Source organism: Lygodium microphyllum, chromosome 28 (assembly GCF_053477565.2).
Source record: "Lygodium microphyllum isolate KBCC chromosome 28, Lygodium_microphyllum_v1.1.10, whole genome shotgun sequence".
NCBI classification, from domain to species: domain Eukaryota; kingdom Viridiplantae; phylum Streptophyta; class Polypodiopsida; order Schizaeales; family Lygodiaceae; genus Lygodium; species Lygodium microphyllum.
The window spans coordinates 48,143,735-48,287,913 of NC_141162.1; the positions used below are offsets into that span (position 1 = coordinate 48,143,735).

The 144,179-nt window shown below is 41.9% G+C and overlaps 1 pseudogene; it reads right to left on the bottom strand.

The window, feature by feature from the left end:
- Window positions 1–36,754: 36,754 nt before the first annotated feature.
- LOC148011426 (uncharacterized) lies at window positions 36,755–90,957 on the bottom strand (annotated as a pseudogene).
- Between the last annotated feature and the right edge of the window lie 53,222 nt (window positions 90,958–144,179).

Genomic DNA, 144,179 nt, shown 5'->3' on the forward strand with positions numbered 1-144,179 from the left:
AAAAGTGTGATGTGACGAGAGAGTCATGATCACTAATGATTCTTCTGGGTAACCCATGCAGTTTGAATATCTGCTTGATAAATAACCTTGCGATGTCTGAGGCTTTATAGTTTATCTTAACAAGGATAAGTTGTGCAACCTTGGTGAGCATATCCACCACGACCATAATGGAGTTGTATCCTCCCTGAACTTGGGGCAGGCCACAACAAAATCCATACTAATGAATTTCCATTTCATTTGGGGAATGTCAAGTGGTTGCAATTTCCCTGGAATTTTGACATGTTCGGCCTTAATGCATTGACAAGACAAACATTCCATGATATATTTGAGAACGTCACCTTTGAGCCTCTCCCAATAATAGCTCTTTCTGACTGCATTGAGGGTCTTGGCATAGCCAGGATGTCCTGAGAAAGGGGAGTCATGAGCTTCCCAAAGTATCTTCTGCTTGAGTGATTGGCTTGCCGGTATACATAATCTCGTTCTATAGTAGACAAGTCCATTATTGATAGAGAGTTCTTGATACTTTGTTTGTAGCTTCGGGTCTTGATCTTTGATGGGGATCTCCCTTAGCAATTTCTGATAGATTGGGTCATGACATTCCTCTTCTTTAGCTAGCTAAAGAATTGGGTTGTTTGGCATGGATACCTTTGTGGCTAGAGATCTGCCTGTTGATGGATCTTGCAAGATCAGAGAATTCAAAAACACCTTGCGACTGAGTGCATCGACAACTACATTCTCCTTTCTAGGCCAGTGTTTGATTTCAAAATCATATTCCTCCAACACTTCAATCCATCAACGTTGCCTCATGTTGAGCTCATTCTGGGTAAATTTCCATTTAAGACTTTTATGATCCTTCACTAGGATAAACTTGTTACCCAGCAAGTAGTGTCTCCAAATCTTGAGATCATGGATGATAGCCAATAGCTCCAGATCGTGGGTAGCATAATTCCTTTCATGGCTCTTCAGTTTCCTTGAAGGGTATGCTACAGGATGACCTTCTTGTATAAGCACACATCCTAAGGCAAGTGTACTAGCATCAGTTATCACTTCAAACTCCTTACTAAGGTCCAGAAGTTTCAGGATGGGTACTGATACGAAGCTTTGTTTTAGTTTGTCAAAGCTGGATTGTCCAGTAGGTGACCATACAATTGCTTGGTCAGAGGAGCTGCAATCAAGGCATAGTTTTTTATAAAGACCCTGTGCCATCCTATCAATCTAAGAAAACTACGTATCACCATGGAAGCTGACTTTGAGAGGGAAAAAATTCATGTCCCTCTTCACAAAAAAGGCCCGAATCGCCAGTTCTCGGTGATTCAAACTCCATCATATTATCAAGGTAAAAGTTTCAAAACCTTGATTGATTGTGGCAGTACACATTCCTTCATTTCACCAGTCTGTGCAAATGATTAGGAATAGCCACAATGGATGCACCTACCTTACTTGTGGATTTAGCAAATGGTCGTGAGGTCACTTGTACCATGCAAATTGCTAAGGTGAAATTCCTACTGGGTGGAAAGTCAGATTCAAGGTAATGAGCCTAGGAGTCCACGAGTGTTTGCTCAGTATGGATTGGTTGATACACAATGATGCCCACATTCACTATGGAAAGGGCCAAGTTTCGTTTCGAAATTCTGAAGGGGAGCTAGTTACAACTCAAGGAGAGGCTGGTATGCCAAAAATTCAACTGGCCGAAGCATCTCGGATAATAAAAGTAGTCTAAAAGGGGCTACTTGTCTATTTGAACAAACTAAATAAGCTAGATCAGAATCAGGAATCTAGGAAAGAACCTTCATAGTTAAAGGAATACGCAGATGTATTTCTTGAAGAACTGACAGAACTTTCTCCTCAAAGGAAAGTAGATCACGACATCACGCTAGCGCCAGGAGCTACACCAATTGCAAAGAGACCATATAGGATGTCCATCCCGGAAGCAATTGAGCTAAAGGAGCAACTCAAGCAATTGTTAGACCAAGGCCACATCTGTCCTAGCAGTTCACTATGGGGAGCTCCAGTGTTATTCCAGAAGAAGAAATATGGGACACTTCGGCTATGCATTGACTATCGAGGGTTGAATCAATCTACCATTAAGAACAAATACCCCATTCCAAGAATAGATGAACTTCTTGACCGTCTTCAAGGTGCGAAGATCTTCTCTAAGATTGATCTCAGGTCTAGATATTATCAGATAAGGATCAAAGAAGAAGATATCCCAAAGACGGCATTCAGTACAAGGTATGGGCACTTTGAATTCCTAGTCATGTCATGGGCTGACAAATGCTCCTGCTACCTTCAACAGGCTAATGCATGATATCTTTAGGCCCTGTCTTGATGACTTTGTACTCGTCTTCTTTGACGATACCCTAGTCTACTCCAAACAGGAAGAATATCATGAACCTCAGCTTCTCATTGTTCTCGAAACAATGAGGGCACACAAGCTTTATGCCAAGAAGAAGAAGTGTGCATTTTTCAAGCAACAGATTGAATATCTGGGATTCATTGTATCTGTGGAAGGACCTCGGATTATTGACGGAGGCTAGATATGATGAATATCCTAGACCGCATCTACAATGCTTCATGCCTGTATGTGGAATGGAGATGGATGGGTGATTCAGGAATTTACTACATAGCGACCCACTGACTTGCGTACCTTCAAACCAACTTGAAGAGAATCAAGTGGATGGAGGACTTAAAGATCGTGAAGCTGTTCATCTTTGTCGAGACTCACGCAAACGCAACCCTACATGTCGGCAAAAAAAAGGTCAAGCAGAACAAGTATGTGTACTAGGAAGTGACTCGAATAATCCCTGCCAATAGAATCAAGGTGTTGGGATGTTATGAGGAGAATGGGTATCAAAGGAAAGGATACCCTAAGCTTCCTATGACCTATCAATTCTTGAAAATCCATGACCCCAATCCATATTATTACCTAGTTCCCATAGGTGAATGTAACACAATCTTATTCTCCCTAAGTTGATATATTAGCTTGTTCTACCTTTCCAAAAATAATTGTACTCGAAAGGGCTATGTCCATATGAATGAAATAGACATTTTTTTCAATGACTATCTTGGATGTAAGTGTTGGTAACGGAGTTAAGTGATTAGGTCACTTGGCTAAAAGATGAACTGGGTATGCTAATGTAATATGAGAAACACTTAGCAAGTTTTTAACGTAAAGAATCTTATTGCCCAGGCACAACCTCAAGTGCAGATTCCTAGTCTGACCCCTACACCAAGTACGAGAAGAAGTTTCTTCTCAAGCAAATCAAGCCACGAGAATTCGATGGTAAGGAAAGGACCGTCCAAACCGATATCGACATCTGGATTGAATCCATGAAGGATTATTTCAAAGCAGCAGGTACTGCACTCGCCAACCAAGCCATGCTCGCGAAGCTGAAGCTTACCGGCGAAGCAAGACTTTGGTGGAAGCAATGGTGTAGAGACCAAGGAATCTCGAAAGCGTCGGTTACTTACGAGAAGCTTAAAAGAGCTGTGCGAGGGAGATACCTACCACCTGCCTACTGCACGCAAAAGATGAACGAATTCGACGAACTGAAGAAGCTTGGTCTATCCCTTGATGCTTACTATTCAAAGTTCGTCTCTCTCTTAAAGTACGTGCCACAAATGGATATGACATAACAGGTGTCAAAGTTTTGTGCTGGATTAAATCTGCCTATAAATACCCGCCTCAAATCAATGCACCCAATAGACCTACAGGATGCGTTCATTTGAGCTGCACTGATAATACAGGAGATGCAATCCAAGCCAAGAAATAATAGGACTTGGTCTTACACGGATCAGAACAAGGGAATGTTTAGGTCTCAGATTAAGAGAGTGCAAGGCCAAAACTAGGAACAAAGAAAGAAAATTAGGGCGAATGCTGTTAATAACTCCGTTCCTGCACAAGGTAATGGCCGTAATCTCCATTGCTTCCATTACAATGAGCCTGGTCACTTTAAAAGGCAGTGTCCCAAGCTTAGTAGAGGAAAACGTCAAGGGCCATTCCAAACAGCCACCCATGGACAAGGAGCCACCGCCACGGCCAGAGGGAGAACTTCCAGTGTTGCCAACAGGGAGCTCTGCGATGAAGAATCACAGTCATAAACATAACCTGGAACACAAAGAATTTGTTCCATGCTTCGCGACTCTGCAGGCCACCATCGATAGGTAAGTAAGGAAATATTCTTAAGAGCAACATTTGCTCTACTTCTCCTCATTAAGTTTCCTTGTAAATATTAAGTCTCCTTGGTTTGCTCTGATACCAACTGTAACATCTACAACTGTTCCACTTGTAGGACACGTCTCAGTAGCCCATCGGGAAGAGAGTCTAGAAAGCACCGCCCGACACTCCCACAGAATGTCATAGGGTTTGCAAACTAGGTCTTCCCGAGTCTACCATGAAGCAGAAGCATTCCGGCCATTCCCACTTAGGATTGACCTGAATCATGGTTTCCCTAATGGTCAAGTTTCTTGGAGGTAACTAGCGTCAAGCCCTGGACGAACTACTTTATGCAGAAACATCAGGGTTGAAGCAGATTTATACTGCACTTGGTTCAAGGAGAATGGGAAACGAGAGGGATGTGAAGCTCGACCTCTTTGCTTGTAAGGCATAAACGCATTCCGTTCCCCTAAAACAGCATAAATCGGGACTCTAGCTTCCTAGAATCTAGGTCATCGTACCTTCCTGTCAATTCCATTGAGAAAAGTCGCGTGTACTCCTCTTGCCTTTAGCTTCGGAACCATTGACACAGTAGCGTTTTGGCTTAGCAAACTTCCCCCTGGCTTTGTACGCATTCCGAAGTCTCTTTTTGCTTGGCGTTCTCTTCTTCTACGCAGGAATAGGCCTTATAGTCGCGGTTTTTGGAAAACCCGAGAGGTGTGGATGAATAAGGCTTATGGAAGCCTTGTTTAGAAGCTTCTAATCTTCTCTCCAGGACAAAATGACGTGGGGGGGGAAGAATGATTGGAGAGGAGGAGGATGACGATGAAGGAGATGAAGAGGATGATGATTATGATGATGATGGCGATGGAGAGGCCGATGGCGATAGTAGTGTGGCGTCAGCACGGTGGCTCTTGGTGGTGTGGCAGCATGGCGGACGGACAGGGAAGCAGTTCCACGATCTCCTCCCCCCCCCCACCTCAAGCTTGGGGAGGGGTGTTCTTATAGTGTGGAAGAGGGGGGGAGATAGCCATACACATGGCTGGTTGCATGCTTCCTCCTCCCCCCATGCTCTCCTACTCCACTTTCACTCCTCTCACACTCCCTCTCCTCCGCCATGCGACGGCTAAAGGGGGGAGGGTTAATAATAAAAGAATTTGCCACAATTTTAACCATTATCCCCTTTTCTTTCCCGTGAAGGGTGTTCCCACGTGGGCTTGCGGTCTTTAGCCACGGTCTTCCATACACGACATGGACTGGTATTTTTTGAAGCACATGGGGTAAGCACTTAGCCAAGGGTCTTTTGTTGCGAGGAGATTATTTTAACTGCTTTTTGCATGGGGTGTGCAGGGTCTAGGGCCGATTAATATTTGATTGTGGAAATATTACACAAAGCGAGGAGTAGCACCTGTATCCCAACCCGACCATGGGTTCACTACATTCACGTCTTCGTAGCATCCCCCACAAAGACTCCCTTCGTCCGGTTTAAGTCTAGAGTATCGACCTTGTCTACTGAAAACTGAAGCATCAGAGCGTACCGAAGTAGATCTAGTAGAAGGGCTTGATGGTGTCCAAGATAGCTCCTAGTCTACTATATCTCTAAATCCAGCCATCTGATCTAGAGACATACTTGTGAGGATCTTTTGTAGCTCCTCGTCACTCATCCCTCGACTCATCGTGCAGATCCAAATATCCATAAATGTCATCTACATATACAAAAATTGATGTTAGAATAATCAATTAAATCAAGAAAAGCACGGTAATATAAATTTTTAAAAAATTATCTTACTTAAAACACATATTTTATGTACCCTTATAAATAATTCGTCAATGAATTGAGTATGACGTACCCTATGGTCCCATGTCAATCTCTTGACACAACTCTGCATACATTGGAAGGTCGATAGATAGGTCAGCACAAAAGGATAAGTTAACCTCTTCCTCAAAGAATTCTTGGACTCCTGTATTTCCATCATTGTTACCCAATGTTTGGCTCCTCTACATACTCCAAGCTTTCGACGGCTACCACGCCTTCTAATATCGACCCCTCTATTTGCATATTAGTCTCATCTATGTTGGAAACATTTCTTTGATCATATAGTCTCACACTTTAGGGAGTTGAAGGTACAACATAGCACCATTGAGGTTGTTGGGGGTTTGGATAGAAAATCACGTGCAAGAGATACTTTTGTGACATGTACTATGTCGTAATAAAAATTAAAAAAAACATGAGTTCATGCACCTATTCACAATGGGCCGAAAATATAAACATGTCAATCTTTTATTGGAATCTATTTGGAGAAATTAGGATGAACATCATCAAACTGTTGCCCCAACTCCTTCAAGTACCACTTTGAACCACTATGCATTAAATAGGATCATGGAGAAGCTACGGTAATCCACCATGATAATACTTTGCAAGTTCCCAAAATACTCCATCTCATCTATAATGATGTTTGGATCCATTGCTCGTTGTCGGCTCTCTTACTCGAACTTCACCATAATACCACAATCTGTTGTGGAACACATCTCCTTCATGCCCTTGGGATATCGAATCGACTGATGGCACATATTATGTCAAAATTCAGATCGCGCTTCTTTCCGATGTTTCCTGGCTTGCTCGTACCTAGTGAGCCATGTCTCCATGGAGGCATGGTACAACATACAAAAATGATTCACTTTCTCCTCCATTGCAGCATCCATTCTTTTTTCCACCCCATTTCCAACCACCACATCTACGGTCAATCTATCATCGTCCTTCAACGACCATAGCATATTGTTGCCTGAATCCAACGTTGGTAGCCATTGTGAAATATGCAGTAACGCCTAAGACACCAACCAACCTTAAGCCATGCTACCTTTTGGCCGAGCTCGTTGTTGCACAAAACCTTTTAAGGTTTTTATGAAGCGTTCAAAGAAGAACATCCATCTCCACTTCTCCTCGCCCTGCACATTCAATAGAGGATATCTTAATCTCCTTCTGTGAGATCCATTGTGCTAAATTTGACAACCTATAAATCCTCCCATGTATTTCTGGAGTAAGGCCTCTTGCAATTGCAATCAGTAGTATAAATTTCCACAAATGAAGAAGCATTACAAAAAACAAATACACTCCAAATAGTAAAATACACAGGCCACTTACAATCCACTCGTAGTACAAACATGACATATCCTATTCTAATCATGGGATTTTAGCTTTGATAATTGGCGTTCTTTAGAAAATGTGGACTTGAGAGAATGCATCATACCCATCTGAGTGCGGATAGACTTGATAATTTGCTTCACAAGGCGCTCTTCTTTAGTGGACAAAACCCAAGGAGCACAAGGTAGCTGCAAGCAACCATTAGCACTCAACTACATCCAAAGCGCCTCCATCTTGCCTACCTCTTTTAAATCAATTCATGCCCCTGCATGTCTCTCTTTCCTATGATGTGGTCCCATAGTAAGCTTCCCACATTCTTGAAACTATGCAGGAGATCCAACAAGTGGTTAATCTATAAGTGGGTCCAATACGACAGCTCGTAGAAAATTGAGAACCATCGCATTGCGTTTGGATGTGACTCCATGTGGATCATTTTTTGCTCGTATCAGCTTTGGGCTTTTATTCATGCTGGAGGTCATTCAAGAAAACCTTCCCTGAGTTCTTGACCCTTCGATAAGAAAGTGATGTATCCTTGATATACCATCTTCTTCATGGTTCGTTACCTTCAGGAGTCTTACTATGGCCACATAATGAACATGCCTGATAACTTGAGGTAACCAGACATGTCCTAGTACCTTTATCCATTGAATAAAAACTTGAACAAGCTATGATAGATATTACCAACGAGAATCAAAGCCTACTTACCTGAGCCCCTCCTCCCAAGATATCTTCCACCACACCCCTCCTCCCACAAAATCTTAAGCTCATCGACTAATGGATGAAGATATATGTCCATATTCTTGACTTTGTAGTGGCAGGGAATGAGCAAGCTAAGGATGAGGTGTCCTTTCCTCGTAGAAAGTCATGGAGGTATGTTGTAGTTTACAAGGACTACAAGCTATGCACACATTGTAAGAAGTTGAGCACAGACTAATGGGTTCATGCCATCCATAGGAAGAGCGAGTGAAGATTTCTTGGCTCTCGAGCAAAGCTTGGAAAGGTAGAGTTAATGTGGCTCCATGTGCATGAACTCGTTGATATTCGTTGGACTCCATCAGTGGATCTATTTTGTGCATGCCACATTGTCAAGTCGCCAAGCTGGACGTATGAAACATGTGATGTATACAGGGGATAAGCAGAAAGTGTTTAAGAACTTTTTGAGAGATGATTTTCCCTTGCAAGTCCTATTGACATCTATGAGTACCACACTTTGGACATGTCTCATATTCTCCTCAAAACAATACGCATTCATTGATACATGCATGGATGTTGTTGTAGTCCATGCCAAGCTTTCGTGAAACATGTCGCGTATCATCATGAGACTCAGGCATGATATTTGCAAGTGGTAATAGATGATACTTTAGTAACCTGAAAAAAATCATAAAACACCGTGAAAAAGCACAATTTTTTTTTATTATAGTGCCAAAAAGAAATCAACCAAGCATATGTAGAAGATACCTGAATAACTCATTCACACTCACATTGCTCCACTCGTATTTTTGTGCTTGCACACTTAGGAGTACAAACAGTGTCTTCAGGCGAGATACTCGACACCCATTATATAATTGTATGGATACTTCCTCTCTAATCAGATTAGATGTCTCGACATCCATGGGCATCAATACATTGATCATTGCCTCCATCTCAAGCTCCAAGATTGTAGAAAATTCTGGAAGGCTGTATGTCTTCTTTGGTATTGACAATATAGATTGGGTAGTACCTACCAAGTGGTGGATTGGCTTAGGCACTCCATTCATCGCACACCCATGAACTCTTCTAACTGAGTGCAAAGGGTGCACTCCTCCTTGGGATGAGATGTCACCTCCCTGTAATAAACTTTATGGCCACATCCAATGTTTTTATATGTGATATTTAATTAGTTTACGAGTACAATGCATGATTGATATACACTTTTCTTACTATTTGCTCAAAATCTGAGATTACATGATCAATAATCTCTAATTGAAACTCACTGAAGCGTTGTACGTGTTCCATAGAAAATCGACGTTTTCGTATAATTACCAACTTACATTGAGAGCAAGGACATGGGACACATTGATTAAGATACGCCTCACAATCTTGAACATCACGCCTTCATCGTTTTCTATTTGGTCTACATTATGACAATCATTTTGTTTTTGTTATCATTCTTTTTTCTTTTCTTAAATTGTTTAAGAAGGGATTTCTTCTCTTGTAACTCAAAAAAATTAATGTATATAAAGTCTCCACCTGCCTATAGACTCAAGCCTACAATACGTAAAGTCTAATATGCTATGCATGGAGATGAGGGAGTAGCTACCCTATGTCGGAGTGTTTCCTATCTCATGGTACTGCACTACTGGACTAGTGCTACTACTAGTACTCACCTTCTTGAACACACCAAAGGTGCACCTTTAACAAAATCTCTCTCTCTCTCTACTACTACCACCACCACCACCGCCACCACCACCACCACTACTACTACTACTCGCCTTCCTGAAGCGTTGAACAAACCCAAGGTGCACCCTTAATAAAACATGTATCACACACACACACACACACTCTCTCTCTCTCTCTCTTTCACTCTCTTCTACTACTGGTACTACTACTACTATCACAAAAGCTAAGAAAAGAAGAAATTAAAGAACTACTACTACTACTACTACCACTATCACCAGCACCACCACCACTACCACCACCGCCACCAGCACCACCAACACCACTACTACAACAATAACAAATAACAATAATAGAAGGAATTAAAGTACTACTAATACTACAGAAAAAAAAACAAGAAAAGAAGAAATTAAAGAACTGCTACTACTACTACTACCACCACCACCACCACCACAACAAAAAACAAGAAAAGAAGAAATTAAAGAACTACTACTATCACCACCACCACCACCACCACAACAACAAAAAAATAAAAGAAAAAATTAAATAACTACTACTACAAAAAAAAACAAGAAAAGAAGAAATTAAAGAACTACCACTACCATCACCACCACCACCACCACTACCACTACCACCACCACCACCACCACCACCACCACAAATAAGAAAGTAAGAAATTAAGGAGCTACTACTACTACTACTACTACTACTACTACTACTACTACTACTAACAAGAAAGTAAGAAATTAAAGAAAAAGATCTTACACTCTCTTTGTTTCTTATACGTTCTTTCTTCTCTCTCCCTCTCTCCCTCCCTCTCTCTCTCTCTTTCTCTCTTTCTTTATTATGTTTCATGTTTATTCCCTCTCTCTCTCGTTCCTTCTTTCTTTTTCTCTCTTCCTCTCCCTCTCTCATTTTCTCTCTTTCTCTTTCAGTACACATCATTTTTAATAAAAACAAGCAAAATAAAAGGAGAAAAAATAAAAATAATCCAAGAGGGAGCAATGCACTCGTTGCAAAGGTTCAAGGATGGATTTGGTGGCTTCTCTTCACGACGGGGGCTCCTCTTTGCCCTTCATACACTTCCTCCTCTTCTTCGCAAATGGCGGCGGCAACGGTGAGAAGCTCTCCTTCTCCCTCTTTCTCTCCCTCTTCCTCTCCCTCTCAAATACACGATGTAGCTCTTTCGCTCTTTCATGCAAAATGCAGCACTCTCGTTTCGGCTCGCTTTTTTTCATCGCAGTACCGTCGCTAATTGCGTTGCATTTGCGACAAAAATAGCGACGCCACAAATATATGTCGAAAATGGTCGTCGCTATTCTCCTATATCCTTGTAGTGATTGAGTATGTTTCTAATGGTTTTCATAGTCCAAATATGTTCACATCAAGAGTGATTTGGAAGATTCTCTAGGGCTCATCTAACAAGGTCACTTTCATGGTACTAAATCACCTTGGTTAGACCATGATGCAACAACCACTCTCTCATATTATCAAATTCTTTGATGCTTCCTCTTCTGACTCATTTTGTCTAAGGTCATAAGGATTCACCTCTTTGGGTTCAAAGTCATAGCCAATGACTCCATTGCTGAAGTCTGCTTGATTTCTACTTTGATCTAATTTGGTTGTGATAGTGCATGGTCTTTGATTGATTCCAAGCTTTGCTTCATTCTTAGCTACAAGCTGAGCTTGTAACTCCATATTTGGGAATTTGGGGATTTCCCATCAATATGGAAATTCCAAATAAAAATGGATTTCATGAATTTTGGAAACTTCATTAATTTGGAGCTTGGTGCAACGGAATATACTATTGCTTATTATGGTTGTTTCCAAGAGATTGAAAAAAACTAAAAAAGTTATATTAATAAGCACCTTAGTTTTAATGTCCTAAAATTTTCTTCAAGAAAAATCTTTAGTCTGTGGATTCTTGTAGACTTTGCTTGGCCTACAATACAACCTTTGGGGGGATTTTAAAATTTTGGGAGATTTTGTACTTTTCTCCATCCAAGATAAGATAATGCTATCTATTGTTTCCGGTAGTTCAATATCTTTTTTCTTGCACATCCAATATTTTTCCCGACAATTAGGATACACCTCTACATCTATGGCATTTTGATGACTACAAACTAGTGCCCAATATTATATAAGTACCTTGTTGAAGGCTTTGGAGTTTCTATTTGTATCCACCTCACTTTGTGCAATACCAAGTCATATTTCTTAACATCAAACATTAGTTCAAATGCATGTTTGTGTCATTTGCTGAGAGGACCACAATAGTGATCATTCAACTCTTGCAATCCAATAAAGTCATCTACATTATCTACATTTATAATGGTTACATCGCTTTGTGTTCTTGGCCAAAAATCTATGAAAAATATATCTTCTTGGACATTTTGAGTTTGAAGAACATAGATCATATGTTTCCAATAATTAACCACTGTGTTATAAACTTTGTGAACTCTACTTCACGTAATGCTGGGAGGCATATTCCACAATGGATTCCGTGAGACCATACTCGATTCTATGAGACCACAGTGGATTCAGTGAGGTTTTGCAATGGATTCTGTAAAACTATATTTATTTGCCAAGGCTCGTATACAAGGTGGATTCCTTGTGCCAGAAGTTGATGCGGATGCTTGTCCTTTTCAGGTGTTAGATTAATTTAATGTGCACGTGGGTGATTCGACAACGGGTGATTCCGCAAAATACATATTTAAATTAATGGATGTTTATGAGTTTAGAGTGCACTCATATTAAATTAAGGTTAGGATGATAGAGTTTCAACCTTTTTTTTTTGTAGCTAAAGATTGCTAGATATTCATTTTTGTGAGTTTAATTTTATTATTTTCTAATAATTGTGAATGCTTTAGTTAATGTATAGAGTAGACAAGTAGTGGTGGCATTGGGAAGCATCGAGCGATGGCATGTATTCAAATTAAGTAGAAAAATTTATTATTTTTAATGGGCACGCACTTTATCATTAAAGATGTGGTGCTAATATTTATTTAGGCACGCTTATTTATTGAAGCGCTTAACAAAAATTTATTATTTTGTATATCCATAGGTGCTTAGTTTAAATATTTCATTATTGAACATTGTATTTGGACACAGTTTAACTTTTGGGTCGCCCAACCGCTTTATTATTTATTTAGGAAAAAGCAAACACAAAAGCCAAAGCATGTTAATTGTAAATTGGCCTATTTTTTAGCTTGGAGATGAATAAAATTGTAAATACATGCCTTGTGGAGTGCTCACACAAGGCATGGGGGAAGATTGTTTCCAATTTATTTTTTTGCTTCATGTTCTGTGAACTCTCTTCTTTATTTTATGATGTTAATGATGAGTTCTTTGTTTTTAGGAACCTTCCAGTGCTCACTACGTGCGCATCCAGCATTTGATTTGCGCACTAGTGGTACCAAAGCAAGCTGAGATCAAGGGCTTCCAGTCACTTATCATCTCACGCAAAGGCAAAGCTCCTAGAACAAACATGCTCTATAGACAGGAAGTGTCAATACGAGCGTGTTCTAGGGGGTGAAAGACCCCCTGATGTGCTGTCGCACTAGTGGTACCAAAGCAAGCTGAGATCAAGGGCTTCCAATCACTTATCATCTCATGCAAAGGCAAAGCTCCTAGAACAAACATGCTTTATAGACAGGAAGTGTCAATACGAGCGTGTTCTAGGGGGTGAAAGACCCCCTGATGTGCTGTCAGATTGCGAAGGACCACTCTCTGGAAGCAGAGGACCACCTTCCAAGCTCCTTTGCAACGAAGGCTATCCAGCAATCCACAGGGATTACTAATCCAAGATTACGCCCGTAGACTAGTATGCGGGCCTCGATATCCAATCCCGAGTCACGTTGGCCTCTTGTGCAGGGCTTGGAAGGCGAGGGATTTATGGTCAGATCCCCCTCTGGCACCCAAGCATCCTCTTGCTCCAAGTAGCGCTCAACGGAGAGACCTCTCGCGACGGGTTCGGTCCACCTTCTTGGTGTGGATAACAACCCCCTTGGTTAGGGTCAGGCAGGCAGTCGCGGGTAAGTGAAGCTCCCTATCCCTTCAGGCTGAAGCATTAGATATCTTTTCATCCTTTGATTCTTTGAGCAAACAAAGCAAAACAGTGCTCTTTAAACTGTTACAAGCACAATCATTTCCAGTGGTTGTTATTTTTGGCGAACTACTAATAAGGAGTGAATCCTTCTTTCCGAATGCATTCAACATTCAATCCGGGGTCAATTGCAACTTGGCAAGATTCCCAAGGGTTTGTTTGTTAACCCTTATATCCTTGGGTTAGGGCCGTTGTCGTATTGCTGCGCATTCGAGGTGTGAAAACCACCCAAAAGTTGTGTGTGTGATTTGATACTTTGTACATACTTAGTTGTTGTGTTTACATTTATTTTATGCGTATGAGTATAGTGGGGAGGAGTTTGGAGGCATAGTGGTGAGCATGAAGGGATGCTTTCAGTCTATGTTAAGGAGTGGTTCACTGTATCCGGGCATACGAAAAGTCCGCCATCATCACGGAATCAAACGGGGAGCCATCTTCGCCATAGCAGGCTGCAGGACAAATACCTTAGATACATTCACATCAACAAATCAAGTTGAGCAATGATTCATGGTTGGTGGCCATAGTGGTGACAAGAAATGAATGTGAATGCTTTGCCAACAAATGATATATATTGAGTGATATGATGGAGGTCATTTACAAACATAGAATGGAGAGGATCTTGCAGGATTATCTGGTAACCAAATATAGGAGAGATGATAGTCTGCACTGTAAAATCATTGAGGGGTTGTACATTGGATCGATTGGAGCAACTTACAATAAAGAGGAATTGCTAAGATTAGAAATGACACATCCTTGCAGTTGCAAACAGGATTGAGCCGCGTTATCCTTCAGATTTCAAGTACAAGCAAATCAGTGTGCTTGATAGTGCGGATGTTTACATGGAGGAGCACTTTGATGAGTGCTTTGCTTTCATAGATGAAGTCAGGCAAAGTGGTGGTGCAGTCTTGGTACAAAGTTCTTAGGGTTTTTTTTTAATGTGTGAGCTGCCAGTGGTTGTATCAACTGGGGTGCTGGGGAAGAAAGAAAAAGAGAACTATTTTTGAAAGAGCCATTTTGGGGGGGAAAGAAAAAGAACACTATTTTTGAAAGGGGGATGATCAATAACTGTGGAGACACAGGGGAAGGAAACGAGGAAGAGGGGAAAGCGCTTAGGAAAATTGGAAGACCTTTGAAGCAATCAGAGAGGAGGACAACAACCACTGTGGTACCGTTTCAGAACAAAAATTATGACACTTATTGTGAAAAATGCTTCTTTACTCACAAGCAAAAAGGAGGCGCAGGGAATTTCAGCAATCATGGCTAATGTAAGCTCTCTCTCCGTCATCGGACTGAAGGGGAGAGCAGTGATTCTGAAGATGAAGCTAATGATAGCAATGTTGCTGGAAGATCAATGATCAATTTCTAGTTAAAATCCTTTTGAATACGAAAACTGTTATGCTCAACTAGCAACACGGAAATTCTGAGCCGTGTGCTTCTATCAGCTTTTTTGGATGGGCAGACCATGCTTCTCGCTCTGTTGTAACTTCCTCTTCTTCCCAGAGTCATTACGTCTTCCATCGACCATGGCAGCATTGTGAGTTTCTCCGACAGCACATTTTGGCTGCACTTTACTTTGATGGAGCACACAAATGTTGGGCGCTCTGCTGAGCTGAAAGCTTTCTTCAGTCTGCTTCATAGCGCTCTTGTTACGACCAGAATCTTATATTGAAGGTTTAATCAGTTGAACATATACATTTGAAGGTTTTTTCTGCCTTATTTATGGAAGCAACGATTTCTTACATTTGGATTCACAAATTCTGTGACACTTGCTCTATCTGACTTTGTCGCCTACTAGCTGGAGCTGGAGGATCTGTAAAAGCTGGTGGAAGCTCCCTTTGTGCTTGGACAATGCTCAACCTACTGTTAGCCGTAATAGGTTCTGTCTGTTGATTGCCTTGAGGTGCAAGTGGCCCAACTGAAGACCTCCTCTCTTTCCCAAGTATTATGACTTCTCCATCTGCACTCTTCAGAGTAATAGGGCTACCTATTGTTGTTCCCTCTCCACTTAGAAGGCTTAGGCCTTGCATCTGAAGGGTACTGCTAAGATTGGGATTGGAGTTTAAGACTTGGTGCTGTCCTGCAAGAAGAGGCACACTTAAGGATAATTGTTGGCCATTCAGATGCAATTATGATGTGTATGAGCTGTCTTTATATGTTTAACAGCTGAACTTAATATGGAAAGTCAACTTAGGAAGGAAAAACAGTAAAGCAACATATAAGTTCCTTGTTGCATCTAGGCTTCCACCTGCAAGAGAGTCTTTGGATGTTATTGTGACCAAATTTGCTGCAATAGAGCTTGATGACATAAAGGATGTGGTGGCCATGTTTGGTGCACATAAATTTGGTAAATCAAGCAGTATGCTTTCTTACAGACTTTGGAAGAGCAACAGCAATGAATAATTCTGAACCACAAGGTTTGAGCAGTTCAATCAAATTGTCATGATTTGAAGAGCTATTCTCAGTTTTCATATTGCTCTTGAGAGGGTGGAATAGTTTTTTCAACTGTTACAATCACAAATACTTGAGCTTGTATACATGGCATGGGTCGATTGCATAAATCACATGTGGTTTGTTATGATGTTTCTCTATGCTCAGAGATAACTTGGCAGTAATACAATTGTTACTTGGCATCATATTTGTCTTGATTGTTTGCTTCATTTGATCTTCTATCCTGAAATTAATCAAGGTCCTCTGTGGTTGCGACTTTGCTTTCAAAAACCCTTCGACATCGTACCCTATTAACTCAACTTAACCAATACCTTAAGTTCTATTAGTAGTATGTATGTTATTCCAATTTACTGATTGGTCTTTTGCTTCCAAGAAAATATCTAATCCTTGTATTTTAGTTACTTTACCCAAGAAAGGTACTATATCAGGACGATTATTCATCCTCTTGAAAGATAAACTTGCGTAAGAATCTGCCAATCTCATACCGAGGAATTGGCCATTCCCTTGTGATCAACTCACAAGATCATGCGACACTACAACTTGTTGCAAAGGTATCGCATCAAAACTATGGGACTATTGTACCCATCGAATGGGGTCTTCTAATCACGAAATTATGATTAGATAGGAAATAGGGTTAGGGTGTCTTCATAACAATCTGTTCCCGATTGCACTAGGCCAACATTGTCAGTCCTAAGGTCCCAAATTCAAATCGAGTTTCATCCTTTTAGCGAGCGATCCTTAGGGTAAAAACCCTAGATCGTTTCTCGCAAGTATGACCTAATGTCCCTACATTCCATGAATGTGGGCAAGTTTTTAGGGTATAAGAGTTTTCGTTTTGGCAATGAGAGTGATTAGGTCACGTCCTCAACGTGCTAAATCCCGATTAGCACTTGGGATAAGTTGCATCGATTTATCCATTCCTAAGCAAGTCCTTTTAGGTGTATAGGGTAAAACCATTATGATTCCATTAGCACTTGGGATAAGTTACATCGACTTAGCCATTCCTAAGCAAGTCCTTTTAGGTGTATACGGTAAAAGCATTACGATTTTATTTTTGTAAGTACACGATTCATTGGCTATGAATGATTAGATTTACAATCCCTAACTTTTTTGGTTAAAATCAAAGCATATGCTAAGTTACGGTATAACTTCTATTGATTCTTCTAGAATATGCATTCAAGATTCATGCTACTAAACTTTAAGGTTTTATGTGAACCATGCAGCTTTTTCTGACTTCTTTTCTAAATGAGATATTCGTACATTGAATGAGCATCACACAATCTCTCGTAACTATTTATGTAGTTGATTGAGAACTAAGCCAATTGACTAGGGTTTAATCTACTTCATGCAGTTCAAGAACCATTTCCATGCCTTGCAAATTCCTACGGATTATTAGAAACCTTCTTTTAATGAATCCTTTCAAAGGAAAGATGCCTAATAATATGATATGTGATTTATTCTTTCCATGCATAATCAAAGTGTACAACAATAATTTCAACTTTATAAAGATGGTCATTAGTTAATCTAAGTTTGTTACTTTGCAATGCAAAAAAAACCACTTGCTAGGAATACATAGAGATCTTATGCTTTTCTTTTTCATTCGTTTAATACAAATGATTGATTCTCTGATCGAAGTTATTTCCTTTAATTTAGCCAAGGTATTTCAATCAAAAAGTGCATTCTAATTTTCGAAAATGAATCATGCACAATTGAATTATTATGACGTAAAGCAAAACTAGGAAGAAAACCTAGACTTGTGGTGAAATATCCACATGGATGTTAGGAGATGATCCTCCTGCGGTTGCGCCTTGTGCCTTCTTAAGAGCCATCGGGAATTTGGCCTTTTTGCCTTGGATGCACATTTATGATCTTGGCCGTCTCCTTCGCACGCAAAACTCCCTTTATGATTCGTCTTCCTTGATCAATTTCACCGTCTTTTGAAGCCGAGCTTTAGAAGGCCTTAAAGGCTGCCTCCTCGAAGTAGGGAATGGATTTAAAAGGCTATCCCATTGTGTATCCAAAGATGTACGTGATATCATTTACAAGACGGGAGAGCTTGTGAGGTATGTATACATTGTATTTTTTCATTATAATGGATAGATGAAAGCACTCTCAACCATCAATATCTCCACTTTATCTCGAGATGAGGACATCTCGATTCCTCCAAGGGGGAGTGAGTGTAATATTTCCGCCATAATATTTCTAAATCCCATGATACTCACACGGTCTCCACGGGAGATTTAGAACTATGGATTATTGAAAACTCGTGCTCTTCATATGAACCGCCTCTTAGGAGGCCAGAAGGATCATTTTTTTAGAAATAAGACAAAATCTTTTGAATTATCCCTCTCTCCCCCAGTCGACAGTCGTGCTGGAGGAGAGGGATATAGCAAGGATGATTGAGCATCCTTGCTGGATGCCAAAGGGGGGTAAATCCCATGCATTGAGCCGCGTGGGGGAGGGAGGATCCCCTCCCCTCACCTATATAAGCCTCTGCCATGGGAGAGCTAGAGGGGTGGTGACGCTGTTGGCTGGAGAGTAGTAGTACAGCAGCTGTGAAGGAGAGTATGGTTGTGAAGAGAGAGGAGGTGCCGCATAAAGCCGCCCTAGCCAAGAGAGCGCCGCCTTTGATTGTCGACTGTGTCAGGCCGTGAAGTGGGGAGCCAAAGGGTTGTGAGCTGCTATGCCATTGCCACAGTTGCCTTCTCTCTTCCAGTGGGATTCCACGGTACTTCCAGAAGCTTTAGAAGCTTCTTAGGAAGCTTCTAGAGCCTCCTTGGAAGCCCCTCTTCTTGTGGGCCTCCTCATAACCCATTTTCATGTGGGTTTAATAACCCCACCCCTCGGGATCCAAAAAAAAACCCCTTTTCCATGGATCCCCTCCAAGTTTAAAAAAAAAAGAAAAAGCCCATTAAGCCTTTCTTTTTTCCCCCCTCGAGTTCTTACTCAAAGGTTCGTTTTAAACCTCGGGGTACCTTAGAACCCCCTTTCTATTGGCCTTCACAAGACACCCTCTTTCCCCCCTTTTCCATTTCACCCAAGGCCCTTTAAAAGCTCGTTTAACTCGAGAGTTAAGGCCTTCTTCCCCCCTTTGGGTTCCCCACAAGGTTCCACTAGTCCGAGTTTAAGGAGAAAACCTATAAAGCCTTCTAAATCCGATTCCAAAAGATGGAGGAATTAATCAAGGAGGCCGAATCACAAAGGAACTTTCACGTGCAAAGGAGAAGGCCAAGACCATAAATATGCATCCAAGATGAAAAAGGCCGCATTCGCGATGGCTATTAAGAAAGCACAAGGCGCAACCACAGGAGGATCATCTCCTAACATCCATGTGGACATTTCACCACAAGTCCAGGTTCTTCTTCTTAAATTTGATTAACATCGTAATATTACAATTGTGCATGGATTATTTGAGGAATAAGGATGCATGTTTTTTCGATTGAAAATATTTTGACTAATAGATCAAAATTGAGGTATACGGTCATTAGTATTTTTCAATAAAACGAACAAAATAAAGTGAGTATAAGATTTCTATACATTTCTAGCAAGTGGTTTTTATGCATTGCAAAGTAATGAAATTAGATTAATTAATATCCATTTTTACAAAACGAAATTATGATAGTACACTTCGATTAAGCATGGAAGGAATAAACCGCATATCGCATTAACATCTTTTTTGAAATGATTCTTAAAGAAAGTTACTAGCAACCGTAGGAAATTGCTAGGGCTACATGAAGAAGATTTAACTCTAGGCAAGTGGCCTAAAAACTCAAATCAACGAAAGGTTGTGTAAGTGCAGCATACGACAAATTCATTCGAAAATGAAAGTAGAAAAAGGCTGCATGTTTAAACATAAAATCCTAAAGCTTAGTAGCATGAACCTTGTTCGGATGTTATAGGATGATCAATTGGAATTATGCTATAACTTAACCTATGCTTTGATCTTAACCCGAAAAGTTAGGGTTTGTAAATCAACTTATACGTAGGCAATGAATCATGTGGTTATGCAAATGATAGCGTAATTATCTTCAAGATAGACAAGTTAAATTGGTTTAAACCTAAACACCTAAAAACTGCGAGGGACTCGTTTAGGAAGGTTTAATTCAATGCAACCTATCCCAAAGAGCTAACTAGGATTTAACACGTTGAGGACGTGACCTAGTCACTCTTATTGCCAAAGCTGAAACTCTTATACCCTAAAGACTTGCCCACATTCACGGAATGTAGGGACAATAGGACATACTTGCGAGAAATGATCTAGGGTTTTTACCCCAAGGATCTCTCGCTAAAAAGATAAAACTCGGTTTGAACTTGGAACCCTAGGACCGACAATGTTGGCCTAATGCAATCAGGAACGGATTGTTTTATCTAATCATGATTTTGTGATTATAAGACTCCATTCGATGGGCAAATATTCCCATAGATTTGATGCGACACTTGTGCAACAAGTTGCAGATTCGCATGATCTTGTGATTTGATCACAAGGGAATGACCAATTCCTCGGAATGAGATTGGCAAATTCTTACGCAAGTTATCTTGCAAGAAGATAAGTAATCGTCCTGATATAATACCTTTCTTGGGTAAAGTGACCAAGATACAAGGATTAGATATTCGCTTGGAAGCAATGGACCAATCAATAAATTGGAATAACATATAATTTACTGCTAAATAGGACTTAAGATATTGGTTAAGTTGGGTTAATAGGGTACGGCTCTAACCCAAAGATATAAAGGTTAATAAACAAACCCTTTGGGATCTTGCCAAGTCGCAATTGATCTTAGATCGAGTGCTGGATGCATTCGAAAAGAAGGATTCGCTCCTTAGCAGTTGGTCAAAAATAACGACCAATGGAAATGATTGTGCTTGTAACAGTTTAAAGAGCACTATTTTGCTTTGTTTGCTCAAAGAATTAAAGGATGAAAAGATATCTAATGCTTCAGGTTGAAGGCCTGAAGAGAGAGGCAGCTTTAGTTACCCCCAACTACTTGCCTGACCCTAACCAAGGGGGTTGTTAACCGCGCTGGGAAGGTGGACCGAACTCGCCACAAGAGGTCTCTCCGTTGAGAGCGCTGCTTGGAGCAGGAGGACGCTTGGGTGCGAGAGGGGGCTCTGGCCGTAAATACCTTACCTTCCAGGCCTTGCGCAAGAGGCCAACGTGACTCGGGATTAGATCTCGAGGCCCGCATACTAGTCTACCGGGGCTGAATCTTGGATTAGTAATCCCTGTGGATTGTTGGATAGCCTTCGGGCGGATTATGGATAAGCCTATGGGCTAGATTTTATAAATGTATTCCAAAGATAAATATGATAAGCTATTGAGAAGGAACTTGTTTGACATTGTTTTTCTATGTCAAGTGCTATGATTACGTGAAGGAACCAGTGCCTAACGGGCTAATTAATGAAGCTGATTGCTGCATGTTCAACTAAATGCGGTAGGTAATTAAATAACTAAAACAATTTGAGGAAAGTGTGGTGGATGTGGCCATGGGTCCCCATCCTACGGGTGGCCAGTGGTCCCGGTTGGCCAGGAACTTTTCTCAATCATGATGGACAGCAAGAAGATTGTTCAAAGGACACAAACAGCAAGGGCGCTGACATAGAAGTCTAAGTTATAGTAATCCCGATTTACGCTGTTTTAGGAAAACAGAATGGGACTATGCCTTATGGCAGAGAGGTTAAGCCTTTCATCCCTCTCGTTTCCCAGTCTCCTTGAACTACACGCAGCGAGAATCCACTTTGGATCTGGCGTTTTTGCGTAAAGTAGTTCGCTCAGCTTCGATGCTAGTTGCCATTTAGGAAATTACCAATAGGGAAAATCCTGCTTCAGGTCGGTCCTAAGTGGGAATGGCCAGAATACTTCCGCTACGTGTTAGATACAAAAAGTTCTAGATCACAAACCCCGTAGCATTCCATGGGAGTGCGGGGTGGAGCTTTCTAAACATCCTTTCGGATGGATTGCTAAGACGTGTCGTGGAGACAACAGGTGGACACGTTATAGAGAGAGGGAGAAAACATTAAACATAATAGGGAAAGAGAGAAAGAGAGGGAGAGGGAGAGGAAGGGAGAGAGAGAAGGAGGGACAGGTTGTTGTTTTCTTGTTTGTTGTTGTTGTTGTTGTTATTTTTCTTTTCTTGTTTATTGTTGTTTAGTTTTTTTATTTTTTTTGTAGTAGTAGTTTTTTCTTGTTTTCTTGTTTATTGTTATTCTAATAGTAATAGTAGTAGTAGTTGTTGTTCTCATTGTTTTTCCTTCTTTTCTTGTTTATTATAGTGGTAGTGGTAGTGGTAGTCATGGTCGTGGTCATTGTCGTGGTTGTGGTCGTGGTTGTAGTCGCAGTCGTAGTTGTAGTCATAGTCATTGTCGTGGTCGTCTTCGTGGTTGTGGTCATAGTCATAGTCGTGTCATAGTCGTGGTCATGGTCGTGGTCGTGGTTGTAGTCGTAGTTGTAGTTGTGTTCATGGTCGTGGTCATGGTCGTATGATAGTCGCCGTAGTCGTGGTTGTAGTAGTAGTAGTGGTTTTCTTGTTTGTTGTTGTTGTTGTTGTTGTAGTAATGGTTTTTTTTGTTTTCTTGTTTATTGTTGTCTAGTTTTCTTCTTTTTTGTTGTTGTTCTAGTAGTGGTAATAATAGTATTTTGGTAGTAATAGTATTTTTTTTTCTTTTCTTGTTTGTTAAAGCAAGCAGTTCTTTTGACAAAAAAGTTCATTAACTTATCTTCAAGTTAATCTTTACCTCTCTTACCCATACAAAAGAAAATTATATGTCCCTTATGCCGTGAAAAAGTAGTTGGTTCAAATCATATGGTATCACAATTTCCATCCTTTATCTAGAATAGGATCTTCCAACGCGACAGATGTTGGGACTACGGGGGTCTTCAAATCCATTCCAAACTTGGCAAGGGGTGTCCAGAGCTCCACCTAACCCACAAGCTGTCTAGAAGTGAAACATTATTCCCGTAGTTGGCCTTTTCACCACTTGACCTTTGACCCATGAATCTAGCAGTGCCCATTTTGGGTTGATTCGTGGTGTAATCATGAGGTGATCCATGGTGCATGAATCAAATATTATATATGGGCGTAGTGAATGCTAGAAGGTCCCCAAGAACAAAGAACTCTACAAAAGCTCATAAAGGAAGAAGAAAGGTTTGCACAACATGCAAACAAAAAGGCAAATTGGGTGTAATCTCTCCTCATGCCTTGTGTGAGAGCTTCACAAGGCATGTATTTATAAATTTATTAATCTCCAAACTAAAAAATAGCCCAGTTTACAAGTAGCATACTTCTGTCTTTTGTTGTTGCCTTTGCCCAAATAAAGAATAAAGCGCTTGGGCATCCAAAAAGTTGGGTTGTGCCCAAATACAATGTCCAATATTGAAATATTTAAACTGAGTACCTATGCACATATAAAATAATAAATGTTTATCAAGTACTTTAATAAATAAGGATTCCTAAATAAATATTGATGCCACACCTTTAGTGATAAGATGCGCACTTGTAACGTGTCCACCTTGCCCTTCATGACACGTCCTAGTAGTCCATCGGAAAGGAGGTCTAGCAAGCTCTGCCCGGCACTCCCATGGAATGTCACGGGGTTTGCGATCTAGGACTTTCCGCGTCTACCACATAGCGGAAGTATTCTGGCAGTTCCCACCTAGGGCCAACCGGAATCAGGGTTTCCCCTAATGGTTATTTTCGGCAACTAGCGTCGAACCCCCAAGCGAACTACTTTACACAGAAACACCAGGGCCAAAGCGGATTCACGCTATACTTGGTTCAAGGAGAATGGAAAACAAGAGGAATGCAAGGCTCGATCTTGTTGCCATAAGGCATAGTCCCATTCCATTCCCCTAAAACAACATAAATCTGGGATTATTATCACATAAACTCTAGGTCAGCGCCCTTGCTATTCATTTCCTTTGAAACGATCTCCTTGCTGTCTATTATGATTTAGAAAAGTTCTCGACCAACCGGGACCACCCATCCATAGGATGGACCCATGGCCACATCCACCGCACTTTCCTCAGGTTGTTTTAGTTGTCTAATTACCTACCACATTTAGTTGGACATGCACCAAGCAGCTTCCTTAATTAGCCTGTTAGACACCGGTTCCTTCATGTAGTCTTAGCACTTGACATACAAAACCAGTGTCAAATTAGTTCCTTTTCAACAGGTGATCATATTTATCCTTGGAATACATTTATAAAGTCCAGCCCATAGGCTTATCCATAATCCGTCGGAAGGCTATCCAGCAATCCATAGGGATTACTAATCAAGATTCCGCCTGTAGACTAGTATGCGGGCCTCGAGATCCAATCCTGAGTCACGTTGGCCTCTTGTGCAGGGCCCGTAAGGAGAGGGATTTACGGCGAGAGCCCCTCTGGCACCCAAGCGTCCTCCTGCTCCAAGCAGTGCTCAACGGAGAGACCTCACGCAGTGGGTCTGGTCCACTTTCCGGCGTGGCTAACAACCCCCTTGGTTAGGGTTAGGCAGACAGTCCGGGGTAACTAAATTGCCACTCCCTTCACGCCTTCGACTTGAAGTATTAGATATCTTTTCATCCTTTAGTTCCTTGTGCAAACAAAGCAAACAATGCTCTTTAAACTGATACAAGCACAATCATTTTCAGTGGTCCTTATTTTGGTCAACTACTAAGGAGCGAATCCTTCTCTCTGAATGTATCCAGCATTCAATCCGGGATCTGTTCCAACTTGGCAAGATCCCCAAGGGATTGTTTGTTAACCCTTATGTTCTTGGGTTAGGGTTGTACCCTATTAACCCAACCTAACCAATACCTTAAGTTCTATTAACAGAAAATACGTTGCTCCAAATTATTGATTGGTCCTTTGCTTCCAAGCAAATATCTAATTCCCTTATCTTGGTCACTTTTCCCAAGAAAGGTACTATATCAGGACGACTACTCATCCTCTTGCAAGATAAACTTGCGAAAGAATCTGCCAATCTCATTTGGAGGAATTCGCCATTCTCGTATGATCAAGCCACAAGATCATGCGACTCTACAACTTGTTGCACAAGTGTCGCATCTAATCCATGGGACTATTTTACCCGTTGAACGGTGTCGTATTGTTGCGCATTCGAGGTGTGAAAACCACCCAAAAGTTGTGTGTGTGATTTGATACTTTGTACATACTTAGTCATTATGTTTGCTCTTTTATTTTACATGGGTAATATAGTGAAGAGGGGTTTGAAGCAAGAGAAAGAAATAAGTCGTGATGAGCAGACATACACGATTGCCCTTCAAGCCTGTGGTGCACTTACAAATGCAGAAGCTATAGTTTGGGAGGAACAATTGCCTCTACTTGGGTTTCTGGAAATTGGCCAAACATTGCATCATGATGCTTGTATGAGGGGTTATACTTCAGATGTCTTTGTTGGCAGTGGACTTGTGAGTATGTATGGAGCACATGGGACCATACAAGAAGCAGAGAGTATGTTTATTGGCTTACCGTTTCAAAATGTCGTAGCATGGAGTGCAATGCTATCATTGTTTGTTGAACGAGGTCAAGGAGAGAAGGCATTGAATTTGTACTGGTAGATGCTAGAAGAGGGTGTTGATCCAGACAGGCAGGCATTTGTAATAGCCCTTCAGGCATGAATAGTAGTAACATGAAAGGGAATTCACTACCAAAGAGGATTTCCTAGACCCTTGAGAATATATGATTTGCAGGTTCAAAGCTGAGGCTTCAATGGACCATCAACCCATTAAAGGGAATAATGAAATGAATGTTCTAAAAACAGGGAATTCAGCAGCAGTAGAGCTTTTGGAAGGAGCCTTTATTCTCAGATTAGTGCTTGCAAGATGGCTGTTAACCTTAAAAGTCAGTGTCACATGAGCAATTCTGAGAGGTCCTACTCATTAATCATTCAATACATCAGCTCATCTCATCCATATGGGCCCAGGCAATGCTTAAATTATGCTTATTTGTTTGCCAAGTTCTCCGAGTGTATTGGTTATGTTTTCAGCCGAGGTAGACCTGATCGTGGTATAATCGAGCACTCCGTTATAGTGGGGAATGTTTTCAGAATTATAAAAAAGTAGGAACCTATGGAACAAGAGCTAAAAAAAGGAGACGGAGATCAATGTCGATTTTTTTTAGGGGAGAATTATGAAGGAGAAAAAGGGAGGCTTTTTGTGCTCTGGAAAAAAAAGGGAAGCTTCGGAGGGGTTTCGAGACATCACCGTAGAAGCTTTCGCTCCATCGACAGTGATTGCAGTAAGGGCAGAAGCTTTTGCTCCATCGACAGTGATTGCAGTAAGGATTGAAGCTTTCGCTCCATCAACAGTGATTAAAGTAAGGATTGAAGCTTTTGCTTCATCGACAATGATTGAAACAAGGATGGAAGCTTTCTTAGAGGCGCAGGGTAATTTGGCAATTCTGGAACTCAATTAGCTTTCGAAAGTTGCCGAAGAGACCAGCATACCAGAGATTATGATTAGAGGGAATCAAGCAGAGAGGAGGGGGTTATGATTGGTGCTTCGTGCCTATTATGCATAAATGCACAGGCCATGAACAAGGCATTACTACTCTCCAATGTATTGGGACATGTATTGTCTTCTCCATACTCACAATCGCACTTGCTAGATTCGTGGAATTGAAGCATATCTGAACTACCAAGGAGCACAGAGATATTCATGCAATTCGGGCTGCTTGAAATCTTCTACAATAAAGCTTTCTCTGGGGGCGCACAAAAATTGCTTGGCTTATTAGACCAATTAGCTCCAACTAGCGTGTCTTTGAGAAACTGCCTAATTCAACAAGCTCTATTACTTCAGCAAAAAAGTCTGTAAATATCATAGTACCCAAAGATCTATCAGCATCAAATTAACATTTTGCAGCTGGAAGGTTATTGCTTTACATTACTTTCTTATTTGTAGCAGTGACGCCAGGAGAAATACGTAACCATGCAGAAAATACCAGTGACTTGAAAACTGTTACTTGGGAAGAGTGAATGTCATTCTGCTCACAATATCCTGAAATCCTGATGCTAAAAAGGAAATTTTAGCATAAAGGGTGAAAAAGAGAGAAGGATCATGAAGAACTTACTAGCATGGGAGTCCTTGATGATGAAACGAATGAGCATATTTGCCAAATCTGTTATGAAGAGCCAACGGTTGCTGTTTTGCTACCTTGTAGACATTTCTGTTTATGCAAACCCTGTGCTGCAGCATGTAAAGAATGTCCACTTTGTTGGAGTGCAATCACTGATCGGATAATAGCTTTGACAGCTTGATAAAAGCTAGAGAGTCCTGTAGTGTCAAGTTTTGGTCCTTAAGAACTAGCTAAAGTATTTCATGGTTACTTGATACACAATTTCTGCATAGAGATCTAAGTGAAGAACTAGAGAGTTTGAATGCTGCTGTACAAAATAAACAGGGAGAAGGAATTACTGCTTATGCCTCTGAACCTAATATATGAGGGAAAGACAGTAAATTTACAGCAAACACATGATATATACCATGCAGAACTCTTCCTTGTTTTCGAAGGATTACTGGTTCATTCAATACAAAGGATTGTGTATGATCCTGAATATTATTGATCTTTCCAACTAATCAACATCACAGGAAACAATTGCAGTCATAACAGATTTGACTTCATTCACTTGCTTGATCTTCTATCCTGAAATTCGTCAAGGTCTTCTGTAGACACGACTTTGCTTTGCTTTGGCAAACCCTTCGACATCTTTGGTGAACCCGACGTGAAAGCGTCGCAGAAATTTCAGGATGGGAGATACTTCAACCTCTATTTCAGCCTCTTCTACGATTCCAGCTGCGTCCTCTACTTCAGCTCCATCAATGACTGCTGCGTCAAGTACTTCAACAGAGGATCTAAAGCAGATTTTGCAGAATATGTCCATGTATATGCAGCTCCAAAATCAACAGACACAATTGTAAATGCAACATCAGCAACAATTGCATCAACAGCAGTTGTCTCAGCAAAGGCAACTATATTCGGAGCAGGAGAATGCAAATAGCGCGACTAAGGCGATTGAAGCAGTTGAGAATGAGAAGAAGCTATTTGATGGCCGTAATGTTTCAGCATATTTGAAGACATATGAGATCAAGATGGGGTTTTTTGGAGTTCCAGCTGGACTTATGAGTAAGTACTTCCTTCGTCTTGTCACACCCGCCTTGAGGGCAAAAGTGACTGATCTTTTTATTCAAAATACACATTGGCAAGATTTTAAGAAGGCCCTGAAAGAAGAATATTTCCTTGAGGACTTTGGTATGGCTACTCAGCAGTCATTCCGAGAGTGGGTCTACATGCCAAACAAAGGTCTAGCTACTTCAGAGTTGATTCGGGAATTTAAAGAGAGGTATAGTCAGCTTGATGCCATTGAACAAAGAGCATTGGATGTTGAAAAAGTTGAGCTTTTCTTGCAAGCTGCAGATCCTGCTCTTCAGGAAGAATTGGGAGAGCTTCTTGAGGATCGCACGAAGCCTATGGGACTTAAAACGAATTGGCAGGATGCCCAGGATGCAGTCTCGACTTTGACCAAGAGGAGGATATGGAAGACCCGCTTACAGAATGGTTCTATGAAACCGTCACCATCATCTGCTCCTATGCCTGCTTCTATTCCTATTATTTCTTCTCCTCCTCAACCAGTTTCTTGGCCTATGCCAGTGCCTACTGTTTCTACTCCTCCTATTCCTCTTGTTCCACGACCGATGCCTACACCTTCTGCTCCAAAACCATCCGCTCCATTGGTGCCTACCTCTCTTAATGACATAATCAAAGGCATAACGAATTTGACGCTGGAGTCGGTTAAAGCAGAGTTGGTGGGAAAATTGAAAGAGCAGTTTGCTTCGACTGCGCCTACTACTTCTTCTAGTGCTCCTACTGCACCTAGGAGTGCTCCTAGTGCACCTAGGAGAGATCGGAGATGTATTTGGTGCGATAGTACTGACCATCAGCATTGCAGGGATTGTGAATCTTTTTAGGATGCAAGGAGGAAGAATTTGGTATATTGGGGACAAGATGGTAAGATTTGGTTGACTGAAACATAAGCTCCACTTGCTACCAACTTTGGTAAAGGTGGAATGAAGAAGTTAGTGGATGACATGGCTGCGCGTACTTCTTATGTGACAACTAGAGGTGATGCTTCTGCATATGGAGTCCAGATTGAGAAGGCATCAGAGACTCAGTCAGCACTATGGACTTATGCTATGGAGACTGCAAACAAGGGAAAAATTCAGCAAACTGTTTTGACTAGTGCAGGCTCTAGCATCAGATCAGAGACAGGTTGGGATTCGCCTGTTGAGACAGGTACTCTATTTATGCTTATTTGGCTAAGTCTCAGGGAGCAGATGTACTTGTTGAGGAGAAGCATAAGAGGGATGAAGAAAATCCAAGTGCAGCTAAAAAGACTAGAGGGAGTGAGTTTGTTACTCCATCTACTGCAGGACCGTCTTCAAGACTAGGGCCAGATCGACAGATGGAAGATGCTCAAAAGAGAGAAAAGAGGCAAGAGCCTAGAGAGAGAAAGCAACCAGGGTTTAGATTGATGTCCGATATTGAGACATCTACGGACATGAAGAAAATCTTTAATGACAAGATACTTGGCAGTGAGGTGACTTTCACTATTTCTGAGGTTTTGGGCATCTCGAAAAGAGAGTTTCAAGATCAGTTTCAGGAGGTTTTGAAGAGGAAAAGACATGCATTGCCTACCACTGATACACAAGGAGTTTTGATTGGGGAGTTGGATGAGGATGAGGGTGAGGTTATGGTTGAGAATGCTTCTATTTTTCCACAGGTAGAGAAGAGGGTTCAGCCTATGCATTATGCTGAAACTCATGAGCCTGTCTTGATACTGTGTAGTCACTTTTCGCGGAGCCATTGGGCTAGGGCAACTACAGAGACGATGGTAAAGATTGGAGAGAAACAGGTTCCTTATGTTGCATTGGTGGATCATGGTTCACAGATTAATCTCATAGTTCGTGGAGTTTATGAGAGTAACAGATGGCCTATGGATGTAGAGCATGGGTGGCGTATGAGAGCCGCCAATAACACTGCAGGTGATTTGTATGCTGCCTGTCCCAATGTCAGGGTTTCTATTGGTGATGTAGAGGAGGATTTCCATTTCTTTGTGTAGTATTCATGCTCTTATCCTATAATTCTTGGACAGCCATTCATCATAGAGATGCGCATGGAAACAAAGGTAATGGATGATGGATCTTCTTATGCACGGATTCGCAGTAAAGATGGCATGAGAGCAGTTCAGTTTATGACTGCGTGTGTGAATCATGTTAGAAACAGAGATACTCTCAGAGATGCACCTTTGCCCACTGTGAGGGATTCGGGTTTTCATTAGGTACTGCCGTTTCGCGAGACGACGGTGGTACAGAGCAGAGGAGATTGGAGTTCTCGCCTCCTGGCAGCAGTGTTTTCTCCTTCGGTTTTGTTGGGATTTCAACAAAAAGTTCAATGAGCTATCAGAAGATTTCTAGGTTGCCTAGAGCTGCCAGGCAGTACATATGCAGGAAGGAGAAAAATTTGAAAAATGCAGGAATTTTGGAGGATGATGAGCACATAGATGGGATGTATGACAGTATGATTTGTGCAGATACGATGGAAGAGATGGAAGATATGCTGAAAACTGATATGTAGAGTTGTCACAGTAATGTATTAGTGCAATCCCTGGACATGTTTCATGAAATTGCAGATTTTGTGTCAGAGATTGAGTCAAAGGCTGAGGTAGCTCAGCAAAAAGTGTTGAGTGTTGAAGAAATTCAGCAAACAGAGTTTCCAGCTGGTTATGATCAGCTTACAGAGACACAGAGGGCTGAAAACTTTCAGCTAACAGAGTTTACTACTGAAATATTTCAGCATCTAGAGTTTAGGGTTGTTTCTATGCAGTCCATAGAGTAGAGGGCTGAGGATATTCAGCCATTGGAGTGCAGAATTGCTGATTTATAGCAATATTTGAGTAATGCAGAAGAGCATATATGAAGCCAGGGTTGACACGAAATACAAAATTGTGGATAAGAAGGTGAAGCCGGTAGCTGTATCGCTTCCACCTGACAGTGATCAGCAAATAGAGAGGCCTGCTAAACAGCCAATTTTGAGGAATCCGGAGCATATTGGTTATAAATTTTCAGCAGAGACTCTTGCTGAATTGAAAATTGGAAATGGTGATTTCTTGCTACCCATAGAGAAGCAATGCTTTCAGGAGATGCTTGAGCGACATGGAAGGGGATTTGCTTTTTTTCCGCATGAGATTGGATCTGTGAATCCAAATATTGTTGCTCTTATGGTGATTTTTACTATTCCTCATATTCGATGGAATCTCCGACCTATTCCAGTGCCTAAAGCACACCTGCCAAAGCTGATTGATTTATTGAATGAGAAAATCAGGATGGGAATTCTTGAGCCATCATCTGCACCATACTTAAACAGGTGGTTTACGGTTCCAAAGAAGAATGGTACTCTCTGATTTATACAGGACATGCAGCCAGCGAACAGAGTTACTATCAGGAATGTTGGTATAGGTCTAGTTGTGGATGAGTTTGCAGAAGCATTTGCTGGACGTGCCATCTATTCTTTAGGTGATTTGTATTCAGGATATGATCAGTTTCAGCTGGCTTTGGAAAGCAGGGACATAACCACCATGAGAACTCCTATTGGGCTTGTCAGGATGTGTACCTTGCCTTAAGGTGCCACTAATTCTGTTGCGCATATGATGAATGCCATGCATAAGGTCCTTCGTGATTATATACCTCAGCTTACTATGCCTTTCTTGGAGTATGTGCCCATTAAGGGGTGTGCAGAAGAAGAGAAAAATGAGAGTCTAAATGAGCAGGGTTGCAGATACTTTGTGGCTGATCATATTTCAGCTTGTGAGAAGATTTTGACCAGATTAGAAGAAGTGAACTTGACACTTTCAGGGCAAAAATCTATTTTTGGAGTGAATGAGGTTGTCATTGTTGGACATATGTGTGGATATTATGGCAAGAAACCCTCACCTGATAAGGTGGATACTATAGGCAAGATTGCAGAGTATTGTTCTACCACTTCAGAGGTACGGAGATTCATTGGAGCTTGTGTGTTTTATATGATTTGGATACCTGATTTTGCACACATAGCATATTTTTTATATCAGCTGCTTCGAAAGGGGCAGAAATTCTATTGGGATGAGAGCCACACTAGAGCCATGCGGAAATTGAAGAAGTTATTGCAGAATGCTCCTACTCTGAGGAAAGCAGATTATAATTGTGGAAAGCCTATTGTATTGACAGTTGACACTAGTCCAATTGGCATAGGTTGGGCTATGGGTCAAGATGATGCAGATGGGAATAGGTATGCTATTCGGTTTGGGGCGAAAGTCCTAAACGAGAGACAGAGGAGATATCCGCAAATCAAGAGAGAGTTATTGGGGATTGTTACGGCTCTCAAATGTGACAAGGAATACTTTATTGGAGCTTCAGTTGTTGTGGTAGAGACAGATTGCTTGCCATTGATTGGTATGATTACAAGTTGCTCTACTCCGGATATAGCTATGCTGAGATGGATTGCATACATCAAGTCATTAAATCCGGAATTTAAACACATAGCAGGGAAGGATAATCCAGTGGCAGATATGTTGTCTAGAGCCAGATATGATGATGAGGAGACTCTACTTGCAGAAGAGGATGATGCAGAAATTTCAACCATTATGGTTGATCATGTTTGTCATGTCTATGATATTATGGCTTTCATAGAAGAACTCTATGTTGGAGATTGGTTGCAGATTGGCAAGTACCTTAGTACACTAAGCAAAAGAGATGAATGGACAGATGAAGAGTTCAAGAAGATTAGAAGGAAAGCCTATGCTTATTTTCTCAAGGACGGATTTCTTTGGAAGCATCCGAAGAAAAGAGGTGGATTACCTTTGCGGGTTGTCTGTGATAGAGAGACACAGTTACAGGTGATGAGGGAGTTTCATGAGAGTCCTTGGGCTGGTCATAGAGGAGTGTGGGCTACTTATGAGAAAATCAAGGAGAAATATTGGTGGAAAGGCATGTATAGAGATGTTTCTCACTTTGTTGAGACTTGCAGAGACTGCCAGATGTATTCGGTAGTGCGTCATCGAGATGAGCTTCATCCAACCTATCCGCTATGCATTCATTATAAGTGGGTAGTTGATTTGGTTACTATGCCTATGGGTCTATGCCAGATGAGATACATTGTTTTGGCTAGAGAGGATCTTACCAATCATGTTGAGGGCAGATCTTTGAGAACAAAGACCACTAGTGCAGTGTGTAAGTTCTTATTGGAAGAAATTTTCTGCACGTATGGCTATGTGGGTAAGATCACTACGGATCGCGGTGAATTGGATGCAAATGAAGCTAGGGAGTTTTTCTCTAATCTAGGAATCAAGTTGGCTCTAACCACAGCATACAATCTAGAGGGAAATGGGAAGAGTGAAAGAGGGCATCCGCTGATAGTGAAAGCATTAGCAAAAGCATGCAGAGGACGGATTGGAGAATGGCCGAGACTTCTACCATTTTCTTTGTGGGCTGATCGTACGACTCACAGTGTTACCACAAGATATATGCCCGTAGAGCTGATGTATGGTCAGAAACCAGTTATGCCGACTGAGACTTGTGCTTTGACTTGGTCAGTTTTACCTTGGCAAGAGGATTTGACGAGAGAGGAGCTCTTAGCTCTTTGGATTCGGCAGTTGGAGAGAAGACCATAGGATATTCAGCTAGCTATTGATAGGTTGAAGGTTGCTAGATTAAGAAATAAGGACATGTTTGACAGCAGGTATCGCTTGCGGCCTAGAGCAATAGAAGAGGGAGATTGGGCATTAGTCTTTGATAGCAGCCTTGAAAATCAGCATACTGCACTTCGGAAGATGGTGAAAACATGGTTTGGGCCGTACATAGTCAGACATGTTTTTGATAATGCAACATATGAGTTGACAGAATTGGATGGGACAGTGCTTAGAGTGCCTATTGCTGGAAAAAGAATCAAGATTTTCAAGAAAAGAGATGATGAAGATTATGCATTGGAAGAATTTGCAAGAGAAGAGCAACGAGAAGCAACTCCAATGGAAGAGACAGATGATATGACAGCTAATCTTGTTGATATACCGGAAACGCATAATGAAGAGATTGATCTGTTTGTGGATCTTGATGATAACGATCATGGGTAGTTGGCCCATCCGAAGGATGCGCAGGATTAGAGGGGGTGGATGTCGTATTGCTGCGCATTCAAGGTGTGAAAACCACCCAAAAGTTGTGTGTGTGATTTGATACTTTGTACATACTTAGTCGTTATGTTTGCTCTTTTATTTTACGTGGGTAATATAGTGAAGAGGGGTTTGAAGCAAGAGGAAGAAATAAGTCGTGATGAGCAGACATACACGATTGCCCTTCAAGCCTGTGGTGCACTTACAGATGTAGAAGCTATTGTTTGGGAGGAACAATTGCCTCTACTTGGGTTTCTGGAAATTGGCCAGACATTGCATCATGGTGCTTGTATGAGGGGTTATACTTCAGATGTCTTTGTTGGCAGTGGCCTTGTGAGTATTTATGGAGCACATGGGACCATACAAGAAGCAGAGAGTATGTTTATTGGCTTACCGTTTCGAAATGTCGTATCATGGAGTGCAATGCTATCATTGTTTGTTGAACGAGGTCAAGGAGAGAAGGCATTGAATTTGTACTGGTAGATGCTAGAAGAGGGTGTTGATCCAAACAGGCAAGCATTTGTAATAGCCCTTCAGGCATGAATAGTAGTAACATGAAAGGGAATTCACTACCAAAGAGGATTTCCTAGACCCTTGAGAATATATGATTTGCAGGTTCAAAGCTGAGGCTTCAATGGACCATCAACCCATTGAAGGGAATAATGAAATGAATGTTCTGAAAACAGGGAATTTAGCAGCAGCAGAGCTTTTGGAAGGAGCCTTTATTCTCAGATTAGTGCTTGCAAGATGGCTGTTAACCTTAAAAGTCAGTGTCACATGAGCAATTCTGAGAGGTCCTACTCATTAATCATTCAATACATCAGCTCATCTCATCCATATGGGCCCAGGCAATGCTTAAATTATGCTTATTTGTTTGCCGAGTTCTCCGAGTGTATTGGTTATGTTTTCAGCTGAGGTAGACCTGATCGTGGTATAATCGGGCACTCTGTTATAGTGGGGAATGTTTTCAGAATTATTAAAAAGTAGGAACCTGTGGAACAAGAGCTAAAAAAAGGAGACGGAGATCAATGTTGATTTTTTTTAGAGGAGAATTATGAAGGAGAAAAATGGGGGCTTTTTGTGCTCTGGAAAAAAAAGGGAAGCTTCGGAGGGGTTTCGAGACATCGCCGCAGAAGCTTTCGCTCCATCGACAGTGATTGCAGTGTGGGCAGAAGCTTTCGCTCCATCAACAGTGATTGCAGTAAGGATTGAAGCTTTCGCTCCATCAACAGTGATTAAAGTAAGGATTGAAGCTTTTGCTTCATCGACAATGATTGAAACAAGGATGGAAGCTTTCTCAGAGGCGCAGGGTAATTTGGCAATTCTGGAACTCAATTAGCTTTCGAAAGTTGCCAAAGAGACCAGCATACCAGAGATTATGATTAGAGGGAATCAAGCAGAGAGGGCGGGGGGTATGATTGGTGCTTCGTGCCTATTATGCGTAAACGCACAGGCCATGAACAAGGCATTACTACTCTCCAATGTATTGGGACATGTATTGTCTTCTCCATACTCACAATCGCACTTGCTAGATTCGTGGAATTGAAGCATATCCGAAGTGCCAAGGAGCACAGAGATATTCATGCAATTCGGGCAGCTTGAAATCTTCTACAATAAAGCTTTCTCTGGGGGCGCACAAAAATTGCCTCGCTTATTAGACCAATCAGCTCCAACTAGCGTGTCTTTGAGAAACTGCCTAATTCAACAAGCTCTATTACTTCAGCAACAAACGCCAGTAAATATCATAGTATCCAAAGATCTATCAGCATCAAATTAACATTTTGCAGCTGGAAGATTATTGCTTTACATTACTTTCTTATTTGTAGCAGTGACGCCAGGAGAAATACGTAACCATGCAGAAAATACCAGTGACTTGAAAACTGTTACTTGGGAAGAGTGAATGTCATTCTGCTCACAAAATCCTGAAATCCTGATGCTAAAAAGGAAATTTTAGCATAAAGGGTGAAAAAGAGAGAAGGATCATGAAGAACTTACTAGCATGGGAGTCCTTGATGATGAAACAAATGAGCATATTTGCCAAATCTGTTATGAAGAGCCAACGGTTGCTGTTTTGCTACCTTGTAGACATTTCTGTTTGTGCAAACCCTGTGCTGCAGCATGTAAAGAATGTCCACTTTGTTGGAGTGCAATCACTGATCGGATAATAGCTTTGACAGCTTGATAAAAGCTAGAGAGTCCTGTAGTGTCAAGTTTTGGTCCTTAAGAACTAGCTAAAGTATTTCATGGTTACTTGATACACAATTTCTGCATAGAGATCTAAGTGAAGAACTAGAGAGTTTGAATGCTGCTGTACAAAATAAACAGGGAGAAGGAATTGCCTCTTATGCCTCTGAACCTAATATCTGAGGGAAAGACAATAAATTTACAGCAAACACACGATATATACCATGCAGAACTCTTCCTCGTTTCTGAAGGATTACTGGTTCATTCAATACAAAGGATTGTGTATGATCATGAACATTATTGATCTTTCCAACTGATCAACATCACAGGAAAAAATTGCAGTCATAACAGATTTGACCTTCATTCACTTGCTTGATCTTCTATCCTGAAATTCGTCAAGGTCTTCTGTAGACAGGACTTTGCTTTGCTTTGGCAAACACTTCGACAACGGCGTCTTCGAATCACGGAATCATGATTAGATAGGAAACAGGGTTAGGGAGTCTTCATATCCCATCCATTCCTGATTGCACTAGGCCGACATTGTCGGTCCTACGGTTCCATCTCCATCGGAGTTTCATTTTCTTAGCGAGCGATCCTTAGGGTAGAAAACCCTAGATCGTTTCTTGCAAGTATGTCCTATTGTCCCTACCTTCCTTGAATGTGGGCAGGTTTTTCGGGTATGAGAGTTTCAACTTGGCAATAAGTGCGACTAGGTCACGTCCTCAACATGCTAAACCCTAATTATCTTTTGGGATATGTTGTATCAATTTAACCATTCCTAAGAGAATCCTGTGTATTTTAGGTATTTTGGGTAATCTAGATTACTCATCTTACAACAAGGACAAATTATTCCTAAAGATTTTGTCTTGATCGAAGAAGGAAAAACTAGTTGCGTTACGTCATAATTCATGTAAGCATGCAATTCATTTCCTCTAGATTTGCAATCGCTAACTTTTCTTGTTTTAAGACCAAGCACATGTTAAAATTCGCCTAACTTCTATCGAGATCCTACTAAGACATGCCTTCACAATTCATGCCACTAAGCTTCTAGGGTTTTTGATTACTACGAACCATGCAACCTTTCCTAAACTACACCACAATTAAATTATATTTAGGCCAATTTAAAACTAGAGCTATCCTACTTCATGCAACTCTAGAATCATTCCAAGCTTTGCAGATTCCTATGGTTGATAAGGACTTTTTAATGAATCATTACAAAGAAAGATTCGTTTAATAATGTGACATGCGATTTAATTTTTCCATGCATATTTGAAGGTGTACTACAATAATTCCGAATTTGTAATGAAATCATTAGTTGTTCTAGATTCGTTACTTTGCAATGCACAGAAGAAACTTACTAAAAATGCATGCACATCCTTCGTTCATTCCATTAAAAGAATACAATTGTCCAATCTTCATTCGAGTTATTTCCTTTGAAATAGCTAATGTAATTCAATTGCAAAAGTGCATCTTATCAAACTAGGTGGATTTTGATAAGCATAAGCGCAACCTACTTCCATGAATTAACCATGCATGTTTGTAATACCTCAACATAAATCAAGAAATAGGAAGAAAACCTGGACTTATGGGTTCCGCAAAATGTCCACATAAATATTAGGAGATGATCCTCCTGCAGTTGTGCCTTGTGCCTTGTGCCTTTTTAGAGGTCATCGTGAGTTTGACCTTCTTGCCTTGGCCGTAGACTTATGATCTTGGCCCGTCTTCCTCGTACGTGAAACTCCCTTTTCGGTATGGCTTCCTTGATCGAAGCATCGTCTTTTAGAATTGGGCTTTAGAAGGCCTTAGGGTTCGGAGCTTGGGCCTTCTATGTTTTAAAGAATCTCGGGGGTTTAAGGAAATTATGGGGAAAATCGAGTGGGAAGTGCTTTGTAGCTCCCTCTCGTTCAAAGACCTGGAAAGGCATATTAGGGAACTAGTGAAAATACCTTTTAGGCTTCCACTACGAAGCTTAAGAGGGGAAAGAAATTTGGGCTTTCGGAGGGTTCAAAAGGGAAGGGCCTTTTAACTAGTTAGAAAAATAGGCTTGTGGGAGTTGCAATAGGAAGGATGGCTTTAAATCCGGCAGTTAGAGTGAACTTAAGGAGAACCAATGGAAAAGAGGGTTTAAAACCTACTAATTTGGCTTGTGTGGAATGCAATGGGAGGCTTTAAAAGGAAACCAGGGGGTTAAAAAGGCTTTGTGGAAATGGTATGGAAAGGGGCTTAAAAATGTGGGCTAAGGGTGTTTTTGGGGAATCCAAAGGGGGGAAAGGGTTTAATTCTCGGGGGATAAAAACCCCTTGTGTAAGAGTGCAATGGAAAAGGGGGCTTAGAGAGACCCCTTAGAAGCTTCCTAGAAGCTTCTGGGTGTGTGCAATGGGAGAGGGAAGTGGCGACGCAACTCATTCTCCAGCGGCGGCTCTTAAGCCCAGACGACAGCGTTCTGATTGGCGACCTCCGGCCGACACGGCAGCTCTAGGAGCTTCTTCTTCCGCTACGAGGCAGCTTCAATACCTTCCTCCACAGTTTGGTGTCGACTTCCTTCTGTCACGCTTCCCCTCCACGTTCAGAATCTACCACTCTCCCCCCTCCACCCCTTAGAAGGGGTTTATATAGTTGAAGGGAGGGGGGAGCTCCCCCCCCCCCCCCCCCCATGCAGCCTCTTGCATGGCCTGATCCCCCCCACATCGTCCAGCTAAGGTGCTGATACACCCGCACCATACTCCCTTTCCTCCAGCAAGGCATTCGGTTGGGGAAAGAAGGAGTAGTAAATTTTTGAATTTTTATCCCCTTAATATCATTTTAACCTTCTTCCAAGAGGAGGTTCACATGTAGATATGTGAGCTTTCAAACCTCGATCTCGTTTGGCTAGTGGAGACTCATGATACATCGTGTACCGTTTAAAGATTGCACCATCCCTAACTTCAATGCCAAAATTGTCATTGCATGAGACTCACGCAGGCTCGTAATATTTTTCAACAAAAATATTAAATTCTCTCCCCCTTGGAGGAATGGAGATGTCCTCATCTCGAGATAAACTCGGGATATTGATGGTTAAGAGTGCTTTCATCTATCCAAGTGGCATCCTCCTCAGTATAATCTTTCCACGAGACGAGGCATTCTCTCAAGGTTCTGGATCTAAGTTGTCTCTCCCTAACATCTAAGATCCTATTAGGTCGTAGTTCAAGGACTCCTTGATTAGGCATTACAACTTGTTGGTCATCAAGTACATGACTAGGATTAGGTACATACTTCTTTAGTAGGCTGATATGGAATACATTATAAACCTTTAGGTAATTCTCAAGGAGTTGCAATCTATAAGCATTAGGTCCTATGCACTTGAGGATCTTGTATGGTCCACAATACCTCGGACTTAGCTTCTTGCAATCTCCTAAGGATAGGAAACTCTTCTTTGGTCGTACATGAATGAAGACCATGTCTCCTTCCCCGAAGATTCTATCTTGACGCTTCAAATCTGTGTATGCCTTCTGTCTATCCTTGGCGGCTTGGATGTCCTGTCTTATTGACTTTACTTGGTCACCCATCTCTTCCAACATCTGCCTTGAAGCTTCAACCCTCAAGGTTGGATTTGAGAAGTTTAGGGGACTTCGACAGTCATGACCATACAATGCTTGAAAAGGGGTCATCTGAATGCTTTGTTGATAAGAAGCATTGTAAGCAAACTCAATCAAAGGTAATTATTACATCCACCTTTTTGGTTCACGATAGCAGTGTGACCTTATGATGCCAGGAGGCATATTCCACGGTGGATTCCGTGCCACGGTGGATTCCGTAAACTTAGATGACTGGGGCTCATACACAAAGAGGATTCTTTGTGCGAGAAGTTGATGGGGACGCCTATTCTTTTCGGGCATTTCATTAATTTAGTGTGTACATGGGTGATTCCATAGCGGGTGATTCCGCAAAATGCATATTAAATTAATAAACGTTTATGAGTTTAGAGTGCGCACTCGTAATAAATTAAGGTTAGGATTTATTTCTAACCAGTTGATTTATTTATGTAGCTGAAGACTGCTAGGTATTCACTTTTGTCGGTTTAATTGTATTATTTTACTAACGATTGTGAATGCTTCAGTTGATGTGTAGAGATAGCAGCAGTGGCGGAGGAAAGCATTGGAGTCTAGCGGGTATTCGACATTTGGACTATATTTTGATAGGCGCCATGCCTATATTTTGTTATGTCTATTGAGACATCGATTATTGATTATTATTTTGTATGCGCCTATGCGCCCGGATATGTTATTTTTATTTGGACATTGAGATTGGGCGTGCCAGACTCTATGGGCACCGTCCATTAGCTTTATTTTCCTATTTTTGTAGAAAGCAAACTCAAAAGCTAAAAGCTTGTCATATTTTTGTAATTGGGCTATTATTGAGCATGAAGATTGGAAATATACATAAAATACATGCTTTGTGAAGCGCTCACACAAGGCATGGGGGAGATTGAACCCAATTTGTCTCTTGCCTCTTGTCATGCATGCTTTTACATTGTTTTTTGTGCAAAAAGGTAGAGTTCATTGTTCTTGGGGACCTTCAGGGATTCACTACGTGAGCTATCTACGACTGATCTGCGCACCAGTCGTATCAGAGAGGAGCAGAGATCAAGAGCTTCCAATCGCTACCAATCTCGGGCGAAGGCGGAGCTCTAGGAACAAACGGGCTCTACAGTCAATCTCGTCGCGAACCGTCGATACAGACAGACTTCTGGCGATCAAGAACCCCTGTTTTTACTCTCAGATCGCAAAGGACCAGGCTCTGCAGGCGGAGGACCACGCATACATCTCCTTCATCAAGTCGTTGAAAACAGTGAGAAAAAATTCTTAATCTTCTTAATCAAAAGCTTAATTATAAAGCTTTATAAGCTTAAAGGAAGCTTAGGCCTCTCAAATTCACCTCGGCGTATCAGAGTGTGGCCCCGAAAAATCCGCGCGGCCAAAAAAACGCCCCCCCCCACGAAAATTTGACGCCGCCTGCTAGTCCACCATTAAGCTTATTAAGCTTAAGCTTAATCACTTAAGCTTAAGTCACTACAAGTCACACAGGGCAGACAAGTTGGCAAACTCCAGGTCCCGCACTTCTGAAGTCAAGTTCAGCAAGTCAATTGAAATCAAGTTCTGCAAGTTCTGTAAGTCGGCCTAAGTTCAGCAAGTCAACAACTCTGCAAGTCTGCTAAGTCTGCAACTCTGCAAGTCATACTAAATCAGAACTGACTAGTGCTTAAAACTCCTAGAAGACTTGTTCGTATGCAAAAACTCTGAACTGGAAAGTTATTCGCAGCAGGCTGTTCTACCTATCTACAAGTTCGTTGAAGTACTTTTAGCAAACGGATACATAAATATTGCAGAATTTCTGAAAATTGAAGAAGAAATACCCAAAAATACATAGCCTTGTAACCCCGAATTTGAGCTACGCTCATCCCGCTAACCTGATTTTGAGAGAGAAAGGTTTATTGAGTTTTACAGGATGACTACTCCACATATGGATGATCCTATGACTGAAGACGACTTACCTGAGCCTACCATGGAACAAAAGCTGGATCTAATCATGCTACAATTGGAAGAAGAGCGAAGGGCCAGGCAAGCATTGCAAGCGCAATTGACAAAACTACAAAGAGCGTCCACCGATAAAGAAGAACCTCAAGCTGAAGATTTGATTCGCCGTACCATCGACGCCACTCTTGAAGCACAAACCATTCGCAAGGAATCCAAGATAAGTAAACGAAGTTTCAAGTTTCGCACTTTCAATGGCATACAAGAAGGAAAGACTGTTTTATCATTTATTAGCCAGTTTGATGACTATTTCCATGAGGAAACTTATCCCGAAAAAGATAAAATCAAGTGTGTTACTAATCATTTGATAGACAGAGCATCACTTTGGTGGACTGTAGTCTGCAAGAGCATAGAATGTCCTGCTACTTGGGAAGATTTCAAGAAGAAGTTCATGCAGAATTTCCTTCCACCGCAATTTCATGAGAAGGCTATCAAGCAATGGGATTTACTTCAATAGCGAGATTGTGAGCCTATTCCACAGTATACAGAGCGTTTTTGGAATGCACTCCTACAGCTACGCATGCTTGAAGACGTACCAGAGACGACACATAAGCGGAAGTATATGTCTGGACTTCTTGGACATTACTACGCTGAAGTGAACATGTTCAAGCCTGCTACCCTTGAAGACTCCATCTCCTTAGCTCATGACACTGAAGATAAGTTACGCGAAAGAGACAGACGACCACAGCAATTCCAAGCCAACGGTAATTATGGATCTAAACAATTCAATTCCAATTTTAGAAGGTTTAATCCAGGTCGTTTCTCATCACCATCTTTCCGCAAGAATTGGCCTAAACCACCTGCATTACCATCCAATGTCAATCCAAATCCAAAGCCTATTCCACAAGCAAATCCAAATGTACCCAGACTCCCAGCCATTGCAAATAATGTAACCAAAGCCAAGCCAATAGTATGCTACAAGTGTTACCAGCCAGGGCATCTCGCAGCAAATTGTCATTCAAAGAAGCCATCAGCACATATCAACTACCTTGGAGCCATGGATGAAGACGAGCATGAGGATATGCCGGATTTCACTGAAGAAGAGGATGACCCTACAACTACTTCCGACACTTTACCAGGTATGCCTACTCCACATTCATTGTTGACTATGAAATGTATGGTGCATGGAAAAGAAAGAACTATATTGCATGATGACGGTAGTACCCATGACTTTATTTCAACAAAATTGGTAAAGGAATTGAAATTGCATACTATACCTACGCATTATCGCATAAAAGCTGCATTTTTAGGCACTAGGTACAATGGCACACAAGAAGTTCAAGATTTAGAAATTCAAATTGGTTCATATATTGAAAGAAGAAATTTCTTAGTTGTTCCATTACAGTCAAGTGACATTATTCTAGGAATGCCATGGAGACACCAGCATAATCCAAATATAGATTATTCCACGCACACAATGAATATTAATTTTCAAGGAAAATCTATTACATTATATGGTATGCATGCATCTCATATTTTTCCACTGCTTTCGCATACTCAAGCAAAACGTGCACTACGCAAGAATACTAAATCATATCTCATTTGGGTGAATGAATTGCACGCAAAGGAAAATCATATGCATCCTAGGCATAAGGAATTTCTTGCATATTTTAAGGACTGTTTTGCAGAAGACCTACCACTAGGTTTACCACCTTCACGTTCAGAAGACCATAAGATTGATCTAATATCTGGCACACAACCACCTTGCAAAGCACCATATAGGCACAATCAAATAGAGCAAAAAGAAATCCAGAGCTAAGTTGAAGAATTACTAAATAGAGGCTTAATTCGATCTAGCAGTTCTCCATTCGGTGCACCTGTACTCTTAGTCAAGAAAAAGAATAATACCTATCGTATGTGTATTGACTACCGAGCATTAAATAAGATCACTGTAAAGAATAGGTATCCTATACCTAGAGTTGATGACCTTATGGACAAACTGCAAGGATCTTCTATATTTAGTAAAATTGACCTTAAGTCTGGATATCATCAGGTGAGGCTAGATAAATCTGACATATTTAAGACTGCATTCAGAACACAGTTTGGCCATTACGAATTCTTAGTCATGCCATTCGGATTAACTAATGCACCTGCTACTTTCAGTAGAATGATGAACCGTATCTTTCTGAAATATCAGTATTGTGTGATTGTTTTCTTTGATGATATTTTGGTGTTCAATCAAAGTGAAAAAGAGTATTATGAGCATTTATCATTAGTTTTTCAATTACTGAAAGAAAATCAATTGTTTGCAAATCCTGAAAAGAGTGAATTCTTTAAGACAGAAATAGAATATTTAGGTCATATTGTATCAAAAGAAGGAATTAAAGTTGATCCTAAGAAAATTGATGCAATATTGCATTGGCCTGTTCCTAAAAATGTACATGAATTACGCTCATTCCTTGGTCTTGCTAGTTTCTATAGGAAGTTTGTACGTAATTTCTCATTACTTGCTTTACCATTAACCAAACTTCTTAAGAAAGGAATTGTTTATCAATGGACTGAAAATCAGCAGAAATCCTTTGATTTACTGAAACGTGCATTAACCAATGCCCCTGTTCTACAATTGCCTGACTTTAATAGATCATTCTTTCTAGTTGTGACCGATGCTAGCGGATCAGGAATAGGAGCTGTACTAATGCAAGATAACCATCCAATAGCATATTCTAGTTCTAAGCTAAAACCCTCTGAGCTCAAATATTCCACTTATGACAAGGAACTATTAGCAGTTGTACAAGCATTAAAACAATGGAAGCATTATTTAATGGGTTCAGAATTCATGATAAAGACTGACCAGCAAAGCATTAGACATCTACTTAGCCAACCCCAAATTTCTGACCATCATATCAAATGGGCTTCCTTCATTCAAAGTTTTCATCCTATCATTCAATACCAACCTAGAAAAGAAAATGTAGTTGCTGATGCATTGAGTAGAAGACCTGCAATTCATAGTATTTCTATCATATCTTTTGATTCTTTGATTGCTATGAAAGACACATATCACCAGGATATTACTTTTCATTCTGATTGGCAAAAATTAGTTCAAAATAATTTCATTCCTGTTGATTCATTGTCATATAATGATGGATTTATGTTTTTTGAAAAGAGGCTGTGTGTTACTATTCCATTCCGATCTTTTGTTTTGAATGAAATTCATTGTCCCCCATATCAAGGTCATAGAGGTATCATATCTACATTACGCATGTTAACTGAAGATTTTTATTGGCCGCATATGGATGCAGATGTATCTAATTTCGTTTCTGAATGTTTGATTTGTCAAAGAATAAAGAGACATCATGGTAAACAGTATGGATTATTAATGCCTTTATCTATTCCATCTAAACCTTGGGAACATATTTCTATGGATTTCATTACTGGTTTACCAAATACTAAATCTAACCATGACATGATTTGGACAATTGTAGATAGATTTAGTAAGCAAGCATATTTCATTGCATGTAAGAAAACTTTAACAGCATCACAAGCAACACAGTTATTTTTTAAAACTGTTTTTACTAACCATGGATTGCCAAAAGTGATTATTTCAGATCGAGATTTTAGATTTTGTAATAATTTTTGGATTACACTGTTTGTAAATCTAGGCACAAAAATTGATTTCTCATCTGCATTTCATCCAGAAACAAATGGACAAACAGAAGCCACCAATAGCACCATTCTAGATATTTTACGTGCATACACTATCTCTAAACCTTAGACATGGGATACTCATTTGCATTTATTACAGTTTGCATGCAATAATACACCGCACACATCTACAAAGAAAGTACCTTTTGAAGTTATTTATGGATATAGATTATCTACACCTATTGCATCTTTGTCTAATAGAATTCAGAGTACTGATGATATTGTTACTATGCATAACAGTATTTTTGATGAGGTTGCTTTCTACAAAAATAGGAAAATAAAGCTAATGGACGGTGCCCATAGAGTCTGGCACGCCCAATCTCAATGTCCAAATAAAAATAACATATCCGGGCACATAGACACATACAAAATAATAATCAATAATCGATGTCTCAATAGACATAACAAAATATAGGCATGGCGCCTATCAAAATATAGTCCAAATGTCGAATACCCGCTAGACTCCAATGCTTTCCTCCGCCACTGCTGCTATCTCTACACATCAACTGAAGCATTCACAATCGTTAGTAAAATAATACAATTAAACCGACAAAAGTGAATACCTAGCAGTCTTCAGCTACATAAATAAATCAACTGGTTAGAAATAAATCCTAACCTTAATTTATTACGAGTGCGCACTCTAAACTCATAAACGTTTATTAATTTAATATGCATTTTGCGGAATCACCCGCTATGGAATCACCCATGTACACACTAAATTAATGAAACGCCCGAAAAGGACAGGCGTCCCCATCAACTTCTCGCACAAAGAATCCTCTTTGTGTATGAGCCCCGGTCATCTAAGTTTACGGAATCCACCGTAAAACCTCACGGAATCCACCGTGGCACGGAATCCACCATGGAATATGCCTCCTGGCATCACCTTAGCACATCCTCGATAACTTGATTGGCTCTCTCCGTTTGGCCATCGGTTTGGGGATGGTAAGCTATACTGAAACAAAGTTGAGTCCCAATTGCTTCAAAGATAGCTCTCAAGAAGTGTGATGTGAAGAGGGAATCACGATCACTAATGATTCTTTTGGGTAACCCATGTAGCTTGAATATCTCCTTGATAAACAACCTTGCAATGTCTGAGGCTTTATAGTTTGTCTTTACTGGAATAAGGTGTGCAACCTTAGTGAGCATGTCAACCACAACCAAGATGGAGTTGTATACTCCTTGAACCTGGGGTAGGCCAACAACAAAGTCCATACTGATGAATTCCCATTTCATTTGGGAAATATCAAGTGGTTGTAACTTTCCTGGCATTTTGACATGTTTGGCTTTGATATGTTGACAAGACAAACACTTAGTGATATATTTGAGAACGTCACCTTTAAGCCTCTCCCAATAGTAGCTCTTCCTAACTGCATTGAGAGTCTTGGCATAGCCACGATGTCCTAAGAAAGGGGAATCATGAGCTTCCCACAGTATCTTCTGCTTAAGTGATTGCCTTGCCGGTATATATAATCTCATTCTATAGTAGAAAGTCCACTATTGATAGAGAATTCATGATACTTAGCCTGTAGCTTTTGGTCCTGGTCCTTGATAGGGATCTCCCTTAGCATCTTTTGATAGGCTGGGTCATGGCATGCTTCCTCTCTAGCTAGCTCAAGTATTGGGTTGTTTGCCATGGACACCTTTGTGGCTAGGGATCTAGCTGTTGATGGATTTTGCAATATTAGAGAATTAAGGAATGCCTTGCGACTGAGTGCATCGGAAACTACATTCTCCTTTCCCCGTCGATATTTGATTTCAAAATCATACTCCTCCAGCACTTCAATCCACTGACGTTGCCTCATGTTGAGCTCGTTCTGGGTAAAGATCCACTTGAGACTTTTATGATCAGTCACTAGAGTAAAATTGTTACCCATTAGGTAGTGTCTCCAAAGCTTTAGAGCATGGATGACAACTAATAGTTCTAGATCATGGGTAGCATAATTTTCCTCATGGCTCTTCAATTTCCTTGAAGAGTATGCTACAGGATGACCTTCCTGCATGAGCAGACATCCTAAGCAAGTGTGCTAGCATCAGTTACTACCTCGAACTCTTTACTAAGGTCTGGAAGTTTTAGGATAGGTGGCTGATACTAAACTTTGCTTCAATCTATCAAAGCTAGTTTGTTCGGCAGTTGACCATGCAATGGATGCTTGCTTCTTCAGTAAGTCCCCGTCAGAGGTGTTGCAATCAAAGCATAGTTTTTTATGAAGACCCTATACCATCCTGTCAATACAAGAAAACTGCGTATTTCTTTGATAGTTGTTGGTATTGACCATTCTATAACATCTCTGACTTTGGTCGGATCCACTGAGATTCCTTCTGCTGATACGATGAATCCTAGATATTCAATCTGACGTTTAAAGAATGCACACTTCTTCATCTTAACATAGAGCTTATGTGCTCTCATTGTCTCAAGGACAATCCGAAGTTGGGATTCATGATCTTCTTCATGTTTAGAATAGACTAAAGTGTCGTTGACGAAGACGAGTACGACGTCATCAAGATATGGCCTAAACATATCTTGCATTAACCTGTTGAAGGTGGCAGGCGCATTCGTAAGCCCGAATGACATAACTAGAAACTCAGAGTGTCCATATCTTGTGTTAAAGGCCGTCTTTGGGATATCTTCTTCCTTGATCCTTATCTGATAGTAACCAGACCTGAGATCAATCTTGGAGAGGATCTTCGCACCCTTAAGACTATCAAGAAGCTTATCTATTCTAGGAATAGGGTACTTGTTCTTGACAGTTGATTGATCCAACCCTCTGTAATGAATACATAGTTGAAGCGTTCCATCTTTCTTTTTCTGGAGCTCCCCATGGTGAACTGCTAGGACGGATATGGCCCTGATCTAGCAGTTGCTTGAGTTTTTGCTTCAGCTCAATTGCTTCTGGGATGGACATTCTATAAGGTCTCTTTGCAATTGGCGCAGCTCCTGGCACTATCTTGATCTCATGATCCACTTCTCTTCGAGGCGGGAGTTCTGTCAACTCTTCAGGAAATACGTCCGCGTACTCCTTTAACCATGAAGGTTCTTCACTAGACTCCTGCTTCTGATCTAGCTTATTGAGCTTAATTAAGTAGACAGGCAATCACTTTCTAACTCCCTTTATAATACGAGATGCTTTGGCCAATTTAATTTTCGGTTTTCTATCCTCACCTTGAGTCGTGACTAATTCCCCTTCAGAGTTTTGAAAGGAAACTTGGCCCTTTCCACAATGAATGTGGGCGTCATTAGGTTTAAGCCAATCCATTCCGAGTAGACACTCATGGATACCTAGGTTCATGACTCTGATTTTGACCAAAGTTGTCTTTCCTCCCAGAAAGAATTTCACCTTAGCAATTTGCCTGGTACAAGTGACCTCACGTCCATTTGCTGATTCCACAAGCCAGGTAGGTTCTTCTACTATGGCTACTCCTAGTCTTCTTGCACAAGCTAGTGAGATAAAGGAATGTGTACTGCCACAATCAATCAAGGTTTTGAAACCTTTACCTTGATAATCCGATGGCGTCTGAATCACCGAAAACTGGTGATTCGGCCCTTTCTTGTGAAGAGTGGCATGGACTGTCGCCCTTTCAAACTCTGCTTCCATGGTTGGATCTTCTTCTTCACACATTTCCCTATTGGAAACATAGGCGGTTCTTCCTCTGCCTCGAGTAGCGGCTCCCTGGCCACGACCAGTTCCTTGGAAAGGTGCTTGGTGATGTCCTCCTCCAAGCTTGGGACATTGCCTCTTGAAATGACCGGGCTTGTTGTAGTGGGAACAACGGAGGTTCCAACCATTACTTTGAGTAGGGACAAAGCTGTTTGCATTATTAGTCCTTGCTTTCTTTCTTTGTCCCCGATTCTGACCTTGAACTCTCTTCATTTGAGGCCTATATGCTCCTCTGTTTGGGTCATTATAAGACCAAGTTTTGTTACCTCTTGGCGTAGCCTGCACCTCCTGAATTATAGGCGCAGCTCGAATGAGTGTGTCCTGAAGATCTGATGGCCGCATAGATTCGAGACGAGTATTCCCTGGTGGGTTTAAACTAGCACGAAATTTTGACACCTGCAGTGTTATATCCATTTGTGGCACATACTTAAGAAGTGGGACGAATTTAGAGTAGTATGCGTCAAGAGTGAGTCCTAGCTGTTTCAGCTTGTAGAACTCATTCATTTTCTATGTGCGATACACAGGTGGTAAGTATCTTCCTTGCACAGATTTCTTCAATTTTTCCCAGGTAACGGAACCTTCTGTGATCCCTTGATCTCTGCACCATTGCTTCCACCAAAGCCTGGCTTCGTCAGAGCTTTAGCTTGGCGAGCATAGCCTGGTTGGTGGGTGCAGTACCGGCTGCTTCAAAGTAATCCTCCATAGATTCTATCCACATCTCAGCATCTGCTTGGACAATCCTACCTTTCCCATCAAATTATGATGGCTTGATGTGCTTGAGAAGAAACTTCTTCTCCTGGATCACGGCCATACTTGATGTAGGAGGCGAACTGGAAATCTGTACCTAGGGTTGTGCCTCGATAGAGGTTTCTTAATGTTATCTCTTATTAATCGTTATGATTTATATTTCATCTCCGTTTCAGCTATCAACCAAGCAATCTAGCCACTTAACTTTTTATCAATTCTCATAGACAAAACAGACATTGATAAAAAGAAGTCTTATTCCATTTATATGGGTCTAGCCCTTTCGGAGTACAATATTTCTTAGGATGGTAAAGCAATTATTACATTTAGTTCGGGGAGAATAATGTTGTATTACATTTATCTATGGGAACTGGATAATAGTATTGTTTCGGGTCATGGATCTTCATGAATCGGTAAGTCATTAGAAGATTAGGGTATCCTTTCCTTTGGAACCCATTCTTCTCATAGTGCCCCAACACCTTGATCCTATTGGCGGGGATTACACGGGTCACTTCCTCATATATATATGAGTTCAGCTAAACCCTCTGACCTCGAATATATAAAGTTGAGTTTACGTGAGCCTTCACAAAAATGAATAGCTTCGCGATCTTCAGGTCTTCCAACCACTTGATCCTCTTTAGGTTGGTTTGAAGGTATGCAAACCAGTGGGCAGCTAAATAGTAGATTCCTGAGTCACCCGTCCATCTTTGTTCCACATACAAAGGTGATGGATTATAAATACGGTCTAGGATGCTCGTCATATCAACCCTTTGTCGATAATCTGGGGAATGCATCACGGTCATAAACATCACTCGGAACACTAAGAACCTATTCCATGCTTCATAATTCTACAAGACAACATCGAAAGTAAGGAAATGTTCTGAACAGCAACATTTTCTTTACTTCTTCTTATTAAGATTTCTTAAAAAAACAAATCCTTCGTTCGTTCGCTCTAATACCAATTGTAACGTGTCCACCTTACCCTTTATGACACGTCTTAGCAGTCCATCGGAAAGGAGGTCTAGAAAGCTCTGCCCGGCACTCCCATGGAATGTCACGGGGTTTGTGATCTAAGACTTTCCGCATCTACCACATAGCGGAAGTATTCTGGCCATTACCACTTAGGACCGATCTGAATCAGGGTTTTCCCTAATGGTCATTTTCTAAACGGCAAGTAGCGTCCAACCCCAAGTGAACTACTTTATGCATAAATGCTAGTGCTAAAGCGGATTCACGGTGCACTTGGTTCAAGGAGAATGGGAAGAATGACTAATCCAAGATTCCGCCCATAGACTAGTATGCGGGCCTCGAGATCCAATCCCGAGTCACATTGGCCTCTTGTGCAGGGCCCGGAAGGCGAGGGATTTAGGGCCAGAGCCCCCCTAGCACCCAAGCATCCTCCTGCTCCAAGAAGTGCTCAACAAAGAGACCTCACACGGTGGGTTCGGTCCACCTTCCCGGTGCGGCTAACAACCCCCTTGGTTAGAGTGAGGCAGACAGTCGGGGGGTAACTAAACTGCCACTCCCTTCAGGCCTTCAACCTGAAGCATTAGATATATTTTCATCCTTTAGTTCCTTGTGCAAACAAAGCAAACACTACTCTTTAAACTGATACAAGCACAATCATTTCCAGTGGTCGTTATTTTAGCTAATTGCTAAGGAGTGAATCCTTCTCTCTGAACGCATTCAACATTCAATCCGGGATTAGTTGCAACTTGGCAAGATCCCCAAGGGATTGTTTGTTAACCCTTATGTTCTTGGGTTAGGGCTGTACCCTATTAACCCAACCTAACCAATACCTTAAGTTCTATTAATAGAAAATATGTTGCTCCAAATTATTGATTGGTCCTTTGCTTCCAAGCAAATATCTGATTCCCTTATCTTGGTCACTTTTCCCAAGAAACGTACTATATCAGGATGACTACTCATCCTCTTGCAATATAAACTTGCGCAAGAATCTGCCAATCTAGAGGAATTGGCCATTCTCGTATGATCAAACCACAAGATCATGCGACTCTGCAACTTGTTACACAAGTGTCGCATCTAATCCATGGGACTATTTTACCCATTGAACGTTGTCTTCTAATCATGGAATCATGATTAGATAGGAAACAGGGTTAGGGTGTCTTCATATCCCATCCGTTCCTGATTGCACTAGGCTGACATCGTCCATCCTAGGGTTCCAACTCCATCCGAGTTTCATTTTTTTAGTGAGCGATCTTTAGGGTAGAAAACCCTAGATCGTTTCTTGCAAGTATGTCCTATTGTCCCTACCTTCCATGAATGTGAGCAAGTTTTTCGGGTATGAGAGTTTCAACTTGGCAATAAGTGCGACTAGGTCACGTCCTCAACGTGCTAAACCCTAATTAGCATTTGGGATATGTTGCATCAATTTAACCATTCCTAAGCGAATTCTTTGTAGTTTAGGTATTTTGGGTAATCTAGATTACTCGTCTTACGACAAGGACGAATTATTCCTAAAGATTTTGTCTTGATCGAAGAAGAGAAAACTAGTTGCGTTACGTCATAATTCATGTCAGCATGCAATTCATTTCCTCTAGATTTGCAATCCCTAACTTTTCTTGTTAAGACCAAGCACATGTTAAAATTCGCCTAACTTCTATTGATCCTACTAAGACATGCCTTCACAAATCATGCCACTAAGCTTCTAGGGTTTTTGGTCACTACGAACCATGCAGCCTTTCCTAAACTACACCGCAATTAAATGATATTTAGGCCAATTTAAAACTAGAGTTATCCTACTTCATGCAACCCCAGAATCATTCTAAGATTTGCAGATTCCTATGGTTGATAAGGACTTTCTAATGAGTCATTACAAAGAAAGATTCGTCTAATAATGTGACATGCGATTTAATTTTTCCATGCATAGTTGAAGGTGTACTACAAAAATTCCGAATTTGTAATGAAATCATTAGTTGTTCTAGATTCGTTACTTTGCAATGCATAGAAGCAACTTACTAAAAATGCATACACATCCTTCATTCATTCCATTAAAAAAAATACAATTGTCCAATCTTCATTCAGTTATTTGACAAGCATAAGCGCAACCTAATTCCATGAATTAACCCTGCATGTTTGTAATACCTCGACATAAATCAAGAAATAGGAAGAAAACCTGGACTTGTGGGTTTGGCGAAATGTCCACATGAATGTTAGGAGATGATCCTCCTGCAGTTGTGCCTTGTGCCTTGTGCCTTTTTAGGGGTCATTGTGAATTTGCCCTTCTTGCATTGGCCGTAGACTTATGATCTTGTCCCGTCTCCCTCATACGTGAAACTCCCTTTTCGGTATGGTTTCCTTGATCGAAGCACCGTCTTTTAGAATTGGGCTTTAGAAGGCCTTAGGGTTCGGAGCTTGGGCCTTCTTTGTTTTAAAAAATCCTGGGGGTTTAAGGAAATTATGGGGAAAATCGAGTGGGAAGTGCTCTGTAGCTCCCTCTCCTTCAAAGCCCTGGAAAGGCATATTAGGAAACTAGTGGAAATACCTTATAGGCTTCCACTATGAAGCTTAAGAGGGGAAATAAATTTGGGCTTTCGAAGGGTTCAAAAGGGAAGGGCCTTTTAACCGGTTAGAAAAATAGGCTTTTGGGAGTTGCAATAGGAAGGATGGTTTTAAATCTGGCGGTTAGAGTGAACTTAAGGAGAACCAACAGAAAAGAGGGTTTAAAACCTACTAGTATGGCTTGTGTGGGAATGCAATGGGAGGCTTTAAAAGGAAACTAGGGGGTTAAAAAGGCTTTGTGGAAATGCTATGCTAAGGGTGTTTTTGGGGAAGCTTCCAAGAAGCTTCTTGGAAGCTTCTGTGTGGTGGGTGTGTGCAGTGGGAGAGGGAAGCGGCAGCGCAACTCGACCTCCAGCGGCGACTCTAAAGCCCAGGCGGTAGCGTTCTGATTGGCGACCTCCCGCCGGCACGACAGCTCTAGGAGCTTCTTCTTCCCCTATGCAGCAGCTTCAATACCTTCCTCCACAATCTGGGTCCGACTTCCTTCTCTCATGCTTCCCCTTCACATTCAAAATCTACCACTCTCCCCCCTCTACCCCTTAGAGGGGGTTTATATAGTTGAAGGGTGGGGGAAGCCCCCCCCTACGCGGCCTGTTACATGGCCCAATCCCCACCACATTGTCCAGATATGGTGCTGATACACCCGCGCCATACTCCCTTTCCTCTAGCACAGCATTCGACTCCGGAAAGAAGGAGTAATAATTTTTTGAATTTTTATCCCCTTAATATCCTTTTAACCTTCTCTCAAGAGGAGTTTTACATGTAGATATGCAGGTTTTTAAACCTCGATCTCGTTTGGCCATTGGAGACTCATGATACATCTTTTACCGTTTAAAGATCACACCGTCCCTAACTTCAATGTCGGAATTGTCATTGCATGAGACTCACACGGGCTCGTAATATTTTTCAACAGAAATATTACAACACCCATCAAAAATAATAATTCTTCTAGATAATTTGAATACATGCCATCGCTCGGTGCTTCCCAATTCCACCATTGCATGCTCTACATATCAACTAAAGCATTCACAATTGTTAGAAAATAATTAGATAAAATCCACAAAAGTGAATACCTAACAGCCCTTAGCTACAAAATAAATAAATAGGTTGGAAATATGTCATAACCTTAATTTAATATGAGTGCACTTTAAACTCATAAACATCCATTAATTTAAATATATATTTTGTGGAATCACCCACATACACATTAAATTAATCTGATACCCAAAAAGGACAGGTACCCTTGTTAACTTCTCGCAGAAGGAATCCATCTTCTGTATGAGCCTCAGAAAATACAAATAGTTTTACGGAATCATTTGAAAAATCTCACGAAATCCATCATGGAATATGCCTCTAGTTTTACGGAATCCACTGAAAAGCCTCATGGAATCCACCGTGGAATATGCCTCCTAGTATCATACCCCCAGGGTGGGATAGCAATTATCCTCAATTGCTATTAGCTCAATGTGGAGCAAGCATTGAGGGGTAAGCACTTAGGTCATGGGCGTGCATCCATTGGGTTTCTTCAACAGGATGATTTTCAAACTTTATCAAATATTGAGAATATCTACAACTAGTTCTAGTGGTCATAAAGTCAGTGTCTAGAATAGTTTCAGATTCAAGTATTTCAATTTCTTCTTTCAACAAAGGAGGGTTTCATAGACAAGGTGGATAGGTAATTGGCCTCTAAAAGGTTGTAACAAACTAATATGAAAAGTATTATGTATCTTCTAGTGTTGGGGTGGTTCTAATTTAAATGCATTGTCATTGATCTTATGAATTATTTTGAAAGGCCCATAAAATCTAGGTGCTAATTTAACAATATGGTGTTTCTCAATACTTTGCAATCTTCTCTTTTCAATGCGTAACTAAACATAATCATCAACATTAAAACTCATGGATTTTCTTTCTTATTAGCTTATTTAATGTATGATTGCTGGGCTTTCGCAATCATGTCTTTGACTTGAGCAAAAATAGTAGCATGCTTATTGGCAATATCATCAATAGCTTTAAGTTTGTTTGACAGTGATGTAACAAGTGTAGGTAATCTATGTCCACAAATGATTTCAAAAGGAGTCTTATATCTAGATATGTGTGGTGTATTATTATATGTAAATTAAAGTAGATGCAAGTATGTATCTCATGTTTGTGGTTTTAAAATTATGTATACATGCAAAAGATCTAGATTTGCACTGTTAGTAGCTTTTGTTTTCCCATTGGTTTCAAGATGGAATGAAAATGAGAAATCAATCTTAGTACCGAAATTAGCAAACAAAGTAGTCCAAAAACTATTAAAAAATCTAGAATCAATATTAGAAATAATGACTTTTGACAAACCATGGTTAGTGAAAACAGTATTCAAAAATAATTGTGCAGCTTGAGATGCAGTTAATGTTTTCTTACATGGTAGGAAATATGCTTGTTTCCTAAATCGATCTAGTATAGTCCAAATCATATAATGATTATCTTATTAGCTTGTGTGTTAGACAAACCAGTTATAAAATCCATTGAAATATGTTCCCATGGATGTTCAGAAATTAGTAAAGGCATTAACAAACCATATTGTTTACCATGGTGTTACTTGACTCTTTGACAAGTTAAACACTCAGAAAAAAAGTTAGAAACATCAGATTCCATTTGTGGCCAATAAAAATCTTCAACCAATGTTCATAAAGTGAAAATAATACCTCTATGGCCTTGAGAACAATGAATTTTGTAAACACAAATGATCTAAATGGAACATTAACACATAATCTTTTCTCATAAAACATAAATCCATCATAATAAGACAAAAAATTAATTGGAATCCAGTTATCAGTAAGTAATTTGTTCCAATCAGCTTGAAAACTGGGTCATGATCATAGGCATCCTTCATATGAATAAGGGAATCAAAAGATAGAACGGAAATATTATGGATACTTGGTCTTCTACTCAATGCATCGGCAGCAACATTCTCTCTTCCGGGTTGATATTGAATAAGTGGATGGAAACTTTGAATGAAAGCAACCCATTTAATATGACAGTTAGAAATTTGTGGCTGACTAAGGAGATGTTTGATACTTTGTTGGTCAGTTTTGATAATAAATTTGGATCCCATTAGATAGTGTTTCCATTGACATAAGGCTTGAACTACAACCAACAATTTTTTATCATAGGTGGAATACTTCAGTTGAGAGGGTTTAAGTTTGCAACTAGAATAGGCTATGGGATGTGAATCTTGTATGAGGACAGTTCTTATTCTTGATTCGCTAGCATCACTAACTACTAGAAATAATGGTCAATTAAAATTAGGTAATTTCAAAACATGTGCATGTGTTAAAGTATGTTTCAATAAATTAAAAGACTTTTGTTTATTATTAGACCAATGATACACAATACATTTCTTTAACAATTTCGTCAAAGGCAATGCAAGCAATGAAAAATTTCTCACAAATTTTCTATAAAAGCTAGCAAGTCCTAAAAAAGAATGTAACTCATGCACACTTTTAGGGATTGGGCCAATTCAAAATTACCTCTATCTTTTTAGGATCAACTTGAATACCATCAGAAGAAACAATGTGACCTAAGTATTCAATCTGAGTTTGGAAAATTTTACTCTTGTCAAGGTTAGCATATAATTGATTCTCTTTAAACAATTTGAAAACCAATGATAGATGTTCACAATGCTCATTCTCATTCTTACTGAAAACCAATATATCATAAAAGAAAACAATTACACAATTCTAATAGTTTAAAAATATACAATTCATCATACGACTAAATGTAGCTACTACATTAGTCAAACTGAAAGGCATAACAAGAAATTCATAATGTGAAGTATTGAAATATTAGGTGTATCCAATCGTACTTGCTGATATCCAGACTTGAGATCTATCTTACTAAAAATAGAGGCTCCTTGTAGTTTATCCATGAGATCGTCTACCCTAGGAATTGGATAGATATTCCTAATAGTGATCTTATTTAGGGCACGATAGTCAATGAACATCCTATAGATATTATTTTTCTTCTTAACTAATAGGATAGGTGCACCAAAATGAGATCTACTAGGCCTAATAAGTCCTTAGTTCAAGATTTCTTCAACTTGTGCTTGGATTTCTTTTTGTTCAATTTGATTGTGTTTATAAGGTGCTTTACATGGAGGTTGAGAACCTGAGATTAAGTTTATTTTAAGAATTTCAAGATGTGTAGATGGTAAACCAAGGGGTAAATTAGTAGCAAAACAATCTTTAAATTGTGAAAGAAATTTTGCATGCCTAGGATGCATTTGATTTTCCTTATTTTCAATTTCATTCACCCAGAAGTCTAAGTATGATTTGCTACCTTTTCTCAATGCATGTTTAGCATGTGTGTGACTAAGAAGTGGAAAATTATCAATGGTGTGCATTCCATGTAATGTGATTTATTTTCTATTGAGATGAATTTTCATGGAATGTGTGGAATAATCTATGTTGGGATTATATTTGTGACACCAAGGCATTCCTAAAAGAATATCACTAACTTACAAAGGCACAAACAATAAAGTTTTGCGCTCAAAATAATATCACCAGCTTGCAAAGACACAACTAATAAAGTTTTGTGCTCAACATAATCACTAATTTTAATTTCTAAATCATGAACTTCTTGTGTACCATTGTATCTAGTTTCTAAGAATGCAACTTTTATGTGATACTGATTCAAGCAGTAGGTAAATTCAATCCTTTTACCAACTTTGCCGAAATAAAATCATGTGTGCTTCCATCATCATGCAAAACAATCTTTTTTTGACCATGCACAAAAAATTTCATAGTTAATAATGAATGAGGATTTGGCATTCGTGGTAAAGTATCTAAAGCATCACCAATATCATCATCATCATCTTCAGTGAAGTCTAGCATATCATCATGGTCTTCATCTTTAGTCGCTCCCAAGTAATTGATTTGAACTGCTAAATGTCTAGGTTGTTGATACTTGTAGCAAACTATAGACTTTGCTTTGGAAAGATTATTGATAATAGTTGGAGATTTGGGTATGTTGGGATTTGGTGGGAGAGAAGACTTAGGGTTTGAATTTGTGTTTGATTGTAAATCAGGGGGTGGAGCCTAGGGTTTACGAAATGAAGAAGGAACAAAGAAATTTTGATTGAATCTTCAAAACCTAGAATTGAATTGCTTTGTAGCAAAGTTACCATTAGTCAAAAATTGTTGCGGTCGCTTTTCTCATCAATGAATTTTATCCTTAGCATCATGTGCTAAAGAAATCACATCCTCCAAAGTGTTTGTCTTGAACATATTCACTTCCACATAGAAGTAATCAAGCAAACTGGACGTATACTTGTGCTTGTGGATCGCCTCAGGAACATCTTCAAGAACTCGAAGTTGCAGTAAGGTATTGTAGAAATGCTCAATGTATTTCGAGATGGATTCACAATCTCTTTGTTGCAAAAGATCCCATTGTTTGATTGCTTTTTCATGGAATTGAGGTGGAAGGAAATTCTGCAAAATTTTATTTTGAAAGGCCTCCCAAGTAGAGGGACAATCAACACTATTGCAGCAACAATCCAACATAATGATGCTTTGTCTGCTAAATGGTTAGTGACGCATTTAAGTTTATCTTTTCCAAAATATTTCTCTTCATGGAAATAATCATCAAATAGACTAATGAAAGTGAGAACAATTTTTTTGTCGCATTGCCCATTAAAAGTACGAAATTTGAAATTTCTTTTACTTATCTTGGCTTCTCTCTTGAGAGACTGTGCTTTGAGTGTCGCATCAATCATATGTCGGATAACATCTTCAGGTTGCGCTCTATCTTGATCAATAGTGAATTCTTGAAGTGTAGCTAGTTGTGCTTGCAAATTTTGACATACTCTTTACTTTTCTTGAAGTTGCATCATAATTAGATTTAATTTTTGCTCCATAGTCAGTTCTGGCAAATCACCTTCAACCATAAGATCTTCCATGTTTTGATCGAACATCCTGCAAACATCTCAAACAAACTCACACACTCAAAATCTTGTTAGAAGGATGAGTGGAGCTCAAATTTGGGTTTACAAGGCTTGCTAATTTTTTTAAAAAAGGCTTTTGCAATCTTGCTTCTTTCGCGGGTACGGCAATTGATGACCATCTTTTTTCAAGTGAGAAATAGACTATGTATGACACTTTGCTTGTTGCTAGAAATAAATTGTGTCAAAGTACAGGTGTGAGCAGAGGCTTGTTGGAGTTTTCGAAACTGTTTCCAGAATAGCTCAGTGTGAACACCCGCTAGATAGAAGATTTAGGACTAAAATTTTAAAGCCGTAGTAAAGCTTAAGAACCTTAAGCTTTGTAAAAACTTAGTTTTTTTTTTTTTGAAATCAATAGGATAGCAGCATGTTCAGGGAAGATTCGAGGACTGCGAGTACATGCTGCCACCATCGACGTTGAAATGTAAAGAGCTTAAGCATTTTTTAAAGCTTTTTAAGCTTATGAAGCTCCAAACTAGTTGAAATTTTTCTTCTCTACTTCTCTATCACATAAGACTTACAAAGAATATTAAGAGGTGGTCCTCCGCTTCCTGAGTGAGGTCCTTCGCGATCTAACAACACATCAAGGGATTCTTCACCACTAGGAACATGTTGGTATTGGCAGTTTGTCGCGAGACAGCCTGTAAAGCTTGTTCATTCTAGGATATTCACCTTGGCATGAGATGGTAAGAGATTGGAGGCCCTTGATCTTAGATTCGCTCTGATACCACTTGTGCATAAATCAGATATTGTATGTGCGCGTAGTAAACGTTGGAAGGTCCCCAAGAACAAATAACTCTACAAGAGCTCATAGAGCAAGAATAAAGGTTTGCACGACATGAGACAAAAATACAAATTGGGTGCAATCTCCCCCCATGCCTTGTGTGAGCGCTTCACAAGGCATGTACTTATAAATTTATTAATCTCCAAGCTCAGAAATAGCCCAATTTACAATTAGCATGCTTTTAGCTTTTGTGTATTCTTTTTCCCAATTAAAGAATAAAGCGTTTGGACACCCAAAAAGTCACATTGTGCCCAAATACAATGTCCAATAATGAAATATTTAAACCGAGCGCCTATTGGTGTGATGCTTTTAGTGATAAGATGCGTGCCCATCAAAAATAAAAATTATTCTATATAATCTGAATACATGCCACCGCCCAGTGCTTCCGAATGCCACCGCTGCCTGCTCTACACATCAACTAAAGCATTCACAATTGTTCAAAAATAATAAGATAAAAGCCACAAAAGTGAATATCTAACAGTCTTCAGCTACAAAATAAATAAATAGGTTGGAACTCTGTCGTCCTAACCTTAATTTAACACAAGTGCATTCTAAACTCAAACATGTCCATTAATTTAAATATTTCTTTTGCAGAATCACCCGTTGTGGACGCGCAAAAAGGATAGGTGTCCCCGTCAACTTCTCGCACAAGGAATCCACCTTGTGTATCGGCCCTTGCAACCAAAAAACCTCACGAAATCCATAGTGAAATATGCCTCTAGTTTTACGGAATCCATCGAAAAATCTCATAGAATCTATCATGGAATATGCCTCCTGGCATCAATCCACCCATGCAAATAACCTTTTCTTAATTAAATCATTTAAGAATCAAGCACAGTTAAGGCAGTCATCCCTAATATCATCTTTCAAGAAAACATTCCTTTAATCCCCATGGCAAATTTATTATCACAAACCCTACCACAGAATTACATAACTAGCCGCAACCGATAAATCATTTGGAAGCACAACTATTATGGTGCACCTATTATGGTGCACATGTTTGATTAACCATCAAGACCATTGCATTTCTTCAACAAAAGGTGTATGAATAGGTACAATATCACTTTTTCCTCATGATTTCTCTCCCCCTTGGGATGCGAGAGTGATACTATGTAAAATTTTACTTAACACTCGCTTCCTTTGGCTAAGGCGTATGATAAAGTCTCACACAACTGCACAAGATGTAAGTTCTATTGATCACTTATATTGATCAACAACCCAACCTTCTTCCCAAAAAGTATAAATGTATCGGTTTTTCCTTTGACTTAGCGTTTCCTAACCGTTGAGCTCTCCACTTACCTTTAGGCCTAGAGTTATTGTTCGTATCTAGCCTAACTCCGAATTGGATTGATGAAATAGTAGTTATTAGATGGATCTCAAGGCATCATACTTTTAATCCCTGTGGTCATTGCTTGTACTAATAAGCACATCATCAAGATCCCAATCTATCAAACATAAGCTATTAGTTTGTCATATTAGCAAGAGCTTGGGCAAAGACCTTAGAGTTTCAAAAGTAAATTTCTTTTTGACTAGGTTGCTTACCGTGCAATCCATCAGGTGTGCAAGTTACGATATATACCTCAAATGTGGTGAAAGCATACCTACTATTTGTAGGAAAGGGAAGTTGAGAATACTTTGGAGCCTTATATGGTGTTTACACTATGAATTTATCACATAGCATCTAGATGCAATTAGCTTCTCTTGATACATGCATTTTGAAAACTCAATCTTTTGAGATTAAATTCATCCTTTTTAATGAACTATTCTCATGTGGTATAGTATAGGCCCTAATGTATCTCATATGGGAATCAAAGCAAGCATCTAAAAACTTAGAAATGTATGATTTATATCAGGTACCATAGTTGTATTGGCAGTGATACCCTTGCCCAAAGCTTCATTGTTGGTTGTAGGTTTGCCACCCGCACGTGACATTCTCTGCTTGGGGGTAATTCTCGATCTTCCTCTCTTTAAGTGAAACCCTTGCGGGGACTTCAATAGCCTCTTGCTCAAATAGAGGGGGAAAAATAGTGGAAACAGTCTTGCAAGATAGAGGAAAAAGGGAGGTATATGCGGTCACCCTCTATGGAGGGAAACAAATAGAAACCTTCTAGAACCTTCTCTCTCTCTCTCTCTCTCTCTCTCTCTGTGGAGCGTACTATGGTGCCTTCTCCTTCTCCTTTCATTTTGATGGGGTGAGGGGGGATTATAATGAGAGGGAGGTGGGGGAAAGGTTGTATGGGGTGGTGGTGGTGGTGTCTCCCCCACCCATCACCTATCAGTGTGCATGGCCGCGGGGGTTCTCAGCCTCCTGCAAACTGGGCAAGGTGGCCTGGGGGGAGGTAGGCCACATGGCCTCCCCCTCATCATCATCATCATTGTCATCTACCTCATTGTCATCATCTTCTACTTCTCCCCCCCCTCGCCACCTGTTCGTCGGCATAAACAGGGGGAGGAGATAGAAAATTTTGCACAAATTGTAATAAAAATTTACAGGGGGTTCCTATGGAACACGCAAAGGGGGGTTTATTACATCGTCTCCCCATTAGAACTCAATATGTCCTCATCTCAAAAGCAATTGGGGATTTCATTCTGGAACCTATGGGATAGGACCCGTCACGCATTCGTTGTGGCACTGTGACCACTCATAAGCATGCAGCCTTTTAAAACAACAACTTATTGTATTTGATATATCCGAGTCTCGATTACAAGAGAAAAGTTTATTGTAGTTACATCTTATGAATATCTTCTATGTTTTTCCTAAGTATCTCTTAGTTTCCTAGAAGATTCTGGATCACTGAAGCTTGTACAACTTCATTTCTTGCAAGTTCAAGTTATCTTTGAGTTGTGTTGGGGCGATTGACGTGGATATGTCTAATGTTGTGGCACTAGGAGCAATGGTTTTTAGGGTGCTATGGACATTCCCTTTTGAAATGACCTATCTCCTTGCAATAGAAACAGCACTGAGATTTATCACTTGGGGTATCAAGACTCTTGGTTGTCATTGGTAGGATTTTCTTATTTGGACCACATTGCCCTGGGATCCTTTTAGTAGACCGAACTAGCCCTTTATCTTGGAAACTCTGTTTTCAAATTGTTCTCTTTTCTTATTTGGACTAAGATCCATGGACAATGAGCTTTTCTTATAATACAAAAGAATACTCCCAAGCTTTGACATTCTGGTAAGACCGAATCTATATTAGTTGAGAAAAAACAACTTAAGAGAAATTCATTATAAGTTAGAATTGTCATTCCTTGCAAAAGCATCTCTAACAACTTGTAAGTTCTAGGCTCAAAATTGATGCAACTCATATTACTCGAGTTAACTATAGTTACAAGAGTAAAGTTTATTCTAATACAAGTTGTATTACATGTCGATAAAATTTCTAGGATTTCTAGTCATCTTGAAGAGGTATATTGGGTTCTAGTTCTCTGTTTTCATTTGTTTTCTCTATATATCCAAAGACTACACTTGTGTAGCTTCATTTTCTTGGAGGCTCAATATGTTATGGACTTTAGTCAAGGCAGTCTACTTGGACATGCCCTAGCTCATTATAGTGGAAGTATGGACAGTTGGGACATCTATTACAGATGTTCATTATCTCTCCGTATGTGTGGCATTTCTTGTCTTGATCTCGGGAATCATCTTTGTCACAATTTATTGATATAAGTTCTTGGATGATTGGCTTTGCTTAAAGTAATGCATATTACAAGTCTATTGGATGCATTGATTGAAGATGGTGATTCAGAGGAGTGTTCAAGCCATGGTAAAACATGGATACTTGCTGCGCAATATACCATAGGTGGTGCATATTTTAGTAGGATTACAAACTTTGAGTAGTAAGCTTCCAGGGTTAATTCTAGCTGCTTTAACTTGAAGATTTCACTGATCCTCAAAGTCTCATAGGTTAGCGATGTCAAAGAGTTTTCTGTTCATGAAAGAAATCATAGAGTTCTTATGTTTAAATAAGAACTTCATTAGAATTCACATGAGAAACTTTCATACATAATTCAATCATTATAACCCAACATCCGACTTAGATATCACTTAATCTCATAAGTTCTTTTGTAACTGTCATGCTATTTTCAGTTGTACCATGTAAATTGACAAAAATTAAGTCTATGGGAATCCACAACTTGATCAACTAGAGGTAATTGACAGTCTATAGGCTAAGTCACATTGGTTCAAGAGGAATATTTGCCTCGAAATCAAGGAAAGTGCCAAAAGTCGACTAGGTTTGAATGGGACCTGGAATAATGAACTTATGTGACTTATAAGTGACGTAAATGGTCAAACTGTAGTGTGGGAGCTAAAGGGAGTGCAACCCACATTTTTCAGCGCAAATTTCAAGCCTGCATACCTATGGCAGATGGAGGGTGATCTAAAGGCTATGGTGCAAGCTCCAAAGCATGCAAACTCAGGTTAAACTGAAGCTAAAGAAGGAGATACAAACAAAGAAGGTAAGAGCTCTTCTTGCCCGTCCATTTGGTATGACGAAAATGAGTGGTATGATAGTCCATAAAAGGGGAAAACCTGAGAAAATGTATTCAGCTTGCTCTTATGTACATCTTCTTCCATTCTCTTACCATATTCATGGTCCAAATAAAGCCCGTCTTGTGCCCAAGTACTTTAGTGACTTTGGGGCAAGCAAAGGGGAGAATTTTGGAGGTGAATGGGCTGTTTTGGACTGATAAAACCAGTCATAAACATGGCAGCCCACTGTTTTTGTCCATTTTGATGATAAAACAAGTGACCTATGTGGTTGTAAGTGAAGGAATTGACATCTTAACATTAGGACTTCATTTGAGTATGATTAGAGAGGCTTATTCTTGAGATTATGTGCGTTTTTGGAGCTTGTTTATGGGCTGGAAATTAGTTTTTAAAAATAGGGCTGAAGTAAATTTTATGCTTTGTCAATGCATTTCATGAGATTTTGATCTATGTCTTGGATGTAGTAGAGTCTACCACCAAAATACTTGTATCTTGGAGTTGTTGTCCATTAGTATTCATGAAATAGAAACCGTTTGAGCTTGCATTTGAAGTATGAACTTGGATTAAATCTAAGATATTCCCTAAATGTATTGGTTTATTATCTGCATATGCATTTGATGTAATCAAGTCAAAGTCTTTCATTCCATTCATGTATGCTAAGTAAAAGAAAAAACGTGAGGTCTTCTCTAAAACCCAAGTCTTATCAAACCCCAATCTTTTCTCCCTCTCCTAACCTTGAATCCCACACTCCTCTTCTGCTCTAAACCCCACTGGAAGACCTTCAACCCCCAACACGACGACAGTGGTGAACTTGATGTGAAGGTTAGCCGCCGCAAAAGAGAAAGTACAATGGGAAAATCATCAAGTTCGGGAGGAGATGCCTTGCAGGAGTTGGTTCATCTGATGCAAGAGAGCCAACAACAACAATTGCAATTTCAGCAACAGTTGTAATTGTAGCAATAGTGGAGACAAGATGAAGAGCAGAATGATGCTGCTGCCATTAAAGCTTTTGAAGCAGTTGGCCAGGAGCTCAAGCAATTTAATGGGCAAAATGTGTCCTCTTTTATCCGCCTCTATACTGACAAGATGGTATTATTTGGAGTTCCTCATCATGCTTGGAGCCGATACTTTGCCCGTTTAGCCGTGCATGGCCTGTAGGACGAGATTCATGGTCTGTTTCAAAAAGATGCAGGATGGTCTGCATTCAAGAAGGCTCTTTGAGAAGAATTCTTTCTTGAAGATTATGGCCTCATGATGAAGAAAGTCTTCACTGAATGGGTTGAAAGGCCCAATAAGAGACTAACTGCCACTACTCTTCATCGCGAATTTGAAAGAAAATTTGCTCAACTAGATCCTAATGATCAGCATGGTATGGAAAGCCAAAATATTGAATTGTTTCTGAAGGCCGCGAATCCTTTTCTTCAATAGAAGCCTACTGATCGGCTTGAAGATCCTGACTCTGAGATGGGATTGAAGAATGCTTGGGGTGATGCCACTGAAGCAGTTAATATGATTGCTCAAAGAGAGCGGATGCGCCTAAGGTGGGGGTCTACCTCTGCACCAACTGAATCCATAAAGGAGCTTGTTCATGTATCTCGACCTCCTATCTCTATAGCCGAGCAACCAAGAAATCCTGTTGTATCACCTCAAAAGAAGGATGTTATGAACGAGCTGATCAAGAGCATGCAGGATCTCCATCTTTATCTAACGGAGATTAATTCCAAGGTGGAAATGCTTGATGTGAAAGTGGAAGAAAGAGGATGGACAACTGCCCAAAGACCCGTACAAGAAGGCTTCAAAAGGCGTTGTATCTGGTGTGATAGCCTGCAGCATGATAAGAGGGAGTGCAGTGCATTCCCTGAAGTAGAGGCACAAAAATTAGTCTTTTGGAAGGATGGTAAAATCCATGCAACCAAAACCGGGCTTCCTTTTGAGCCAAATTTCGGTAATGGTGGCATGCAGAAAAGACTGGAGGATTTGGCAACAAGAATAGCCTACGTAGCTGTTGATGCAGCTACCTATGGGCTGCAAATTGAGCCAACTAATGAAATTGTTAAAGCATGTAAAGATGATGCAAAATTTAAAGGTGGATGTAGGCCTTAGATCGCATGGAGTGAGGCAAGGTATCTAAAGATGATTTAACTACTGCCAGTCAATGCATCCGAGGAAGAACTGGATGGACCGAGCTAGTTGATTCATTTTCAGCTTTCGCTCGGTTGGCTGAAATTAATAATCATGAAGCTATGATAGAAGAAAAGAGAAGAACAGATGAAGATGTTGCCAATCCCTCCTCTTCGGGGCCAACCAAACGTGTGACAAGAAATAAACCAAATCAGCAGAAGGCTGTTGAAAATCCACCACCACCTCGAGAGCATGATATGGAAAATGCCCCACAAGCAAAGAAGACGTAAGGAAAGAGAAAAGGTAAACATCTAGGCTACAAGCTACAGTCTTACATAGAGACTGCGACGGATCTCAAGCAGATCCTAGAAGAAAGGATTCTTGGAAGTAGAATTGAGTTTACATTGGGTGAAATTCTCAGAATTGCAAAATGAGGATTTCATGATGTAATAATTGATGTAATTAAACGGAAAAGACAATATGTTGGTGAGGAAACTGAAGAATCTATGCATGCTTTTTTGCAAGAACTTCATGTGTATTTGTAGGATGAAGAGAAGCTGAATACTCAAGGGATTCGATTGGAGGCAATCAAAGAATTGATTGCAGCCATAGAAGCCAAAGATGAAGACATCTATGAAGCAGAAATTGAAGAAGCTATTGCAGAGAATGTTATGGTGGGGTTTTCTCAATCCAAAGAGCAACCCATGTGTAAGAAAGAAGCTCCTCTTCACAACATGCAAGAAAAGATTGATGATCATTTTATTCCTAGTAGTCACTACTCCCGTACCCATTGGGCAAGGGTGACCACCGAAACCGTTGTCAAGATTGGAGAAAGAGAGACTCCATGTATTGCCCTTATAGACCATGGCTCGGAGATCAACATCATGTCAAGAAGTCTCTATGAGAATGGCGGATGGCCCATAGATGTGGACCAGGGATGGCACATGAAAGCAGCCAATAATTCTTCTGGCAATCTCTATGCGGCATGTCCTTATGTACGGGTTACTATTGGTAATGTAAAAGATGAATTTCGTTTCTTTGTTCAAGATTCCTGTAACTATCCTATCATCCTCTTTTATTTCTGAGTCTCATTTGGAGACAAAGGCCCTTGATGATGGTTCATAATATGCTCGTATAAGAAGTAAGGATAATGACAAAGTTGTCCAATTTCTGACTGTATGTGTAAATCATCATCGAAATAGAGATCAATTGAGAGATCATCTTGTACCTCCTAATGCCCAAGAATTTAAGGGTTTTCGGGTAGCACTACTATAAGTTGAGGCTATGGCGGTGCTTCATGTCATAAAAATTTTCCTCCACATGTAAAGGAGGCTATGCCGAAAGCTGACTTGCAGGTATTTACGGCCAACAGTGTGGGCTATTATAAATAGTTTTTAGCCATGAATAGGGCTAAAAGAAAGCATTTATGTCATGTGGAATGAGAGCTGAAGCAAGTTGATGTTTTGGCTCAAAATTAAGAAATTTTAGGGCTATTTTATGGGCTGATTTATAATGATACATTGGCTGAAATACATGCAGTTGTTCATGCAAAAATCAGGCTGGAAATCAGTCCATACATGTATACACATTGGATATTTATGACATAATTCAAGAATTTGCTGATCATGAAGCTTTTGGATAGCCAAACAGGGTTGAGTTAAGAGTAGAGACGAAGTATAAGACAGTTGACAAGAAGGTCACGCTAGTGGCAACTCCACTACCTCCTGAAAGTGAAGGACTAGCAGAAAGGGTATCCAAACAGCCAAGCCTTTGTGACCCCAAAGATATTGGTCACCAATTTACAGTAGCTGAAAGTTTACAGGAGCTAAAAATTGGTGAAGACTCTCTTCTCTTGCCAACTGAAAAGAAAGCCTTTATGCAGATATTAAAGAAACATGGAAAAGATTTTTCATTTCAGCCTCATGAATTTGGCTGTGTAGATCCAAGTGTTGTGGAACCAATGGTGATTTTTATGGTCCCACACGTTCCTTGGAATCTTAAACCAATTCCGGTTCCAAGGGCTCATTTGCCTAAGTTATTGGAGCTTTTAAATGAAAAGATAAAGATGCGAATATTGGAGCCATCTTCAGCTCCACATTCTAACCGATGGTTTACCATGCCTAAGAAGAATGGATCTTTGTGATTCATTCAAGATTTGCAGCCTGTCAATAAAGTCACTATTAGAAATGTTGGTTCGGGGCCAATTGTTGATGAATTTGCTAAGGCTTTTATAGGTAGAGAAATTTATTCCATGGGTGATTTATATTCAGGTTATGACCAATTTCAGCTTGCTTTGGAGAGCCGAGACATTACCGCAATGAAGATGCCTCTTGATTTAGTCTGCGTGTGTACTATACCTCAAGGAGCTAAAAATTTAGTAGCTCACATGATGAATGCCATGCATAAAGTATTGATAGATTATATTCCCCAACTAACTCTTCCTTTTCTTGATGATGTACCGATCAAAGGATGTGAAATTCATGAGAAGAATGAAGAACTCAATGAGCTTGGATGCCGCAAGTTTGTTTCAGATCATATTAATGATTGTGCTCAAATCTTGTCTAAATTGGAAGAAGTTCATCTTACTCTTTCAGGTTCTAAATCTATTTTTGGAGTCAAAAGAAGTTCTTGTGGTTGGGCATATGTGTGGTCCATATGGCCAAAGCCTTCTCCAATCAAGATTGATGCTATCAGTAAAATGTGGGAAATATGCACAAATGTTTCCGAGGTGAGAAGATTTCTTGGAGCATGTATTTTCTATCTTATTTGGATCCCACACTTCGCTCATGTTGCTGAAAATATTTATCAACTGTTAAGAAAAGGTCAAAGGTTTATATGGGAAAAAAGTACACAAGCTATTCGAAAATTGAAGAAATTGCTGATTTTTGCCCCCACCTTAAAGAGGGCTAATTACTCTAATGGACAACCTATCATACTCACAGTAGAAACAAGTCCTATTGGGACAGGATGGGCACTCGATCAAGATGATCTTGAGGGCAAGAGATATGCAATCCGCTTTGGAGCGAAGGTTCTCAATGAACGTCAAAGAAGATATGCTCAAATTAAAAGAGAACTTTGGGGAGTTGTAATTGCATTGAAGTGTGATCGGGAGTAGTTCATGGGCGCACATATAATAGTTGAAACAGATTGTGTTCCACTCTTGGGTATGATTGCCAACTGCTCCACTCCCGACATAGCTATGCTAAGATGGATAGCCTATATTAAATACTTAAATCCTGATTTGAAACATATTGCAGGAAGAGATAATCCAGTTGCTTACATGCTTTTGCGTGCTAGATATAAGAATGAAGAAGAGATGATGGATGAGGAAGAAACAGAGTCTATATTTGCTAAAAATGATACTGTAATTGTAGGTTTAGATCTGAAAACAGCAAGTAGAGCTGTTCCTAATGATGGTATAGCTGTTAAAAATGTAGGTACATCATTAATTACTGCAAGTACAATAGGTTCAGTTGCTGCTGTAACAAAATTTACACCAGCAAAGATAGAAGAAACCACCATGGAAGGACGGTGGGCAGCTGAAAGACAGCATGCTCAATGTTTTGTTTTGGTTTGTTCACATTTAAAAGAAGAATACTATGTAGGTGATTGGCTAAAGATTGCCCAATTTCTGAGCACTATGACAAAGAAGGAAGATTGGACTAATGAAGAGTTCAAGAGAATCAAAAGAAAAGCTTATGGCTTTTTTCTCAAAGATGGCTACCTTTGGAGGCATGCGAAGAAGAAAGAAAAAGCGCATGTTCGTGTCTTAGGAGATAAGAAGACTCAAAGAAGGTCATGCAAGAATTTCATGAAAGCCTATTGGCTAGCCATAGAGGCATATGGGGCACTTTTGCCAAAATAAAAGAGAAATTTTGGTGGCAGAACATGTATAAAGACATTGAGCATTTTTTTGAGACCAGTCATGTTTGTCAAATGTACTCTATGGTTAAGCATAGAGATGGGCTTCAGCTACCTTTCCATTATCTATTCATTACAAATGGGTTGTTGATTTAGTAACCATGCCTACACGAATTTGGAACATGAGATATCTAGTGCTTGCTAGAGAAGATCTCACAAATCAGGTGGAAGGAAAAGCCTTGACAACAAAGTCCACTCAAGCTATTTGTAGATTTTTATTTGAAGAAGTATTTTGCATGTATGGCTTTGTTGAGAATTGGATGCTAATGAGGCTCACCATTCCTTTGCTCAATTGGGAATCAAGCTATCTCTTACATCAGCCTACAATCCTGAAGGCAATGGCCAGAGTGAAAGAGGTCATCAACCAATTCTCAAAACATTAGCAAAATCTTGCAGAGGAAAGATGAGAGAATGGCCTAGAATGCTTCCATTCACATTATGGACTGATAGAACTACCCATAGTGCAGTAACACAGTATACGACTAAACTAATATATGGGCAACCACCTATTATGCCTATTGAGGAGTCTATTATCACATGGAGTATCTTGCCTTGGGATGAAGGCATAAATAGAGAAGAGCTGCTGATTTTACACATAAGGCAGCTTGAAAGAAGGCAAGAAGATGTCAAGACAGCCATTGAAAGGCTAAAGGCAACAAGATTGAAGAATAAGAAGAGGTTTGACAAGCATCATCAACTCTGTCCAAGAGCTATTCAAGAGAATGATCGGGTACTTGTCTATGACAACAGCCTGGACAATCAATATAGTGCTCATAGGAAGCTAGCCAAGCGATGGTTTGGACCATATGTGGTGAAAGTAGTACATGATAATGCTACTTATACTTTGGCTGAAATGGATGGAACCATGGTCAACGTACCAATAGCCGGCAAACGTATCAAGCTCTTCAAATGAAGAGAGTCTTCTAGTTATGAGCTTGATGACTTGGATGTGAGCCATCTACTTGAAGACAAGGAAGATGAAGAAGACTTAGAGGATGAAGATGAAGATATGTCAAAAGAAGAGCCTCCTTAACCTGCAATTTTGTGAAATTGCACATGCCGAAGGATGTGCAGGTAGGAGGGGTGAATGTCAAAGAATTTTCTATTCATGAAATAAATCATAGAGTTCTTATGTTTGCAGAAGAACTTCATTAGAATTCACATGAGAAACTTTCATACATAATTTAGTCATTATTACCCAACATCCCACTTAGATATCACTTAATCTCAAAAGTTCTTTTGTACTGTCATGCAATTTTCAGTTGTACCATGTAAATTGACCCATGAAGCAGGCTATGGAAAAGGTGCTAACACCCTGCAGGCTAGGATCATTGAATCATTCATAGATCTTCTAGAAAAAATTCCAAATCCACCTCCCTTGGTGCGCTAGATCCTACAACCCCATTAGTGCTTTTGATTCTACAACAGATGATATTTGTTAGATGTAATCCACATACCCGATGTGTTGGCTACCTCCCTGGGTACGCCTCTTCATCTACCAATGCAAGTTGGCATCATCAACCCATCTTCATCGACAAACCTTGAGCAATGAGGACTATCATCCTGATCGAATGGGGATGTGAGTATGGGTTGTGCTATGTAATCATCAATAGAACGTGAGACGGAGGGTGGGGTGAGTGACCTTTATATTCAACTAAGAGTTGAGATTTGTGAATGGAGTGTTGCACGCATGGGTTGGGCCTCCTAATGCACACAACACAAATTATTCATATGCACTACACTATAAGGCTCCCTGGCCTTCTTTCTTGCACGGTATGCTGAAATGGGATGGGATGCACTATTGCACCATCAATTGCACATAAGGCATACAACTTTTGCACAAGTGGTAGTGAGGCTTCCATCAACAGGGTTTAACGAACTTGGTTGCCCTCCTATAATCATCAACAAAGCGTGAGATAGAGGGAGGGATGAGCATGATTGATTTCCCTTTCCTCAACTAAGAAAGTGAGAATTGAGAGACGTTTTGACCATTGGAGACAGGTACATTCTCATTTTCCTATACACATCCGAGATGGGCCTCCTCCACAATTACTATACACCTCATTCTTTGTTTGGTGCACTACATGCTAAGGCTTGTTGGCCTTCCTTCTTGCACCTATGCCAAATACTATAAGATATAGGCCTCCTACCAATATTCAAAGCGACAAAAATGTTCACAAAAATATTACCTCCCTCATTGCTAAATACATTGGTATTAGCGATGCCATTAAAATGTCGCTATCGGCATCGCTATTTGTGCCACTATATGCATCGCATTTATGATGCATATAGCAATGTAAATAGCAATGGTTTGCGACGCATAGTATGATGCTAATAGCAACACATACAATACATTTGTGACACTAATAGAAATGGTTATAGAGAAAGAAAAATTTGTGACAGGAAAGCTACATGTAGCACTATGTGCTGCATTTGGGCCATGCAAAAGGCTTACAATAAGGTATGCAATGGTCGTCAAAATAAAGGTAAAGTGTACTTGAATCCGCAAGATTCATACATAAAATAAATACAAGATCGCTTGATTACAACACTCATGGAATCATGGCAAGATACAAAGGATGATAATAACGTCGTCCATAGAAAATGCCTACATAAATCACAAGACCAAAGAAGAACTGGATATGCGCTCCATGGATCCAAGTGCGAGCTATAGATCCTCGCCATCCAAAAGCTCGTCTCACCACAAAGGAGCATCAAACAAACTTTGTAAAAAAAGAAACAACTACACATTAGTCCACCATATAATAATGCATGTTAACTAAAATTAGTAACTATGGATAAGAAAAATGACTGACTTACTAGGCCGCTGCATGCATACAATCTATCAATCAATACAATGTGATCGTGTCTCTCTGCATATCGAGTCTCTAGGCCAATGGAATCGCGGTTTGTAATGGAGTGCTGCAAAGAAAACAAAATACAAATGTTAGAAATATGATTGTCAGTACAAGTGATATTGCAAAAAAATAAGCGACAAGAACAAAAGAAAAACTTACAAAGTCCTCCAAATAAGTCCTATGGCCACCACTCCTGCCTCCAATCATGCCCTTGATGTCTTGCACTGTTGTCTCCAACATCGTGGAGAATCTGTAGCTTGACCCTCCGACAAGAAAGTAGCATGCCCTTGATATCCCATTTTATTCATGGTTTGTGACCTTCAAGAGTCTAATTTGTGACCTTCAAGAGTCTAATTATGGACATGCATGATAACTTGAGGTAACCAGACTTGTCCCAATACCTCTATTTTGTGAATACAAACTTGAACAAGCTATGATAGATATTACCAATTAGAAAAAAAGCCTACTTACGTGAGCACTCCCTAAATCGCAAAAAGTCATGCATGGTCTACATGAGAATGGCTCGTATATTGGCGGACTGCTGACTATCACGCTTGCTCATATCTTCCACGATGACCCCCTCCTCCCACAAGATCTTAAGCTCATCGACTAATGGATGGAGATAGACGTTCATATTCTTGACTTTATAGTGGAAAGGAACGAGCAAGCTAAGGATCAGGTGTCCTTTCTTCGCAGAAAGCCATGGTGGGATGTTGTAATTAACAAGGACTATAAGCCACACACTGTAAGAAGTTGAGTAGAGACCGAATGGGCTCATGCCATCCATAGCTAGACCGAGTCGAAGATTCCTTGGCTCTCATGTAAAGCTTAGAAAGCTAGAGTCAATGTGTCTCCATGTGCGTGAATCCAGTGATATTCGTTGGACTCCATCTATGGATCTATTCTGTGCATGCAACATTGTCAGCTCGCCAAGCCCGACGTAGGAAACATGTGATATATACAAGGGATAATTGGAAAGTGTCTAATAACTTTTTGAGGGATGGTTTGCCCTTGCAGGTCTTGTCGATACCTATGAGCACCATACTTTAGACATGTTTTCATTGTCTCATACTCTCTTGGAAATAGCATGTAATCGTTGACATATGCATGGATGATGCTGTAGTCCATGCCAAGCTTTTGTAAAACATATTGTGCATCATCATGAGACTCGAGCATGGTATTTCTAAGTGATAATATATAATAATTTAGTAACCTGAAAAAAAAGCATAAAACACCTTGAAAAAGTATATATTTTTTTAAAATGGTGCCAAAAAGAAATCAACGAAGCGTACGTAGAAGGTACCTGAACAACTCGGTCACACTCGCATCGCTCCACCCGTATTTTTCTTACACACTTAGAAGTGCAAGCAGCGTCTTCAGGTGAGATACTCAGCACCCATCATATAATGGTATGGATGCTTTCTCTCTAAGAAGATCGGATGTCTCAGCATCCATGGGCATCAATGCATCGATCATTGCCTTCATCTCAGGCTTCAAGATTATAGGAAAGTCTGAAAGGCTACTTGTATCCTTTGGTATTGACGGTATAGACTGGGTAATGCCTTGCAAGTGGTGGATTGTCTCAGGCACTCCATCCATTGAATGCCCACGAACTCTTCTAACTGACCGCCATAGGTGAAATCCTCCTTGGGATGAGACATTACCTTCCTGTAATAAATTTTACGGCCACATCCAATGATTTTGTATATAATATTCAATTAGTTTGCGAATACAATGCATGATTGATATACACTTTTCTTACCATTTACTCAAAGTTTGAGATCATCTCATCAATGATCTCCGATTTAAACTCACTAAAGCGTCGTACGTGTTCTATAGACAATCGAAATTTTGTCTAATTGCAATCTTGCATTGAGAGCAAGGACGCGGAACACGCTGATTAAGCTACGCCTTACGATCTTGAACATTAGGACCTTCATCGTTTTCCATTTGGTCTAGGTTACAACAAAAAAATTGTTTTTGTTCTCATTCTTTTTTTCTTTCTTAAATTTTTTGGGAAGGGATTCTTTCTCTTGCTCAACAAAATTAACATTAAGTAAAGTCTCGGTTTTCTCCCTCTTTCTTTGCATATTTCTTTGTGCTCTTCGTTTTATGTTCTCTCCCCTTTCTCTTTCATGTTTTCTTTGTCTTTCATGTTTATTCTCTCTTTTTCGTTCTCTCTTCCTCGTCCTTTCTTCTTCTCCCTCTCTTATTTTCTATCTTTCTTTCTCTCTCTCTCTCTTTGTTGCCCCTCTCTTTGTTTCTCTCCACCCCCTTATGAGCAGGGCCTACAGTATGTGAAGTCTAATATGCTATGCATGGGAGCGAGAGAATAGCTACCCTACGTCGGAGTGTTTCCCGGCCCATGGTATTGCACAGGACCTCACAACATTTTTTCCTTTGTGTGTGACACAATATGTAGAGCGTAGGAGGAGATAGCGCAAAGCATGTTAAGAAAACCATCCATTCACCTCCAAGTCCAATCTCTCTTTTGCTTTATCGGGCTTGGAGACACAAGCCTTCCACGCCTTCCTAAAGCATCGAACACACCCAAGGTGCACCTTTAATAAAACCTCTCTCTTTCTCTCTCTCTCTCTCTCTCTTCTTCTTCTTCTACTACTACCACTACCACTACCACTACCACCACCACCACCACCACCACCACCACCACCACCACTACTACTACCACCACTACCATCCTGGCTTTCATATATTGCTCAAAAGTTTCAAAAAACGAGAGTACAACAGACGCAACGGCCATTTCTCTCTTCCTCTACCTTTCTTTTTCTCCTTCTCTTATTTCCTATATCTTTTTCTCTCTCTCTCTTTCTTTGTTCCCCCTCTCTTTATTTCTCTCAACCCCTTTACATTTCCTCACTCATTTTCCTCTCTCCCTCCCTCCCTCTCTCTCTTTCCCCATTTCTTTGTTATCTTTCATATTTATTCTTTGTCTCTCTCTTGTTCTCTCTTCCTTTTCCTTTCTTCTTCTCCCTTTCTTGTTTCCTATCGTTCTCTCTCAATGCACCACATTTGCCGCCCTCTCTCATTTCTTATCACATTTCCTCTCTTTCTCCCTCAATGCACGTCATTGTAAAAAACAAACAAACAAGAAAAGATGAAATTAAAGAGCAATAACAAACCCTCTCTTTGTTCTTCTCTACCCCCTCATGTTTTCTCATCCATTCTCCTCTCTCTCTCCCTCTTTCTCTCTATTTCTCTCTTTCTTTATTATGTTTCATGTTTATTTCCTCTCACTCGCATTATTTCTTCCTTTTTATTTCTTCTTCTCCCTCTCTCATTTCCTCTCTTTCTCCCTCAATGCACATCATTGTAAAGAAAAAAAAAAAAGAACAAGAAAAAACCCTCTCATCATTTTTCTCTACCCCCTCGTGTTGTCTCATTCATTCTCCTCTCTCCCTCCCCCTCTCTCTCTATTTCTCTCTTTCTTTATTATTTTTCATGTTTATTCCCCCTCTCTCTCTCTCTCTCTCTCTCTCTCGTTCTTTCTTCCTTTTTCTTTCTTCTTCTCCCTCCCTCATTTCCTATCTTTCTCCGTCAATGCACCTCATTCTCAACAAAAACAAACAAAAGAAAAGGAGAAAGAACAAGAGAAAATGAAGAGGGAGAAATGCACTCACCGCAAAGGCCTGAGGATAGATTTTTCGTCTCCTCTTCACGATGGTGGCTCCTCTTCGCCCTTCATGCACTTCCTCCTCTTTGCGAATGATGGCGGCGATGGTGAAAAGCTCTCATTCTCTCTCTTTCTTTCTTTCTCTCCCTCTCCCTCCCAAACACACGATCTATTTTTCTCTCTCTTTTTCTCTTTGCAGTAAAATGTCACGCTAGGTTTCCGTCCTTTTTTTGTCTAAGTACCATCACTATTTGCATCACATTTGCAGATGGTCGAGAGTTCCCCTCAACCATCTGCAAATTGGGCCAAGTTTTTCTAACCTAACCACTTTTGATTACAATATTCAATTATGTTTTAGGTGTGGAGACATGTGTATGAGTTGTGATTAAGCATTAGGCCCCTATTAATTGGTCACTCCAATCTATTAAGGTCTTAAGTGTGGGGACGTGTCCATGTTTGTCTATTTACATACCCTCATGGAAAAATTCCTTACAGACAATTTAAGTTTACCATGTCCTCCTTAATGGGGTCCTTCCCCACCCACCCGTCTTATTTTCCTCCCGTCTTGGGGTCGTGCCTTGCCCATTTGGATTTATCCCTTGTTTCATCAATTTTTCCATGTGAACGCACCCTACATTTACCAGAATAAAAATCTGACCTTAAATCCCTGCTTGTCCCTTTGAACTGGCCACTTTTCCTTTTTTGAGCCCTCTATTTTGAGCCATGACTCCCGAGTTATTAATTTTTAAAGAATTTTTTGTCCATTTAACGTGTTTTTATGAAAATGCACCTTTTCTACTTTAGAACAGCAAATTGATGTGCGATCCCTAACCTATACCTTCCTTTGATATTTTTCCTTTTTACTACCTATCATTTTGATGTATAGTTTATCAGTTATGAATTTTTCGGTATTTTCAAGTATTCTCGTGTGTATTTTGGCTCTTTTTCCATGCGAACCTACCCTAAGCGCCTCAGAATTAAATTATGATTAGTGATGGACCTAAAAACGGGCCGGCACTGTCTCACGCACTAGCCGGGCCTCCTCACTATGCACAAGACAACCCCTCGGCCCCGCGGCCAGGAGCGTCTATCAAAATCTCTGCCTTCCTAAACATTGCGTTTGTAATACGATGTAGTCCAACTGATCCTAAGCCAATATTACTCCTCAGAGGGAGTTCCTTTCACATAGCCAAATAGGCTCGAATCACATACACATGGGGTTCCTCCTACGGCTGAATGCCGTCAACCCTCTACGACTCTCCTATACCTTGGGGATTGGCCCCTCGATGTGTTGCTCAACATTTAAACATTTCGCACAAAAGTCGCTCAAGGTACCAAATAAGCGTGTCCAGGAATGTACCATTGTCCTTACTTCTCTTTCCCCTAGACCCTACGACTAGCCTACAGCATGGGTACCTCACTGCCTCTCATCGTAGGTCATGTCCCAATAAACCAATTGCAATGCATGTCCAAGAGCTGGTCACTGATATTTTTAAATTCTTTTTCATGCTCTATACATTTGGTGGATGCCTAGTGCTCAAACATTTAGCAAAACAGTATCGTGCACAAGTGCAAAAACATTCTTTTAATGGTTTCCAACTACCGTTCGTACTTCGTTGCATGGGCTTAGCACCGAGGTGATCCTCGTGCTACTAAGCTCTTAATTTTAATTATCATCCGTCCTAAATGCTATGCATAGAAATCACTAACTTTCCCATCATCTAACACGGCATTTAGACATATTTCAACTCCTCTACCCTTCCCCGTGTAAATATTACATCGTTGGATAGGTTTATAAGGTATTTTGACATCATTTTATGTGAAAAAACCGGAAAAACACACACTAAAACAAGAAGGTGGGGTTGAACTGAGGCAAATCCTCATGCTTCAGTCCCCACAAACATTCACAAACATTGCTCTTATTTATCCTTATTTTTTGGAATCCAAAATGTATTTTTTCCCTATTTTTTAGGGTTTTTTTACCATTTTCTTGTATTTCCCCTTATTTTTATGCATTATTTAATTACTGAAAATTCAAAACAGGTTATGGGCTGTGGCCCTTAGTTCCTTCTTGCAGAAAAATGAAAGTTTAGTTGGTGTTCCTATTCACTTTCCCATTTTTATGAGAAAAACCCTCATTTTCCCTTGTTTTTTCATGTTTTACGTGTTTTAGCATATTATTTTGAACCACAAAATGCATATTTTTCTGATTTTTTGATTATGACTTGCAAGAACTCATAGAAAACAGTAACATGAACAATTTTTATCCCACATGAACAACATTTCATCAACCAAAAGCTATAGAATCTCAAATTTCCTTTGAAAATTTTGAATTACCGCTTATTTGCGTGTTTCGGGTTTCATGTCCATGGCTGTAGATTTGGAAATCAGCAGCACTTCATGTCCAGCACAATCACCAATCACTGTTTCCAGCCCGTGGAGCAATCCGATCCATGCCGGACAAGCCTCCATCATTCTTTCTTCTTCCTCCTTCCCACATGAACTTGCCTTTAGAAGAGAGAGAGGGAGGAGAGAGAAAGACTGAAATCAGAGATCTTCAAAGAGGGCATCATTGCGCGAGCGAAGGGCGGCGATAGAGTCAGCATACAGAGGGGAATCAATGCCCATGATCATTGGGGGGGTTGTTTTCAGGCTGAGGATTGAGGCATCAACATGTGGGCGCAAAAATCGGCGTGATGAAGGCGCCATCTTCCTCCACGATTTGCATCTTCTCTCTCCTCCAAAGTTTCATGCTACATTTTAAATTTGGGCTCCCAAGGGTCACTTGCCCATTTTGGCCAAATTTTGTCCACCCCTTCGTATCTTGACCGGTTTCTTGGCCATTTCCCCGTCCGGACTCGAAATCGAGCTCTGAAAAATCCTGGGCATTCGGCTTAGCATCCCACATTGGCCAGTAGCTCGTGTTAACCCGCACGACTGTCTGAAAAATTATGAAAAATCCACAAGTGTCGCTCGGGCGCCTTTAAAGTACTTTGGCGCTTAAAATCGTCCTAGATCGAGCCGCCGCCTTTGACGGTGAATATTTTTCCCTTGATATTCATAAATTTTAGCTATTTTTTAAGCACTTCCTGTCACCTAAATTCCGCTCTCATTGGCAACCACGGGATAGGGCGACTCAGCCCGTCGAATCCACAAACATATCTGCACATAAACAACCAAAGAAGCATCAAACTGATACAAAACAATTATATACTAAAACTCAGCACAATGCTCCCCCTACCCCTGGACAGAACCAAGGCATGACATCCACAAGGAGTAGGCCTAGCATCATTTAATAGAAGATCCAAAGTGAGTCACTAACCAACTGCTTCAACACAGCCAAACTAAAAAGAACTATCAAAGAGGTTGCCCTAAGTGGTAGTCTGAACTACTTACCAACTAAAGACAACACAACTAGGAGCTCCTACAAGGCGAGGACTCCTATAGCCTGATCAAGGAGTATTTTCTTCCAGTACATTTCTTCTTTTAGGGTTTTTATTGGATAAACATACTTAGGCATGTAAAAAGGAGGGAGGTGAGCGTAGTGACCTAAGGGGATCAGGGCATCGGCCTCAGGGCCTGTCTTGGCACCCAAGAACCTACCAAGCCCTCGCAAGGCGACACTTAATCCTTTTCTAATGCTCACTTTTATTTTCGCTCCAACCTTCCTCGTTTTGTCATCTTTTTTTTTTGTTCCAGCAAGAAGCCACCCCTAGGAAGACAAGGTATCGGCCCCGGGTCTGATTCGTCCCTAGGAACCTACCAGGCCTTTGCAAGGCAATGATCAACTACATATATATTTTCATTTCTTTTCTTTTCTTTGATAGGGGTTAGAACCCCTTTTTACACACCTTCGTATTTATATTCATCTTTTAGGATGTACAGAGTTCCTGGGCATCATCATTATTATCTTCTGGCAGGCTTCTCTAACTGCCTCACTACTAACAAGAACTCCTAGAACAGCTGCCTAGCAAGCTAGCAGAGCAGGGCCACTAAGACTTCCTTCTAAAGCAGGTCTTTCGATGCCTGACAATGTCTTTACAGGAGGCAATGACTACTCCGACCTCCCTCAAACATACTTAGCCTAAACCTGGGACTTCACGCCTTGGTTGCCGGTCCCAACACAAATGTATCCCCTCGACAAGTACAAATACAAATATAACATGAAAGAAAGGTACTCGTAAAGGAGAAATATCACCTGGATTGGCCACAAGAAGCTTCCATCGTAGCAAAGGCTCCTCCAGGCTCCACCAAATTCCACGAAACATGAAACCTGTCCAGCACAACACTTAAACAAAAACAAAATTAAACGCACCCGCACTAGACAGGGAAATAGCCCTCTTGGCCTAATGAAATCAAACACTTCACTACAAAACTGCATCGGCCCTCTTGGCCTAATGAAATAAAACAATACTATGCAGAACATCCACTTGGAAGCAACCACGATAGACATCAAAGCATACCATTCCCAGGGGAACAAAGGCTCGTAGCCCTAAACTAGGTACATTAAATTATGACCCATCCCTCCTGCGTATATCGCAAGAGGTGTTCGCATCACATGTCGTCTAATCAATCTATGGGTCCCAGATAATAAAGGGAGATGAGTCTCGCTTACCCTCTGCATCACCCAAATCAACCATCGTCTGCCAAAAAGGGCATGTTCAGAAAGCATACCCCACAAATGACTGGGTCCTGTCTCACCATCAATAGATATATCGGGACATGGGCCACAATTAAAGAAGAGGTCTTCTTCATACGCAAAATTAGCCAAAGAATCGGCAAACTAATTCCAATTCTGTGGAATCAGCCGAAAAGACACTCTATTGAATTCGTCTAGCAGGGCTATGGCAGTATGATGGTACATACAAAGGATGGGGTTCCGTACCATGTATGTCCCATTGAGTTGATTTAAAACCAACTGAGAGTCCCCTTTCACCAACAACTGGCGGATACCACCCTTCTTTGCAATATTCAAACCCATAATTAGGGCTTTGTATTCTGCCATATTATTGGTAAAATTCACCCCGAGATCAGCAGCTAACTTCATGACAATGTGTCGGCGGGGGTCTCGGATGACAACTCCTACACTTCCTTTTTTGCATGGACCCCTGGACGCCCCATCAAAGTACAAGGTGTACGTCCATAAAGGGTTTACATATCCTGCCATCCCGAATTCTACTCGTAATTATGGTAATCGAAATTTAGCATATTCAACGGGTGGACTGTAGGGTCTATCCCTCCATCATCATTGAATTCAACAGGGATGCTCGTCAAAATTTGTAGGCAGTGATGGCAGAAGACCTTGATCTCCCAAATAAATGTCCCACCTTCTTACTCAGTCACCTTATATCCTTTGCTCCACCAAATGAGCTTTCCCTGATGATACCTCTGTTCTAGATATGGGTGTTCTAAATAAGGGATCAGACGACCCATCAACCCCTATCACGATTTCCTTGCAGATGTTTGATCGATCTCGCCTAGACCTGCAAGGCAGTCATAGCATTAGTGCAATCAGAAGTAACAAGGTTTAATCTTATTAAGATTAACCTTATTTTTAAATTCTATCCCCTCAAGGTCAGCTAACAAGACTGTGGATTTATTCTTTCCTATTCTAACGATCCTATAGGGCCCATCCCATTTAGGCTCTAGCTTGCCTGGAAATAATTCACGTCGTGCATCATAATACAGAACAAGCTGTCCTTTCTTGAAGGTGTATTTCTTGGCTTTGATGTCGTGTAGCTGCTTCATTCGGCGCTTCGCCACTTCTTGGTGCAATAAGCTCTACAGCTTAAGCTCATCTAAATGTACCAGTGTCGTCAAACGCTCAAAAAGTGCATCTTCATCGCTCAAAGAATGATTGATGGCAAACCGAATAGTCGGCAGCTCAATCTCTAAAGGCAAGACACACTCCTCCCCATATACTAACTTGAACAGGGTATGGCCAGTGGCTCGTTTGAAGGTCGTATTATAAGCCCACACTGCCACGTATAACTTTTTATCCCAATCCCGTTTCTTTTCCGACACAACTTTGGACAGGATGCCCACAAGCTGCTTGTTGGTGCTTTCAAATTGCCCATTGGCTTGCGGATTATATGGGGTTGTCTTGTTATGCTTGATTTGCCACATTTCTGTCAAACCTTTGATCACCTTATTCAGGAAATGGGTTCCGCGGTCCGACACTAATTCTTTCGGCGGACCAAACCGGCATATTATCTGCTCTAAAAGGAAACTAGCAGTTTCTTTAGCATCATCTTTCCTTGTTGCACGTGCTTCTGACCACTTCGTGAAGTAGTCGGTTGCTACAATGATGTACCTTTTTTGTGTAGTCGACGACGGAGTAATAGGACCCACAAAGTCTATTCCCCACTTCTCAAATGGAAGTATCGCCATAATAGGGGTGAGTGGTCGTTTCCTATTCTCTCGACTATCATGTCGTTAGCAAATATCGCATTGCTTAACATACACAAACACATCCTGGAAGATGGCAGGCCACCAATAGCCTGCTCTTAAAGCCTTTTGTGCTGTAAGCTGTCCAACAAAATGTCCACCACAAGCAGAATCATGGCACTCTTCCAAAATGAATGGCACCTCGTCAGGCATCACACACCGGCAATAGATATCATCAACCCCTTGCCGATATAATGTACCTGCGATCAAGGAAAACTTTAACGCTTGCTGCTTAATTTTCCTTCTCTCAGCTTTAGATAATTCGGATCCCGCCTCTCCTGTTGATAAATAATGCGTTATTGCAGCGTACTAGGAGGGAATAGATGCCGTATCTATTTTAAATAACATCTCCATGTCACTACCTTCAGCCACAGATTCTTTCGGCTCCCCAAAGTCCACTAGACATTCCACGATGCCTTGCAACCTTGGTGGCTTACTCCTGATTTCATAATCAAATTCGTGCAAAGTGATTAACCACTTCGCTAGACGATCAGGCGGCTGTAGCTTATTCATCAATAATCGAAGTCCCTCCGCCTTCGTATAAAGCACGACTTTCTCATAGAGAATGTAATGCCTGAATTTCTTGGTCCCAAAGACCATCGCTAGACACAATTTCTCCATGTAAGTATAATTGATTTCGGATACCCCTAGCTTCCGACTAGCAAAAGCAATTGGGTGGTACCACTTCTCTTCCCAAATTCGGGCTAAACAGCAGCTAATACTATACATCGTGGCTGTTGAAAATATATAGAACACCTCACCTCTTTTAGGTGCTTTTAAAACGGGCGCTCTTGCTAGCTCTTGTTTCACATCCTCGAATGCTACCTTACAAGGGTCACCCCATACAAACGAACAACTAAAGGACAATAAATTTGTAAGTGGCAACGTTCTTTCTGCCAAGGCATTGATAAATCTACGGTAGTAACCAACCGAAGACAGAAAGCTATGAACTTCCTTCGGAGTGCGTGGTGGACCCATGGCAACTATAACTTTAACCTTCTCGGGGTCTGTCGCAATCCCTACTGAACTGACCACATGACCCAGCAATAGCCCATAAGGTACTCCAAAAACACACTTCCTTGGATTTAGGGCAATGCAAAATTGTCTACAGCGCTCAAAGCATTTTCTTAAAATGATCAACTACCTTTCTCTCACGGTGGCAGCCCCTAAGTCATCAATAAACACCTTCAACTCTTCAGGGGATATGTCACCGAATGTCTTATCTGCTGTTCGTTGCCACAAACCAGGCACATTGCATAAACCAAAGGCCATCACATGGTACGCAAAAGTACCAAATACAGTGATAAAAGTTGTTTTCAACTTATCCTCTTCTGCAATTTCCATTTGGTTGTATCCTGCAAAGCAATCCATAAATGAATATATCTCCCTACCCGCTAATTGATCCAGAATCTGGTCAATAAATGGCAACGGGTAGTAGTCCTTAACTGTCTGCTTATTCAGCTCTCTAAAGTCTACACATAAACGGATTTGATTATTCTTCTTCTTTCTAATCACAACTGGTGAACACCATTCCATGTGTTGCACAGGAAAAATCAAACCCGCTTTTCGAAGCTTCTGTAACTCTTCAAACAGGCCGTCCCTCAATTCGAAAGGCATACGCCTTACTTTCTGCCGTACAGGACGACTACCCTCTTTCAACGGAATTGTATGAACAGCAAGACTAGGAGGGATGCCTCTCAACTCATCATAACTCCAGGCAAAGATATCACGAAATTCCTGGATCAAGGCCACATAGTCCTCCCTTTCTGTTGAGCTGAGCATAGAACCTAATTTGATTGGCCCCGAATCATCAGGCATACCAAGGTCTAGCTCGATAACATCTGCATCTCATATACGATCTTGGCCCTCTATCGGCTCATTCAAAGTGATCTGATAGATGTCTTCCGTGGTGGATCCCTCTTTGGACTCATCACTCGATGATGTCTCACTGGCAGATAAATCTTCTAATGTCTCCAATTCTGTAGAAGATAGAGGAGCTCTCTCACTCTGCGGGGACTCAGGATAAGCATCAACCACCACACGCTGGGCACCTCTGCCGAATATTAGTCGACCGGCGGGTATATCTACTTGGCAGTCCGCTTGCAAGATCCAAGGTCGTCCGAGTAATACTTGGTAACTTGGCCGGCCTGCAAACCGAATCACCCTAAAGTCCAACATGCATTCTACATTTGCAACAGTAACATGGACCTTAGTAATGCAGCCTTCTGGCTATCTCAAAATATCATCTGCCATTCTGAGAATTGTGGAGGTATCTTTCTGGATCGCAAGACCCAACCTTTCCATCAGTTCAGAACTCATAATGTTAACAGAGGATCCCGTGTCGACAATGGCATAATCTACTAATATCCCATCGACATAGGCTACAACCCTTGGGCAATGCTTCTCAGCATGCTCGAACCAGTCATCACCAACTCGCGCAATACCCAAAGGTTCTACGATACACCCGGTACGTAGGATCTTTCTAAATTCCACTACAACACAATGCCACCATACACGCGTCCATTACACGCGAAAAGTTACGGGCGCGTGTATGGTCGTTTATACTTACAGCAATATCGGGCGCGTGTATACATGCATGTAACAGCGCGTGTATAATTGCATGTGAGGGTGCGTGTATTTGCGCGTTAAGTCTGTCATAATACACGCTCTGTTACACGCGACACAGAGCCTAACTACAGAAATCCATTTCTTTTCAAAACAGAAAACCATTAAGTTTTAAAAATGTCATTGTGCATTGCAGTGTTTACAAACCATTACAAAATCCCACTACATGCACTTACAACAACGTAATATATTGAAAAATATATCTTCATATGATTATTGAAAGACAAAGTATACAATAGAAATGTCATGAATTTGGAACAATACAGTGATGGATTGGTTAGGGTTCGATCTCATCTTCAATAAGATCCATCCTTGCCAAACGATCAACATCAATATCCATTTGATCAATTTGTAAGGCTACGATTAAATTTATTTTACTATCGCTATTTTGCCCATTGATAATGGTACCGATGCCTTGATCATTCTCATCATCATCACCATCATCCTCAATGGAAGGGTCATCCTCATGATCATGAGAAATGGCACGCTCATCCTCATTATCATGATCATCTACATTGGCATGTTCGACATCATCTTCTTTGCGGCTTGCCACATCCTCCATATGCTCCATATCAGTGAATGTATTATACATTACTTTGGAACGTGGTGCAATAGGGATGACATACCACCATTTACTGTCATGCACCATTGGCAGATAGATAACCTGCTCAAATACACATAATTCATTAATTAATTAGCATATCAAAAGTCAAGGAGTGCGCGAGCTTAGATATATATGTACATGAAACACATTTGTAAAAAAATGCATACCTGCTCACATTGTTGTGGCAATACGAGCCTATCTTTCTTTGTTTGCCAAAACTTTGTAGAGTCAATAGTTACATAGCCACTTGCATGGCGTTTTATCGTTGCGTTAGGCCCTTTTTCCACCACGTTCATTTGCCATTTGAAATCCAAAACATACACAAAGAAGCGGCGAAAGTCAAGTCTGTATATGTCTTGGATTGTGCCACAATAATCATCCATTTTTCCATTGGCTCCCTCAAAGCTACTAATGACACCACAATCTTGTGTATTCCTCTTTTCATCTATTCTTTGTGTTCGAAAATGCTTGCCTTCACACCATATAGCATTGAACATAGTGCACTGGACCAAAATATAAGCAATATCTATGTAAGCAATTAATGTGAATAAATATGAAAAGCCAATCACTTACAAAGAATGCAAATTTACATTTGTTCTATGTACCTTTAACATGCATCCTCGTGCATACTCCCATTCTTCCGCCGTGATATGCAGCCCCTCATCTCTCTCTGCTCTCTCCATTTCCTCATGCAACCAATCAACATGAATATCATTCGGAAGTGTTGCTAGATGCTTAGGGTACGCCTTACGAGAGCCATGTTGCCTCCGAAAGAGAGCTCTGTCTGCTTGCCTTTTTGTCTTTGCATCCTCGTATCTTGTAACCCATCTGCTCATCACATCACTATTAAGGATGCAAGTGAAATTAAGATCATCAATCAATGTTCTCTCAATTACTTTGCTCTGTCCTTTTCCTTGAGGCACAATAGACGTCATCCTCAAGTCCTCTTCATTGCTCCATAGTCGCGGCAAAGAGCTATCCACCTGATCAAGAAATTCTGATATATATACAAGAGACTCTTGTATCAACCAACCCTCAGCCATTCTTCCTTCGGGCCTTGCACTTTGCCTCACAAAGTCTTTTAAGGTCTTCATGAAGTGCTCTAGGAAGAACATCCAACGGGCATGCACAGTGCCACATAAAGCAATTTCATCCACTAAATGCACAATGAGATGTAGTTGACTTGTGAGAATGGTTCGCGGAAAAGTCTCCTCTACCATACAAACCACCTCCACTGCCATAACACGCGCATCATCCAATGTGGCTGGATCAATTGCTTTGGAACTAACATATCTGAAAAATAAATGCACAGTACGTTATACCTCATGCACATTCATTTTGCAAGGTATAATGAAGGGTGATCTTACATGGGATTTACATACCTCACAAGCTCGCCCATCTTATAAATACATCTTTTCAAACTCCTGTCTGCACAATGGTCGATGCTAGTAGGTAGTATGAACTGCGCACATAAGAGCACATGTATATTTGGGTTAGGGCATTACAAAATTTAATTTCAACCTACAATAATTGGAAAACACTTACTTGTAGCATCTTGTGCCAATTGTGGGACTTCAACCCATGTAGTTGCTCAACCCCTCTTTTCTTAGTGGTTGTAAACGCTCCCTTCAACGATCTCATGCATCCAGTGGGAGTACGCAAAGTGGTGATGGCTTGCTTTACCTGCTTCTCCTCCTTCTTTGATATAATCCAGGGAGCAGGCGGAAGACGAACGTGCCCACCCTCCTCTCGTGGCCAAGATTGACGCATACGTCCTGCGACCTGCAAGTCCTCCCGTACGCTAACATTGTCTCTTTTTCCAATAACATGTTCCCAAATACTAGATCCCACATTCTTGAAGATGTGCATGGGATCAAGAAGATGGTTGATCTTGAGATGGGTCCAATATGGTAGCCGAAAAAAAATGGAGTACCTACACAAGGGATTGCAGACTGTCATCTTTATTCCAACTTTAGAGACTACACAAAACAAGATTGAAAACAATGGAGATGTACCTGTTCATGCCATCTGGAGGAAGAACATTTGAAGACTCCCAAATACGCTTCCAATCTTTTGCACGAAGTGTCTGTGGATGAATGTTCCTCTTACTAGGAGCATATTTAGGGTGATCTGATGGGAGAAATCGATGATGATTATCGAATATGGTCTTACACAAACCATCAGCATACTCATGTACCAATGAAGGGCCACATATAGGACATGCATGTTTACCCGATGTCCTCAAACCTGTTAAAATAAAAAAAAAGTTAGAATAATAAAGTCAATAGTTATAATTGATATAGCTAGTAGTATTAGAGTCGGGAGGTAGTTAGAATTCTTACAAGAACAATCGCTGTATCCTGGAAAGTCATGCATTGTCCACATCAACACTGCTTTTAAGTCGAAGTGTCGAGAGGAGGGAGGCCTACTAATGTCCACTACCGCAACACCTCTCCATAGTTCCTCCAACTCATCAATCAACGGTTCAAGATAAACATCCATATGCTTGACTTTATGTTTCCCTGGAATCAGAAGGGATAACATAAGATGTCCCTTCTTGATCGCCATTGATGGTGGAAGGTTGTAATTCACCAACACAACCGGCCACACGCTGTATGCGGTGCTCTTGAAACCAAACGGATTCACTCCATCCATACCTAGGCCAAGTCTCAAGTTTCTCGGCTCTGTTTTAAAGCTAGGCCACTCATCTTCAATATGCTTCCAAGCAGGAGTGTCTGCAGGAATTCTCCACATGCCATCATCCGATCGATGCGAGGAATGCCATGACATGAGCTCTGCTATGGATTTGCACTTGAACATGTGTTTGATGCGAGGAATTATAGGAAAGTGTCGCAAGACTTTACGAGGTACATCAAAACTCTTCACATCTGTTCTATACCTTGCTTCACCACAAGTGGGACACTGTCGAGCCTCCTTATGCGTCCCACGAAAGAGAATGCAATCATTGACGCATGCATGTATGCGATCATAATCCAATCCTCCAAGAGATGTCACATAGCGCCTCGCTTTGTCTCTTGAGGTGGGTAGTCTATTCCCCTTTGGAAGCATGTTTGATAATAGCCTGCATCCAATATCATCAATTAGCCCATAACCCTAAACCCTATACTGTAAACCAAAAACCACTAACTAAAATTTGCAAGTTACAATGCTTACTTCAATAATGCGTCAAGACTTGCATTGCTCCATCCATAAACTGTTTGTATATTGAGCAGTTCAAGTGAAGCACGTAAAATAGAGAATGTGCACCCTTCAAAAACCGGTGTCGATGAAGCGTTGTAGAGATGCTCTTGTTCCATATCATTGTCGTCCACACCTTTGCGATCATCCCTAAAAAGATTCCGCACCATGTCATCAAACACTTCCTCTTCCACAACTTCGTGGGGTGCAGGGCTATTGTCATCCCTTTCCCACTCATCTCCGACAACAGATCCCGAAGCTCCAGCATCATCTCGTCGATGCTTTGCATGCTCTCGCCATGCGTATGGCACCATGTTAGGGTGTGGTACTGCATCCTGCTTCAATCACAGTATATATATTACAACGCGCTCCATTAATTTGCACACCATGAGTTATTTTAATACTTTCAATTCACATCTTCTCACCTCTAAACCTGTTTGAATCCATTCTCCATACATCGAGATGTGATTCAATGTAATTCGACGCGCTCGTACAATGCACCCTTGACATCGATTACACGTACACTTGATCCTTTGTGCCAGCCACACGTCGCGATCACGATGACGCATTGTCTCATCCTCACCAGAACTGCTTGAAGAGGATGATGACATGCTATGTCCAAAATAACCAATACAGAAGTAGGATCAGTTTTTAGTGAAATCATACACATCCTATGCACAAAACAATGGATACACAAGAACAATCAGTTTTTAAAAAAAGTATAAACAGTCTCTGTGTCGCGTGTACAGGCGCGTCTACAATGTATTCTGTTGCGCTTTTACACGCGCTTTTACACGCGTGCTTTTTGCGTTTACCTACCGCGCGCGTCGCTTTCTTTCTTTCAAAAGCCCTCTTTCAAAACACTTCTTCTTCTTCTTTCTTTGTCGCTACAGTACCTCTGCCTCCAGCTCTTCCAAACCCCCGAACCTGCCTCTTCCAACCAGCCTTCTCCCTCTTGGACTACCCAAAAGAAGCAAAGGGTGCAGACAACACAGAAAGGGAGAGAGAAGCAAGAATCAACGAACTCACTTTTCAAAGACTTTTCAAAGAGGTTGGTTGTCGTTTGTTTGTTTTGGCAAATCTGTCGCTTTCTTTCTTTCCACCCATGCTATGTGTACTTGAAAGCGACAGAGGATAGAATTCACACACATTGTATATGTGCTTAACTATTTATTTCTTGACAAACAACATCCGTCAAGATAGAGGAAAGAGAGAAGAAGGAACCCTTGTGTATGTGTTTAGTCATTTCTCCCTTGATGGACAATGTCCGTCAAGATAGAGGAAAGAGTTTTTGTTTTTCATGAATTTCGTCACTAATTCGAAATGAACTTCTTCTTTTGGCTTATGATCTTCTACTAATTCGATGTTTGGTATTGTAAGAGATATGTTTATTTTCTAGAATGGTAGATATATGTTGTAGGTTATATATTGTAGGAGATATATTGAGGAGATATATTGTAGGAGATATGTTTATTTTTTATATGCATGTTTTGCTTGGTTCATTGAGGCGGAATTTCGACGCTTTGCAGATTCTTCATGGATCCAGGCTCTTCCTTCGATCCGTGGGCATACGCCACTTGGATGATGGAGATGATAAACCATTTTGGGTGCCATCCTAATCCAGTGGAGTTGACAGAGTATATGTATGCCCATCCTCCTCCTAGACTCCCAGGTCACACCGCGCCCCCAAGTACACAAGCCTCTCCACTGCCGTCTACGCCTGCGAGTCCGGCGAGACGTACCCCTGTGCATACACGCTCACCGAGGAGACACACCCCTGCACGGACACACTCACACACACCCTCCTCTGTACCGTCACGTGAGGGCTCACGGCCACCATCACGTGCTCCCTCACAGCCACAGTCACGTACACAGTCACGTGCAGCCACCCCTAGTCATGGCTACTCCCGCAGTACAGATGAGAGCCGACGCCGCAGTAGGGAGAGCGGGAGTGGAGGATTATGCGGCGGGTGCTTTGGTGGGGGGGGTAGTAGGGCACGCGGTGAGAGAGGGCATGGAGGGAGGCATATACGAGGAGACAGTGAGGAGTCGGAGGAGGCGAGAGAGGTGGAGGGAGAGATTTTCTACGATGTTACGGATAGGGGCGGGGTAGTCATGGATGCGAGAGGGAAAGAGGTGATGGAGTATATGCGGGGGGTAGTTTCAAACATGTATAGAAACTGTTTTGTAAAATTTAAAGATCAGGATAGCCGGTTAGTTAGGGAGGTCCTAGATAGTGTACATAGTCGGTACCCCAATCCCCCACGAGCGACATTCTCGAATGTATGGGGAAGGATGCGAATAAGGGAGATCTTAAGTAATAAAAGATCTCACCTTAAGAAACTCGCGTATGATGATGGGGTGAATGTAGTTGCGGGTGGCTATCCTTGTGAGAAACCTGCCACTGCCCACAAACGCGAGTGGAAGGAGGCAAAGAAGCGCGCAGAGGGAGGCGTGAAGAGCAGGCAGCATGTGGAGGCACGACGGATCCAGATGGAGACCATTGGATCGTTGCATTTCGGATCTGGCGGCGTCGAGTCGTGGGAGGCAGAGTTCGTAAGTAACTTGCCTCTTTATTTGATTGTTTGCCAAATTCATTGATTCTATGATTGTTTTGATCTTACAAACTATCTTGATTATGTTACAGCGATGGGTTATGGGGAGGAGGCCCACAGCCCACGAGGCTGGGTATGCTCGCCGCAATAGCAGACGTGACACGTGGGCCATCTTCAGAAACGAGGGACGTATTACGGATGCGCAGTTTGACGCGGCCATGAGACCATACGGTCGACAGGTACTTGAAAACTCTAAATGAATGATTTCAGTTTATTTAATTGCATATATATGTATACTTACATACGGTATATTTCTTGAACAGGCACAAGCTGCTGATGCTCCTGCCCCTGATGATCCAACCGCCACTGCTGATGTTCGTGCCACTGCTCCTGGTGGAGGCGAGCACCACTCATCGGAATATACCGATGCGAGCTCCTCTGATCATGGAGAGAGCACAGGGTCCTCATCATCCTCTGATTAGCTTTCAGAATACTGTAGGATGTGGTTGTACAAAATTTTTTTGTAACTGAAGCCATGGGCTTTTTTGCACCTAGCTCCCTATTTGACTTTGTATATATTTGTTCCTAATTAAAGCCATGGGCTATTTTGACATATGGACTCCCTTGTACACAAATGTATCATGTATTGACAATGTATTGAATCGTGAGTCTTGAGTCGTGTATTAAGTTTTAAATAGTAATATTGAATCGTGTATTCATAGAGAGTGAGTCTTGATTCGTGTCTTGAAATCTAAATCGCTCTTTTTTTATGGTGCAATGCACCAAAAAAGAAATCCAGAGAGTGCCTTTGGGTGGCTGGATGCTGGAATAGCATCCAGGCACCCAAAAGCACTCTCTGGTCTTTTTTTTCTCTCTGTAATCGCGTGTATAAGCGCGTGTCATCTGTCAAAATCGCGTATATTTGCGCGGATAGTCTGTTAGATTCGCGTGTAAATTTGTAGCAAAACTGCGCAGAACGCGTGTATGGGGTCGTGTATTCGCGCGACTGGCTGTCACTGTACACGCACTTTTACACGCATGTCTCTGGCCGCGATGATACACGCGCTATTACACGGGTCCGACACTTTTTTTCCCAAGTCATTTTGTGCGGCTAGGAGCGCGGGTATGAGCCCGATCCCTTGTAGTGAATTCCTTACGTACTCTTGGGGAAAGCTTAATAAGCTGTAAAAGATTCACATCCGGCTTGACTTCGCAAAGAGAGCTCGCTAAATCGAATTCATGATAGTTTGATAGAGCTCGCTTTTCACGCCAAACCATCTGCTCTTTAGGTCGCTGAACCGGCTTTAATGCCTCCTTTTTAACTTTCACCTTCTTCTTTGGTGGTTCCTTATCAGCTTTACTTTCTACGGGCTTCAAAGGTCCCCCTTCCATGGCAGGATCCAAAACTTGCGTTCCTTTGTCACCTTGCTTAGGGTTTTCATCGACAGGCTTATCCTTGTCGGCTCCTCTACCCTTTTGACCTCTTGTAAGGACAGCTTGTAGATTAGAGGTTTCAGCATCATTAACGCGTACAGCCTCAATAAAACTAACCCCACTACCACTTGGTAGCTCCTCCACTGTAGTCTTTGGTCGTTGAAGTATTTGTTTAGGCCCATCTTCTCGCTGGGAATCATTTCCTTGGGCACGATGATTAATAGGCCCTGGTTGCCGACTTCCTCGCTGGAGGAAACTGATCTTACTCCAGCAAGTAGCTGCTAAATGGCCAGATTTTCCACAAATGTCGCACTTAACATTTGGGCAATTTCTTGGATAGTGCTGCCCACCACACCATTTGCAACTAAACCTCGAAGGTGCACCCTCCTTTGGGTATCTACTTCCTATAAAATTTTGTTGTTTTTTAAGGAAGTTGACACCAATGGCTATTTGCTGATACTGCTCCGTAATCATGTCGGTATAATGCTTCATCATGTCTTTAACCTCGCCAAGAACATTGGAAGAACTCGACTCATAGCCTTGGTCATTACCATGTTGTTCCATCGGCCTAACAATTCGATTAGGCACTGGTTGTTGAGCCACAGGCATGGTATTAGAATTGACGCCTGGCTTCCACCACTTGGAGCCATTTGACTGCCCGTAGGCATCGATATGCTAGGGGGAGTTGGTAATAAAGGGACATTCTGCATCATGTTTCCTCTCCCATTAGGGTTAGCCATCGCTATCCCTTGGCCACTACTGCCATTGGCTATTGCCATATTGTTTCCCAATACTAAACCCATATTCGAATTGCCTCGAGAAGCATAGGCTGCTTGTAGTCGGGATTCCACCTCTTGTGCTCGTGTAATGGCAGTATCTATATCCCCCAAGGGAACACTACTCAACTACAATTGGATATTAAAGTCCAAACCATGTAGGAAATATTGCAATTGGGCAGCTGCGGGGATAGGAATAGAGGTGTCCAACTTACGCAAAACCTCTTTTATCTTCTTCGCATAAGCACAAATATCCTTGTGTGGTTCTTGGCGGGTCACGTTAAGTACACGCAACCAATATTGTCCACCCCTTTCGGGGGCAAACTCCCTTCGAAAAGCTCCATAAAATGCATCAATGTTCAATATGGTTCCAGCTTCTAAACCATGATACCATATAGCGGCTCTTCCTTTGAGAGTCATATTGAAGAACATCATTAAATTTCCTTCCTCTTGAATGCGATAGTTAAACATCAGCTTTTGAAACTCCCTAATGTGGAGTTCCGCATCTTCCTCAACTAACCCATTAAAAATGGGTAGCGGGTAACCTAGAGCTAGCAAATCCGTCATTCCTGCTGGAATTGCAATAGGCTGCGCCATCACGAGGATTGGATTTGCACTAAGAATAGGGGACGGTGGGGTTACACTTCCCGTACTTGACGTGGACTGGCTTATAGAAGGAAGGGGGGCACTAGAGCTTCCGCCTTCTCCTAACTTACTACTTGTGGTACTAAGACCACTAGATCCACTCCCTCGTAAGGGTTCAGCGCCGCTACGCTTAGGGGAATATCTCCTAAAAATTTCAGCACGTCGCCTAGCTCTTTCGTCTCTTTCTTGCTTTTGGATTTCTGCTAGACGATGCTTATCAATAAATAACAGATCAATCTCAGTATCCTTTGGCATAAACTGCTAGTTGGTCCCTAAACAACCAGGATTCGAGAACCGCCACTTTTAAGCGGCTCCCGGCAGACGCACCACTGATGGACCTAAAAACGGGCCGGCACTGGCTCACGCACTAGCCGGGCCTCGTCACTATGCACAAGACAACCCCTCGGCCTCGCGGCCAGGAGTGTCTATCAAAATCTCTGCCTTCCTAAACATTGCGTTTGTAATACGATGTAGTCCAACTGATCCTAACCCAATATTACTCCTCAGAGGGAGTCCCTTTCACATAGCCAAATAGGCTTGAATCACATACACATGGGGTTCCTCCTACGGCTGAATGCCGTCAACCCTCTACGACTCTCCTACACCTTGGGGATTGGCCCCTCGATGTGTCGCTCAACATTTAAACATTTTGCACAAAAGTCGCTCAAGGTACCAAATAAGCGTGTCCAGGAATGTACCATTGTCCTTACTTCTCTTTCCCCTAGACCCTACGACTAGCCTACAGCATGGGTACCTCACTGCCTCTCATCGTAGGTCATGTCCCAATAAACCAATTGCAATGCATGTCCAGGAGCTGGTCACTGATATTTTTAAATTCTTTTTCATGCTCTATGCATTTGGTGGATGCCTAGTGCTCAAACATTTAGAAAAACAGTATCGTGCACAAGTGCAAAAACATTCTTTTAATGGTTTCCAACTACCGTTCGTACTTCATTGCATGGGCTTAGTACCGAGGTGATCCTCGTGCTACTAAGCTCTTAATTTTAATTATCATCCGTCCTAAATGCTATGCATAGAAATCAGCAACTTTCCCATAGTCTCACACGGCATTTAAACATATTTCAACTCCTCTACCCTTCCCCGTGTAAATATTACATCGTTGGATAGGTTTATAAGGTATTTTGACATCATTTTATGTGAAAAAACCGGAAAAACACACACTAAAACAAGAAGGTGGGGTTGAACTGAGGCAAATCCTCATGCTTCAGTCCCCACAAACATTCACAAACATTTCTCTTATTTATCCTTATTTTTCGGAACCCAAAATGTATTTTTCCCCTATTTTTTAGTGTTTTTTTCACCATTTTCTTGTATTTTCCCTTATTTTTATGGATTATTTAATTACTAAAAATTCAAAACAGGTTATGGGCTGTGGCCCTTAGTTCCTTCTTGCAGAAAAATGAAAGTTTAGTTGGTGTTCCTATTCACTTTCCCATTTTTATGACAAAAACCCTCATTTTCCCTTGTTTTTTCATGTTTTACGTGTTTTAGCATATTATTTTGAACCACAAAATGCATATTTTTCTGATTTTTTGATTATGACCTGCAAGAACTCATAGAAAACAGTAACATGAACAATTTTTATCCCACATGAACAACATTTCATCAACCAAAAGCTATAGAATCTCAAATTTCCTTTGAAAATTTTGAATTACCGCTTATTTGCATGTTTCGGGTTTCATGTCCATGGCTGTAGATTTGAAAATCAGTAGCACTTCATGTCCAATACAATCACCAATCACCATTTCCAGCCCGTGGAGCAATCCGATCCATGCCGGACAAGCCTCCATCATTCTTTCTTTTTCCTTCTTCTTCCCACATGAACTTGCCTTTAGAAGAGAGAGAGGGAGGAGAGAGAAAGACTGAAATCAGAGATCTTCAAAGAGGGCATCATTGCGCGAGTGAAGGGCGGCGATAGAGTCAGCATACAGAGGGGAATCAATGCCCATGATCATTGGGGGGGGTTGTTTTCAGGCTGAGGATTGAGGCATCAACATGTGGGCGCAAAAATCGGCGTGATGAAGGCGCCATCTTCCTCCACGATTTGCATCTTCTCTCTCCTCCAAAGTTTCACGCTACATTTTAAATTTGGGCTCCCAAGGGTCACTTGCCCATTTTGGCCAAATTTTGTCCACCCCTTCGTATCTTGACCGGTTTCTTGGCCATTTCCCCTTCCGGACTCGAAATCGAGCTCTGAAAAATCCTGGGCGTCCAGCTTAGCATCCCGCATTGGCCAGTAGCTCGTGTTAACCTGCACGACTGTCTAAAAATTTATGAAGAATCAACAAGTGTCGCTCGGGCGCCTTTAAAGTACTTTGGCGCTTAAAATCGTCTTAGATCGAGCCGCCGCCTTTGACAGTGAATATTTTTCCCTTGATATTCATAATTTTTAGCTATTTTTTAAGCACTTCCCGTCACCTAAATTCCGCTCTCAATTAGATAGCCTTGTCTAGCTTTCTTCTTGCACAATTTTATTTTTTCCTTCATCCTATTTTAAACTACTAATTTTATGATATTAATTTTTTTGTGAGTTTTTGTGCTTGTTTTTTCTATTTTTGCCATGTGAATACCCATTAATGCCATCAAAACTTCGTTCTGACATGAGAGCCCTGTACCATAGATTTTCTCGGACATTTTATATTTCATTGCACTCCGTTCTGGTGCACGGATTTTCTCATGTTCATTTTTGACTTTATTTTCCTTGGTAATTTTATCGTTTTTTCCATGAGAATGCTCCCTACTGCCCTCAAACCCGCATTCGACCTTAGCCATCATGTCTCCTATAGACATAACGGATTCATGCGCATGGAGCCACATTGACTCTACCTTTCTAAGCTTTATACGAGAGCCAAGGAATCTTCGGCTCGATCTAGCTATGAATGGCGTGAATCCATTTGGTCTTCACTCAACTTCTTACAATGTGTGGCTTGTAGTCCTTGTTAACTACAACATTCCACCATGGCTTTCTATGAAGAAAGGACACCTAATCCTTAGCTTGTTTGTTCCTGGCCACCATAAAGTTAAAAATTGTAACATGTCCACTAGTATCATCCGGGACACGTCTTAGCAGTCCATCTAAAAGGATGTCTAGAAAGCTCCGCCCGACACTCCCATGGAATGTTATGGGATTTGCGATCTAGGGCTTCCCGCGTCTGCCACGTAGCGGAAGTATTCTGGCCGTTCCCACTTAGGATCGACCGGAATTAGGGTTTTCCTGATTGGTCATTACCTAACAGCAACTAGCGTCGGACCCAAGCGAACTACTTTATGCAGAAACGCCACGTCCGAAGCAGATTCACGCTGCACTTGGTTCAAGGAGAATGGGAAAAGAGAGGGATGCAAAGCTCAACCTCTCTGCCATAAGGCATAGTCCCATTCCATTCCCCTAAAACAACGTAAATCGGGTAAGACATAACTCTAGGTCATCGCTTTCGTTGTTCGTGTCCTTTGACAATCATCCCACTGTTCTTCGAGATTTGAGAAAAGTTCCCGACCAACCAGGACCACCCAACCGTAGGACAGACTCATGGCCCATCCTCCGCACTTTTCTCGGTTTGTTTTAGTTAGGTAATTATCTAACATGTTAGTTGGACACGTAACAATCAGCTTCTTTAATTAAACCGTTAAGCACTGGTTCCTTCACGTAATCTTATCATGTGACATAGAAAAACAATATCAAACAAGTTTTTTATTAACTTATCATCATATTTATCTTTGAAATACAAGGAGTTCCGCCCATAGGCTTGTCCATAATCCACCCGAAGGCTATCCAGTAATCCACAGGGATCACTATTCCAAGATTCTACTTGTAGACTAGTATGCGGGCCTGGAGATCCAATCCCGAGTAACGTTAGCCTCTTGTGCAGGACGCGGAAGGCAAGGGATTTACGGCGAGAGCCCCTCTGGCACCCAAGCGTCCTCCTGCTCCAAGTAGAGCTCAACACAGAGACCTCTCGCGGCGGGTTCGGTCCACGTTCCTGGCACGGTAAAAAATCCCGTTAGTTAGGGTCAGGCAGGCAGTCGGGGGTAACTGAAGCTGCCTCTCCCTTCAGGCCTTCAACCTGAAGTATAGATATTCATTTAATTTGTAATTCAAAAGTCAAATAGTGCTCTAAAATCTCTAGCAAGCACAAACATTTCCATTAACGATCTTGTTATTAGCAAATTGCTAAGAAAGTAGTCTTTCCTTTTGAATGCATCTAGCACTTGATCTGGGGTACCTTGCAACTTGGCAAGATCCCTTATATTCTGGGTTAGGGCATACCCTATTAACCCAACTTGGTCAACATTAAATTTCATTGGATACTTTAGTTTCCGATTTTTAACCTTCCTTAGAAGGAAATCAAAGAATACATCCTTTTGCAAGATAACTTACGTAAGGATCCGCCATCCTTGTTGAGGGTATTTAACCTTTCTTCTTGTGAATCAATCACAAGACCATATGACTTCGTACTTGCCGCGCAAGTCCTGCATCGTAATATGCAATGAAGCAATCCGTTTCGGTTTCTTTAAGCTGACGTTTGTCAGACTTAGGGTCTCCTTTTATTATTTTCTTTAAGAACCTCAGGGACAACCCTAGTTCTTTTATGTTACGATTTATTGACCCTACAATCAGGGAAGGTGGGAAAATATTTAAGATATAAACGTTTCTTTGGATTTTAAATCATTCCCAATGCATATTTCGCAGCATAGGTATTTCTAAGTTTATATTAATTCGGTTAACTTTTAGAAGGTAATATCAAGATCACCTCGACACGATTTGTTATCTATGTGACAATTGATTTTTCAGTCCTAAACTTTACTGCTTTGTGGTTAGGTAAATTCAATTATTCTTCCTTTTTTCTTGCTAAAAAAACTCATGCCAAATAAACAATCTTTTCCTTGCTAAGATATGCAGTTAGCAATGATAACTTCCTAGAGTTTAAGCAACGTAAGAAACCTTTCATGAATTTCACCTTCTATGATGATTCGTTGGAAAAAGAATAGGGGTTAATGGTGTAAGATGCAGTTTTTTTATACCTTCAAGATTTAACCGAAATATACTACTATAGTGGGTAGATAATCTTGCTCGTAATTCGTTTCAATGCATGATGCTATTTGAAGGAAAACTATGTTTTATACAATATCCATTTTGCATGTTCAATTAAACTAAACTCCTTCATCGTAAATAACTAGGACAAAATATATCTTATCCCTAACAATTCATCTTGCATGATTGAATTAAAACTGATATAAAACCAAGAAGGAAAAACCTGGTTTTGGGGTGAGATATCCACATGGATACCGGGAGATAACCCTCCTGTAGCTACTCCTTGGACTTTCTTAGGCAGCATCGCAGTTATAATCCTCCGAACGTGAAGGCAGCTTTACACTCATTTTCGGAATTTCACCGTCGCTTCAATACTCTTCTTCTCCTTTTCGAGGCAAGGAATCATTAAGGGATTAACCACGAAAAAGGGGTAACAAGACCTTTAAGGTCTTAGCTTCTTCGGAGAGGGAAAGGTTTACAAAGCCTAAAAGAAAAGGCCCTATAGGGATTTATACGCGGTGAAAAGGGGTGTGTGTGAATGTGGTTTCAGAAAACATATGAAGGGGCCTTGGGGAGATGTTTGGGCTTGGGAGTAAAAGTTATAGGAAGGGGATTCTTGGAGATGTTTCAGGACATGGAGTAGTAAAGGCTTAGGGATTTAAACCCCGGGTGAAAGGGAAAAGGTGAAGGGTGAAGGGCATATAGCACGGGGGAAAGGGTAATAAGGCTTTTCAAGCCTTAGTTCATTTTGGGGATTCCATCCATGGGAAGGTTTTATGGGGGCTCCACGGGAAGGCTTAATGGTTCCACGGAAAGGGTTAAGGGCTCCACGGGAAGGTGCTTAAGGGAGAAAGGGCTTAAGGCTTATAAAGCACGGAGGGAGGTTCATCCATGGGAAGGAGGCTTAAGGGTTTAAAACCGAGAGGGGTGTGAAAAGGGCTTAGGGGGTTTTGAAGCCCATAAGAAAGGGCTCAAGGCTAAATCAAGGAGTAAAAAGGTTTTTAGAAGGCGCATAAAAGGGGGTGAAAGGTTTTTGAAAGGCTCATCAAGGGGTGAAAGGGGTTTGTACAGCCTATGATAAAGGCCTATTGGGTTTAGCATGGGGGGAAAGGGTGAGTAAAAAGGAATATGAGGGGGGTGAAAGGGGGCTTAATTAGCCCCCCTTAAGAAGCTTCTTCAAGGAAGCTTCCATACTCCACGTGGCAGGAGGGGGGGCGTTTTAAGCCGCGTTGGCGACAGGAGCGAGTGACGGCGTATGCGGTGGTAGTCCCATCGAGCTTCCTCCTCGTCCTCAGTAAGCTCCCTCCTCGTCCGCCTCTGGCAGCCTCCTCCGTCTACCTCTTTTTTTTTTCCTCCCTCACGATAGTTAGGTGTTGGCATCTACCTCACGGCGAGCACGCGGTAGTATTTTCTTTGTCTTCTGTCCCTCTCCCTCCTTCGTCAGTCCGGCAGTATGGCGGCTTCCACGGTTGTTCTCCCCTTTCTCTCAGTAACCTACGACCCTTCCTAATTATATAGGGGAGGGGAGGGAATCCTCCCCCTCCTATGTGTCATTGTGCATGCCCGTGAAGTTGAGCAAGCTCCAGCGAGGAGCTTGCTGGCTCCTCTATCCCCTTCCCTTTTTCCAGCACAACGCGTCGCCGAGAAAGGGAAAAAAATAATATTTGATATATTACATTCTCTCCCCCTTAGAGGAATCGAGATGTCCTCATCTCGAGATAAACTGGGGATATTGATGGTTGAGAGTGTCTTCTTCTATCCAAGTGGCATCCTCTTCGGAATAATCTTTCCACTAGACGAGGCATCTTCTCAATGTTCTGGATCTTAATTGTCTCTTCCTAACATCTGTTATGTCATGTCCATCTGTGGCGAATTTAAAAGTGAGACGAATTTGGAGTGGTATGCGTCAAGAGTGAGTCCTAGCTATTTTAGCTCATAGAACTCGTTCATTTTCTGCGTGCGATATGCAGGTAGTAAGTATCTTCCCTACACGGCTTTTTTCAACTTCTCCCAGGTAACGGATCCTTCTGCAATCCCTTGATCCCTGCACCATTGCTTCCACCAAAGTCTGGCTTCGTCGGTGAGCTTTAACTTGGAGACCATAGCCTGATTGGCGGGTGTAGTACCGGCTGCTTCGAAGTAATCCTCCATGGATTCAATCCAAATTTTAGCATCAGCCTAGATGAATCTGCCTCTCGCGTCAAACTCGGGTGGCTTAATGTGCTTGAGAAGGAACTTCTTCTCCTGGATCACAGCAGTACTTGATGTAGGAGGCAAATTAGGAACCTGTACCTAGGGTTGTGCCTCAATAAAGGTTTTCTTAACATTATTATATGATAATCGACGTTAGCTTATCTTTAATTCAGCTATCTCGTAAACAATGTAGCTACTTAACTTTTTATCAACTCTTATGCACAGCCATACATTGATAAAAAGAAGTCTTTATTTGTATTTACATGGGCATAGCCCTTTTCGAATACAACATTTCATGTGATGATAAGCCAATTGTTACATTTAGTTTGGGGAGAACAACGTTGTATTGCATTTATCTATAGGAACTGTGTAATAGTAAGGTTTTGGGTCATGGATCTTCAGGAATCGGTAAGTCATTGGAAGTTCAGGATATCCTTTCCGTTGGAATCCATACTTCTCATGGCGGCCCAACACTTTAATCCTGTCAGCGGGGATTACACGAGTTACTTGCTCATATACATATGAGTTTATCTCAACCCTCTGACCTCGAATATGTAAAGTCTAATTTACGTGAGCTTCCACAAAAACAAACAGCTTCATGACTTTCAGGTCTTCCAACCACTTGATCCTCTTTAGGTTGGCCTGTAGATAAGCAAACCGGTGGGTGGCTATATAGTAGATTCCCGAAGAACCCATCCATCTTTGTTTCATATACAAAGGTGATGGTTTATAGATCTGCTCCAAGATGTTCATCATCCCAATCCTTTGTCTATAAAGCGGAGAATGCATTTCAGTCATAAACATGACCCGAAATACAAAAAACTTGTCCACGCTTCGTAATTCTGCAAGACAACATTGAAGGTAAGGAAATATTTGGACAGCAACAATTTCTTTACTTCATTTCACTGAGATCTCATAAAAACAATTCCGTTGTTGGTCGGCTCTGATACCAACTGTAACGTGTCCACTAGTATCATCCAGGACACATCTTAGGAGACCATCGAAAAGGATGTCTAGAAAGCTCTGCCCGGCACTCCCATGGAATGTTACGGGATTCGCGATCTAGGGCTTCTCGCGTCTGCCACGTAGCAGAAGTATTCGGTCCGTTCCCACTTAGGATTGACCTCAATTAGGGTTTTCCTGATTGGTCATTACCTAATAGCAATTAGCGTCAGACCCAAGCGAACTACTTTACGCAGAAACGCCAGGTCCGAAGCGGATTCACGCTGCACTTGGTTCAAGGAGAATGGGAAACGAGAGGGATGCAAAGCTCAACCTCTCTGCCATAAGGCATAGTCCCATTCCGTTCCCCTAAAACAGTGTAAATCGGGTAAGACATAACTCTAGGTCATCGCTTTCGTTGTTCATGTCTTTTGACGATCATCCCGCTGTTCTTCGAGATTTGAGAAAAGTTCCCGGCCAAACAGGACCACGCAACCATAGAACGGACCCATGGCCACGTTAGTTAGGTAATTATCTAACACGTTAGTTGGACACGTAACAATCAGCTTCTTTAATTAAACCGGTAAGCACTGGTTCTTTCACATAATCTTATCACGTGACATAGAAAAACAATATCAAACAAGTTCTTTATTAACTTATCATCATATTTATCTTTGAAATACAAGGAGTTCCGCCCGTAGGCTTGTCCATAATCCGCCCGAAGGCTATCCAGTAATCCAAAGGGATCACTATTCCAAGCTTGTGCCCGTAGACTAGTATGCGGGCCTCCAGATCCAATCCCGAGTCACGTTAGCCTCTTGTGCAGGTCCCGGAAGGTGAGGGATTTACGGCCAGAGCCCCCCCTGGCACCCAAGCATCCTCCTGCTCCAACTAGAGCTCAACGGAGAGACCTCTCGTGGCGGGTTCCGTCCACGTTCTCGGTGCGGTCAACAACCCCCTTGGTTAGGGTCAGGCAGGCAGTCGGAGGTAACTGAAGCTGCCTCTCCCTTCAAGCCTTCAACCTGAAGTATAGATATTCATTTAATTTGTAATTCAAAAGTAAAACAGTGCTCTAAAATCTCTAACAAGCACAAACATTTCCATTAATGATCTTGTTGTTGGCAAACTACTAAGGAAGGAGTCTTTCCTTTTGAATGCATCTAGCACTCGATCCGGGGTACCTTGCAACTTGGCAAGATCCCTTATATTCTAGGTTAGGACACACCCTATTAACCCAACTTGGTCAACCCTAAAGTTCATTGGATACTTTAATTTCTGGTTTTTAACCTTCCTTACTTAGAAGGATATCAAAGAATACATCCTTTTGCAAGATAACTTGCGTAAGAATCCGCCATCCTTGTTGAGGGTATTTAACCTTTCTTCTTGTGAATCAATCACAAGACCATATGACTTCGTACTTTCCACGCAAGTCCTGCATCGTAATATGCGATGAAGCAATCCGTTTCCGTTTCTTTAAGCTGACATTTGTCAGACTTATTTAAGGTATAAACGTTTCTTTGGATTTTAAATCATTCCCAATGCATATTTCACAGCATAGGTATTTCTAAGTTTATATTAATTCGGTTAACTTTTAGAAGGTAATATCGAGATCACCTCGACACGATTTGTTATCTATGTGATAATTGATTTTTCAGTCCTAAACTTTATTGCTTTGTGGTTAGGTAAATTCAATTATTCTTCATTTTTCCTTGCGAACAAAACTCATGCCAAATAAACAATCTTTTCCTTGCTAAGATATGCAGTTAGCAATGATAACTTCCTAGAGTTTAAGCAACATAAGAAACCTTTCATGAATTTCACCTTCTATGATGATTCGTTGTAAAAAGAATAGGGGTTAATGGTGCAAGATGTAGTTTTTTTATACCTTCAAGATCTAACTGAAATATACTACTATAGTAGGTAGATAATCTTGCTCGTAATTCGTTTCAATGCATGATGCTATTTGAAGGAAAACTATGTTTTATACATTATCCATTTTGCATGTTCAATTAAACTAAACTCCTTCATCGTAAATAACTAGGACAAAATATATCTTATCCCTAACAATTCATCTTGCATGATTGAATTAAAACCGATATAAAACTAAGAAGGAAAAACCTGGTTTTGGGGTGAGATATCCACATGGATACCTGGAGATGACCCTCCCGCAGCTACTCCTTGGACTTTCTTAGGCGGCATCCCAGTTGTAATCCTTCGAACGTGAAGGCAACTTTACACTCCTTTTTGGAATTTCACCGTCGCTTCAATACTCTTCTTCTCCTTTTCGAGGCAAGGAATCCTTAAGGGATTAACCACGAAAAAGGGGTAACAAGACGTTTAAGGTCTTAGCTTCTTTGGAGAGGGAAAGGTTTACAAAGCCTAAAAGAAAAGGCCCTATAGGGATTTATACGTGGTGAAAAGGGGTGTGTGTGAATGTGGTTTCAAAAAACATATGAAGGGGCCTTGGGGAGATCTTTGGGCTTGGGAGTAAAAGTTATAGGAAGGGGATTCTTGGAGATGTTTCAGGACACGGAGTAGTAAAGGCTTAGGGATTTAAACCCCGGGTGAAAGGGAAAAGGTGAAGGGTGAAGGGCATATATCACGGGGGAAAGGGTAATAAGGCTTTTCAAGCCTTAGTTCATTTTGGGGATTCCATCCATGGGAAGGGTTTTATGGGAGCTCCACGGGAAGGCTTAATGGTTCCACGGAAAGGGTTAAGGGCTCCACATGAAGGTGCTTAAGGGAGAAAGGGATTAAAGCTTATAAAGCACGGAGGGGGGTTCATCCATGGGAAGGAGGCTTAAGGGTTTAAAACCGGGAGGGGGGAGAAAAGGGCTTAGGGGGTTTTGAAGCCCATAAGAAAGGGATCAAGGCTAAATCCGGGAGTAAAAAGGTTTTTAGAAGGCGCATAAAAGGTGGTGAAAGGTTTTTGAAAGGCTCATCAAGGGGTGAAAGGGATCTGTACAGCCCAGGATAAAGGCCTATTGGGTTTAGCTTAGGGGGAAAGGGTGAGTAAAAAGGGATATGAGGGGGGTGAAAGGGGGCTTAATTAGCCCCCCTTAAGAAGCTTCTTCAAGGAAGCTTCCACACTCCACGTGGCAAGAGGGGGGCATTTTAAGCCGCATTGGCGACGACAGCCAGTGACGGCGTATGCGGTGGCAGTCCCATCGAGCTTCCTCCTTGTCCTCAACAAGCTCCCTCCTCGTCCGCCTCTGGCAGCCTCCTCCTTCTACCTCTTTCTTTTTTCCTCCCTCACAACAGTTAGGCGTTGGCATCTACCTCACGGCGAGCAGGCGAGCAATATTTTCTTTGTCTTCTGTCCCTCTCCCTCCTTCATCAGTCCGGCAGTATGGCGGCTTCCACGGTTGTTCTCCCCTTCCTCCCAGTAACCTGCTGCCCTCCCTAATTATATAGGGGAGGGGAGGGAATCCTCCCCGTCCTATGTGTCATTGTGCATGCCCGTGAAGCCGAGTGAGCTCCAGTGAGGAGCTTGCTGGCTCCTCTATCCCCTTCCCTCCTTCCAGCACGACGTGCCGCCAAGAAAGGGAAAAAAATAATATTTGATATATTAAAAGAATATGAGCATCTATCTCTATCCATTAGTTGATGAGCTTAAGATCTTATGGGAGGAGGGGGTCACTTTAGAAGATATGAGCAAGTGTGATGGTCAACAGTCCACCAATATACGATCCATTCTCATGTGGACCATGCATGACTTTTAGGGATTCGGGAAGTTCTCACGTAAGTAGGCTTGTGTTCTCATTGGTAATATATATCATAGCTCGTTCAAGTTTGTATTCACAGGATAGAGGTTTTGGGACAGGTCTCGTTACCTGAGGTTATCATGCATGTCCATTGTGTGGGCCATAGTTAGACTCCCGAAGGTCACAAACTATGAAGAAGATGGTATATCAAGGACACACCGCTTTCTTGCTTGCGAGAGGGTCATGAATTAAGGGAAGGTTTTCTTGGATGACCTCCAGCACGAAAGAACGCCCAAAGCTGGTACAAGCTAAAAACAGTGCACATGGAGTTGCATCAAAACTTATAGAGAGGGTCATTACTTGAGGGAAGGTTTTCTCAGCTTTCTATGAGTTGTCGTATTGGACCCATATACAGATCAACCACTTGTTGTATTCCATGCATATTTTCAAGAATATGGATAGTTTACTATGGGACCACATCGCAAGAAAGAGAGACACTACACGGGCACGAATGGATTTGAAGAAGGTAGGCAAGATGGAGGCGCTTTGGCCACAGTTGAGTGGTGATGGTCGCTTGCAACTACCTCGCGCTCCTTGGGATTTGTCTAGTAAAGAAGAGTGCTTTATGAAGCAAATTATTAGGTCTACGCACACTACGATGGGTATTTTGTGTTCTCTTAGATCTACATTTTCTAAAGATGACCAATTATCAGAGCTAAAATCCCATGATTGGTATAAGATATGTCAGATTTGTACTATGAATGGATTGTAAGTGGCCTGCATATTTTCCTATTTGGAGTATAGTCATTGTGTTGGGGTAAAGGCGCCTCCGCCATGCCGCCCCGTGTATTAATACACTGATAGTACCCACCACTACACACTGCAAGTGGCAGGCGCCCGTCACGTCACTTTATTCTTTACATTCATTTTATTGACTAGTAAATAAAGGAAGGCCCGGTCACACATTGTGACTGTTGGAGTTCCCATTTCTTGTCTCTCTCTTTCTTGCTCTTGCTCTCCCACCATAGCTCCCGTGCAAGCTTCGATCCTTCTCACCTTTCAACTGGTATCAGAGCTTGGCTTCCTCTTGCTCGAGATTGACTCAGTGCTTCTCTACCTTCGCATCGACTCCCTTCATGCATTGGATCTCCATCCCGGCAGCCATATTCGATCTCCCCGAGCTCCCATCACTCCCCGGCTTCTCGAGCACCTTCCCGGCCTATTGAGGCATCTTCAAGGCATTGGTACTGAGGTATTTGATCATTCTTTCAGGGTTTTATTTTAGTCTACAGGTTGCAAATAGCAAGGGTAGCCATGGCTTCAAACCCTTGTATCAAGTCTCACAAAGGGGCTTGTCATAGGTCTTTGATAGGCCCTTCTTGAGCCCCCCATTACCCCCTTTCAGCCCACGCAGAGCAGCAGCAAGTTCAGTACCAATAGGGCATATTGCACCATTTTTCCAGACTGTTAGCACTCGTCTACTTCAACTCCACACTTGGCCATTGCTTGTTGCTCTCTACCTTGATTAAGAGGGCTATTAGACTTCATGTTTGATGTCATTCAAGCTGTGGGCATTGGTCTTGATCATTCGGGGCTGATTTCTTTAGATTTGGGACTATCATAAACTGTCATAACAAGCTGAAAATAGGGTAGCAACATTGGCTTTAGCATTTGTTGCTTACACTCCATTCCGGTTGTGCTATTTGATGCCCGTATGCGGCCTAGTTGATGCCTGAATGTCTTGGGAATGTATGCATTCGATTTGCCTATGATTTGGCATTGTTGTTGGGCTGGAAATTGATAGTTTTGGATTGTTTAGAGCTGCTGTACATGAGCGGACTGAAGCTCATTTGTCACATGTATTGCTTCTCTATCGATACCGGATGTATGCTATGGGTTATGTCATGATGTATTACACTTTGGGGATCGACTTCGAACTCATGATCGTGATTCCGGAATGCTTTTAAGCATCGCATTTGCTCCATTGTTCTTGGTTTATCATTGGAAGTTCGGTCGACTTGACTAGCATTTGGGCCGCTTAAGCCTATTGTCTGTACTTGACGGATAAGCTCTATGCATTACATGCTTTGGTCCGTGGTTGATGCCTCTTAGTTCGTCCATGCTTGACAGATATTTTGGAGCTCCGATTTGGATGTTTTGAGCACTTCCGACTCACAGTGATATTGACTTTGGCTTGCTACTGGATGTATTGACTTGACAGAGATCTTGCCATTGGCATTATGTCTTGCTCAGTGGTTGCTACGACAGTTGCTTCATATATGTCATGCTCTCTTGGATGCGTCTGATGCATTAACTTGGTCACTTGTCATCACTGGTACTTTGTCTTGGGTTGCTTGAGCCCTTGAGCTCATTTTTACGCCTTTTATGCCAATGGGAGCATCTTGCATGCTTAGTTGACCTTGAGCAGGGATTACATGCTATTGGAGCAGTCTATGTCATTGAGCAGTTACAGATGTATTGAGACTTTGGGATTATACTTCGACAATTGGATGTTGCATTGAGTATATGTCTTGGTTCACAGGATGCTTATGAGCTGAGTCTCAGTTTTGGATCCGCTTTCTTTTGAGCAGGCACCTATTTGTGTCAGGTTTTGGCAGTTGCATGTACATTTTGCCTAGATTGTCTGGGGGTGTGCCTCTTACTAGCAGATGCTATTTGACATCTCTCGGTGTTATGCTCATGTATTTTCATTGTCCTTTGGCTTTGCTTTGTCCTCTTTATGCCAGCTTTGGACCTAGCATTGTTTAGTTGACATTAGATCCAGTTTTGGGACAATTTGCTCTCATTATTGCAGTTCTGAAATTTATTATAGCAAGCATTTATTGGTGGACTGAGCAGTATTTCTTATGTTGAAATATCTTGATCAGGTGTATCGCACCTAGTACTAAGTGGGCAGCATCTTTTGGCACACTTTTCTCGCCATTTGGAGCTCATTTCAGTGGATTTTGGGCATTTTCTACAGTAAAATAGCAAGTAGTTTTAGACTATCTGTGCATTTCCAGCCTGCATTATGGCATCCTCTTCGACTGATAATGCCATATTTAACATCACAAAGTTGGATGGTACGAACTACTCTTATTGAAAGAGTCAAATTTAGCAGGTCTTGGTGTAGAAATCTCAGATTAAGCCACTTCGATTGAGCGGGGAGCAACCTGAAACTATGAACAATGATGACTGGCTTGAGCTTGATGAGCTATGCAAGTCCACGATTGTATTGTCTCTCACCTAATAGGTACATTATAATGTATTTGAGGAAGCACAGAGTGCATGGGATCTATGGAATAAGATCAAGAATCTTTATGATAAGAAAAGTCCGACGAGTCAGATGTACTGGTTGAAGCAGCTTCTGGATCTGCGCATGAAGGATAATGCGACTATGTCTGCTCACTTGAGCCAGTTCCATGCTATACTAAAGAACCTAACTTCGCAGGATATACCTTTGGTGAAGAAGTAACTCTTATTTTCTTGCTTGGGACTCTGAATGAGTCATGGGATGTATTCGATACTGCCCTATGTGTAACGTGTCCACTAGAATCCTCTAGAACAGGTCTTAGCAGCCCATCGGAAAGGTTGTCTAGAAAACTCCACCCGGCACTCCCATGGAATGTTGCGGGTTTTGCAATCTAGGACTTTCCGCGTCTGCCACGTAACGGAAGTGTCCTGGCCGTTCCCACTTAGGATCGACGGGAATTGTTTGGTCATTTACTAACAGCGACTAGCGTCAGACCTGATCGAACTACTTTACGTAGAAACGCCTGGTCTGAAGCGGATTATGACTTGGTCTGAACCGGGACCACCCATCCGTAGGACGGACCCATGGTCCATCCTCCGCACTTTCCTCGGTTTGTTTTAGTTATGTAATTACCTACCACATTAGTTTGATATATACAAACAGCTTCTTTGAAATTAACCCTCTTATGCACTGGTTCCTTCACGTAATCTTATCACAGGACATAAAGAAAACAATGCCAAACAACTTCTTTATTATCATTTTATCCTTTTATCTTTGAAATACAAGGAGTTTCCGCCTGTAGGCGTATTCATAATCCGCCCGAAGGCTATCCAGTAATCCACCAGGGATCACTAATCCAAGTTTCCGCCCGTAGACTAGTATGCGGGCCTCGAGATCCAATCCCGAGTCATGTTAGTCTCTTGTGCAGGGCCCGGAAGGCGAGGGATTTACGGCCAGAGCCCCCTCTGGCACCCAAGCGTCCTCCTGCTCCAAGTAGAACTCAACGGAGAGACCTCTCGCGGCAGGTTCGGTCCACGTTCCGGGCGCGGCTAACAACCCCCTTGGTTAGGGTCAGGCAGGCAGTCGGGGGTAACTGAAGCTGCCTCTCCCTTCAGGCTTCAACCTGAAGTATTTAGATATATTTTCGTCCTTTAGTTCATTGAGCAAACAATGCAAACAGTGCTTTCCAAACTGTTACAAGCACAATCAATTTCCAATGGTCGTTTAGCTGGCAAACTGTTAAGGAGTGACTCCTTTTCTCAGAATGCAACCCGCATTCGATCCGGAATCAATTGCAACTTGGCAAGATTCCTATCATTCTTGGGTTAGGGTCATACCCTACCAATACTTTAGGTTTTGTTGTGGTAGGTTCCAGCGACCATGTCGCTTTAGTTTATTGTCTGGTTATTTGCTTCAAGGCAAGTACCTAACTTTCCTTTTTCCTTGGCAAATTATCCCCCAAGAAAAGTGAGTAACAGGATGATTACTCATCCTCTTGTAAGTTAAATTCTTTCAATAACTTGCCAACCCCATTTTGAGAGATGACAAAACTCTCTTGTGGACAAATCTCAAGTCTATACGATGTTGCAACCTTTTTGCACATGTGTTGCATCATTCCACGGGATCATTCCACCCATTGAATGGCGTCCTCCGGCCATGGAATTACCTCTAGCCGAGTAGCAGGGTTTAGGGTATCCTCCAACCCATTCCTAATTATGTTGGCCCATGGTCCTAGAAATTTGCAACTCCGTCGGAGTTTCATCATTAGAACGAATGATCCTTAGGATAAAACCTTAGATCATTTTATGCATGAACATCCAATTGATTCGACATTTCGTGAACGTGTGTAAGATCTTTGGGTTTGCGGGTTTTGTCTTGGCAACCAGTGTAAAACTGGGTCGAATTCTTATTGCACTAAACCCTAGTTAACACTTGGGATACCTATCATATCGACCCAACCACGCCCATAAGAATCCTTGTGGTTTAGGTGATTTAGACAACTCAATATGCTTGTCTTACGACAAGGATGAACCTTTCCTAAGGTAATAAGCTAAATCTAATGGAGAACAATAGTTACAACTACACCAATACGCGTAAACATGCGATTTATTGCTTCTACGCATCACATGGTTCACAATAATTTTTATCTTTCCTTGGTGTAGCAAAAATGCAGGATAATCTGGATACTAACTTTTCCTAAGTCCTATTAATCATGCCTACAACCTTGTAGTCTATACTTTCGAATCCTATGCTTTGACGAACCATACAACCTTTCCTAAATGCGGCTTCTGATGAATGACGTTTTCGCATGATGACTATGCAATACGCAACATTCTCCTAGTTACAATGTAGTTAACGAAGTTTATACCAACTAAAGCTAGTGTTAACTCATTCCATTTTACATGCTATTTGCAAGTCCATAAGAACATTTCCGTACTCTATTATTTCTTTTCGGATAATATCTTATGGTGTTAACCTTGCCTCATGAAATCATTACGAAGAGGATGTTGCCTAACATGCGGCACACGCTTATTCCTACCATGTCTAGGACGAAAGAGAATGCACTTATAAATTCCATTTCTTTGCCCTAAGTTTGGACTCATTACTTTGATAATGTACCAAAGAAACTACATGCAACTAGTCTTCTAAGGTGGATAACTCGTTCAAATTCATGACATATTTTCAATCTTGCCTAATGTTTCAAGAGATACTTTGCCAAATGCATTTCTTTTTTTCCAATTTCCACATGCATTAAAATTAAGCGTAAAGATGCAATCTCCCTTATGAACTAAGCGCGCCTAATCATTTCTTTATGCGAAAATAACTCGAAAGAACCTGGACTTGAGGGGTCGGGGAGATATCCACTTGTATACTCGGAGATGAACCTCCCGCAGTCGCACCTTGTGATCTTTTGGGGGCCATCGTAGGCGTAGATTCGGCTTCTGATTTGCCTTTGTGGTCTACGAATTGTCTTGCTTCGGAATGCAGCCTTCCGTCCTTGGCCTTTTTCCTCGTATACAGAAGATTCCTTTGCGGGATGGCGCTCGCGGCAAAGGGCTTTAGGAGTTCTTCTAGGAAAAACTCGAGTTGGCACGGAATTGATTCCTGGATGGCTTGCGGCTTCAAAGTCTTTTTGCGAAAGCCTTTTTCAAAGGGTCTTGTGGAATGTCTCTATGGGCTTCACCTTCTCCTCTTCAAAGTCCAGGGGAGGGGGATTATGGATGGGCCTATGGGGATGCAGTGGGAAGGGGGCTTAAGGAAGCCCCCTCTTAGAAGCTTCTAAAGAAGCTTCTAAGAAGCTTCCAGCTTCTACAGGCCACAGGGGGGGGGGGGGGGTCGTGATCCAGGTGGGGGCGGCAGTCCGCAGCAGTCTGGCGGGCCCGTGGTGGTGGTTGGCGGACTTGGCGGGCTGGCGGACTAGGCGGACTAGGCGGACTGCAGCTCGGCCGCTCCCTCAGCACGGTGACGGCGACCTCCTCCAGCACGGCGTCCTCCTCCAGCTCGTCCAGCACACCCTCTGGCACCCTCTAGCTAGGGGGTGTTTATATAGGCCTTGGGAGGGATGGGGAAGAGGGCCTCCACACACGTGGAGGACTCCCCCTCATGCAGCCCGACTTCACTCCTCCTTGGCCATTCCCCCCCACACTCCCTCTCCTCCAGCCATGCATCGGCTGGGGGAAGGGATAATAATAAAAAAATTTGCCTTGAATTTATCCAATTGCCCTTGCCCAAGCGGTCGTTTCCTTGCGGTTTTTACGGTCCTTAATCCCTGCCTCTAATTTACAATGTGGCGGCCTCGTGAATGGTATGGATTAAGTTACTAATAATTACGAAGTAGGGAATAACCTTGCACAGGGTTTACACGGTGTGCGGGAAGTTAATATTTGCGGTACGCAGAAATATTACATTCTCTCCCCCTTAGAAGAATCGAGATGTCCTCATCTCGAGATAAACTGGGGATATTGAAGATTGAGAGAGCTTTCATCCATCCAGGTAGCATCCTCTTCGGGATAATCTTTCCACTATACGAGGCATTCTCTCAAGGTTCTAGATCTCAACTGTCTCTCCCTGACATCTAAAATCTTTTCCGGTCTTAGTTCAAGGACTCCTTGACTAGGCATTACAATTTGTTGGTCATCAAGTACATGATTTGGGTTGGGTACATACTTTCTTAAGAGACTAATATGGAATACATTGTGAACTTTTAGGTTATCAGGAAGTTGCAATTTATAAGCATTGGGTCCTAGGCATTTGAGGATTTTATATGGTCCACAATACCTTGGACTTAGCTTCTTGCATTTACCTAGAGATAAAGAGCTTCTCTTGGGGCGTACACGAATGAAAACCATGTCTCCTTCTCCGAAGATCCTCTCTTGGCGCTTCAAATCCGCATATGCCTTTTGTCTATCTTTGGCTGCTTGTATGTCTTGTCTTATTGACTTTATTTGGTCATTCATGTCCTCCAACATTTGTCTTGAAGCTTCCACTCTCAGGGTAGGATCAGAAAAATTTAGGGGACTTCGACAATCATGACCATACAATGCCTGGAAAGGGGTCATTTGAATGCTCTGCTGGTAAGAAGCATTGTAAGCAAATTCTACTAACGGCAAGTATTGAATCCATCTCTTTGGCTCTCGACAGCAGTAAGCCCTAAGCATATCCTCAATGATTTGATTTACTCGCTCTATTTGTCCATCTGTTTGGGGATGGTAGGCAGTGCTAAAACAGAGTTGGGTTCCAATAGCTTCAAAGATAGCTCTCCAGAAGTGAGAAGTGAAAAGAGAATCTCGATCGCTAATGATCCTTCTAGGTAACCCATGTAGCTTGAATATTTCTTTGATAAACACTCTTGCAATATCGGAGGCTTTATAGTTTGTCTTTACTGGAATCAGGTGTGCAACCTTAGTAAGCATGTCAACTACAACCATAATGGAGTTGTATCCTCCTTGGACTTGGGGTAAGCCCACCACAAAATCCATACTGATGAATTCCCATTTCATTTGGGGAATGTCAAGTGGTTGTAATTTTCCTGGCATCATGACATGTTCAGCCTTGATACGTTGGCAAGACAAACATTCAGTGACATATTTGAGGACGTCACCTTTGAGCCTCTCCCAATGGTAGCTTTTCCTAACTGCATTAAGAGTTTTTGCATAGCCAGGATGTCCTGCGAAAGGGGAATCATGAGCTTCCCATAATATCTTTTGCTTAAGTGACTGACTTGTTGGTATACATAACCTTGTTCTGTAATAAACAAGTCCATTGTCAATAGAAAATTCATGATACTTGGCCTGTAACTTCGGATTCTGATCCTTGGTAGATATTTCTTTTATCATTGCTTGGTAGGCTAAGTCATGGCATGCCTCCTCTCTAGCTAGTTCGAGTATAGGGTTGCTTGGTATAGATACCTTTGTAGCCAGAGATCTGGCCGTTGATGGATTCTGCAAGATTAGGGAATTTAGGAATGCCTTGCGACTGAGTGCATCGGCAACTACATTCTCTTTCCCTGGTCGATACTTGATTTCAAAATCATATTCCTCCAATACTTCAACCCATCGACGCTGCCTCATGTTGAGCTCGTCCTGGGTAAAAATCCATTTGAGACTCTTATGATCGGTTACTAGAGTGAACTTATTTCCCAACCGATAGTGTCTCCAAAGCTTTAGAGCATGGATGACAGCTAATAACTCCATATCATGAGTGGCATAATTCTTTTCGTGACTCTTCAATTTCCTTGAAGAATATGCTACTGGATGACCTTCCTGCATAAGAACACACCCCAAGGCAAGAATGCTGGCATCAGTTACTACTTCGAACTCCTTGTTGAGATCAGGAAGTTTCAGAATAGGTGCTGATACTAAACATTGCTTCAATTGGTCGAAGCTATTTTGCTCGGGAGTAGACCATGTAATAGAAGTCTGCTTCTTTAATAAGTCGGTAAGAGGTGCTGCAATCAAAGCATAGTTTTTGATAAAGATCCTATACCATCCTGTCAAGCCAAGAAAACTACGTATCTCTTTGACAGATACTGGTATTGGCCATTCAAGCACATCTCTGACTTTGGCTGGATCTACTGATATTCCTTCTGATGATACTATGAATCCTAGATATTCAATCTGACGTTTGAAGAATGCACACTTCTTCATTTTTGCATATAGCTTATGAGACCTCATTGTCCCCAGCACAATCCGTAGTTGAGGCTCATGATCTTCTTCCCGTTTAGAATAGACTAAAATGTCATCGAAGAAGACAAGCACGAAGTCATCAAGATATGGTCTAAAAATATCCTGCATTAATCTATTGAAGGTGGCAGGTGCATTTGTAAGGCCAAATGACATAACCAAGAATTCAAAGTGCCCATATCTTGTATTGAAGGCCGTTTTTGGAATGTCCTCATCCTTGATCCTGATTTGATAGTAGCCTGACCTGAGATCAATTTTGGAGAAGATCTTTGCACCTTGAAGGCGATCAAGAAGCTCATCTATTCTAGGAATAGGATACTTGTTCTTGACTGTTGATTGATTCAACCCACGGTAATCAATACATAGTCGAAGTGTCCCATCTTTCTTTTTCTGGAATAGGACTGGAGCTCCCAATGGTGAATTGCTAGGCCTGATGTAGCCTTGGTTTAACAGCTGCTTGAGTTGCTCCTTCAACTCAATAGCCTCCGGAATGGACATTCTATAAGGTCTCTTTGCAATTGGCGCAGCTCCAGGTATTAGCCTTATCTCATGAACAACTTCTCTTGGGGGTGGAAGTTCAGTTAATTCCTCAGGGAATACGTCAGCATATTCTTTTAGCCAAGAGGGTCCCTCATGAGACTCTTGCTTTTGATCTAACTTGTTGAGTTTGATCAAGTAAACAGGTAATCCTTTCCTAACCCCTTTTATGATCCGCGATACCTTGGCTAGCTGGATTCTCGGCACTCCTGCCTCACCTTGAGTCGTAACAAACTCTCTGTCAGAGTTTCGAAAGGAAACTTGACCCTTTCCACAGTGGATGTGGGCGTCATTGGGCTTAAGCCAATCCATCCCGAGTAGACACTCATGGATGCCTAAGTTCATGACTCTGAATTTGACTGAGGTTTTCTTTCCTCCCAGATAGAACTCCTCCTTAGCAGTTTGCCTAGCACAAGTTACCTCACGACCGTTTGCCAATTCCACAAGTAGGGTAGGTGCTTCTACTGTGGCTATTCCTAATCTCTTAGCACATGCTGGTGAGATAAAGGAATGTGTACTGCCACAATCAATCAAGGTTTTGAAACCTTTACCTTGATAGTCCGACGGTGTTTGAATTACCGAGAACTGGCGATTTGGCCCCTTCTTGTGTAGAGCGGCATGGACCGTCGCTCTTTCGAAATCCGCTTCCATAGTCGGATCTTCCTCTTCCTCTGCTTCACATCTTTGCCTATTGGTAATGCAGGCAGCTCTTCCCCTTCCACGGGCGGCGGCTCCCTGACCGCGGCCAATACCTTGACGGTGTCCCTCGCTGAGCTTGGGACATTGCCTTTTGAAGTGGCCGAGTTCATTGCAGTGGAAACATCGGATGTTTCGGCCATTACCGTGAGTAGGAACAAAGTTGTTGACGTTATTTGTCCTTGCTTTCTTTCTTTGTCCCTGATTGTGGCCTTGAACTCTCTTAACCTGGGGTCTGAATGCTCCTCTGCTTGGGTCGCTATAAGACCAATTCTTAATACTCCTTGGTTTAGCTTATACTTCCTGAATTATAGGGGCCGCTCGAATGAGTGCATCCTGAAGGTCTGATGGTCGCATAGATTCGAGACGGGTATTTACAGGTGGATTTAAGCCTGCGCAAAATTTGGACACCTGCTGTGTCGTGTCCATTTGTGGCGCATACTTTAAGAGTGAGACAAACTTAGAGTAGTATGCGTCAAGAGTGAGTCCTAACTGTTTTAGCTCATAGAACTCATTCATTTTCTGAGTACGATATGCGGGTGGCAAATATCTCCCTTGCACGGCTTGCTTTAACTTCTCCCAGGTAACGGACCCCTCTGAAATCCCTTGATCCCTGCACCATTGTTTCCACCATAGTCTGGCTTCACCGGTGAGTTTTAATTTGGCGAGCATGGCCTGATTGGTAGGTGCAGTGCCAGTTGCTTCGAAGTAGTCCTCCATAGACTCAATCCAAATCTCAGCGTCCGACTGGACGAATCTGCCTCGCCCGTCAAACTCGGGTGGCTTTATCTGTTTGAGGAGGAACTTTTTCTCTTGGATCACAGTCGTACTTGATGTAGGGGGTGAATTTGGAACCTGTACTTGGGGCTGTGCCTGGATAAAAGTTTTCTTAACATTATTATATGATAATTGATATTAGCTTATTTTTAGTTCAGCTAACTCGTAACTCATGAAGCTACTTAACTTTTTGCAACAACCCTGATGCACAATCAGATAGTGGTAAAAGAAATCCTTATTTATATTTATATGGCGTAGCCTCATACAACATCTCGAGTGATGATAATCCAATCATTACATTTAGTTTGGGGAGAACAACATTGTATTGGATTTGTCTACAGGAACTGTGTAATAGTAGGGTTTTGGGTCATGAATCTTTAGGAATCGATAATTCATCGGAAGTTCAGGATATCCTTTCCGCTGGAATCCATACTTCCCATGGCGGCCCAATACCTTAATTCTATCAGCTGGAATTACACGGGTTACTTCCTCATATACATATGAGTTTAATTCAACTCTACGACCTCGAATATGCAAAGTCGAATTCACGTGAGCTTCCACAAAAATGAACAGCTTCACGACTTTCAAATCTTCCAACCACTTGATCCTCTTCAGGTTGGTCTGTAGATAAGCGAACCGGTGGGCAGCTATGTAATAGATTCCTGAAGACCCAGTCCATCTTCGCTCTATATATAGTGGTGATGGATTATAAATTTGCTCCAAGATGTTCATCATTTCAATTCTCTGCCTATAATGCGGAGAATGCATTGCAGTCATGAACATGATCTGGAATACCAAAAACTTGTTCCACGCCTCGTAATTCTGCAAGACAGTATTGAAGATGAGAAAATGTTTGGACAGGAACAATTTCTTTACTTCATTTTTCAATGAAATTTTTATGAAAACAATTCCATTGTAAGTCGGCTCTGATACCAACTGTAACGTGTCCACTAGAATCCTCTAGAACAGGTCTTAGCAGCCCATCGGAAAGGTTGTCTAGAAAACTCCACCCGGCACTCCCATGGAATGTTGCGGGTTTTGCAATCTAGGACTTTCCGCGTCTGCCACGTAACGGAAGTGTCCTGGCCATTCCCACTTAGGATCGACCGGAATTGTTTGGTCATTTACTAACAGCGACTAGCGTCAGACCTGATCGAACTACTTTACGCAGAAACGCCTGGTCTGAAGCGGATTCATGCTGCACTTGGTTCAAGGAGAATGGGAAACGAGAGGGATGCAAGGCTCGACCTCTCTGCCAAAAGGCATAGTCCCATTCCGTTCCCCTAAAACAGCGTGAATCGGGTAATCGGTAATTCCAAGTCATCGTTCTCATTACTTGTTTCGGTGATGTTGATCATCCTTCTGTTCGTCGAAGACTTTGAGAAAAGTTCCCGGCTAACCGGGACCACCCATCCGTAGGATGGACCCATGGTCCATCCTCCGCACTTTTCTCGGTTTGTTTTAGTTATGTAATTACCTACCACATTAGTTTGACATATACAAACAGCTTCTTTGAAATTAACCCTCTTATGCACTGGTTCCTTCACGTAATCTTATCACAGGACATAAAGAAAACAATGCCAAACAACTTCTTTATTATCATTTTATCCTTTTATCTTTGAAATACAAGGAGTTTCCGCCTGTAGGCGTATTCATAATCCGCCCGAAGGCTATCCAGTAATCCACCAGGGATCACTAATCCAAGTTTCCGCCCGTAGACTAGTATGCGGGCCTCGAGATCCAATCCCGAGTCACGTTAGTCTCTTGTGCAGGGCCCGGAAGGCGAGGGATTTACGGCGAGAGTCCCCCTCTGGCACCCAAGCGTCCTCCTGCTCCAAGTAGAACTCAACGGAGAGACCTCTCGCGGCGGGTTCGGTCCACGTTCCCGGCGCGGCTAACAACCCCCTTGGTTAGGGTCAAGCAGGCAGTCGGGGGTAACTGAAGTTGCCTCTCCCTTCAGGCTTCAACCTGAAGTATTTAGATATATTTTCGTCCTTTAGTTCATTGAGCAAACAATGCAAACAGTGCTTTCCAGACTGTTACAAGCACAATCAATTTCCAATGGTCGTTTAGCTGGCAAACTGTTAAGGAGTGACTCCTTTTCTTCGAATGCAACCCGCATTCGATCCGGAATCAATTGCAACTTGGCAAGATTCCTATCATTCTTGGGTTAGGGTCATACCCTACCAATACTTTAGGTTTTGTTGTGGAAGGTTCCATCGACCATGTCGCTTTAGTTTATTGTCTGGTTATTTGCTTCAAGGCAAGTACCTAACTTTCCTTTTTCCTTGGCAAATTATCCCCCAAGAAAAGTGAGTAACAGGATGATTACTCATCCTCTTGTAAGTTAAATTCTTTCAATAACTTGCCAACCCCATTTCGAGAGATGACAAAACTCTCTTGTGGACAAATCTCAAGTCTATACGATGTTGCAACCTTTTTGCACATGTGTTGCATCATTCCACGGGATCATTCCACCCATTGAATGGCGTCCTCCGGCCACGGAATTACCTCTAGCCAAGTAGCAGGGTTTAGGGTATCCTCCAACCCATTCCTAATTATGTTGGCCCATGGTCCTAGAAATTTGCAACTCCGTCGGAGTTTCATCATTAGAACGAATGATCCTTAGGATAAAACCTTAGATCATTTTATGCATGAACATCCAATTGATTCGACATTTCGTGAACGTGTGTAAGATCTTTGGGTTTGCGGGTTTTGTCTTGGCAACCAGTGTAAAACTGAGTCGAATTCTTATTGCACTAAACCCTAGTTAACACTTGGGATACCTATCATATCGACCTAACCATGCCCATAAGAATCCTTGTGGTTTAGGTGATTTAGACAACTCAATATGCTTGTCTTACGACAAGGATGAACCTTTCCTAAGGTAATAAGCTAAATCTAATGGAGAACAATAGTTACAACTACACCAATGCGCGTAAACATGCGATTTATTGCTTCTACGCATCACATGGTTCACAATAATTTTTATCTTTCCTTGGTGTAGCAAAAATGCAGGATAATCTGGATACTAACTTTTCCTAAGTCCTATTAATCATGCCTACAACCTTGTAGTCTATACTTTCGAATCCTATGCTTTGACGAACCATACAACCTTTCCTAAATGCGGCTTCTGATGAATGATGTTTTCGCATGATGACTATGCAATACGCAACATTCTCCTAGTTACAATGTAGTTAACGAAGTTTATACCAACTAAAGCTAGTGTTAACTCATTCCATTTTACATGCTATTTGCAAGTCCATAAGAACATTTCCGTACTCTATTATTTCTTTTCGGATAATATCTTATGGTGTTAACCTTGCCTCATGAAATCATTACGACGAGGATGTTGCCTAACATGCGGCACACGCTTATTCCTACCATGTCTAGGACGAAAGAGAATGCACTTATAAATTCCATTTCGTTGCCCTAAGTTTGGACTCATTACTTTGATAATGTACCAAAGAAACTACATGCAACTAGTCTTCTAAGGTGGATAACTCGTTCAAATTCATGACATATTTTCAATCTTGCCTAATGTTTCAAGAGATACTTTGCCAAATGCATTTCTTTTTTTCCAATTTCCACATGCATTAAAATTAAGCGTAAAGATGCAATCTCCCTTACGAACTAAGCGCGCCTAATCATTTCTTTATGCGAAAATAACTCGAAAGAACCTGGACTTGAGGGGTCGGGGAGATATCCACTTGTATACTCGGAGATGAACCTCCCGCAGTCGCACCTTGTGATCTTTTGGGGGCCATCGTAGGCGTAGATTCGGCTTCTGATTTGCCTTTGTGGTCTACGAATTGTCTTGCCTCGGAATGCAGCCTTCCGTCCTTGGCCTTTTTCCCCGTATACAGAAGATTCCTTTGCGGGATGGCGCTCGCGGCAAAGGGCTTTAGGAGTTCTTCTAGGAAAAACTCGAGTTGGCACGGAATTGATTCCTGGATGGCTTGCGGCTTCAAAGTCTTTTTGCGAAAGCCTTTTTCAAAGGGTCTTGTGGAATGTCTCTATGGGCTTCACCTTCTCCTCTTCAAAGTCCGGGGGAGGGGGATTATGGATGGGCCTATGGGGATGCAGTGGGAAGGGGGCTTAAGGAAGCCCCCTCTTAGAAGCTTCTAAAGAAGCTTCTAAGAAGCTTCCAGCTTCTACAGGCCACGGGGGGGGGGGGGGGGGATCGTGATCCAGGCGGGGGCGGCGGTCCGCGGCAGTCTGGCGGGCCCGTGGCGGTGGCTGGCGGACTTGGCGGGCTGGCGGACTAGGCGGACTAGGCGGACTACAGCTCGGCGGCTCCCTCAGCACGGTGACGGCGACCTCCTCCAGCACGGCGTCCTCCTCCAGCTCGTCCAGCACACCCTCTGGCACCCTCTAGCTAGGGGGTGTTTATATAGGCCTTGGGGGGGGTGGGGAAGAGGGCCTCCACACACGTGGAGGACTCCCCCTCATGCAGCCTGACTTCACTCCTCCTTGGCCATTCCCCCCCACACTCCCTCTCCTCTAGCCATGCATCGGCTGGGGGAAGGGATAATAATAAAAAAATTTGCCTTGAATTTATCCAATTGCCCCTTCCCAAGTGGTCGTTTCCTTGCGGTTTTTACGGTCCTTAATCCCTGCCTCTAATTTACAATGTGGCGGCCTCGTGAATGGTATTGATTAAGTTACTAATAATTACGAAGTAGGGAATAACCTTGCACAGGGTTTACACAGCGTGCGGGAAGTTAATATTTGCGGTACGCGGAAATATTACACTATGTGCCTCTAGTGCTACTCTGAAACTGAATGATGTTGAGAGTCCTCTTCTGCAGGAAGAGGTTAATCGTAAAAACTTGGATGCCTCTCATGTTTCACATGCTTTGACAGTTAGAGACAGGAATGAACATGGGAATGGCCGTGGCCGTGACTCTCAGAAGGGTCGGTCTAAATCTCATGGAAAGTCACATAATAAGTCGCGTGGGCGCAACGCTAATGTCACTTCCCATCATTGTGGAAAAAAGGGCCATATCAAACCACAGTGTCATGAGTTGCACAATGAGAAGTGCAAGGATAAGGGGAAAGAGAAAGTGCAGGAGAAGCAGCATAGTACCTGCGAAATCCAGCGTCAAGATTGAAGAAATTAATGTCACGCAGACCGAGGATTTTGATGGTAGTGATGAGTTCATACTTGCAGCTAGTTCTTCTGATGCCTCACACTTGACTGAGACACCTAGTATGTATGCACAGTGCTGGATATTGGATTCAGGTGCGTCCTTCCATGTGACGCCTTACCGTGAGTGGTTTCACTCTTACCATACTGTATCTGGATCAGTCAGACTTGGAGATGTCAAGTCTCTTGATATTGTGGGTTGTGGAGATATTCAGTTGCACTTTTCCACTGGCAATTCCTTTTTGCTCAGGGATGTACATCATGTGCCTGTGCTTACACATAGTCTTATGTCTCCAGGATAGTTGGATGATGCAGGGTTTCATGTCTGTTTTGGGGATTCTTCCTGGAAGATTACCAGAGGCAGACTTGTGCTTGTTAGAGGCACCAAGGCTGGCAGCCTCTATCCTCTTGTTGTATTTGGGTCTTCTGTAGACCATGTTTTGGTAGTGGGTTCTATCCCACATGTATCACTTTGGCATGCCCATTTGGGGCATATGTCCTTGAAGGGAATGAAAATGTTATCTGGTTTGCAGTATCTTCCGCCTTTGGACTATGCACGTTTTGACTCGTGTGATCATTGTCTTTATGGTAAGCAGAATAGGTCTACGCATAAGAAATCGGGTAGGCCATGCATGAATGATCCCTTGGCTTTCGTGCATTCAGATTTTTGTGGGCCCATGCCGTGTATGTCTATGGGTGGCGAGAAGTACTTTGTTACCTTCATTGATGATTTTTCTAGGAAAGTGTGGGCTTATCCCATAAAGCAAAAGTCCAATGTCTTGGCAGTCTTTCAGCATTGGCTTGCTCTTGTTGAGAACCAGACTGGGTATAGGCTGAAATGCCATAGAACTGACAATGGGGGAGAATATGTCTCACGTGCTTTTGAGCAGTTTTGTGATGACAGGGGTATTAAGCGTTAGTTGACCGCCCCTTACACCCCCACCCAGAATGGTTTGGCTGACCGCATGAACAGGACTATTCAGGAGCGTGTCCACTCTATGCTTAGCTATGCAGGCCTACCACAAAGCTTTTGGGCTGAGGTAGTTAGTACGACAATGCATGCCATAAATCAATCACCTTCTAGTGGATTGGATTTCCAGGTTGCAGAGGAAGTTTGGGCTAGTAAGCCACCCTCTTATGCACATCTCCGTGTCTTTGGATGTGAGGCATTTTGCCATGTGCCCAAGGACAAGAGGAGTAAGTTGGATCCAAAGAGCATTAAATGCATCTTTCTTGGTTATGGTGATTTCGGAGAGATGGGCTATCGGCTATGGGATCCGCAGGCGCGGTATGCAGCCATGATGTAGTCTTCCATGAAGACAAGATGCACAGGTAGCTTGAGAAGGTGGTTGAGATCTGCAAAGTGATCTTTCAGGAGGAGCCTAGAGCTCCTGCACAACCAGTTTGACAACCTACAGCTGCAGCAAATGCTCATGGTGAGTGTGTTGGACAGGCAGCTGGGCAGGTAGCAGAGCCTGCAGTGAGACGGTCTGCTAGAGACAGACATCCACCTAATAGATTTCTGCCCTCTATGCATTATGTTTTGGTTACAGATGCAGGAGAGCCTTTCACTTATGATGAGGCTATGCGCAGGGGTGAAAGTCACTCCTGGGAGAGGGCTATGCAGTCTGAGATCGACTCCTTGCATAAGAATGAGACATGGGATCTGGTTGTCTTGCCTAAGGGCAAGAAGGCTTTGCCATGCAAGTGGGTGTATAAGCTGAAAAGTACCCCTGGACACCCCAAGCCGGTATACAAGGCTAGATTGGTAGCAAAGGGTTTTAAGCAAGAGCATGGTGTAGACTTTGATGAGATCTTTTCTCCTGTGGTTAAGATGACCACCCTGCGCCGCTTGGTCTTGGCTTTGGTTGCTCAGCTTGACTTAGATTTATATCAAATGGATGTCAAGACGGATTTCTTACATGGGGACTTGCATGATGAGATCTATATGGAGCAGCCTAAGGGCTTTGCAAAACCTGGAAAGGAGCACCTAGTGTGCAAGTTGAAGAAAAGTCTTTATGGCTTGAAGCAGGCACCTAGGGAATGGTATCATAAGTTTTATGCCTTTATGCAGTCACAGGGCTACAGCAGGAGTGCTATGGATCCGTGTCTTTACATGAAGAACACCCGTGATGGTTCATTGCTTATTTTGGTACTCTATGTGGATGATATGCTGATAGCAGGGAAAGCTCATGATGAGCTAGATGCTCTTAAATCTCAGTTGAAGAAGAGCTTTGAGATGAAAGATTTGGGACAAGCCTCTCACATACTTGGTATGCGCATTAGACGTGACAGGCATAAGGGACTCCTCTACTTGTCACAAAGGGAGTATATTCATAAAGTCCTTGAGCGCTTCTGCATGCAGGACGTAAAGCCTATTGGCTGTCCATTGCCTTCTTATGTGAAGGTACCACAGGTCGATTGTCTGTAGACAGATGAGCAGAGGGCCGAGATGGCCCAAATCCCTTATGCTTCAACCGTGGGCAGTTTGATGTATACCATGATAGCCACTCGTCCAGATATTGCCTTTGCAGTTGGTGTTGTGGCATGCTATATGGCTACACCTGGCAGAAAACATTGGGATGTCATGAAGGGTATCATGAGGTACCTGAAGGGCACAACAAATATGTGTATTTGCTATGGCAGCCAGGATACAGGGGTCGTGGGGTACATTGACTCCGATTATGTAGGACATGCAGATAGTAGGAAGTCCACTTCTGGCTATGTATTCACCTATGCTGGAGGTGCTGTCTCTTGGATGTCCAGGGTTCAGAAGTGTACGGCTTTGTCTAATATATGGCTAGGCCGTCTAGTTGCTGACCTTGGGATTGATGCTATACCTACACTACATTCGGATTCTATGAGTGCCATTCAGCTGGCTAAGAATCCGGTCTTCCATGCGAAGACGAAACACATTGAGGTGAGGTATCACTTCATACGTGGTATCATGGAGGACAAGTTTGTTCACCTTGTCAAGATCTCCACTGACGATAATCTTGTAGATGTGCTCACGAAAAGCCTCACTACTGAGCACTTTGCCTTCCTCAGGAGATTGATGGGCATTGAATGAGATGTTGCCTGTCCTCATCCCTTGTACCTATGTACAGTTGTACTGTCTTTTTCTTTTCTTTCCTCTCTCACTAGGGCAGATTCGCCTTTAAGTGGGAGGTTGTTGGGGTAAAGGCGCCTCCGTCGTGCCACCCCCTGTATTACTACACTGATAGTACCCACCACTGCACATTGCAGGTGGCGAGCGCCCATCACGTCACTTTATTTTTTACATTCATTTTAGTGACTAGTAAATAAAGGAAGGCCCGGTCACACATTGTGACTGTTGTTGGGGTAAAGGCGCCTCCGCCATGCCGCCTCGTGTATTACTACATTGACAGTACCCACCATTGCACACTGCAGGTGGCAGGCGCCTGTCACGTCACTTTATTCTTTACATTCATTTTAGTGACTAGTAAATAAAGGAAGGCCCGTTCACACATTGTGACTGTTGGAGTTCCCATTTCTTGTCTCTCTCTTTCTTGCTCTTGCTCTCCCACCATAGCTCGCATGCAAGCTTTGATCCTTCTCACCTTTCACATTGTTCATAATGCTTCTTCATTTGTGGCAAGTTGTACTACCAATCACAATTGCAGGATGCCTCACTCCAAAAATATGCAAGGTGATTTACGGGTTGTCAAATTTAGTGCAATGGATCTCACAGAAGGAGATCAAGACATCCTCTATTGCATCTACAAGGCGGAGAGTACATGAGATGGTCTGTCTCTTTGAGAAGTACCTATCCATGAGCATGCTCAAGATACAAAACCACCTCCTAGTGCATCTTGTAGATGAAGTGGAGATTGTAGGACCTATCCATATGCAGTGGATGTTCTTCTTGGGACGCTTCATGAAAAACCTAGAAGGATTTGTGCAACAACGAGCTCGGCCAAAAGGTAGCATGACTAAAGTTTTGTTGGTGTCCAAGGTCTTAGTGCATATCTCACAATGGCCACCAACGGTGAATTTAGACAAAAGTATGCTATGGTTGCGGAAGGATAATGATAGACTAATCGGAGATGTGGTGGTTGGAAATGGGGTAGAAAAAAGGATGGATGCTAGATTGGAGGAGAAAGTGAATCGTTTTTGTATGATGCACCTTGCCTCCATGGAGACGTGGCTCACTAAGTAGGAGAAAGCTAGGAAAGATCATGAAAAAGTGCGATCTAAATTTCGGCGTAGTATGCGCTATTGACCGATTCGATATCCCAAGGGCATGGAGGAGATGATGCGGTTTATGTCTTGGCGATGGTTGCATGGAGCTTTGATCGCAGCCTCTCGCGATGGGTTGGAGGTCTCTACTGAGGAGTGGGAATTCTCAAGGGGATGTAGCCCAAAGGTGACCACATATTTTATAAGCTATCATATCTAGATTGTATTTGTGACAACTAATTAGCCCTTTCAATGTGAAGTACAAAATATACAGTGTGGCGTGGTCGTGTGGACGATATTTCCGCGTGGATCATATCGACAAAATGTGCTCCACAATGGATTGTGGTGTCACGGCAAAGTTTGAGCAAGAGAGGCGACGAGGAGCCAGAGATCCAAATACAATTATAGAAGAGATGGAGTATTTTGGAAAGTTGCAATGTATTATCATGGTGGATTACCGTAGCTTCTCCATGATCCTATTCAATGTGCAGTGGTTCAAAGTGGTACTGGAAGGAGTCAAGCCAAATGTTCGACGAGGTCATCTAGATTTCTCGAAATAGATTCTGACAAAAGATGGATAGATTTGCGTGATACATTTGTATTGCCAGCCCATTATGAACAGGTGCATGAACTCATGTCTTTTTAAATTTTATTATGACATGGTATATGTCATAAATGTTAAATCTCTCTTGTGTGTGATTTTGAATAGGTAATTTTCTATCCAAATCCCCAACAACATTGATGATGATATGTTGTACATTTAGCTCTCCCAAGTGTGAGAGTATATGATGAAAGCAATGCTCCCAGAGTAGATGAAAATAATATGTAGATAGAGGGGTCAATATTGAAAGGGGTGGAGACCGCTCAAATCTTGGAGCATGTAGAGGAGGAAAAATCAGGTAACAATGATGGAAAAACAAGAGGCCAAGAATTATTTGAGAACGAGGTGGACTCATCCTTTTGTGGTGGCCTTTCTATCAATCTTTCAATGTATGTGGAGTTGTATTAAGAGATTGACATGGGACCGTAAGCTATGTCATACTTGGAGCATCCATCCACTCAATTCGTTGATGAATTGCTTATAAGGGTACTCTAGAATATGTAGTTTAAGTAAGATCATTTTTTAAAAGGTTATATTACTGTACTTTTCTTGAATCTTTATATTGATTATGTTAAGAATAATTTTTATTTACGCAAGTGACCTTTGTGGATATTTGGATAGCACAATGAGTCGAGGGATGAGTGACAAGGAGCTATAAGAGATCTTCACACATCTGTCTTTAGATCAAATGGCTCGATTCAAAGATATGGCAGACCAGAAGCTGACTCAGAAACCATCATGCCATTCCGTTAGATTTAGTTCACCACGCTCTGATGCTTTGGTTTCCAGTAGACAAGGTTCACGCTCTAGACTTGGGCTGGACAGAGGGAGTTGTTCCGGGGGATACTACGGAGATGTGGATGCAGTGAGAACACGGTCGGCTCGAGATACAAGTGCTACTCCTCTCTCTCATGAAGGTTAAAGAGGGGGTGGCTGAGATGGTTGTTGTGTCTATGTCTTGTTGTTCTCCTAGATTTCTGTCAATTGTGGGATTTGTCACACCTGTGGAGATGTCTACTCCAGTCACTCTAGCTTTTACTTAGCTTTTACTCAGCCGTTCATAGGTGGCACCGCTCTGGGTGCTACTACAAGAGATACCACCCACATGGGTACACTAGATGTACACGGGTCTTTTGGATATACCCAAGGGTGTGGTTGGAGGTAGAAGAGGACTTAAGAGTGGGGCCTCAAAGCCCAACTAGCTAGACGTAGTTGACTGGTGCCGACTCACGGAGGAGGCTACAGATTCTCCTGGGATGTTGGAGACAACATTGCGAGGCAACAAGGACACGATTGGAGAGACAGGAGTGGTCCATCATCTTGGGAGTGGCAGCCAGCCGGAGGACTTATTTGGAGGACTTTGTAATTTTTTTTTGTTCTTCTTGCTTATTTTTTTGCAATATCGCTTGTACTGACAATCGTGTTTCTATCACTTGTATTTTGTTTTCTTTATAGCACTCCATTACGAACTGCGATCCCATCAACCTAGAGACGAGATATGCACGATCTCACTGCATTGATCGATAGATTGTATGCACATGGCGGCCCAATAAGTCACTCATGTTTCTTGTCCATAGTTACTAATTTTAATTAAAATGCATTATTGTATGGTTGGCTGATGTGTAGTTGTTTCTTTTTTTGCAATCGGTTCGATGCTCCTTTGCGAACAGGACAAGTTTTCAAATGGCAAGGATCTATACCTTGTGCTTGGATCCGTGTAGCACACATCCTCTTCTTTTTTAGTCCTATGATTTATGTAGGCATTTTTTATGCACTATATTATTATCATCCTTTCTATCTTGCCATGATTCCATGAGCACTTTCATTAAGCGATCTTGTATTTATTTTATGTATCAGTCTTTTGGATTCAAGTATACTTTGCCTTCATTTTGAGGACAATTATACACCTTATTGTAACCCTTTTGTATGGCCCAAATATAGCATATAGTGCTACATATGGCTACCCTGCCATAATTTTTTTTCTCTGTAACCGTCGCTATTAGCGTCGCAAATTTACTACACGCATCGATATTAGTATCGCAGTGTGCATCGCAAATCATCGTTATTTGCATCTCACTTCTTAGTTGAATATAAATGTTACTCACCCCACCCTTTGTCCTCACGTTCTATTGATGATTATAGAGGACAATCCATACTCACATCCCCATCCGATTAGGATGATAGCCCTCATCGCTCAAGGTTTGTCGATGAAGATTGGCTTCAGTTGGTTGATGATGCCAACTTGCATGGGTTGATGAAGAGGCATATCCAAGGAGGTAGACAATACGTCGAGTACGTGGATTACATCTTACAAATTTCATCTGTTGTAGGAATCAGAAGCAGCGATTGGGGTTGCAAGATCCAACGCACCAAGGGAGGTATCTTTGGAATTTCTTCTCGAAGATCGACGAATGATTCAACAATCCTAGCCTGCAGGGTGTTACCACCTTGTCCATAGCCAGCTTCACACCCAAGGGTGTCTGCCATCTTATCTTGGAATGATGCTTGTTATACTACAGTTCTAATAGACTCTCTAATACAACATTTTTAACAATTTGCTCCAATATCAAAATCAAGAAAATTATAATGAAAACTGAAGCTTACAAATAGCTCTTCAGGATTAGCTATAGAATTCTATTTTATAATTAAAATAAAATATTATAAGAATATTATTTTTCTATCATACATAATAGTCATGCAACCTATAAAAGCATTGTTTTGGTCTATCCACGTTTCTTAGGTCCAAAATAAGGTCCACCAACCCTATGGTACTATATATATGACATGTAGAGATTGCGTATGACCTACAATACCTCCACATGGCTTGGAATAAATTTGAATTACTCTACAATACCTATAACCAAGTAGAAAGTTCCCAAAAATGGTACCAATTTACTATTTGAGTGCAATACCTAATGTAGAATCTCTAATCAATTTGAAATAACCTATAGCACATGTAGATGACTGAAAACCAATCCAAATCAATATCCAAATGTTTTTTTACTCCTATACACATCTGTACCTTGCTAAGGGTGAAATAGGCTAAAATTTCATATAGTAAACCTGTAATAGATCTATATAATCCTTATAACTAATCAATGAGGCCCTTTAGCTAGAATATTTAGATCTTCAATGACTCCACTTGCGGTGCTTGTGGTGAGGGATATAACGTCATGACAGGCTCCCTACATGGGCTTTGAATCACTAAGAGATGGACAAAGTTCCCCTTGTTAGATATGCTCAATGCTCCACCCTCGTAAGGTGCCACCAATGATCCATGGTGCTCAAAGTTGTAAGGCCCCCATTATGAGAAGAAACCAAATGTGAGCCCGAATATTGGTTGAGTCCTGACTTGTATATCAGATGAGGTCTATGTGACCGGATGGGAAAAAGGTGACCATTGTGGGTCTAATCTTTTGGCTGGACTAAGTCGGAAGATGTGGGTGTACTTCCTTCGTGATAAGGCTCAAGATTTTAGTAAGTTTAAAGAATGGCTAAAACTTATTGAGAATGAAACATGTAAAACTGTGAAGAAATTTAGAATAGATGGAGGTGGTGAGTTCAACTCAAAGGAGTTTGAAGAATTTTGCAAGAGCAAAGGGATCAAGCATCAATTGACGACACCTCACACACCTAATCATAACGGTGTTGTGGAACCCAGGAATCACACCATTGTGGAGATGGCAAGATGCATGCTAAAGGGAAAGGGATTTCCTAACCATTTTTGGGTTGAAGCTATTAATAATGCAGTCTACATTTTAAATCTGAGCTAGACAAAGGCTCTCAAGGGAAAAACACCTCATGAGGCTTACACTAGTAAGAGACCATCTATCTCACACTTCAAAATTTTTGGATGTGAATGTTATGCACATATTCTAGATGAGAAGAGAAACAAGTTACAACCAAAAATCTAGAATATGTGTTATGCACATATTCTAGATGAGAAGAGAAACAAGTTACAACCAAAAAGCAGAAAATTTATCTTCTTGGGTTATAGTGATGAGCAGAAGGCTTACAAATTATATGACCAATAGGCAAAGAATATTATCGTGAGCTGTGATGTGGTGTTCAAGAAGCAACTACTTACAGTGGAGGAGGAGAAGGCAAGTTCTTCCACATTATCATCAAGTGAGGAAGTAGTCCACTATGAACTTGTCTCGAGCGCTATCCCTATCCTTAAGGAGGAGGAAGCATCATCTTCTCATGATGAGGAAAAAGTTCACCAACCTAACATCACCCCACCGAAAAATCCATTGCCATGTTGGGTGAAGCAACTCTATGATCACAATAATCCTATGCCCACATCTGATTTGGAGAAGGCAGAGGGACCAAGGAGGTCTCTGAGAATAGAGGAGCAAAGGAGGGCTTCTGCTCACATAGTCAATATGGCCTATGGCTGAGATTATGAGAGAAGTAAAGGATCCAACTAACTTAGAAGAAGCACTTGCAAATCCAGCTTGGAAGGCAACTATGTAAGCCGAGTATGATAGCATAATGAAGAATGACACTTGGGAGCTAGTGGATTGGCAAGCAAAGTAGAAGGTTATTGGCACCAAGTGGATCTGGAAGGTAAAGTAGAAGGCTGATGGTACCTTGAAAAAGTACAAAGCTACTGGTTGCACATGGATTTTCACAGATTGAAGGGTTTGATTTTCAAGTGTCATTTGCCCCGAATACCAAAATGACCACTATTCGCACTGTACTTGTAGTAGCCACCCACAAGTAGTGGCAAGTTTACCAAATGGATGTTAAGTCATCATTCTTAAATGGTAACCTCAAGGAGAAGGTACACCTGGCTCAACCACCAAGGTTTGAGGCCCTTCATTCTAAGTGTTGAGTGTTGAAATGACTTGTTTTTTGGATGATTTTTGTTGTTTTTGAGAGCTGAATGGTTGATTTTATGGGATGATTGATTGATTTAGAAGTGGTTTGAGAGTGTTTTGGATGATATTGATTGTGTTTTGGAAGTTCATGATGTTTGTTGATGGTTCTATGATGTTCTGATAGGTTCTGATTGGTTCTGTATACCTTCTGTTTTGTTCTGTTTTGGTCTGTTTTGTTCTGATTGTCTTCTGTAAGGAGGGATGAAGTATTGATTGATGAAGAATGAGATATTGAGAAAGCTTATTGAATGGTTTTTGAGAGTTTGGAATGGTTTGAGAGTGAGTTATGTGGTTCTGTAATCTTCTGTAATCTTCTGTAGAGCTTCTGCTTCTGTTCTGTCTCTGTTCTGTTCTGTACTGTAGCTGTTCTGGTACTGTTCTGTAGACTGTTCTGTATGCTTCTGTAAGTGTTGTGTGGAATGTATGTGTGACTTTGGGAAAGTTTCCTAGCCTTGGAAATAGGTGAATACAAGTGCAAAAGAGCTGAAAGAAGTGGAAGAAGTAGCTGCTGAAGACTCAAGAGAAGACTAGAGTGAAGTGACAGTAGTGAGTTGTGAAGAGACACTGTAGTGGCTCTGGTGACCCTTCATATCAGACATACCTCTTGGGAGGGGTATCCACGACCTAATAGTGATTATTGAGAGTAATTTTTGAGATATTGTAGTGAGGATATGATGTATTATTGATGGAGTGAGAGAGAGAGAGTCAGATATAGCCAATTCTACTCAAACAGAGTGATTGTATATGAGAGATTGAGAGAGAAGACTATGAAGATATTGAAGATGAATACTATGTGATGTATTTCCATTCCAAGATGGTTTACTTCTTTGCTTTCTTGGTTCTATTGATGGATTTTGTGAAGATATTGAAGAATATGGTTGATTCTATTAAAAACCATGGGAGATCTACATGATGCTGCATGAAGATTTGTTGTGCCTGGTGTTCTTTTCTTCATTGTGATCATATGAAACATGATAAACAAGCTTGTTGATGTTACAAGATATATTTTCTTGCAAGAGAATTCCCTTTTCCTTGGTGTTCCTCTCGGGGCTCCATGTTTTTGGTGCGCAGCCGGGGAACCTTGCCATCAACAAGCACCAAAAGAGGCTGAAAATGAAGGAAATGGCATTGCCAAGAAGAGAAGAATTCAATGGATGATTGTAAAGTTTCTTCTTCCACTGAAGAGTTGGAATTCCTCATAATCAAAGCCACTTTCCACAAGAAGTTCATCCCACAATGGCGGAAATACATCACCATCATGATGCATGCTCTATGTGGTGGACAGTTTCCTCTTCCTATTGAAGCAGCAGAAACTTGCATCTTGGTGGCAAACTGTTTGGGAACAAACTGAAGAGAAGAAACAGAGAGAATGACCATCCATGGAAGATTTGGCATTCATTGAGAAGTTTCCAGATAACATCAAGTGGGAGATTGTGAAGAAGCTTCAGGAGTCTTGGTCTGTAGAGGTTCACAAAGACAAGAAGGAAAAGAGTTGGAATTTGTTCGTGGACACTCAACAGCAAGATACATGGGATACTTGGTGTACTGATAATCTTCTGTTTGTTCAATTAGCAACCCACTGGAAGTTGGTAGACAGAGTGTTTTTCACAACATACACTATTGAAACCATCAGAAGCTGGCATTACTATGATGATGGCACCACCACCATGCTCAGACGTATGCATTTTGACACCTTCAGAACCGAATACCTTCCTCTGTGCAGTGGCATGAAAGCAGAATTCAGGGACGTTGAAAAGAAAGAAGTAGAAGAAATGTTGGCAAGAGAGTCCTACAGAGACTGAGGCCTTCTGTTAACCCTCTGTGGAGCACTAACAACATAGTGGAGCCAACCCCCTGATGAATGACGCAATAAAAAGGCAAGCGTTAGAATGAGTCCAGAGGTACGTGAGAAGAGAGAAAGCAAGGATCAGAGCCGAGAGCGAGCTCGCAGCAGAAGCCGCCTTTGACGCCCTTGCGGAACTCTTTACAGAAGTCCCAATGGCACATCAAGCCCTTCCTCCTCCTGCTGGAGGTCCACTTCCAAGCCAGATCCATCCTGGAAATATTGATGACAGACCAGCGAATGTAGTCCCATTGCCAGTTTCTAAGGGAGAGTACAATGAAGACCCCGATCTTCATGTAGCACAGTTTATGGTAGCGTGTGTGGCTAACAATGCCAGAACCCCTGAGCATTGGTTAGCAATATTCCCCGCCACTTTCAAGGGCGCGGCGTTTCAGTGGTATGAGAGACAAGCAGCAGGAACTTTTGGCACATGGGACGACCTGAAGTTGGCCTTCCTCACTAAATTTAGGCGTGAAGGTTTTGAAGAGCGGATGAGAGAGGAATTTATGAACCTAAGTCAGTCCTCTGGAGAAAGAGTTGAAGCCTATGTCTCACGAATGGAATCCATCCTGAAGAGATGGACTAACCATAATCTAGATGATGGCATTCAGAAGGGGGTGTTTCTCAGAGGATTACAACCACAAGTTCGTAAGTTTGTGGAGCTACAAAGACCAGCCACCCTGCAAGCTGCAACAGAAGGAGCAAGACTGTACGATGAAGTGGAAGCTAGATTACCGATGAATACAGGAAGAGGAGTCCTACCTCCTCTGATGTCAGGAATGATGTATCCACCAAATGCAGTTCCAGGGACTGTTCCCTATCCCTACCAACAGATGTCCCCAGTATCACAGTACAGTGCACCAAATCCACAGTGGCCACAATCCATGCCTCAAATGATGGCTCAACCACAACAACAATGGTCCCAACCAATTTCCTCAATGACAAATCAGCAGCAACAGTGGAACCCTACCAACTGGAGCCAACAGCCAACAGTTCAAACAGGAGCTCTAAATCAGAACCAGAACAGAGACCCCTCTGTACCAGCCCAACCAGTTTATGCAGTGATTATAGAAACTCCTCAAAACCCTCCTGCCAGTACCTCTGGAGGAGAAAGCTTGAAGGATTACTTATCCAACTCAGTTGCAAACATCAAAAAGGAGTTGATGGATGTGATTACAGAGCAGCTACAGACGTTGAAAGTGAATACCGCGAGCATATCCAACGTTGTAGGAGCAAGAAGAGATGTGATGCGGTCAAATACTTGGTGTGGTAAGTGTCATCAAGCAGGCCATTTAGCCACTGAATGTACACGAAAACCAACTATTCCTGGAGCCTTCTGTTCCTACTGTTTGCGAAAGAATAATACAGAGGACATTTGCTCTCTGAAAGAGATGCGTGATAGGAGAAGGAAGGAAGAAGATGCAAGATTCAACTTGCTGGAATCCAAAATGACAACACAAGATATTGGACCCAAGCCTAGAGAGTTTGGTCCTAATTTCGGACCCAGAAGATTTCCTTCCCAAAGTTACAGAGGAAGACAGTCTGGCGGTGGTCAGAGATCAGAAGTGGAGTGTTACAGATGCGGAGAAAAGGGACACATCTCACCAAATTGTCCAAATCCCGGAAGGTCAGTGGATTACAAGCCCTTATGCAGTCGATGCAAAGGAGAAGGCCACACTGCAAAAGACTGTCCAAGCCCAGCCCCAGTGAAAAACAGTGCTACTGATAGTCCAGCCAAGGCCCAAGAGCCTACCTCCAATTTGGTGGAATTGGAAGTTGCTGCCATCATGCGTGCAAAGCAGAAGGAACCACCTATCCAGAAAGAAAATAACCCTCCTGCCAGAATAGTGAAGTTTAATCTTCCACTAGAAGAACAGAACAGAACAGAGCCTAACAGTGCCGTACAGAGCCCTACAGTGCCACAGAGAGTTACAGAGACAGTTACAGAGACAGGACCAGAGGTCCAGGATACAGAAGAGGAGGAAGTGCCACAAGTGGCAGAAGAAGCTCCTGTAATTCCTCTGTTGGAAGAAAGAGGGAAAATGAAAATGGGTGTTGCCCCATTCCCTAATCGGTTAGAGAAGCCAGTGGATCCTATTAAGGAATACGATCTGGTCAGAGATCTAGATACCTTTAGACCAAATCTCACATTCCGACAACTATTGATGTTGTCTCCCAGTTGCCGGAAAAGGTTCAAAAGTATACTGACAAGAAGACGTGGCTTAAGGATTTTTCCCTCAACAGCGACAAAGTCCAACAAGGCTCCAGAGCCTGTAAAATAAGTGGATGTGCCTAATGCTTTCCTAGATCCGGGTACCCCAGAGACTGGCGTGTGGATAGAAGGCTGCTTTATTTCAAATGCACTAATTGATGGTGGTTCATCAGTGAACATTATGACGGATGTTACAATGAAGGATCTAGGCCTACAAGGTGTGCAACCCACCCAATGGCTCATCAGACTGGCGGATTAGAGTAGGATCAAGCCTTTGGGCATTCTCCCATATGTGAAGACTACAGTGGCTGGGAAAGATTATTGGCTGACCTATTTGGTGGTGAAGCCAAACTCTTATGGTACATCCTATCCTCTGTTACTGGGTAGACCATGGCTTTTTGAAGCCCGAGCAAGGACGGATTGGTTCAAAGGAACCTTGACCTTGGGTAGAGAACCCAACAAAGTGGTGCTGAAACTGTATGGTTCTCAAAAAGGACATGGATCCACCTCCTTGGAATTATCTTCTGACTCCCCTAATGAGGCTACAGATGGAACATCAGCAGACGAAGATATTGCTGTCAAACAGATCCTTCCTAAGAAAACAGTGGCACATTCCTTAACAGTGGATACTGTAAGCCGACTTCCAAAAGATGCAAAGCCATTATCAATGGGTGAATACTTCCTGCCTGAACCAGGAATGACTTCTGAAATCACTTCTGACAGTGAGATAGAAGCATGGATGTACTGCTCTCCCTGTTACATGGCCATAGTAGAAGCAGAAGCAGAAGCAGAGACAGAGGCAGGAGAGGAACCAGAGAATCTATTCTTCTGTTACAGTTGCTCATGAAAGGAGCCGTGCTTTGAGGGGAAAAAGGAGAAGCTTTTGGGCTATTTTTAAAAGGAGGCTTTTTGGGAGGAAAAAACAGAGAATTATTGAATGGAAAAGAAAGAGAATTCGAGAAGGGAAGAAGAGGGGACACACAGAAAAAGAGCTCTGCAATTTTGGAAGGATCCTTGCTAATCATGATGTCGAAGACGAAGAGGATGATTTTCTGTATGGGAAGGAGAGATGATACTCTGTGGTTCGACTGGGAGGAATAGGATAACGGAGAGCTGAAGTCGACACGCAGGGATTGAAGCGCAGACTGAGGGCGGAATCAGGGAGGTCTACAGAAGCAGAAGCAGAAGCAGAAGCAGAGACAGAAGCAGACGCAGAGACAGAGACAGAGACAGAAGAGGATGGATATGATATGGACAAAGAAGGTGATGCAAGTGAGCCAGAAGAATATATCCCACCAAAAGAGGATACATTTGAAGAAGAAGTTCCAGAAGCATCAGAAACCGATGAGCTCATGCTATGGGACAGAATGGTGATGATACCATTTGGTCTGGTAAATGGATCTTCTCATATGCAAAACCTTTATAAGAAATGGATTAAGAAGAACAAGCCGTCTTTTGAGAGTGGCTCCTGCCGTCCTAACCCATCCTTGCCAAAGAAAGATGATGATGATGCACCGTTCCAACCAGCACCAGTCCCACAAACCCAACATGCATCAGAGGGTCCCTGTTATGTGACGTTCCTGGATGTGTCTTCAGAAGATGAGTCCTCAAGCCAAGAGGTAATTACTTTTGAAACCAAACCCGGAACGGCTTTAATCCCATTCCAACATCTTAATGAGCAACCTAAGTCTCCACCAAAAGAAGAAGTTGGTTCTAGTGGGACATCAGAAGAGGACACCACTCCCTTGAAGGAGTCGGATCTGTACCCAGAAGCAGTCTGCGGGACCTTCATCCGTGAAGTAGAAGGTGAAAGGCAGTTAACCCTTGTGGATGCTGAAGGCATTGAACGCCACTTGAAGGTGGGTAGCAGTCTCCCAGAAGAGGAGTTGTCAACCTTGTACAACTTGTTGAAAGAGAATTTGGACGTGTTTGCATGGTCCTACAAAGACCTAAAGGGGATTGATCCCACAATATGTCAACATCATATTGACTTGGAGCCTGATGCCAAGCCAGTACGGCAACGACAGAGGCGAATGAACCCGAATTATTCCACATTGGTGAAAGCGGAGCTGCTGAAGCTTCTGGAAGCCGAGTTCATCTATCCAATGGCAAATAGTGAATAGGTTTCACCCATCGTGGTTGTACCCAAGAAAAATGGCAAATTGCGAATATGTGTGGATTTTCGGAAGCTTAATTCCAAGACAAAGAAGGATCACTTTCCTATCCCTTTCACAGACCAACTGTTGGACACAGTGGCAGGACATGAGCTTTATTCCCTTCTGGATGGATTCAGTGGATACAATCAAGTGCAGATCGCAGAAGAAGACCAGTCCAAAACAACCTTCACCACAGAATGGGGAACCTACGCTTACCGAGTGATGCCATTTGGGCTCTGCAATGCCCCTGCTACTTTCCAACGAGTCATGATGGCCGCATTTCAAAATCATCAGCATGACTTTATTGAGGTATATTTGGATGACTTTTGTGTCTATAGTTTGATCAATGAACACTGGGAACACCTGGAACAATGCTTTGACCGATGCCGGGAGTATGGGATTTCCCTCAACCCCGATAAATGCATCTTTGGGGTCTCTTCTGGAGTTCTGTTGGGCCACATTGTCTCTGCACAAGGGATATCAACAGACCCTGCAAAGATTGAAAAGATCGCAGCTCTGGCAGCACCCACCAACCTCAAACAGTTGAGGGGATTCTTAGGCCATGTGGGTTACTACAGAAGGTTTATAGCCCATTTTGCAACAAAGGCAACTTCCTTGCACAAGCTTCTAAGGAAAGATACAGAGTTTACTTGGACAGAAGAATGTGACAAAGCCTTCCACACTCTGAAGCAGTGTCTGATAGAGGCACCCATTCTGCAACCTCGTGATTGGACGAAAGAGTTCCATGTACACACTGATGCATCAATTGAAGGCTTAGGTGCTGTCCTCCGCCAAAAGGGCTCCTCGAAGTTGGATCAACCGATCTATTATGCAAGCCGAAAAGTCACTGATAGGGAACGGAACTATACAGTGACAGAGCTGGAGTGCTTGGCAATGGTGTTTGCCCTGGAGAAGTTTCGCCACTATCTCCTATCCACCCACTTTAAATTTTATGCGGATCATGAGGCCCTGTCCTTCTTGATGAACAAAGCATATGTGAAAGGACGAATGATGAGATGGCTCCTTTTATTCCAGGAGTTTGACTTTGAGGTGATTACTAAGCCTGGTCGTTCCGATGTTCTGGCTGATCATCTGTCGCGTATCCCACAAACTGCAGACGAGGAGCAGGATGATCCAGACCTCCCTGATGCTTCCCTATTCTTGGTGGAAACTGTAACTCCCTGGTATGCAGACATTGCCAATCTGTTGGCAACCCAATAGTACCCTCCTGGTATTTCTAGTCGGGAAAGGAAGAAGCTCATGTTAGAATCAGCCCCCTACACCCTGCTAGGCGGTGCACTGTACAAGAAAGGCAAAGATGAAGTGCTCACAAGATGTGTTGCAGGAGATGAGATTGGGATTGTTCTGAAGGCTTGCCATGACGAGCCATGTGGAGGTCACTTTGCAGGAGAAGCTACAGCCAGGAAGGCTCTGCTAGCAGGATATTGGTGGCCTACCATTCACAAAGATTCCTATGATTACTGTAAAAGATGTGATGCTTGTCAAAGAATGGGGAAACCCACCAAGACAAGTGCCATGCCATTGCAACCTATCCTTCCGTTGAAGCCGTTTGAGAAGTGGGGCATTGACTTCGTCGGTCCGATCGACCCTCCCACTAGAAGGAAACAGAACAGATACATCCTCGTATGTACGGATTATGTCACAAAGTGGTGTGAAGCTAAAGCCCTTAAGCGGGACGATGGTAACAGTATGGCCCTGTTCTTGTACGAGAATATCATCACCCGTTTTGGCAGTCCCTTAGAGCTGGTAAGTGATAGAGGCACTCATTTCCTCAACAAAGTCATGGAAGAGTTGACAGAGTTGTATAAGATCCGCCATCGTAAGTCCACTCCCTATTACCCCAGAGCCAACGGCCAAGTCGAAGTCACCAATCGCATCCTCTGCTCCATCCTGACAAGAACGATTGCCGCACATCGTTATGATTGGGATGATCGACTTACAGAGGCCCTCTGGGCGTACAGAATCTCCCATAAAGCAGCAACAGGACAAACACCCTTCCAGTTGGTGTATGGTACAGAAGCTGTCTTTCCTGTTGAATTGGAACTACCCTCTTTGAGAGTGGCTATCAAAGAGCGTTTGGGGGACGATGATTCACTGCAACGCCGTCTCCTGCACCTGGAATGTTTGGACAAAATTCGTAGGATGGCTCTACAGTGCATGGAAGCCACGCAAGCTCAACGCAAGGCTTACCATGACAGCTTCATCAAGCACAAGGAGTTCAAAGAAGGTGATTTGGTCCTAGCCTATGATTCACGCTTTGGCAAGTTTCCTGGCAAGCTCCAGCAGTGGTGGATGGGCCCCTATAAGGTACTTGCAGTCAACCCTAATGGCTCTGTCCAAGTACAGACCATTGATGCCTCTGATGATCCCTTTTTGATCAATGGATATCGCCTGAAGAAGTACTTCCCTCCTTGGGGATCTTGACAATTACGGACACTTGATCCTTTCCCTCATTGGCGCGGCACTGTTCTTCTTATGATGTTACTTCTGATAGCTGTTCTTCAGTCACTCCTGATGAAGTGGACGCAACCCTCTGTCCCCTCAAATCCCCCTTCCAGCCTTGATCTCTTATCCTCTATTTTCCACCAGCGAAAGTGGCGAGGTTGGTCTTGACACATGGTCTTTCCACCATTCCCTTGTTCAATTTGAAGGAAAAAAAAAGAAAAAAAAACAAAATATATCGGTCATGGGAGAAAAGGACTTAGGTCCCTGACATGCCGACTTATTCTTCGAGAAAAGGTGGAAACACCCTCGGGAATAGGGGAAAACAAGAAAAAGAAAAAGAAGAAAAAAAAAACAAACAAACATATCTGTTATGAGAGAAAAGGAAGCAATTCCCTATCATAGCAGGCCTCGTTTCACGAAAAGGTGGTAAACACCCTTGGGCGAGACGTTGGCTGTGGGAAAGGTGGTAACACCTAGCAGTCCAGAAAGTGGATTCATTGATTGATATCCCGCGGATCCAATTCCGAAGCTGCCTCCCTTGGTACGCTGTGTCCTGGGTCTTTTTGCAAAGTGATTACCTGTCCTCTAGCAGATGACATGTCCTATTCAACACAACGTTCGATTTGATGGATACCTCCCTGGGTACGCCTCTTCAACAACTGATGATGCGATCTTCATCGACAAACAATCGAGTGATTTGAGCTTTCATCCTAACCGGATGGGGAAGTGAGTATGGTTGCCCTCTGTATCTATCAACAGAGCGTGAGACAGAGGGTGGGGCGAGAGACCAGTCTTTTCCCTTCAAAACAAATGAGAGGTGAGTAGTGTGAATGAAGTGTTGCACGCACAAGATGGGCCTCTCAAAGCACAAAGCACAATTTGTTTCTGTGCACTACACCATAAGGCTCCCTGGCCTTCCTTCTCGCACCGTATGTCGGCACAGGGCGGGATGCACAGTTGCACCATCAAATGCGCACAAGGCATACAATCTTTGCACAAGCGACTGTGAGGATTACATCAATGGGTTTCAGGAAAAGGCTGCCCTCCTGTAACTATCAACAGCGCGTGAGACAGAGGGTGGGATGAGTGGGACTGGAGTTTCTTCAATCAATTACCGAGAGGTGAGATTGAGGGATGTTACGACACTTAGAGTCAGGTATGTTCCCGTTTCCCTATGCACCCACGGGATGGGTCTTTATCGTCATCACAAGACACATCACCCTATTCTGTACACTGCACTGTAAGGCTCCCTTGCCTTCCTCCTTGCACTTATGCCAGACAGGTTGGACGCACTAATGCACCATCAACTGTGCACCCTGGCATACTCCTTCTGCACCATTTTTCCCTTGTCGATTCCTCAACCGGGTATGAGATATGGGTTTTAATCATTCTTCCACGAGTGATATTAGTCATGGGGCGAGTGACTGTTCTTTCATCTCGTTTGAGTGACTGTGAGTTGAGTGTAGTATCCCTCATCATCATCGACGAATTTCCTGCGATTCCTTCCCTCAGCTACCTCCCTGGGTACTGCCACGTG